This window comes from Bombina bombina, chromosome 4, assembly GCF_027579735.1.
Source record: "Bombina bombina isolate aBomBom1 chromosome 4, aBomBom1.pri, whole genome shotgun sequence".
NCBI lineage: Eukaryota > Metazoa > Chordata > Amphibia > Anura > Bombinatoridae > Bombina > Bombina bombina.
In genome coordinates, this window is record NC_069502.1 from 243384482 (window position 1) to 243520074 (window position 135593).

At 39.6% G+C, this 135593-nt stretch overlaps 1 protein-coding gene across 1 annotated transcript; it reads right to left on the minus strand.

The window, feature by feature from the left end:
* Positions 1 to 25600: 25600 nt before the first annotated feature.
* LOC128655331 (G-protein coupled receptor 35) lies at positions 25601 to 121300 on the minus strand. The gene is made up of 2 exons (XM_053708982.1): positions 121238 to 121300; positions 25601 to 26830 (listed from the first exon to the last, which is right to left on the minus strand). Exons 1-2 carry the CDS (start codon positions 121281 to 121283, stop codon positions 25896 to 25898), a joined length of 981 nt encoding a protein of 326 aa, XP_053564957.1. The 5' UTR covers positions 121284 to 121300; the 3' UTR covers positions 25601 to 25895.
* Between the last annotated feature and the right edge of the window lie 14293 nt (positions 121301 to 135593).

Genomic DNA, 135593 nt, shown 5'->3' on the forward strand with positions numbered 1-135593 from the left:
TAACACTAATAAATCTAAACTACCCATTGCCCCTAAAGGGGCATTTGTATGGGCATTGCCCTTAAAAGGGCATTCAGCTATTTTTCACTGCCCTTAAAAGGGCGTTCAGCTCTTTTGCAATTTCCCTAAAAAAAAACCTAATCTAAAAAAATAAAACCGCACAAAAAATTTAAAAAAATGTAACACTAAAGCCCCAAATAGGTACTTTTAGATGTCCGCCAGAGAAGGTTTTCTTCCAGGCGGATCCATCATCTTCATCCACAGCGAAGGTGGCATGGAGCGGAGGTCCGGCTCGGAGTGAAGGTCCGGAATGGTCTTCCTAGATGTGGCGATTTTTTATTTTTAAGGCAATGCCCTACAAAATCCCTTTTAAGGGCTATTGGCAGTTTAGTATTAGATTAGGGGGTGTTTTTATTTTGGGGGGGATTTTTTATTTTTATAGGGATATTAGTTAAGGTTTAATTTTATTATTTTGGATATATTTTTCTGTATGTTTACTTTTTTGTAGCTTGGGGTTTTTTATTTCTAACACACAGACTTCCCTCTGGCCAGGCTTATCAACTAGTATAATTATAATGGGATTAGCCAGCAATGAAATATGCCACTAGAAAAGTACACTGGCTTTAGCTATAATAGATTCATATAGCAAGAACATTAGCAACTATACAACAGGTATATGCATAACAATTCAAACTGCCTATATAGTGACACAAAACAGATCTAAGTACAAGGTGGATATGTGGATATCTATTATTATAGAAGAACAATACCAGATAGAACTATAGGGATTAACCACTGGTGTGCAATATAGTTGTATTAGAGAGTGCAACCTTATCAAATATATGGCATTATGACATCATGTCTAGTATACAAAGACCTATAAGACAATTATATACCTATATTCACAAACATGAGATCATAGATATGCATGTGTAAGTGAAGGCTGAAACATTCCTCTAAGCACACTGGGCAAGGAGTCCACGTCTGGTTTCCCCCATCACCCATAGGGAGACTTCCCCAGGGTCATAATAATTTGCATACGAAGAGAGAAGCGCTCTACCAGGAACGAACAACAGCTCAGTGGCTTGTTCTATGGCTTGTTCTATGGCTGTCATAAGAGGCTTAGATACAAGGTAATCACAGAGGTAAAACGTATATTAATATAACCATGTTGGCTGTGCAAAACTGGGGCATTGGTAATAAAGGGATTATCTTTCTTTTTAAACAATAACAATTTTGGAGTTGACTGTCCCTTTAAAGCAGCTGAGCTTGATCTATTTCGGCCAACTAAGAATGGGTAAGGATGAGCGCCATGTTTCCTCAAGGGGTGATGCCCCTTCAAGCCTAGTCCTGGCAAAATGCCCACATTGCAACAGAGAAAGAAAACTGTAATGTCCTTTCCCATCACCATCTGCAGTAGGAAGTCTCTTGATAAGACCATATATGTATATGATGTTACTGAAGCTGCAGGTGTGGGGGAGCTTTTAAAGCCTAAATCTCAGCCCCTGGACCACTTTCAGGGACATGAAAATAATTTAAAAGAGGGGAGTATATCCTTTCAAATTAGAAGTTTCATGCCTCTGTAAGGTGCAGGTGATGACCATAAAAACATCAATAACTTTCAGCAGTAGTTAAAGTGCCATTTTCCTTGAGGGGAGGTGGCTCTAACAAAGATTCTATCTTCCACCCTGTTTGTGCTAAATGGACAAATGAGACCACATTTGAAAGCAGAGAATGTCCTCTTTTAAATGAGGGGCCCCGTTGGATGAAGATGATCTGTGTCACTACAAACCAGCTCATTTCTAATGGTAGTGTAAGGAGTTATTACAGAGCTCCATTATATTTAATTACAAACTTATGAGGTCCCTTATATGTAAAAATAAATGTAACACTTTCAACTATGTACCTTAACATTTCAAACAATATGCTATCTGAACTATATAATCTGAAACAAAAAAACTAATATGTAAAAGATCACTCATTTTATAGGAGTAGTACAGCTATAAACAATGTGAGATCTTATAGCTGAGGTGGACCAGGTGCTAAATTCAACTCAACCTACTCCAGAAATGGCAAACTGGGTCATATCCTGTGAATAGAGGGACTGAAGAGCACAGAAGGGAAAGTACTCAGAAAACAGTTAGATAATTAGCCCTGTCCATTGTGTCAAAACAGAGGATCCCTTGACCCTCTCCATGTAAGGCTGAATAGATATAGGAGTCATCCCTTGATAGGGAGCCTTTAGACAGCATTATAGGTATTCACTCTCTTCAGTCCTCTCCTGACTTATCCATGTTGGCTGGTGATGGTAAATGTCCATTAGGTCGCTAAGAGTATGAGGGGTGGCAGCTGTGGACTTGTGAAAACGTATCCCTCCGGATCTCCCCACAGCAGAAAGTCACTGACTCAATCCCGCAGACCGGCCGCATCTGCAGGAGTAAATGTCAGAGTAGGACGACCACTAATGTTGCTGATTGACCCCCACTAGTGAGATTGCTGCCAGGTGATCAATTCTAGGCCTCTTCACGTGCACCCTCGGTAGAAGATTCTGGAGCCGAAACTGTATGAAGCTCCAGCGGTAATGGAATGGGTGTTTGTGAGTCCTCAAGCCACCCTATATTAATCTCAGATGAGAATTTGCTGCTTGTTGCTGCTCTAAGCAGGGTTTGTTCGGGGTTCTACTTTCCCGTTCTTACAAATAGGACTAGATCATCTATCTGGTCGCAAAACATTTTCTTGAAATCCTCCAGAAGTTTATATAGAGTATAGTAGAATTCCCCCATCACTAGTGCTTTGATTATGTTGCTAGCAGATTTGAAGAATCTTGATGCAAAAAGCTCTTAAGGTGATAGCTTGTCTAACATGTTTCGGCCGTAGCCTTAATCATAGACATATTTAAAACATATGTGCAATTAAAATATATACCCTTGACTTAATGCTTATTGGATAGAATCTGACCAATCAAACATAAATTGGACATTTTGAAAATTAACTCCCTGAGGTTTTGTTAACCCCTATATGTGTATAACATTCACAATATTTTACATTATTTAATCCATAAAATGAAAATTACAATAGTAACAATAATATGCTAGAATGTGTTTTACAATATGCTGTAATACAAAATACAGAATACAGAATAAATTACACAGTTAAACACATAGATACACTTTACAATGGAGCTTGTGAAATAAAAATAAATATAAATATTCTACAAAACACTTGCGAGCTGACTGCTCTTTTTACAATACCTGTATTCTCTCTAACCTGGGTACTAGTATATACTGTGTGCATCCTAAAAGGTAAAATATAAAGTTGCAGCTAATTTATTTTTATTTATTTAACCATTCTTGTTCTTTAGGATGCACACAGTATATACTAGTACCCAGATTAGAGAGAATACAGGTATTGTAAAAAGAGCAGTCAGCTCGCAAGTGTTTTGTAGAATATTTATATTTATTTTTATTTCTATTTTTTTCTAACGGTCCAGGTCAATGTCAAATTGTGACTTGTATGTGAATATTACAATATAGAAATCTTATTAGAAGATTAAATTCCATTTCACAAGCTCCATAGTAAAGTTTATCTATGTGTTTAACTGTGTAATTTATTCTGTATTCTGTATTTTGTATTACAGCATATTGTAAAACACATTCTAGCATATTATTGTTACTATTGTTATTTTCATCTAATGGATTAAATAATGTAAAATATTGTGAATGTTATACAGCACATATAGGGATTAACAAGATCTCAGGGAGTAGGGGGAGGGTATATATTTTAATTGCACATATGTTTTAATTATGTCTATGATTAAGGCTACAGCCGAAACATGTTAGACAAGCTATCACCTTAAGAGCTTTTTGCACTTTATTTTGTTCTCTTTTTATGGAAATTTAAATAAATCTGGACTTTTTATCAAGAAGTTGCAGTGCTGGCTTAACTTTAACTTTCTACAAAAGAATTTTCCCTTTTGAGCTGAGCACCTTTTTGGGTTCAATATCACTGAGATGCACTGTTCATTATATCACCTGTGATTGGAGGAGGTGAACACAGAGGCGACACTGACTATCTGGTGCAGGAGTGAGAAACAAGCCCTGCACAGGTGCTGAGGATCTAACAGGCAGTGGTGAGCCGACGAGAAGCACAGTACAGCAATCCCCCGAGAGGCTAAGGAGGTAACATTCGGGCTGGTGAAGCAACCCTGAGTCACATACGGCTGTGGTGGCGGCCGTTGGGACAACATGAGGTACTGAGCTGAAAGAGGCTGGAAGTAAGTTTTTACCCTTATCCTGGGGGAATTTTGCCATTAGAGGAGCACAGTGTTCGGCAGTCCCACGCCCTGCTGGTAATTGTATCAGTAACTGTTAGTAAGCCTGGCTTGTAGTTCGAGCACCTGCTCATAGGGGTTTTGAATCTGTTTTCATATATATATATATATATATATATATATATATATATATATATATATATATATATATATATATTAATCTATGCAAACAATTCCGATCTGCCGCAGCTTGAAGCAGTGCTCCAAGACCAGTTCACAGAGGTAGAAAAGTGAATCTCAAAAAACAAGCTCTTCCTAAACACTGACAAAACTGTCACAATGATCTTTGGAATGGGTCCTAAATTACACAAATTACAAAATTCCCATCTACGCATCAAAAACAAAATCCAATTGCATACTGACCGCAGTCCACTCTTTCAAATACTTGGGTATGTTGTTAGACCACAATCTATCTTTTGGCCTCCACATAGAAAAACTAGCATCTAAACTTTATTCAAAACTAGGTGCCCTGTACAGAAACAAATCCTGCCTCAGCCCTACAGTAAAGGAAAAGATTGTACAGTAAATGCTGATGCCTATCATGGATTACGGGGATGTAGTATACGCACCTGCACCGCAAACTCATCTTAATAAATTTAATACATTGCATAACTCATTCTGCCGCTTTGTGCTACAATGTAACTACAAGACCCACCATTGTGACATGCTAAAAGAACTAAACTGGCTGTCGCTGGAATCCAGGCGCACCCTCCATCTTGCCTGCCTTGTGTTTAAGAGCCTTTCTGGGAAGCTCCCACCCTACCTAAGCAGAATGCTCTCCCCGGCTATTCCCACCTCCTATAACCTCCGATCCAGTACCAGCACATTATTTAGCTTGCCTCAATACGAAAAGAAAGCAGCTCGATCCTCCTTTTCCTACAGAGCACCACAGTTATGGAATGACCTCCCGCACACTTTCAAACCTTCCCCAAGCCTAATATCCTTTAAGAGATCCCTCTCTGCATATCTCAAAACAGAATGCACCTGTCATGGTGGATTATATATTTCCTACCTGTTCTATGTTAAACTTTTGCATATATTGTGTATTATTATTGTTTTTTAATTTTATTGTACCCTATTGTATCAATGCAATGTTTTGTGTACCCAGGACATACTTGAAAGCGAGAGAAATCTCAATGTATCCTTCCTGGTAAAATATTTTATAAATAAATAAATATACAGTATATACATATATATATATACACACACAGTATATATGTATATATATATATATATATATATATATATATATATATATATATAATATTGTCCTGAGTATAGGCCGTACCCTTAAAGTTTGGTGACATTTTTATAGAACATTTAATTCAGTTTTAACAGTTTTAATTCAGTTTTATGCCTAACAAATATCTTTCAAATTAAATAACTTTTTGTCCACTTTTTTGTTAAGGAGGCTCTGATGACAGGTTAGCCCCCTCCAAATAATTGTTAATACCAGCTTTTGTTTGTTAGATATAATAAAATAAACACTTTATATATACTGATCTAACAAAGATCTATTAGCCTGAATGTTTTTTGATTTGGTGGGGCCAGCCCCCCCCCCAATATAATACTTAACCCCTTAATGACCGCAGCACTTTTCCATTTTCTGTCCGTTTGGGACCAAGGCTATTTTTACATTTCTGCGGTGTTTGTGTTTAGCTGTAATTTTCCTCTTACTCATTTACTGTACCCACACATATTATATACCGTTTTTCTCGCCATTAAATGGACTTTCTAAAGATACCATTATTTTCATCATATCTTATAATTTACTATAAAAAAAATTATAAAATATGAGGAAAAAATTGAAAAAAACACACTTTTTCTAACTTTGACCCTCAAAATCTCCTACACTTCAACAACTACCAAAAAACTCCCATGCTAAATAGTTTCTAAATTTTGTCCTGAGTTTAGAAATACTCAATGTTTACATGTTCTTTGCTTTTTTTGCAAGTTATAGGGCAATAAGTACAAGTAGCACTTTGCTATTTCCAAAACATTTTTAAAAAAATTAGCGATAGTTACATTGGAACACTGATATCTGTCAGGAATCCCTGATTAACCCTTCACATATATATATTTTTTAAAAGAACACAACCTAAGGTATTAAACATGGGGTATTTTGACTCTTTGCATGCAACTATTTTACCACCAATCTATGCCAAAGTTTGAAAAAAAAAAAAAAGTGGTGATTTTTTGACAAAATAGCAATTCAAGAATACATTTACTGAGAACATTAAGGGTTACTGCCAAATAACACCCCAATATGTCTTCAGCAGCATCTCCTGAGTACAGTGATACCACCCATGTATAGGTCTGTTGGGTTCTCTGGGGGCTAAAAGGCCTTATTTTTAGGGGGCGCATTCCAGTTTTTTTAATTTGGAATTTTCACATCTGTCGTCATGCACCCATGTCCTATTTGGGACATTTCTGAAGCCGGACAATGCAAATTACCCCCATCAAACCATATATTTTTAAAAAGTAGACACCCTAGGGTATTTCAAATGCTGGTATTTTAACACTTTGCATGCACTAATTCAACCACCAGTCCTTTGTCAAACTTTTGGGTAGTCATTTTGGTGTGTTATTTTTCACACGCATTGTACTTTAGGCATGGATTCTCAGTTCCTGTTATATGTTACTGACCAAAAACACCTCAATATGTGTTCAACAACAACTTCTGAGTACAGTGATACCACCCATGTATAGGTGTGTCGGGTTCTCTGGGGGCTAAAAGGCCTTAATTTTAGGGGGCGCATTCCAGTTTTTCAACTTGGAATTTTCACATCTGTCATCATGCACCCATGTCCTATTTGGGACATTTCCGAAGCCGGCCAATGTAAATTACCCCCATCAAACCATATATTTTTGAAAAGTAGACACCCTAGGGTATTTCAAATGCTGGTATTTTAACACTTTCCATGCACTAATTCAACCACTAGTCTTTGTCAAACTTTTAGGTAGTCATTTTTTTGCATTATTTTTCACACACATTGTACTTTAGGCATATATTCTCAGTCCCTGTTATGTGTTACTGCCAAAAAAAACCACAATATGTATTCAACAACATCTCCTGAGTACAGTGATACCACCCATGTATAGGTGTGTCGGGTTCTCTGGGGGCTAAAAGGCCTTAATTTTAGGGGGCGCATTCCAGTTTTTCAACTTGGAATTTTCACATCTGTCATCATGCACCCATGTCCTATTTGGGACATTTCTGAAGCCGGCCAATGTAAATTACCCCCATCAAACCATATATTTTTGAAAAGTAGACACCCTAGGGTATTTCAAATGCTGGTATTTTAACACTTTCCATGCACTAATTCAACCACTAGTCTTTGTCAAACTTTTAGGTAGTCATTTTTTTGCATTATTTTTCACACACATTGTACTTTAGGCATATATTCTCAGTCCCTGTTATGTGTTACTGCCAAAAAAACCTCAATATGTATTCAACAACATCTCCTGAGTACAGTGATACCACCCATGTATAGGTGTGTCGGGTTCTCTGGGGGCTAAAAGGCCTTAATTTTAGGGGGCGCATTCCAGTTTTTCAACTTGGAATTTTCACATCTGTCATCATGCACCCATGTCCTATTTGGGACATTTCTGAAGCCGGCCAATGTAAATTACCCCCATAAAACCATATATTTTTGAAAAAGTAGACACCCTAGGGTATTTCAAATGCTGGTATTTTAACACTTTCCATGCACTAATTCAACCACTAGTCTTTGTCAAACTTTTAGGTAGTCATTTTTTTGCATTATTTTTCACACACATTGTATTTTAGGCATATATTCTCAGTCCCTGTTATGTGTTACTGCCAAATAAAACCTCAATATGTATTCAACAACATCTCCTGAGTACAGTGATACCACCCATGTATAGGTGTGTCGGGTTCTCTGGGGGCTAAAAGGCCTTAATTTTAGGGGGCGCATTCCAGTTTTTCAACTTGGAATTTTCACATCTGTCATCATGCACCCATGTCCTATTTGGGACATTTCTGAAGCCGGCCAATGTAAATTACCCCCATCAAACCATATATTTTTGAAAAGTAGACACCCTAGGGTATTTCAAATGCTGGTATTTTAACACTTTCCATGCACTAATTCAACCACTAGTCTTTGTCAAACTTTTAGGTAGTCATTTTTTTGCATTATTTTTCACACACATTGTACTTTAGGCATATATTCTCAGTCCCTGTTATGTGTTACTGCCAAATAAAACCTCAATATGTATTCAACAACATCTCCTGAGTACAGTGATACCACCCATGTATAGGTGTGTCGGGTTCTCTGGGGGCTAAAAGGCCTTAATTTTAGGGGGCGCATTCCAGTTTTTCAACTTGGAATTTTCACATCTGTCATCATGCACCCATGTCCTATTTGGGCCATTTCTGAAGCCGGCCAATGTAAATTACCCCCATCAAACCATATATTTTTGAAAAGTAGACACCCTAGGGTATTTCAAATGCTGGTATTTTAACACTTTCCATGCACTAATTCAACCACTAGTCTTTGTCAAACTTTTAGGTAGTCATTTTTTTGCATTATTTTTCACACACATTGTACTTTAGGCATATATTCTCAGTCCCTGTTATGTGTTACTGCCAAAAAAACCCTCAATATGTATTCAACAACATCTCCTGAGTACAGTGATACCACCCATGTATAGGTGTGTTGGGTTCTCTGGGGGCTAAAAGGCCTTATTTTTAGGGGGCGCATTCCAGTTTTTCAACTTGGAATTTTCATATCTGTCATCATGCACCCATGTCCTATTTGGGACATTTCTGAAGCCGGGCAATGTAAATTACCCCCATCAAACCATATATTTTTGAAAAGTAGACACCCTAGGGTATTTCAAATGCTGGTATTTTAACACTTTCCATGCACTATTTAAACCACTAGTCTTTGTCAAACTTTTGGGTAGTCATTTTTTTTGTGTTATTTTTCACACACGTTGTACTTTAGGCATATATTCTCAGTCCCTGTTATGTGTTACTGCCAAAAAAAAACCTCAATATGTATTCAACAACATCTCCTGAGTACAGTGATACCACCCATGTATAGGTGTGTTGGGTTCTCTGGGGGCTAAAAGGCCTTATTTTTAGGGGGCGCATTCCAGTTTTTCAACTTGGAATTTTCACATCCCATGCACCCATGTCCTATGTAGGACATTTCTGAAGCCGGACAATGTAATTTACCCCCATCAAACCATATATTTTTGAAAAGTAGACACCCTAGGGTATTTCAAATGCTGGTATTTTAACACTTTCCATGCACTAATTCTTTGTCAAACTATTAGGCAGTCATTTTTTGTGTGTTATTTTCACACACATTGTACTTTAGATGAATTCTCAGCTCCTGTTATGTGTTACTGCCAAAGAAGACCCCAATATGTGTTCACCAACATCTCCTGAGTACAGTGATACCACCTATGCATAAGTTTCTTGGCTTGTTCGGGGGGTGTAATGCCAAATGTCCAACATGCGTTTGTGATTTTTTTTCACATTTAACATATTTTCTTTGCCTATTGTCTTTTTGGGGGTATTTTAACATACCCCAATTTATTTGTTTCCATGAATGTGCATATTTTTGAAATGTTGACACCCCAAGGTATTGTATATGGTGTGCTTTGATGCATTTGAAGTAACTGTTTTAGCTAAAAAAAATTGAGAAAGTGTATGGTGGCATTTTTTCAATTTTCATTTTTACACACACATTGCTTTTTGACTATGATTTAGGAGAGACTGTTGTAAGTTAGTGCAAAAAAATACTTCAGGTTGTTTTCTGCTAGGCACCCTGAGTACACCTATGCCCCCCATGCATAGGTTTGCCAGGATTTTGGGAAGGTTATGTTACAATTTTATGACTTGTGATTTTAGTTATTAAGTGAGAGTATTTCTTCTGATAGGCCTATCTTTAGTTTGGGGCCTATTGTAAACCCCACTTTTATTTATTGCCATGAATGTGCATATTTTTGAAATGTTGACACCCCAAGGTATTGTATATGGTGTGCTTTGATGCATTTGAAGTAACTGTTTTAGCTAAAAAAATTGGAGAAAGTGTATGGTGGCATTTTTTCAATTTTCATTTTTACACACACATTGCTTTTTGACTATGATTTAGGAGAGACTGTTGTAAGTTAGTGCAAAAAAATACTTCAGGTTGTTTTCTGCTAGGCACCCTGAGTACACCTATGCCCCCCATGCATAGGTTTTTCCAGGATTTTGGGAAGGTTATGTTACAATTTTATGACTTGTGATTTTAGTTATTAAGTGAGAGTATTTCTTCTGATAGGCCTATTTTTAGTTTGGGGCCTATTGTAAACCCCACTTTTATTTATTGCCATGAATGTGCATATTTTTGAAATGTTGACACCCCAAGGTATTGTATATGGTGTGCTTTGATGGCCTTTTAGCCCAAAAAATTGAAGAAAGTGTATGGTGGCAATTTTTCAATTTTCATTTTTACACACACATTGCTTTTTGACTATGATTTAGGAGAGACTGTTGTAAGTTAGTGCAAAAAAAATACTACAGGTTGTTTTCTGCAAGGCACCTTGAGAACACCTATGTCCCCCATGCATAGGTTTGACAGGGGTTTTTGTAAAAAAAAAAAAAAAGAACAGCCCCATTTTAGAAAAAAAAATATATTAGTGAAATGTAAAAATCTGGCACATTAAAAGTAAAAAAATAACAACAAAAAAATTAACAGTAAACATAACAAAAAAAAATTACAGCAAATGTATTTATTTTTTAAAAATTGACCATTGTATGGTACCGCTTGAAGCAGTCCCCAATGCAGAGTCCAGGCTGTCCAGGGCAATCAGGACAGTGATATACAGTGTCCCTTCTCTGCCCCCTCTTGGTACAGACTCTGCATTTTTTTTGTGGTCTCTGCTTTGCGGCAGTAGGGGGGATTTTAAAAATAAAATGAGTAGCCTCAACTCTGCTCTCTCCCATCACCGCCCGGGGAGCAGGTGCATCATGGTACAAAATCCCCGAAATGATCTGGAGCTGAAATTGTAAAAAAGTCTGTTTCATTCCGGGGTTTGCTTTTTTGAACAACAAAAAAGCGTTGTGGGTTGCAATCTGCATTAGGTAAATTGCAACCTTTTTGTACCAGGCCCTTGTCTTCCGCATAATTAGGTAGGGCTGCAGCAGCTGATCTGCCAGATCAACCCCACCCATATGTCGGTTATAAGACTTGATGCACACTGGCTTCCTTATGATCTCAGCTCTGCCACGTACAGAGACCGCCACCGTCCTCTCTGTGTGGATGGTGGTAAGAAGGTATACATCCTTCTTGTCTCTGTACTTCAGTGCCAACAGCTCCTCTTGGCGCAGAGCAGAGGTCTCCCCCCTTCGTAGCCGGGTGCGTACAAGTTGTCCTGGGAAACCTTTGCGGTTCTTTTTAATAGTACCGCAAGCTACTGTATCAAAGCAATACAGTAGCTTGAACAAAAGGACACTTGTATAAAAATTGTCTAAGTACAAGTGATACCCTTTGTTCATTAGGGGTAATATCAGGTCCCAGACAATCTTGCCAGTGGTTCCCATATGTTCTGGGCAACCTGGAGGGTCAAGGTGGCTATCCTTTCCCTCATACACCCGGAAGGCCTGAGTATACCCAGTCTCGCTCTCACAGAGCTTATACACCTTTACCCCATACCTGGAGCGCTTGGAAGGAATATACTGCTTGAATCCCAGCCTTCCCTTATACTTCATCAGGGATTCATCGACGCATATATTCCTTCCAGGTGTATAAGCCTCTGCAAACCTGGCAGAAAAGTGGGTAATCAGGGGGCGGATTTTATACAGCCTGTCAAATTGGGGATGCTCCCTAGGGGGGCACAGGCTGTTGTCGCTGAAGTGCATGAAATGAAGAATCATTTCATATCTCTGCCTCAACATACTCTGGGAGAAAATGGGGGTAGAGCAGATGGGGCTACTGCTCCAGTAGGAGCGAACGGAGGGTTTCTTTATAATGCCCATCAGCATAGTCAATGCCCAGAATTTTTTAAATTCTGGCACATTGATGGGGGCCCATTGCTGCTTTGCCAAATATGTTTCAGGCTTTGCAGCACGGTACTGATGGGCATATAAATTAGTTTGGGCGACAATGTTCCCCAATACATCATCACCCAGAAACACCTCCAGAAACTGTTGGGGGCTAAAACCTGCCACATCTATATTTATGCCAGCATTTGCTGTGAAGGGTGGGATATCTGGCCTCTGGAGATGAGGCGTTACCCACTCTTCAGCGGCAATGGCAGCAACACGCCTCCTTCTAGCAGGGGGGCTGGCAGGGGGGCTAGCAGGGGGGCTGGCAGGGGGGCTAGCAGCCACAGATACATCACTATCAGTTGAGACTGCATCTAATGATGTATCTGAGCATATGGCAGGGTCAAAATTGGGGTCTGAGTCAGACATAGAGGCATCTGACTCTGACGCAAGGATGGCATATGCCTCCTCAGCACTATATGTTTTCTTTGACATTATTGTATCTGTCACAGAAAACCAAAATTAATTAATTAATTAAATGGCCTTTGGGTTTTTTTAAAAAAAGTACAGCTATGCTAATGCCAGTGATTTATAGCGATCACTGGCAAGCTAGGGGTTAAATACTCTTTAAATTAAATTAAATTAACTAAATGGCCTTTGGGTTTTTTTTAAAAAAAGTACAGCTATGCTAATGCCAGTGATTTATAGCGATCACTGGCAAGCTAGGGGTTAAATACTCTTTAAATTAAATTAAATTAGCTAAATGGCTCTGAAAGGAGCCTTTGAGTTTTTAAAAAATTACAACAACAAAAATTAACCCCTAAAAAAATGCACAGACAGCAAAAAAGTACAGCTATGCTAATGCCAGTGATTTATAGCGATCACTGGCAAGCTAGGGGTTAAATACTCTTTAAATTAAATTAAATTAGCTAAATGGCTCTGAAAGGAGCCTTTGGGTTTTTAAAAAAAATTACAACAACAAAAATTAACCCCTAAAAAAATGCACAGACAGCAAAAAAGTACAGCTATGCTAATGCCAGTGATTTATAGCGATCACTGGCAAGCTAGGGGTTAAATACTATTTAAATTAAATTAAATTAGCTAAATGGCTCTGAAAGGAGCGTTTGGGTTTTTAAAAAATTACAACAACAAAAATTAACCCCTAAAAAATGCACAGACAGCAAAAAAGTACAGCTATGCTAATGCCAGTGATGTATAGCGATCACTGGCAAGCTAGGGGTTAAATAGTCTTTAAATTAAATTAAATTAGCTAAATGGCTCTGAAAGCAGCCTTTAAGTTTTTTAAAAAAAATACAACAACAAAAATTAACCCCTAAAAAAATGCACAGACAGCAAAAAAAAGTGCAGCTGTGCTACTGCCAGTGATTTATAGTGATCACTGGCAAGCTAGGGGTTAATGGCTCTGAAAAGAGCCTTTGGATTTTAAATTTTTTAACAAATAAAAGAAATAAATCTCTCTCTGCTAAAATACAGGTCTCTCTCTCTCTCCAACAAAATAGCAAGTGAGGAGAGGGAGGGAGATCCACACTGATCAGAGTCAATATTTACAAATATTGACCTGATCAGACAAATGGGAGATTTTATTATTATTATTTTTTTTTTGTAAGAAGGCTCAGATTGGGTGACCCTAGCTTGCCCCTATGGTGAGACAGGCTAGGGACACCCCCAGAGGCCCCATGATGCACTGGGCATCGCCATTTTGGAAGCCTCATGGGGGAGGGGGGGGCTATATGTGGGGGCTTTTTTATTTAATATTTTATTTTTTACCCCCAATTTTTAATCAAATTTATATACTAACTAAGTGCCTCGACCCACCGAGGCACTTAGCACATTAGCAGAGCATCGGAAGCGTGTCCGATCGCTTCCGATGCTTTGCTGCACTGCCGGGCTCCACGTGGAGCAAAACCGGAAGTGATCACTCAAGGGGGAGTGATCACTCCGGTCCCGGCACTCCGTAACAGCACTGCAGGGATGCCCAGACATCGAGGCATCCCTGCAGTACTGTAATAGTGCCTGGAAGCGATCTTGATCGCTTCCAGCACTCACTTTAGCCGAGGACGTGCAGGGTACGTCGTCAGGCGTTAACTGCCTTTTTTTTTCAGATGTACCCTGCACATCCTCGGTCACTAAGGGGTTAAAGGGATAGTAAACCCCAAAAATATTTTTAAATCAATCAAAACATCTTTATATAATAAGTACATTTGTAATTAGTACCTTTGTACAATTTTGTTTACATTCCTTGTAATTTCAATTTAAAAATGAATACTGCTCCAAACCCATTTTCTGCTCATTATATGTGGCTATTATGATGTTCTACCTAGGCGCATTAAAACAAAGGTATTGGCAACGCATGCGCAGACTCGCCACCTGTCTCCAGCAGCAATAAAACCTGCTACGTCACAGTAACGCTCAAGTAGTTCCAGGCTGGGTGTTACTGTGTATGAGCAGGCTGCAGGAGGGAAGGCTGGGTGTTACTGTGTATGAGCAGGCTGCAGGAGGGAAGGCTGGGTGTTACTGTGTATGAGCAGTCTGCAGGAGGGAAGGCTGGGTGTTACTGTGTATGAGCAGGCTGCAGGAGGGAAGGCTGGGTGTTACTGTGTATGAGCAGGCTGCAGGAGGGAAGGCTGGGTGTCAGTGGCGTCACTAGGGGGTGCGGGGGGTGCGGGCCGCACCTGGGTGACACCCTCCAGGGGGTGACACCAAAAAAAAATTTTTTTTTTTTTTTTAATTTCATTGAAATTCAAAGAAATACAATGTTGAGATGCATAGATTATTTTATTAGAGGCTGGCATTTGTGAACATTAGTGGGACTGGGGAAGTTGTAGACACACAATTTTTTTGCCCCTTGAGCCAGTGCTGCAATTTCAACAAATAGTTTTCCTGGCTGCTTTTGCTTGTTTGTACTTTGCTCCTCCCCTGCCCAATTTCACTATGAATGTTGTGGGTGTGCCGTGGGGCTTGCAAAGTTGCGCTGCTAGCCTAAACCTGCCTGCCTATCTGTGCTCACTAATCAGTGACATGCGGCCCAGGGCTGTGCACTGACAGACTTGGAACAGAGTCAGAGAGCAGAATTTTCATAGTTTGCGCGTCTAAACCTTTTCTTCAGTGATTTATTTTAGAGTGCTCTGTTTATCTTTCATTTGATGTTCTGCTGAGCCAGGGAGCAGCTCTAGGCTTGAGCTTCATAATTAATGCAGAGAAGTTTACATATTTTGTATGTGTGTCTGAGTTTTTGTGTGTCTCAGTGTTTTTGTGTGTGTGTGTCTGAGTGTGTTTCCGAGTGTTTGTGTGTGCATCTGAGTATGTTTTTAAGTGTGTCTGAGTGTTTGTATGTGTGTTTGCCTGTGTTTTTGTGTGTTTCTGCTTTCTGGGGGGGGGTGACACCATGACTTACCGCACCGGGTGACACCAACCCTAGTGACGCCACTGCTGGGTGTTACTGTGTATGAGCAGGCTGCAGGAGGGAAGGCTGGGTGTTACTGTGTATGAGCAGGCTGCAGGAGGGAAGGCTGGGTGTTACTGTGTATGAGCAGGCTGCAGGAGGGAAGGCTGGGTGTTACTGTGTATGAGCAGGCTGCAGGAGGGAAGGCTGGGTGTTACTGTGTATGAGCAGGCTGCAGGAGGGAAGGCTGGGTGTTACTGTGTATGAGCAGGCTGCAGGAGGGAAGGCTGGGTGTTACTGTGTATGAGCAGGCTGCAGGAGGGGCTGGGCTAAGAGGTGGATACTCACACTGCTAGGATTTTCCTTTTGGTTACAGCTCAGCTGCTGTTTCCTGAACATCGCAGTTAGAGAAAGCAGTGTTACTGGATCCTTGTTATTGTGACAATCGTTCTGAGTAATCAAACTACATTTGCAAACATTTTTCCTCCTCATTATCTTTATTTTATAAAAAAAAATATGAGTTTCATTCATAATTTATATGATATGTTAAGCTTTTTATATATAACTGATACCTGACCAGAATGCATAAAAAATGATGTATGCAGCAGTGTGCTATAGTACAATAACAATCTTTTTGTTGCATTAGTTTTAATAATTACTCATTATTATACTTTTATTTCTAAAACGTTGTCTATTAATCCTTTAGATCCAATTTACGTTTTAGGTAATGGTATAGGACTTAAATAACTAACTGTTAGATTACGAGTTTTGCGTTAGGGTTAAAAAGCAGTGTTGAGAGGTCCCAACACTGCTTTTTAAAGTCCGCTGGTATTACGAGTCTTGCAGGTACAGGTGTACCGCTCACTTTTTTGGTGCAACTCTAAAATCCACTTACGTCAGATGCGTATCCTATATTTTCAATGGGATTTTCCTAACGCCGGTATTAAAAGTCGTCCTAAAAGTGAGCGGTGCACCCTCTCCTGTCAAGACTAGTACCGCATTTGAAAGTCAGTAGTTAAAGGGACAGTCTACACCAGAATTTTTATTTTTTAAAAGATAGATAATCCCTTTATTACCCATTCCCCAGTTTTGCATAACCAACACAGTTATAATAATATACTTTTAACCTCTGTGATTATCTTGAATCTAATCCTCTGCAAACTGCCCCTTTATATCAGTTCTTTTGACAGACTTGCAGTCTAGCCAATCAGTGCCTGCTCCCAGATAACGTCACGTGCACAAGCACAGTGTTATCTATATGAAATATGTGAACTAACACCCTCTAGTGGTGAAAAACTGTTAAAATGCATTCTAAAAAGAGGTGGCCTTCAAGGTCTAAGAAATTAGCATATGAACTTCCTAGGTTAAGCTTTCAACTAAGAATACCAAGAGAACAAAGCAATATTGGTGTTAAAAGTAAATTGGAAAATTGTTTAAAATTACATGCTCTAAGTTTATTTTGGCCTAGACTGTCCCTTTAAGAGTTTTATGGGCTAACGCCGTAGTATAAAACTCTTAACTAAAGTTCTAAAAAGTACACTAACACCTATAAACTAGATATTAACCCCTAAACCCCCCCACATTGCAAACACTAAAATAAAATTTTTAACCCCTAATCTGCTGAACCGGACATTGCCGCCACTATAATAAATATATTAACCCCTAAACCGCCACACTCCCACCTCGCAAACACTAGTTTATTAACCCCTAATCTGCCGTCCCTAACATCGCCGACACCTACCTACATTTATTAACCCCTAATCTGCTGCCCCCAACGTCGCTGCCACTATATTAAATGTATTAACCCCTAAACCTAAGTCTAACCCTAACCCTAACTTAAATATAATTTAAATAAATCTAAATAAAATAACTACAATTAACTAAATTATTCCTATTTAAAACTAAATACTTACCTATAAAATAAACCCTAAGCTAGCTACAATATAACTAATAGCAACATTGTAGCTATCTCAGGGTTTATTTTTATTTTACAGGTAACTTTGTATTTATTTTAACTAGGTACAATAGTTATTAAATAGTTATTAGCTATTTAATAACTACCTAGTTAAAATAAAGACAAATGTACCTGTAAAATAAAACCTAACATAAGTTACAATTACACCTAACACTACACTATAATTAAATTAATTCCCTAAACTAACTACAATTAATTACAATTAAATAAAATGATCTAAATTACAAAACAAATACTAAATTACAGAAAATAATAAAATAATTACAAGTTTTTTAAACTAATTACACCTAATCTAATCCCTCTAATAAAATAAAATAGCCCCCCAAAATAATAAAAATCCCTACCCTATACTAAATTACAAATAGCCCTTAAAAGGGCTTTTTGCGAGGCATTGCCCCAAAGTAATCAACTCTTTTACCTGTAAAAAAAGTACAATACCCCCCAACATTAAAACCCACCACCCACACACCCAACCCTACTCTAAAACCCACCCAACCCCCCTTAAAAAAATCTAACACTAACACCTTGAAGATCACCCTACCTTGAGACGTCTTCACCCAACCAGGCCAAAGTCTTCAATGAAGCCGGGTGAAGTGGTCCTCCAGATGGGCAGAAGTCTTCATCCAGATAGCATCTTCTATCTTCATCCATCCGGCGCAGAGCAGGTCCATCTTCAAGACATCCGACGTGGAGCATCCTCTTCTGTCTTCATCCGACAAATAAATGACCGTACCTTTAAGTGACATCATCCAAGATGGCGTCCCTTCAATTCTGATTAGCTGATTAAGGTAGAAAAAATCTTATTGGCTGATGCAATCAGCAAATACGATTGAAGTTCAATCCTATTGGCTGATCCAATCAGACAATAGGATTGAGCTCGCAATCTATTGGCTGTTCCAATCAGCCAATAGATTGCAAGATCAATCCTATTGGCTGATTGGATCAGCCAATAGGATTTTTTCTACCTTAATTCCGATTGGCTGATAGAATTCTATCAGCCAATCGGAATTGAAGGGACACCATCTCGGATGACGTCACTTAAAGGTACCGTCATTTAGTTGTCGGATGAAGACAGAAGAGGATGCTCAGCGTCGGATGTCTTGAAGATGGACCCGCTCCGTGCCGGATGGATGAAGATGCCGTCTGGATGAAGACTTCTGCACGTCTGGAGGACCTCTTCTTCCCGGCTTGGATGAAGACTTCTGCCCGTCTGGAGGACCACTTCGCCCGGCTTCGTTGAGGTCTTTGGTTGGGTGAAAACTTCTCAAGGTAGGGTGATCTTCAAGGGGTTAGTGTTAGGTTTTATTAAGGGGGTATTGGGTGGGTTTTAGAGTAGGGTTGGGTGTGTTGGTGGTGGGTTTTAATGTTGGGGGGGTATTGTACTTTTTTTTTACAGGTAAAAGAGCTGATTACTTTGGGGCAATGCCCCGCAAAAAGCCCTTTTAAGGGCTATTTGTAATTTAGTGTGGGGTAGGGCTTTTTATTATTTTGGGGGGCTTTTTATTTTATTAGGGGGATTAGATTAGGTGTAATTAGTTTAAAAAACTTGTAATTATTTTATTGTTTTTTGTAATTTAGTGTGTTTTTTTCGTAATTTAGATAATTTTATTGAATTGTAATTAATTGTAGTTAGTTTAGGGAATTAATTTAATTATAGTGTAGTGTTAGGTGTAATTGTAACTTATGTTAGGTTTTATTTTACAGGTAAATTTCTATTTATTTTAACTAGGTAGCTATTAAATAGTAAAAAACTATTTAATAACTATTGTACCTAGTTAAAATAAATACAAAGTTGCCTGTAAAATAAAAATAAACCATGGGATAGCTACAATGTAACTATTAGTTATATTGTAGCTAGCTTAGGGTTTATTTTATAGGTAAGTATTTAGTTTTAAATAGGAATAATTTAGTTAATTGTAGTTATTTTATTTAGATTTATTTAAATTATATTTAAGTTGGGGGGTTAGGGTTAGACTTAGTTTTAGGGGTTAATAACTTTAATATAGTGACAGCGACATTGTGAGCAGCAGATTAGGGGTTAATAAATGTAGTTTGCTGCGACATTGGGGGCAGCAGATTAGGGGTTAATAAATATAATTTAGGTGTTGGCGATGTTGGGGGCAGCAGATTAGGGGTTCATAAGTATAATGTAGGTGGCGGCGGTGTCCGGAGCGGCAGATTAGGGGTTAATAATATAATGCAGGTGTCGGCGATGTCAGGGGCGGCAGATTAGGGGTTAATAAGTGTAAGATTAGGGGTGTTTAGACTCGGGGTTCATGTTATGTAGACATAAAATGTATTTCCCCATAGGAATCAATGGCGCTGCGTTAGTAGCTGAATGCTGCTTTTTTGCAGGTGTTAGGTTTTTTTCAGCAAGTTCTGCCCCATTGATTCCTATGGGGAAATCGTGCACAAACATGTTTTGCCAGCTCACCGCTACCGTAAGCATCGCTGGTATTGAGGTGAGATGTTGAGCAAAATTTTGCTCAACGCTCACTTTTCTGTGGCTAACGCCGGGTTTAAAAAACCCGTAATACCAGCGTTGTCTGTAGGTGAGCGGTGAGCATAAACTGCTCATTAGCCCCGCACAGCTTTACAGACAAAACTTGTAATCTAGCCGTAAATTATGTCAATTAATTTTAATCAAAAGTATAACTGTATTATATATATTATATTTTACATTTGTAGTATTAAATATACACTTCTATGTTTCCTATATGAATTCTGGAACAATAAAATGACTTTGTCGTTGAAAAAAAGTGTATATATTTATGGTCTTCTAAAGATTAAGGGGCCTATTTATCAAAAGTCTTGCAGACCTTATCCGACAGTGCGGATCAGGTCCGCAAGACCTTGCTGGTGTAATGCCGCCCCCTGCTGACTTGCGGCCAATCGGCTGCCAACAGGGAGGTGTCAATCAACCCGATCGTACTCTTTGGACCGCTGCTTCATAACTGGTGTTTCTGGCGAGTCTGAAGACTCGCCATAAACACGGGCCCACAAGCTCCGTTCGGAGCTTGATAAATGGGCCCCTAAAACTGTAGAAGGATCCAAGATCAGTTTGAAGTTACTATCTGCAGTGAGGTAGGGCTTACTCACAGCAGCAAAATTGCAGTCAGTCTGAGCTGTACCTGTTGATTGCTAGGAAGCACAGCCAGGCTGATTTCTATGCAATCTATAGCATAAAAATTTTCTCTGCAGCAGGATAGGATGATTTACAGTATGTATTACACATTGCATGACATGAAAGCTGTAGTGTCTGTGCAGCCATCCCCAGTGCTGTTCAATTACCTTGTTTTATTACAAATTGATATATGTTCTCCTATCAACCCTCCGTGGCCCCTTCTTGCAAAGCCTTGGCTGGATCTCAGCAGCAGCGACTGGACTTGCAAGTGCCGTGATAAATCTATTTAGCTGCCGGTTAGCAATTAACCCTTTTGTGGGCAGAAAAGGAAAGCCAAGAGAGGATTTTGTAAGGATACCTTGTATCTTTTGTAACTAGGAGCATCAATGTATGGAAAGCTGCAGAAAATACTAGTTAACCCCTTAGGTTAATGCATATATTACAAGAATGTTTTACAATTACTAAAACCCTTAGTCTACATTACACAGTGCAAAGTTAGAAAAAAATAGTGTGACTAATGTTTTATATGGCTCCTAAACAATGTGCAACTGTATAAATAGCAAGCATTGCACGATGCTTATGAGCCGTATATAACATTAGTTACGATAAGACTAAGATAATGAACAGTTAGTCAATATAAAAAATAAACGCCCATTATGACACTTGCTTGTCAGTCACTTGGCAAGTGCAATGCCCATATTTGTAACGTGGAGATTATGTATAACGCCCCTTATTTATGTAGATTCTTGAGCCAGATAAGGCTCAACAGGAAGTGCTCTATTATTGGCTATGCTCCGTAGATACACTAATTACTGCTTTTATGAAGGGCGGAGCAGACGCTGCAGCAGGGCACTATTTTACCACTAAAAAGGTATGTTTTTTACGCTCTTAGTAAATGCGATTTTTATTTTTTAAAACACAGGGATGTTGCAATAGTAGTAATGAATAAATAAGTGTTTATTTTTGGTTCTAATTTTCTATACCTTTAATATCTCTGTAATTATATTAGGTCTAACAAAACAACTGACTGATCATACCTGATCTAGCAAATATTTATTAAATTATATCATATTATTTTGTTATGGGTGGGTTGATGATGGGTTAGCCCCCCTAAATAATTGTTAATACTGCCCTTGTATGCTAGAGCTAATGAAAACAACAATGGATCAAACCTGATCTAACAAAAATCTTATCAACTGACCCGGCTGAGTTTTGTAATGCTGCTTATGTAAAGTGATTTCAAGTGGGACCATGTTATAATCACTGTTTTTTAAGTCCAGGCCCTCTAGCACCAGGATAATTTAAAGGGACACTGAACCCAATTTTTTTCTTTTGTGATTCAGATAGAGCATGACATTTTAAGCAACTTTCTAATTTACTCCTGTTATCAAATTTTCTTTATTCTCTTGGTATCTTTATTTGAAATGCAAGAATGTAAGTTTAGATGCCGGCCCATTTTAAGTGAACAACCTGGGTTGTCCTTGCTGATTGGTGGATAAATTCATCCACCAATAAAAGATAGCAAGAGAACGAAGACAGATTGATAATAGGAATAAATTAGAAAGTTGCTTAAATAAATTAGAAAGTTGCATACTCTATCTGAATCACGAAAGAAAAAAAATGGGTTCAGTGTCCCTTTAAACTCGGTCTCTGTAAGGCTTCACACCAAAAGCCTCAAACATATGTATACAAAAAACGAGTGTATTGCAGCACTGTAGTTATATTCAATTTATTGCAGACTGTGACAAAATCTACGTTTCGGATCTAACGATCCTTAATCATGTATGAACAGATACAAACTAAGCAAATTTAAATAGCGTTTACATAGCCCCTCTTACTGTGACATCACACACTGCATTTAGGTACTGTTATTTGGAGAGAATCAATTATAATACATTGTGATTTAACCCATTAAGGTACTGTTAAATGTATCAAAATAGAGGAAATACAGAGACATTTCTATTATAAGGTAACAACATTGTAAGATATAACAACATTTTTCCATTTCATTTTACAATGTAATAAAAGAGAGTATTGGAGTAATTGGAAGTAATATACTCTCTTTTATTACATTGTAAAATGAAATGGAAAAATGTTGTTATATCTTACAATGGGGTTACCTTATGATAGAAATATCTCTGTATTTGATACATTTTGTGTTGATTTAAAAGTATAATTGATACTCTCCAAATAACCTAAATCACAATGTATTATAATTGATTGCAATCTCACACCTCTATGATGTCACAGTAGCAGGAGCTATTTAAAATGGTTTAGTTTGCATTTGTTCATACATGATTAAGGATCATTAAATCAAAAATGTTTTCTATTTTGTCATAGTGCTGCTGTACACTTGTTTTTTTGGACCCAAATGTTTATTTTTATTTTTATGTTTGATATTATTTCTATATTGTTTGATAGCACTAAACACAATCTATCTCCTTTAGCTGTATTGCTAGTTTCATTGGTTCAGATTATTTTGGGATAGTTAAAATCTCCCATAATTACAGCACAGTAATTATATGCAGCATTTCCTATTTGCATTAGCAGTTGATGTTCTTCCATGTAAGTAATGTTGGGGAGCTTGTAGCATGTTGCTAGTAATCTTTTTGGGGGATTTTCCCCCCACTTTTATTTCAACCCACAGTATCTCTACATGATCACCTGTATCATCATAAAAATATTTTCTTATTGTAGGTTTAAGTTCAGGTTTAATATACATGCAGATTCATCCACCCCTTTTATTGCACCTGTCCCTCCTGAATAAAGTATAACCCTCTAAGTTAACTACCCAATCATGTGAATCATCCCAACAATTTTCAGCTATACTGATATTATCATAATTGTTTAATTAAATTCATTATGCATTATATTGAATCCCAAGTGAGAGCATGCAGTATAACGGATCAAGGCTCTGATAATCACTAAATTGTCAGACCCACGAGAAACTACCTCGCCAGTCTCATATTTAAAAAAAAAAAATAATATCATACTGGTATTATTATCTGTTGATTTTTCCCCTTTTAGGTTTCCTATTGTTATATATATATATATATATATATATATATATATATATATATATATATATATATATATATATAAATATATATATATATATGTCTGAGGAAAGGGAGTGTGCCCCCCGAAACATGACATTGATTAACCTTACAATATAAAGGAACAGCGAGTGCCTCATCTTATTCTTTATTTAAACCTGGTGGCACCCTGGTGGATGTGGTATTAGGTGAGAGTGCACTTTTTCTGATCTTTGTGTATATATATATATATATATATATATATATATATATATATATATATATATATATATATATATATATATATATTTCCTGAGACTGATTTCTACCTGTCCTTAACTGGCCACAGGTCACACACATATATATATAATCAAAAAGAATATTTTCTTCTAAGTGAAAAACCTAGGTATTTGAGGTATTTTCAGAAAGAGCATGCAGTTTTAAGACACTTTCCAATTTACTTCCATTATCACATTTTGCACAGTCTTTTTATATTCACACTTTCTGGGGAACAAGATCCTTCTGAACATGTGCACAAGCTCACAGGGTATACGTATACTAGTCTGTGATTAGATGATGTCTGTCACATGATACAGGGGGCCGGAAAATGAGAGAAAAAATTAATGTGTTGGGAAAAAATCTACTGCTTATTTGATTAGGTGTTATTGCATTGTTTTTTATTATGCAATTCTACTGTATTGAGTGGTCCTTTAATGCATCCTTCAACTTTAGTGCAGCTGTCCTAGAGTACCTTCAGTTTTGCGTACGAGTGAAACTCAGAAGAGGCTTTTGTAGTGTACCCCATAAAAGTCTATGCGTAAATGGGGTTAGGATTGCTGAGCTGTCTGACCTCTAGATGTTAGCTCACCTGAGATTTTCATTTATTTTTATTTTTATTTCAACTTGTAATTAGACATGTGTATGGGATAAAAATTTGTTCCGGTTCGTTTCGGACCGATTCGGATATAATCAAATTTTGTTTTTGTATCGATTCAAATTCGGATACATTTGAATGCATTCGTTTCAGATTCATTCGGATATGAATAAATTCCGATGTATTTGGTTCGGATTCGATTAGTAAATTCAGAAGTTCGGTATGTGTTAGGTGGGATGTGCTGTGAATTAGACTAGTATTATGTACTGTAATTAGGTGTAACCCATAGCAGAGTGATATAACCTAATATACTGTACAATACTAGTGTAATTGTGATTAGTCCATGGCCATCCGAATGTAACAAATAAATCCGAACTAATTCGGATTTATTTGTTAGTTTCTTTGCTACGGTAATTCGGAAATTCAAATTGATCCAAAGCTCCCAATTTGACAAATTTGTCCGAATTTCAATTCGGACCAAAACTAAACACACATGTCTACTTGTAATATTTATTTTACTTGAGCGAAGTTAGTAAAATTTTGCGCTGCACTTGTAATCCAGCCCTTAGTGTTTAATGTCTTTTTTAGTTTCAGCTTCTTTGCCCAACTATTATACTTAGTAAAAAAACACAAATGTAGCTCTCCAAAAAGTTTACATGTTTATTCCAGACACTTTATATAATGTGTCAGAAATATCAATAAATTAATTTGTACAATTTTCTTTTTTCATGCTCTAGTCCTCTTTTTAACCAGGGACACTAGTAATTGTATATTTACCATATAAAGAAAACTGCAAATATACAATGTCTCAGAGTCATATAAAATAGATTCACCCAAAAGCTTCTCCCAGGAGGTGGAAGGCCTGAACAAATGCAGTGAAGAAATTCATTGAGGTTTTGAAACTGCATTCTGGTAAACAATGATGTTTTTTGTTTTCTTGGTTGGTTTGTTTAGCATGATCATTAAAACTGTGCAATATAGAATCTGTTTTCTTTTCTGAACTCAGCAGTCTTCTTTGCATTCAAACAAGAGAACGTCAAGAACTGGAATATTATTAAATATAAAGCAACATTAATACATCCAACAACGATATCCAGTTGCATACAGTTTATGTCATTTCACAAGGAGCAGTAGGGGGCACTTCCCAACCTACATATGTGTCTCTTGAGTTTGTTCCTTTAAAGGATTTGTGATACTGACTTGTTTTGAATTTGATAGTTTTCCAGAGAATTCTGTTGCTACCAAATAATAATAGATTGCATCAAGGCAACAGTTCAGATCTGCAACAGGTTGAACAGCATATACAAAGTCATTAATATTCTTTATGTGTGTACAATCTAATTTTAAGTACTCTATGACAAATCTTGCAACATTTCCAATTTGGAGAGGCAGAAAACACACAATAAAAACTATCAAATTGGTCAACACTAAGTATATGGATTTTTTAATGCACTGTTGTTCGTACACAGTGGTTGTGCTTTTTTTCTTTAGGGTCCTGATGATTTCCACTGAGCAGAAAATCACTATGGGCAGAGGGATGTAAAATCCCAGGATACTTAAGTACAGGCTTCTCTTTAGGGGTCTTTTAATGACTTTCTGAAAGCAGAAACCTGGCACAAATTCTAAATCTCCTGAATAGACTATACCAAATTGTGAGGCACAAAGCAGCAACCACACAATTCCACAAGCCACTGCAGCCTTTGTAGGAGAACGCAGAATTCTCGATTTTAGCGGAAATTTTATGGCCAGGTATCTGTCAACTGAGATTAATGTGATGATGGCTATGCTTGAGTACAAGTTCAGGAAGTATGAAAAGAGCACTGTTTGGCATATAGACTGGCCATAACCATATTTGTTTATAAGGAAGAAAATGCGAAAGGGAATGGTGAAGAGCAAGCAAAAGTCACTAAGTAATAGGCTCATTATGAACACTCTTGTCTCTGTGTAAGTCTTCATCTTGAAGTAAAAAACCGAGATGCCAGTAGAATTAAATATTGTTCCAAAAAGTAAAATGAATAAGAAAATAATAAGGTGGAAAAGATCGAGAGTGTTGTTCCTCCCCATCATAATGTCGCTGCAACTGTCTGTAACAAAACAGAGATATGTTAAAGGGTCATGAAACACAACATTTTTCTTACATGATTTAGGTAGAATATACAATTATAAACAACTTTCCTGTCTACTTCTATTATCAAATTTGCTTCTTTCTTTTGGTATGCTTTGTGGAAAGAGCAGCAATGCGCTACTGGTGTCCAACTGAACACATGGGTGAGGCAATGACAATCAGTATATTTATATATGCAGCCACCAATCAGCAGCTAGAATCTAGGTTCTTTGCTGCGCCTGCGCTTTCCTAGATAAACTTTTCAGCAAAGGATAACAAGAGAAGGAAGCAAATTAAATACTAGAAGTATATTGGAAAGTTGTCTGAAAGTGTATGCTTTGTGTAAATCATGAATATCTAATTATGAATTTACTGGAATTTTAATAATTCCAACAAAATAAGATGATAGTTTAATTCATTGATCTTATAGACAATAAATACTATTAATAATGAGCAGTAAATATGAAAAAGTCCAAGGGGTAGATTTATCATAGTGCGAACGGACATGATACGTTGTAGCGTATCATGTCCACTGCACATCAATAAATGCTGACAGCATACACTGTCAGCATTTATCATTGCGCCAGCAGTTCTTGTGAACTGCTGGTGCAATGCCGCCCCCTGTGGATTCACGGCCAATCAGCCGCTAGCAGGGGGTGTCAATCAGCCCGATCGTAACCCTGATCGTAACATTCTGAGTGTTCTAGATGCATAGCTCTTTTTTTGTTTTTATTAAACCACATTCAAGCAAGTATGTTTTGTGCATATGTTAGAGTGTATTATTTGTTTTTTTCTTTATTTTATTTATTGATATATATTTTTTTAGTAATGCTTTGAAGAAATGTTTGTGGTGCTGATCCCTTTGACATTGGCACTCATTATATGCATTGGGACCACATGCCAAAGGTGCTCTATTGGATTGAGATCTGGTGACTGTGGAGGCCATTGGAGTACAGTGAACTCATTGTCATGTTCAAGAAACCAGGTTGAGATGATTTGAGCTTGATGATATGATGCATTATCCTGCAGGAAGTAGCCATCAGAAGATGGGTACACTGTAGTCATAAAGGGATGGACATGGTCAGCATCAATACTCAGGTAGGCTGTGGCATTTAAACAATGCCCAAAGTGTGCCAAGAAAATATCCCCCACACCATTACACCACCACTACCAGCCTGAACCGTTGATTCAATTTTGGTGAGCCTGTGTGAATTATAGCCTCAGTTTCCTGTTCTTAGCTGACAGGAGTGGCAACCGGTGTGGTCTTCTACTACTGTAGGTTTGACGTGTTGTGCATCCAGAGATGGTATTCTGTATACCTAGGTTGTAATGAGTGGTTATTTGAGTTACTGTTGCCTTTCTATCATCTCAAACCAGTATGCCCATTCTCCTCTGACCTCTGACATCAACAAGGCATTGTCGTCCACACAACTGCCACTCACTGGAAATGTATTCTTTTTTAGACCATTCTCTGTAAATTCTAGAAATGGTTGTGCATGAAAATCCTAGTAGATAGTTTTTGAAATACTGTCTGGCACCCTCAACCATGCCACATTCAATGTTGCTTAAATCCCTTTTCTTCCCCATTCTGATGCTCAGTTTAAACTTCAGCAAGTCGTCTTCATCATGTCTAGATGCCTAAATGCATTGAGTTGCTGCCACGTGATTGACTGATTAGCAATTTGTGTTACCAAGCAATTGAACAGGTGTCCTAATAAAGTGGCTGGGGAGTGTGTATATATATATATATATATATATAAAATTTATTTTTTTCACAAAAAAGATCGGAAATTACTTAAAAGTAACTTCCAAAGACTATCTTCACCTGCATTGGTAATGTCAATTAATTAAGAACCCCAGTAGAGGGTCACCCCCTGTCCAAAACCACAGAGAGAGATTAATTTTTTTTTTTTTTTGAGTTTCAAAGTTTATTAATATCAAACGGTTTACAATAAAAGAAATGTTGTAATAGGGACCAGGTCCCAAATAGAGTACAGATTTTCAAATGGGAATATATTGGATAAGTCCACAAGTAGGCATTCTGTTTCTCTATCTAGTACCGTTTCATTTAAATGTTTATCTATTGAAACAATAAAAACACATTTTACATATCACTATAACAGCAGTTAAACTTAATCAAACAATTAAACTGGTTACTCATACTTAACATTGTATTCGTGGGATCAGCTAAAGAAGGTGTATCTACCAAAGAAATTATTTTAGTAACGCCTTTTAATAAAATGCCTATTATATTACATATTATATTGCAGGCCACTTCAACTAGTAACTGTCTCAGCTTCGGTTCCAGCCGCCAGGTCAGTGGACGGTATATTATTCAGTGATCGTCTAGGAAGGGAAGTGTGTAATGAGTCCTCCCATATAAAAGCTAAATCATGGGCAAAGGCAAGTCTTTGTTGTTTAAGGAAGCCAAATTCTTCTAGAGATAATAATTCACTAACTTTTTCTTTCCATGATAGGACTGTTATTAACTCTTGAGTCTTCCATTTTAGCGCTATTAATGTCTTAGCTCCATTTAGTCCCACCTGCAGTAAATGTCATCTGAGTCTACAAGGAAAGTCGGGTGCTTTATTTAGTAAAACTATAATGGGTGTGAGGACAAAGTCATTAGTAAGAATTTTTCGGAAGTGTGACTCTATGTAGTCCCACAATTGCCTCAATTTTTGGCACTCCCACCACATATGTAGGTAACTCCCTCGAACTCCGCACCCTCTCCAACAGTGCATAATGGCTGTAGGATATATAGAATGGATGCATGTGGGGGTTAAATACCATCTTAAAATAATTTTAAAATTTAGCTCTAGTATCTTGGGAGAAGTTGATGACATTTTTGTATTGCGAAACATTTGTTCCCATTCTTCTTCTGAAAATGTGACATTTAGGTCTCCCTGCCATTTTGTGGTGGATAGATCAATTTTTAACAAAATTTATTCCTGAGTATTCCTATGTGGGTACTTCAGAGATAAACAACTACAGAATATGTAAATAAATCAAATACATAACCTTTAAAAAAATAATACTTAATTTGTCAAATAAATTAATAATAATAAAATAAAGAAAATGATAGCAAGGTGTCCATACTGTCTAAGTGACCGATCACTAAAAAATTAATAATAACCTCCCGGAAGTTAAAAAGAAGAAAGTTAGTTATAACTAACTTTCCTCTTTTTTACTCCCGGGAGGTTATTATTATTTATTAAGTATCATTTTTTTAAAGGTTATGTACTTGATTTATTTACATATTCTGTAGTTGTTTATCTCTGAAGTACCCACATAGGAATCCTCAGGAATACATTTTGTTAAAAATGGATCTCTCTCTGTGGTTTTGGACAGGGGGTGACCCTCTACTGGGGTTCTTAATTAATTGACATTACCAGTGCAGGTGAAGATAGTCTTTGGAATTTCCAATCTCCTTTGTGAAAATATTTTCAATTTTCTCCTATCTGACTGCACCACCATTCTGGAGATTTGTAAAAACAGAGTGGTGTTGGTATATATTTTTTAATTTTAGAGGTTGGTGCTGTTAGTTTTTTCATATGAGTTATACATATTTATAGTTATAGATATTAATATGAGTATGTATACATGTGTACATGTGTATTTATGTTTTTATTTGTGTAAAAATGTATTTGCACACATACATTAATATAAACATATATAAATATAAATACACATGTATATACAGGGGACAGCTATGGGGGCCAAATTTGCCCCATCCTACGCCAACCTCTTTATGGGGTGGTGGGAGCTGTCCCATGTCTTTGGAGATGGAAATCAGTTAAAGCCTTATATTTCTATGTATAAAAGATACATTGATGATTTGATTTTTGTGTGGTCTGGACCTGCAGAAGAGGCCAAAGCCTTTGTAAATTACTTAAATCTTAATGATTGTAATCTTAAATTTACATACTCTTGGGAACCTAATACCATTCCATATCTTGACCTTCAACTGACAGGTGACTCTGATAAATGTAAGGTTATTACTAGCCTATATAGAAAACCGATAAGCTCAAACACTTTACTCCATGCTAAAAGTTTACATCCTAAACATTGTAGATATGGTATTGTGAAAGGACAATTTATTTGCATAAAATGTAACTATTCTGATATGACTGAATTTATCAAGGAAAGTGAAGACTTGAATCTTCATCTATCCCAACAAGGGTATCCCATTAATACAATTCTTAGAGCTTATGACGCTGTCAAGGATATGGACAGACAACATCTCTTGCATTTCACTAAACCAAAATTGCTCCCCCAAAAAAGATAGCCAGGTTTCATTTATTACTATGTTTTCCTCTGAGTACAATGCAGTATGTAAAATTATCAAAAAGAACCTGCCTATATTGTTAGGAGATGAGGGACTTGCCCCTTTAATAAGTAGAGGTTGCAGATTTGTGGGCCGCAGAAATAAAACATTGGGCAATATTCTAGCTCCCTCCATGACCTGGTGTAGGATTAGTAAACCTAGCTCTTGGTTAACGTCAAAAGGCCATTACAGATGTGTTAGCAGTACCTGTATATCGTGTTACCATACATTTATATGTAAATTCTTTCTATCACATGTAACTCAAAAAGTCTATACCCTAGATAATTGTACTAATTGTCGTAGTAAATTTACTATCTATCTAGCTCGGTGTAATGAGTGTAATATGCAGTACGTGGGACGCACCACTAGAGAGACCCGCAAACGCATACATGAACATTTGAATGATATAGACAATTCTAAACACTGCTCAGCTTTGACATCCCACTTTATAAATTAACATCTTAGCTTAACTAATCATTTTAGGTGGTCTATTATTGATACCATTCAGAGACCCCCAAGAGGTGGTGATATTCATCACGTACTTGCCAAAAGAGAGGCTTTCTGGATATTTATCCTCCAAACTCGTGTCCCACATGGTTTCAACATTGAGACAGACATTATAAATTATTGGTGTTGATATTTCTTACATGAGCCATCATAGATATTTTTGACTATAGGCTTTGCATTAACCAATATGTCTTATTATGACCCCATCTATATATTTAAATTAACTGTTTTTATTTCCATATTTACACTACCTGTCTTTTATAGGTATATTTACTAAGTATAACATGTATATTATGATATTGATGACCTGTAATTTCTGTTATATTGTTTATTCATTTTAGTGTTTTCCATCTTGTTAAATTCTTTCTGTTACAGAACTAAGCACATGTTACTATATCCCTGTATCTTTAAATGTTGTAAATTCCTGTTTGCCAATTATCCTATTAGGCTCTACATGTGGGTATAAATTTCTAGGCAGGTACTTGCTACAGCATTCAAAACACGTAAGACGTGCTGCTCTTACCTGCTGTTGCTTTTATCCTGATGATTTGATGCTTTTGAATAAATGGAACTCTGTTCATCCCTGTGCCCACTTTGTCGTTTTTTCTGATACACATATATATACCCATATATACAAATGTTTTCGCTTTTGATAGATATATATATATATATATATATATATATATATATATATATATATATATATATATATATATATATAAGATTATCAGTGAAACGCATTACATGGAGTGTTTATGGGGGTCAAGCGTTGCTATATACCAACTGTAAGAACACTTACACTTTAACACCTGTGCAACTTTGAATTGTCACTTTATATATGGGTAGCTGAATAAACATAACAGCCTATGGATGTGTCATTGTTGTTTCTTACACAATATATACAATACTGTGTAAAATAATTAGGCCACCATTATATTTGTTGTTTTAGCAATGGTATAATGACCATATATAATTATTTATCAGTCTCTTTATTAGAATACAACCAGAAAATACAGTATATTTGTATGCAGTATTAAAAAAAAAAAAGCAGAACCCCCCCAGAAAAAAAATCTTCTATAGGCTAAAATGGCAAGTATTTAGTATGACCTCCCCTTACACTTGAGCAAAAGCAGGAACCTGGCTCTTGTAAACCTAAATTGAACCCTAATTAATGTCATTGCTAACACCTGTATTTGTCCTACTATTTTATATTAAAATATCCCCTGTGAAAAAAGGTCTATTGCACCAGGTGTGTGCAAGACATGCTTGAGCATTACATACACATGTGGTTTGAGTTGAATTCATTGGAAGTTTGCTAATAAGACCATCTTTCAATTTACATCATTCTATTCAAAATGCTAATGATCACAGAATTTGACAGACATAAAATCATACTTTTGCATCAGCAAGGCAACTCTTAAAGGGAAATCAGCAAACAAACTGGATACTCAGGATGTGGTATTCAAGCTGTTATAAAGCAATTTGAAGAATCAGGAGAGGTCAATGACTAAAAAGGACTGGAAGGCCAAGAAAACTTTCAAAATCTTATGAGAAAAAAACTTGATCAGGAATGGTCTTTGTTGAAGGGTAGCAGCCAATAAACAACTTTTTCTGAATGGGAAGAGGCTTAAAAGGCTAAGATATGCTATAGCTCACAAAGATTGGAATGAAGATCAGTGGAAAAGAGTATTATGGAGTGACAAACTCAAGTTTGAAATGTTTGGGTTTAATCATCGACAATATGTGAGAAGAGTTGTAGAGCGATGGAAGAACGAGTGTCTGTCTTGGTTTGGGGTGTCTGTCTTGGTTTGGGGTTGCATTTCTGCCAGTGGTGTTAGCGATATTGTCTGAACTGACAGTCAGGTTTTAATTCATCCTGCATTCCTTATGGAAAGCGCCTGATTGGGAATTTTTCAGCATGATAACGATCCCAAGCACACGGCTAATGCAGTGAATTCATATTTGGAGAGAAAAACAGCTGATAAAACACTGACAGTCATGGACTGGCCTCCACAGAATCCAGACTTGAGTATTATTGAGGCAGTATTGGATCACCTGGATAGAGAAAGAAATAAAAGGCAACCTGAATCTAAAGAAGAACTCTGGGAAGTGCCAAAAGAAGTCTGGTATAATACACCAGAAGATTACTTCAGAAAACTTCTGGACAGTCTCCCTAAAAGAGTTCAAGATGTGCTTAGTGCCAAGTGAGGTCACAGTAAATACTGACTTTTGCCTGAAGAATTAATTTTGTTCTGAAAATTGTGTATTTTTTTTTTACATATTTTGTTTACATATTTCTTGTAATTTTTGTTTGTATCTTAATAAAGAGGCTGAAAAATAAATATGGATAGTCATAAGAACTTTGCTAAAACAAGAAATCTAATGGTGGCCTACGACTTTTGCACAGTACTGTATTGAAATATAAATCTATATCTATATAGCGCAGCACTTGTAATCTAGCCCAATGTGCTTTCAGTTCAGTACTTTTTATCAGGATTAAAACTGGAAATCCCACCAAAGCTGACATATACAACGCACCTCTTAAGGTTTCATTGCAGTTCTTTTGAATTAACCAGTTTGTACAGTGTGTATAAAATATAAATTCCATGTGAATGTAGGCATGACGGGTATACTGAGCAATGTGGGCATGTTTGCTCAATAATTACACTGACACAATGTTTTAAAAGTATTTTTTTCCCCAAAATTTCTAATTAGTGATTAGATAATCATTCTAGTTTGGCAAGCTATACATCTGAAATCTATCTATATACATCTAAAAAAATTTAGAAGCAGCTGCATATTATCTCACCTTCTAAAACTAGATTTTAACAGTTCTCACCATGTAAATTGTAAATTGCTCCATCATAATTAAGTTGCCTCTTCAGACAGGGATTTCAAATGGGGTTGCACCTTCATGAGAAGGATTAGAAACGGGATTGTGCCTTCATGAGAAGGATTAGAAATGGGATAGCGCCTTCATTACCAGGTTAGAAACAGATTTGCGTATTCATAAACAGAATTAGAAACGAGATTGCTCCTTCATGAGCAGGAATAGAAATGGTATTGCTCATCCATAAACAGGATTACAAACAAAATAGCACCTTCATGACCAATATTTCAAAAGGCCTTCATGAACAGGATTAGAAATAGGATTGTGCCTTCATGAGCAGGATTAGAAACAGGATAGGGCCTTCATGAGCAAGATTTGAAATGGGATTGTGCCTTCATAACCAGGATTAGAAACAGGATTTTGCCTTCATGAGCAGGAGTAGAAATGGGATAGCGCCTTCGAGACCAGGATTAGAAACAGGATTGTGCCTTCATGAGCAGGAGTAGAAATGGGATAGTGCCTTCATGACCAGGATTAGAAACAGGATTGTGCCTTCATGAGCGGGAGTAAAAATGGGATAGTGCCTTCATGACCAGGATTTGAAACGGGATTGTGCCTTCATGACCAGGAATAGAAATGGGATTGCGCCTTGATGAGCAGGATTAGAAATGGGATAGCACCTTCATGACCAGGATTAGAAATGGGATTGCTCCTTGGTGACCGAAATTTTATTAATGGAGCTACAAAAGATGGAAAACTGTGAAGTTTTGTCTTTGCAGTTACAAAGACACAATAAAGGTCACAAAGGCATTGCTCATTTTGAAATCCTGGTCACCAAGATACCATTCCATTTGAAATCTCATTTATAATATGACTGTACTGTAACTGACAATTACGACAATGCAGTTGTGAATTAGAAACAAATGTTTTACAGAATATGAATGCAGCACACCATTTCTAGATGTTGGGGTCTGGATTTCTGTTTTCTCACTTTTCCAGCAGATCCTGTTGGATATCACATATTAAATAAATATACAAATTTATAGATACATACCTAAATGTGTGTAAATGTATTTACACATATGTAAATTGTTACAATTTACATACAAGTCAAAATTAAAGGGACAGTGTACTGTAAAATGGTTTCCACCATAATGTGTTTTCAATTACTTTTTATAGTTTCTGCAGCATTTAAAATGTATGAGAAATTGTAGCTGTTTCTGGTAATTGAAACTACAACCCAATCACATGACTTGAATTCCTGGGAGAGCAATCCTTTTTCAATATGTTTACTGAAAATCCTCCTCATAAGGGGCGCGATCCGATATGCAGCGCAGTTTGCGGTGCAAGCGAGAGAACCCCCGCCGCCCACAGTTTCAGCTCGCAACTCAAGCTATCCTATATACGGCGCCGTCAGATGCTAAAGTGCCGTAAGTCGGATAAACCAGCGATGTCCAGAAATCTGCATAAGTACAAATTTCTGGAGTCGCCAGTGACTTACGGCACTTTAGAAACTGCCGGCGCCTACAAAACCTGACTAAAGTATGAAATCACCCGCACTGTCTAACACTCCTCCCAAACATAGCCCGACACTTCTAACCCTCTATCCGCTATCCCCCCTCACTATTCTAACAATAAAAAATGTATTAACCCCTAAACCGCCGCTCCCGGACCCCGCCGCCACCTAATAAAGTTATTAACCCCTAAACCGCCGCTCCCGGACCCCGCCGCCAGCTATATTAAATCTATAACCCCCTAATGTGAGCCCCTACCCTGCCGCCATCTACCTTACCTACCACCTAAAGTGAGCCCCTACCCCGCCGCCATCTATTTTAAAATTATTAACCCCTAATTTAATCCCCCTACCCCGCCGCCACCTATATTAAATTATTCAACCCCTAATCTAATCCCCCTACCCCGCCGCCAGCTATATTAAATTATTTAACCCCTAAAATACTAAACTATCCCTACCACTAAACCTAAGTCTAACCCTACAAATAGCCCTGAAAAGGGCTTTTTGCGTGGCATTAACCCAAAGTAAACTGCTCTATTGCCAGCCCTTAAAAGGGCTTTTTGCGGGGCATGCCCCAAAGAAAACAGCTCTTTTACCAGCCCTTAAAAGGTTTTTTGGCGGGGCTTTGTCACAAAGTAAACTGCTCTTTTGCATCTAATCTAAATCCCCCTACACCGCCGCCACCTATAATAAATGTATTAACCCCTAATCTAATCCCCCTACACCACCGCCAGCTATATTAACTATATTAACCCTAATTATATTTGCGGGCAACACTGCATATCGGATCGGGCCCCTTATCTTTATCTCTCACTGTATACACAGTGAGACCAATACATAGAGAGAACAATAGAAAATGTGCATTTTAATAACTCTCTGTCCCGCACCCCACTGGAGAATGATTTCTTCAAAAGCATCTTGTTGACATAACTTTTCTATAGCCAGCGACTTAAAGGATTAGTAAAGTCAGTTTCAAACTGGCATTACAAAACACATGGATTTTTTAAATATGAAATAATATCAATTTTAACTTTTCTTCAAAGATATTTTTTTATTGAAGTTATACGATAAAGAACAACATACGATGATGGCCTTTCAACAGTAAAGACACAAAAATCAATCGTCAATAAACATTGTCAAATGAAAAGAAATAAGAAAAGATAAAGACGAAGAGGAAGTTCAACATTGCATGACAGTAGCTAGGCTTCTCAAACCTCTATTTTTTTTTGGATAAATTAGCATAACTGGCTGACTATTTAGGAGGCCACTCATGAGCCCATTGGCCACTAGAAAATGAGGGATCATATGGTTGCCAGATCTGCGGCCTCTTTTGAGCCTAAGAATAGCATATAACAATCAGCGGGTAAGCACCGCTTGGAAAATCAATTATATGCATACTAATTTAGGGGAGGGAGAGGGGTGTTAGCAATTGACAGTAGAATAACTAATAAAAGTTGTGGTCACTAAAGGATCCATCTACACTAGTGGTGTTGAGAGCACAGTTGTGCGAGTGCTCTCCAGTTGCTCATATGTGTATATATATATATATATATATATAAATAACAATCCTATAATAATATTTAATAAGGTGTTTTACTGTGTATTGACTATATATTTAACATTCCAATGTTCTTCACAGGAAAATTTATTTTTATTATTAATTATATATTGAGATATATATATATATATATATATATATATATTCCTATAGATATATAGGTATAGATATATATATATAGAAATATTTATTAATTTAATAATGAAAATTTAAAAAAATTGCATGTGAAGAAAATTGGAATGTAAAATACCGGGTTTTGCAGTTTAGGATTAATACGGTATCTAGTTAGCACACATGTAGAATGAGTTATTCTAATATCTTTAACAATATTTTGCCAGTGGCGTTACTAGGGTTAGTGTCACCCGGTGCGGTAAGTTATGGTGACACCCCCACCCCCCAGTAATGTTTTTTTTTTACTGCAAGAAGAGGATTTCATAGAAAAGGCAAACTTCTCCAATGGATAGAAAGCAGACACAGGCACACACACATACAAACACTCAGACACACTTAAAAACACACTCAGATGCACACACAAACACTCGGAAACACACTCACACACACACACACAAACACTCAGACACACGCAAAAACTTAGACACACACACACTCAAAAACACTTAGGCACACACACAAACACTTAGACACACACACACACAAACACTCAGGCACACACACAAAAACACTAAGACACACACACACAAAAACACTCAGACACACACACACAAAAACACTCAGACACACACACACAAAAAACTCAGACACACACACAAAAACTCAGACACACACACATACAAAATATGTAAACTGCACTGCATTAATTATAAAGCTCATTCTATAGCTGCTCACTGGCTCAGCAGAGCATCAAATGAAAGATAAATCACTAAAGAAAAGCTTTAGGCACGCAAACTATGAAAATTCTGCTCTCTGACTCTGTTCCAAGTCTGTCAGTGCACAGCCCCGGGCCGCGTGCCTACTGCTTCTTATGGCCAATCACCTCTGCACTCTGCCCACCCCCAGACCCTGCCCACCCTCCCCTCCTACCTCTTCAGTGTGCACTTAGTGTACCATAACCATACCGGCCTGGTGGGCATCATACGTGGCTCCTTCACTTTAGAGACAGTGTCAGACAGTCATGCGGTCAGGTTCCAGGCATCCCCCTCACTATTTCTCGGTTCCCATTTAGAGAGACAGCACAGCAGTGAGTGACTCCACTGCTCCACAGGTCACTGAGCAGTGAGCACAGATAGGCAGGCAGGTTTAGGCTAGCAGCGCAACTTTGCAAGCCCCATGGCATGCCCACAACATTCATAGTGAAATTGGGCAGGGGAGAAGCAAAGTACAAACAAGCAAAAGCAGCCAGGAAAACTATTTGTGGAAATTGCAGCGCGGGCTCAAGGGGCAAAAAAAATAAGTGTGTGTACAACTTCCCCACTCCCACTAATGTTCACAACTGCTGGCCCCTCTAATAAAAAAAATCTATGCATCTCTACATTGTATTTCTTTGAATTTCAATAAAATTTCAACAACAAAAAAAATTAAAAAAAACAAAAACCTCTGGCTGGTGGTGTCACCCCCTGGAGGGTGTTACCTGAGTGTGGTCCGCACCCCCCTAGTAACGCCACTGTATTTAGCAGACATTTAACATTGATTACTTGTATTGTTATAATAGCTCAATTTTTTTTTATAAATCATTAGATTGATAAAAAAATGCCCCACGATTCAGTTATTAAAGAAACATGTTATCATGTTATGATGAGTGATAAAGAATATGGATTAAACAACTTCTGGAAAGTATGAAATATTAATTAATCAGGTTTGGAAATAATCTAAGACAAATAATATTAATATGTCAATTGTAAGGAAAGAAAAGGAGAAAAAATGGAAGAGAAAGGAGAGAAGGGAAAGGGGAGGAAGAAAAGAAAGAGTAAGTCTTTCTGTTTAATAATCTGATATTATAACAACAAATATTTGCACTATGTTTCTTATATTTGTAAGTCTTATAATTGTAAAAAGAGGATCTCCTTCTTTTTTGTATTGCTGAATGTAACTTGTTTTTAACTATATAGCACCAGATTACAAGTGGCGCAATAACAGTTACACACAAGCGAAAAGAGGTTTATGGCGTCTGTTTGTGCACTTTGGGTTAGCTTGTGAGCGAAAATGTTTTACTTTTAACTTGTAACTTGCAGTTAGCGCAAAAGCAGGACCGTTAAATAGTGCTCTACTTGTAATCTGGCCATACTGATTAATAAAAAAACAATATTAAGAAAATGTTAATACACGTAGCCCTCAGTTTACGCCGGGGTTAGGTTCCAGAAGGAATGGTTGTAAATCTAAACCGTTGTAAATTGAAACCCAGTTTATAATGTAAGTCAATGTCATAAGTAACACCTAATACATTATTTTTAAAGCTTTGAAATGAAGACTTTAAATGCTAAGCAGCATTATAAACCCAATAAAATAATCACACCACACAGAATATATAATTAAACTAAGTTAAATGAACAAAAACATTTGCTAAACAGCATTATAAACCTAATAAAATAATCACACAACACAGACTTCACTTGCATTTTTCAGCAGTTTTTTCTATGCATTCCAATCTGGACTGATTTATAGACAGGAAGATCTTGTATCTGCTCGATAGCTCAGGTCTGATTAAACCGATTAATTTCAGCTTGCTTGGCTTTGCTGCAACACAAACGGACAGCTCCACCTACTGGCTATTGTAATAAATGCACTGCTTCTTAATGCTTTTCAATAGCAGTCACATGACTTAAAAAAAGGTTGTTATTCTGAAACGGTGTAAATTGAACCGTTGTAAACCGAGGGCCACCTGTAATTATAATTAGTAGTAATTATTATAGATACTGTAAAATAAGATTTTTTTTTTAGTACATCTATAATAATTATTTACATTAATTTTACTTTAGTGCAATATTTTAAATAAATAAATATATATAAAACATTTGAAAATTACAAAAGGTTATAAAATATTTGAATTAAAAGAAAATATATGCTTAGAACATTTTATGGATTTTCTCACTCCTTGGTATTCCTCCTGGATAGAAAGGTCAAAGATTGGGACCCATTGTGGATGTTAATAGAGGTTGTGGATATTGGGAGGGTAAGGATAGATGTGTGGATGAGGATTAAGGGAATAGCATGGAGGATGGGAAGGGCAGAAAATCACAAGGGAAGAAAGGGTGGACAGCTGGATGATGGGAGGGAGCAATGACAGATAGAAAAGGGGAAGAAGAAGGGACAGGGTGTTGAGACAAAGTGGATAACCCATCTATTGGGAAAAAAATAAATGAGCAGTAAATAACGTTAATTTGCTTAATCAAAAAATACACAATAAAAAGACAATGTAATAGCACTCTGAATTTTGAATTTCAGTAGATTTTTGTTTCCGATTTTCAAATATTGCTTCTTTTTCCCTGAACACTGTATCATGTGACAGACATCTACCACTTACAGACTCATATACTTCTATTAGGAGCTGGTGCCTCTGAAAGTGTGCATATAAAATATACATTGATAATGGAAGTAAATTGGAAGTTAAAGTTGTTTAAAATTGCATTCTCTATTTGAATAATGAAAGTTTAAAGGGACAGTGCAGTGTGGTGCAGTGTGGTCTCTTATAATCCCTTTATTTTTTTCACCGGGAGACTAATTTGTATTAGCCAATCATGGTGGGCAACCTTAGTTCTATCGATGATGTAATCACACATGCACTCTGAATATGGTTAGTCAAACGCATGCCCAATTGGACGAGGATCTCTTCGCCTAAGTTACTATCTTAGTGACTGCGGTTCTTTCATAGACAGTTCAGCATGTAAACATTAAGCATGTGCTAAGATCTTCAGAAGACCTGGCAAAAGTATTCAAAGATGTCGGTGCGCATGTGTGAGCTTTATAGAACAACTGTGCATGCATTAGGGGTGCTCACTGTGTTAATTATATATTATTATTATATATTATAATTTGAGGACATAGATGGACGATTTACAGATCATGTCACACAGCACTTATTTCTGGGCTGTTTTTGGAGGCTTGACATTAAAGAATAATTTATATGTTTTATACATATTATCGGCTTCATTTTGAAATAAAAGTTGAAATTGAGTCGCACTAAATGAAGCTCCTTAAGTTAAACTACTAATTTGCTAATTGCTAGCACAAACAGTTATCATACTTCTTCAGAGTTGGACACCCTGACTACCTAATCATATGGTGACTATAATGAGATAACCTTGCTCCCTCTGCAAGCTTTGGGAACGGATTTAGCAGAAGGTGAATCAGCCCTGCAGTTCTCATAGCCCTACCTGATATTCCAAAGCAGAGCAGCTATTGATACGAACGCTGAAGTTTGTATTACTCAGACAACCTGCCCTGACAATGGAGGAGATACTAGCACTACTCTCGGGGCTCTCTTCACAGATGCAAACTAACTTTGATGAACTTACAGCTATGTTCAGAACTAGGTCTGCTTGCCAGGATGCATACAAAAACATGAATAAAGATGAACAACTAGCTAGCACTCACTGGACTTTTTAAATTACGTGCCTTTATTTGTGACGTTTCGGGGACCGTATCCACTTCCTCAGACAAGGAAACACAGTGAAATACATTAATTTATAGAAACAAACAGCCAATTAAACAAAAACCCCACCCCCACATCAAAAAACCCGCCAAGTGCTTGTCATAGAGACCACAATAAACAGTCTAGTACACACCCACCAAGCTCACCCAATGGGAGAGCATAGAGACTAAGTGACAACAGACCAAAGAGGTTAAAACCTAAGAATCCTATTGTGGACAACAATGATATACATATTACCTACAGCATATATAAATATATACACACATAATGCAGTAGTTTACAGGCTGGTACATCCGTACCAAAATCACATCTAGTAACGGAAATTTCAGCTAAATCCTCCTACTCATATACCAAAACAGAGGAACTAATTAGCAGTGTCATTTTTATAACTTAATATAGGAGAGCGAAGCGCAGGATGCTCCATATTACCTTCCCAAATGCAGATCCAGACATGCTTCCAAGCTCAAGCCACACAGTACAACTCCTAACAATGAGAGCCCCATAGTGATACGAAATGGCAGAGAGGTTGAACAGACTGCACAGTGGCAGCGTGCAACCGGAGGAGAAAGCGCACGATACGTCATCACGTATTGTCAGCTTGGAAAACAAACAGACAAACAGCTGATCCGGCCACTCGCACTCGCACGCTGTCACTGTGGCAAAATGAAGGGGAATATAAAAGACAAAAGGGGAATAGTAGTAAAACATAAAAACGGGTGAAACATAAGAGAATATAGAGGAATATAAAAGAAAAATTGAAAAATTAAAAAATAAGGGAAAGATGGAAAAACATAAAAGATAAAAAAGATAAGATAAAAAAGTATAAACACACAAATCAGTTAGCTCCAAAAGACAGACTACAGGAATATATCAGTCAATAGCTAAAAATAAACATGGAAATAGAGATGCACCATAGACTCAGATCTAATAGCATGAAGGCAATAACATCATGGAATCTACACAACCCACAAGCGGTGATAGTATAAAAATACCAAAAGGTAACCACAACAATTACTACACAGATTGCCGCAAAAATTAGACAAATTACAAGAATTGCCAAAAATGGGCTCCCTTAGACTTAAAGGCACACAACAGTACATCCTGACAAGGGTTTAGAATTACATAGAGATTAATGACAAATTTCTCGCGGACTCCCAAAAATTGGATCTACTGGACAAGCTCATTAAAGAAAACAATGCCAATCAAGCATGGAATTTAATCCATGTGGCTGTATAGTGTTCAATCGGTATGTCCATTTTGCTTCAATTTGGAGGAGGATCTTATCACAATCCCCACCTCTTATCAGAGGTGGGACGTGGTCAATTAGGACAAACCGAAGGTCCTTTGGGTTATGACCAGCCTCCAAAAAATGTCTTGCAACAGGTTGTTCAATTTTGTGATTCTTGATTGCAGCTCTGATGGCTGATCGATGATTCGCCATCCTTGTGTGGGCATCATTAGAAGTTTTTCCCACATAAAACTTGGCACAGCTGCAACTCAACAGATAAACAACATACTTCGTTGTACAGGTCAATCGATGATTTATGGTGAACTTTTTTCTTCTTATGCGGGTGACCAAATGTGGCCCCTGGAAGCATAGAATTACAGGTAGTGCATCCTGTACAACGGTAACATCCTAACTTTTTTGGTTGTAGCCAGGTAGTCTCCTGATAACAATGACTGGGATCTGTCTTCATATTGAGATCCCTCAAGCTGGTATTCCTCTTATAGCCAACCATTGGTGGTGCCCAATTAGACAGTGGCAAGTTGGGATTGCCCTGCAAAATGTGCCAATGTTGGAGAAGATTCCTCCCAGTAAGTCTTAAGTCAGGGGAATATTTGGTGACAAAGGTTATACATGAACTGATAAGCTCATCCTTCTTCTGATGTATCAAACCAGACTCCATGCCCTTTTCTATTGCCTGTCTGATGATTCTTGGATGATAACCTCTGTCCACTAACGTTTTACTCATGGCTTTGAGTTGTAGTGATTGATTGTGGCTGTCACTGTTGTTCTTAATGACTCTTGTCAGTTGGGCTTGTGGTATGGCCTGTAGTAGTGCTCCAGGGTGACAACTAGTAGCGTGAAGAAGTGAATTTCTATCGGTAGGTTTATGATAGAGAGTGGTACCTAGTTTGTTACCCACTTTATAAATATGTAGGTCTAGAAAATCGACAAATTCATGATGGTATGTAATTTTAAACTTCACAGGGCTATCCAATTGGTTCAAAGTTGCGAACCATCCAATGAGATCTTGTTCGAACCCTGTCCATAATATGAACAGGTCATCAATATATCTTTTATAGAATGCCACCTCTGTCTTCTGATATACCATCATAGTTGTACGCTCATACTGTTCCATATATATGTTGGCCAGGGATGGGGCCACATTAGAGCCTATGGCTGTACCCATTATTTGTTGATAGAAAGATTTTTCAAAGTGAAAATAGTTGAGGGTAAGGCTCAGATCTAATAACTCTATCAAATAATCAACTTGTGGACCTACATAAGGATATTTATGTAGGGTTTCACGTACACATTTTTTGCCATCCTTGTGTGGTATGATAGCATACAGACTTGTAACATCTGCAGTGACAAGTAACCAATGTTCCTCAATCAATAGTGGTTGCAATATGTATAGCCTTTTGCAGTCAAATACATGGCCACATACCATATTAATATTTATATTATCATTTTTTTAATTAAATACTGTTTATATTAATGTAACAGTATAATTTAATATAATTATGTCGTGTTTGGTGCAACTTTTTTTTTTAGCTCTAACCCTTCATGCAAGGTTTTCAGTTTTGCTAACCCGACACATGTTAAAGGGATAGTCTTGTCATGATTTCATAATTTTTCTTCTTTCCTTTGGTATCTTTATTTGAAAAAGCAAGAATGTAATCTTAGGAGCTGGCCCATTTTTTGTTCAGCACATGGGTAGCACTTGCTGATAGGTAGCTAAATGTAGCCAACAATCAGCAAGCTCTACCCAGGTGCTGAATAAAAAATGGGCCTGCTACTTAGCTTAAATTCCTGCTTTTTCAAATAAAGATACAAAGAGAATGAAGAAAAATGGACAATAGGAGTAAATTAGAAAGTTGCTTAAAATTACATGCTATAGGAGAGGGAGGTTCCGGTGGAGGTGGAGCTACACAGGTGTGGCTGCTCAGGTGTGCTATGCAGGTGCAGCTCTCAGGTGTGGCTCAAGCTGCAGCTCCAGTCTGATAGATGTTGGCGGCAGATCTCTCGCGCCGTGCCCCGAGTGAGGGGGCTATTTTCTCCAGGACAGTCAAAAGAAGATCTGATCCGGAACCCTAACCAGTGGCCTGTTACCCCACTGGCTCTTGCAAAACCCCAGCTACCTGGACTCTTGTTATTGGCAGTAATTACCTCTTGCCTGCATTCTAAAAATTAGATCTGTACCTCACTATCTTGGCCTCTCTTTCCGGTTTGGGACCCAATCTGCCTGCTCCGTAAGAACTGTGCCATTTTACCTAGGAAATCCTTCTCCCCCCCCCCTCAATACGTTAAACCAATTCTGCCAGACGGAATTTGAACTTTCCGTGTCACCCCAAATTTACTTGCTGCTATTCTGTGGTTCTTTCAGCAGTACTGATAACCGGCTTCTTCTCTCCCCCTCTCCCTCCCCCACCGGTGCTGCGTGGGAGGGAGCCGGCCCCGGCCCTGGAGCGGGGGCTCAGTGAGGGGGCTGTTTTCGCCTGGTAGTGTGGCGACACAGGAAGCGTCAGGAACAACATTCCCCGGGCAGAGCTGTTCACCGGGTTACTGAGGCTGAAAGATAACTGACTGCCGGTGAGACAACATCGGAAGGGGTGAGTTCCCATTTCAATCCACCGTCCTTGGCATGCTTAGGGGTCTCACCACCTGGCATTTTTTTGAGGGGGGAAGAGGATAACTGCGGAGGGGGCAGACGGACTTTAGAATTGAGAGTGGGATACATTATGTCTAAGGACAGTTACTAAACAAAAGAGACTTCAAAAGACTCTGGGAGAAATAAAAAAAAAAAAAATCTCTCTTTTTTGCCATTGGAAAAGTTTGTTGGAAAATAAAGAGGAAAAAGAAAAAATATAACAAACATATATATATATATATGCTCTCTCACTTGCCAGCATATACTGTAAAGACATAGCTGGTTGGCAATACTTGTTAAATGCTTAGAATATCTTGCATATAGTTACAGAAATGCAACTACCTATTGCTACAATGTATTTTCCTGTGTATTAATTGGCTGGGTTTAATAAGCTTATATTCAGAAACATTCAAATTGTACTATATTTGCACCTAGCAACCAGTGCTTGCTGTTCTGATTTTTGTTTCAGCATATTGTTTGTGGGTATGTGATATATAAGGTTCTGGTGTCTGTAAACTTTAAATTACTATAAAGCTAAAATTTAATCTTTTGTATTACAGAATAAATAGTTAATTGCAGGATAGGTCTAGAGACACAATCAGTATTCTTATATTATATTTACTCCCTGTAGAAATTTCTATTTCTGTTTTTGTCAAAGCTCAGTAAGTTCACACCTAGACAAATACTCAGGTTGTAATATAAAGAAATCAGCATCATCTCAAACTATTTAAAAAACTTCATTATATTAAAGTAAACTACGTTGTTCTGGGCCAGTTGAAGGAGGAAGGAAAAAAAAAAGATACTGCACTACATTTTCACCCAATAACCAGAGCTGTTGATTTGATTTTTTTAACACATTATGTGTGGTCATGTGAGATATAAGGTTGTGGTGCTATCTTAATAACAGAATATCACTAAGTTAAAATTTAATTTAGTGCATTATTCATTTATTTGCTGTAGTAGTCAGTGAATTATATTATAGCTGTTTTTGTTGATACCTCAAGGCACTTGAAAGTTAATAGTCAATTGCTGGATAGGTTCAGAGGTATACTTAGCATTGCTCACAGCAAATTTAACCCTATGAGGCTACTTAAACTATACTATATCTGTTCTCAGCAATTAGTATTTGCTCCTTTGATTTTTCTCTTAGCTCACTGCTTGTTTATTATGTATAGAGCTCTGATGTTTTTCAAATATTAAAACATTATAAAGCTGAACTGACCTTGTTATATTTTCCTACTGCAGCTGTCAGCCAAGCATACTGTAGCTGTTACGGTTGATGTTTCAAAGTTAAATAATTGTTTGCTGGACAGCTGCAGAGGTATAATTAAGAATTCTTATAGTGCATCACCTGCTATATAAATTCCTTTTTTTTTTTTTTTTTTTTCAATGAAAGATACCTTTCTAATTACACTTAGTTACTTATAAATTGAACTCAGGTTAATATTCTGCTATTCTGCACAAAATTATTTTACACGCTACAAGGCATGCCTAGACTAAGCAGAGCTCTAGACATAGCCTTGTAGAGACAATCTAGTTGAAAGGTGCCAAGACAAGTGAGGGAGGTTCTTATATAAACAAACTTGATTCAGTTCAATATATCTAATTCCTCTGACCTCTCCCCTTAAAAATAAGTGTCAGGGACATACCACATAAAATTGATTGACTCTACAATTTTCACCCTGCTATAGTATAATCACCCAGGGTTTATTCCTTCAAGTAACAGGTATTAGCCTCTAGGTCAGTGCTTTCCAAACTGTGTGTCGTGACACATTAGTGTGTCGGCAGCAGTGTGTAGGTGTGTCCCTGCTTAAGCACAACTTTTTTTTAATTTAAACTTTTTTGTAATTTTTTTTTTGGTTTCCGACTTTCCGTCTGCATGCTACACATATCACATGGTTGACACGTGATTGATACCTAGTGGGTCACAGATCATCTTAACCTATTGGAGCAGCTCAGTGGGAACTGAAACTATTCCCATTGGCGGCTTTGGCGGCACATTGGCTCCTGAATGCACGTGTAGTCTCCTCAATTGGCTCGTGACTGCAAGTGTAGCCAGTGAGTGGGATAGCAGTGTGTTTGCAGTGTGGTCAGTAGTCAGTGCAACTCGCAGAGCTCTGAATTCGGCAGCTTAAACGCTGAGCTGAAGTCAGAAGTCAAAGTGTTTGTTTTTTTTTGCAGCTAGCTCCCAGTAATGCATTGCTGCTCCTGCTCTTGATATATGGATAGGAAGTGGAAGCTTAAAAATGCTTGATGATGAAATGCGAGTGTCTTTATCTAATATTCCACCAAATATTCAGAAGCTGTGTTCATCTCATCAATCTCATACATCCCATTAAAATAGTAAGTAGCTATTGGTGTTATTAAACTTTTTTTTAATTCTTGCACATACATACTGTTACTTGTAAATACATTTTGTTATTATATAATCTATGTATGTGTCTGTATCTCTTAAGTTAGTTTAACCTCCTGTTTGCTAGGACAACTGAATTACTCTGTCGCGAAATGATGTCGGTCTAAAAAGTGCGTCACCAACATGAAAAGTTTGGAAAGCTCTGCTCTAGGTAATATTACAGAGCAATTATTGTGTACAGTTGAGCAACCTCTTTTTAAAATACTACCATTGCTGTCAGGCTGCGCCTGACTTGGCGAGCGAGCCCTAATTCACTTCCTGGTTATCAGCTGTCTTTCTTCTTTTCTCTTCCTTCTTTCTGCCAACCAGGTTAATAACTAGCACAACCCTTGTCCCTGCACTACTCCCCACACTTAGATTCCTCCACCCCCTACCTCACTTTTTCCTGTCCCTTTTTTTCCCTTTGCACTGGGAGGTTCCTCTCCCCCAATATAAATAGTTTACCCCCTTCCTTTTTCTTCTTGATTTTGGCACATGGATAAATTTTTTCACTCTCACTCTAAGACTCCCTCGCCAGTCATGACCGCAAGGCAAAGAGATAGGAGAGCGAAGAACACCTCAGATGCTCTAACTGATTTACAAGTAACATCTGCCACTGTACTCCCTATGACTGATACACTTGATATGCAAGTCTTAGTCACTAAAATTACGGAAGCCCTAACTCCCAATTTTGATGCGCTCAAATTAGAGATCAGACGAGATATTACACTACTATCACAAGAAGTTAGACAGTTTGCCAACAGAATTAAAGAAGTTGAACAAAGGGTGTCAGATGTGGAGGATCTTACCACTATTCATAGCGCTAACATAGAATCTACTAATCTCTCTATTACCACAATACAGGCTAAACTCGAAGATCTCGAGAACCGGGCCCGTAGGAATAACATTCGGCTAATAGGGGTCCCAGAGGATAAGAAATATGAGGACTTAAACGCTTTTATCTCTGAAGTACTACCCCAACTTCTTAAAATTCCATCTAACTACCCACATATCACAGTGGAAAGGGCACATAGGCTAGGCAGACCCTGGGTGGACAATAAAGGTAACCACAGACCCAGACCAGTGATAGCAAAACTTTTAAACTTTCAAGATAAAATTACATTGATGCAATTTTATCGAAAGAACCAACCTATTACACTTGGGGAAACTAAAATCCTCATGTTCCAGGATTTTTCAGCTGAGACAATATCTAAAAGGAAGGCACTAGCCCCCACTTGCACCAAACTAATCCAACAAGGATACAAAGCCACTATTATTTACCCCGCAAAACTTAAAATTACAGAGGGTGAGAATGTTTATATACTAAACAACATGCAAGAGGTAGAGCAACACCTGAAAGATTTTAACTTGGTAGGAACACAATTGCTAGGCCGAAAATAGGCCACTACTGTATGGTTCTTTTTTTAATTTTTTTCCTCTTTTTTCTTAAGCTGTCATGAACATTAACCATGCTGGTCCAGAGGGGCATTCCCCAGGTGGGGTTATCTACTCCCCCTCCCCCCCTTTTTCCCTTTTTTTTTTTTTTTTTTTTCCCTTCTTCCTTTCCTTCCCCCCCCTCCGCACTACCCGCACCATGTTACTAGTTTGATTTTAAATGCCAAATTTTAAATTAATTTCCTGGAATGTGGGTGGGATTTCTACCAAATAGTGAAGCCAAAGCTTCAAGATAGAGAAAGTGCGCTAACAAGCTGAAAGTATACACACCATATAAGGAATTGAAGTGAAAATTTAATAAACATATAGAATAAGATACACAAATATATACACTAAAAATAGGGACGTCTCCCTGTAATGTAAATAAAACTAGGAAAAAATCCTAATGAAAAAACAGGTTAAAACCTATAAATGATGAATAATGCAGATACTAATTGATAATCTATGACATAAAAAAAGATATAGCATAAAAATGATAATTAAAAGATATGGCATAACAGTGATATCATAAAATAAAACTTAAAAGACAAGCACCAAGTTCATATGTATCAACACAGTGCAGGTGGCCGTATGCAAATGAATGCCGATATTGGAACAGTGGAAAGAAAATAACGGCTTGTACCACAAATAGATACATTTTACTGTACCGTAAGTCAAGAGAGTGTTCAGAGGGTGTTACCGAGGAGAAGAAATCCTTCGGTCAAGGCTTGGACCGCAGCTGCAGTAACTGCCGTTCCTGGAGATAGAAGTGTGCAAACCTCTGCACATGTGAGTCGGCGTCTGACGTCACATGCTTCTCATCGGCTCCTCTCAGGGTGTTACTCGCTGCTCCAGCAGCGTAAAGGAAAAGCAGCTGATTGCTGTGTCCTGGTGGGAACTTTCTGTGAAGGCAGACTTGGCTGCTGTAGGTATGTTTAATGATCCAATACAATAGTGGGGCACAAGTTATCCCTCACCTTGGGATATTCAAAGATGCTGGTAACCCGGGTTTAAAGTTGCAGTACAGGCTGTACTGAAATATCCCTTGCTGTTTCAAAGTCACAGTGTCACAGTGTCACAAATGCAAGCGACGTGTTTCGCCCTCCCTTGGGCTTTATCAAGGGAAAAGCCATTAAGAGAAAAGCCATTCTTACGCACTTGAGGAAACTCGGGACGGACATAGCATTCTTACAAGAAACACATTTGACATCAGGGGAGTCCCTGAAACTCAGATCTTCCTGGGTGAAAGAAATTTTCTTTTCCCCGGGGGTTGGAAGGAAGAGAGGGGTGGCCATTCTAATAGGGAAAAAAATTAACCTAGAGGTCATTCACAGCGAAGTAGATCAGGAAGGAAGATTCGTGATAATAAAAGTAAAAATCGGAAAAATAATTTTTACCGTGTGTAACATTTATGCTCCTAACAAATTCGATCCAGATTTTTGGTTTAGGATCCAGGCCAAAATTCTCTCTGTTCAGGAAGGCCATCTGGTCCTTGGTGGCGATTTCAACATGTCTCCTCATTGCCCATTGGACAGACTTAGAAACTCCAATAAAACACTCAAACAAAAAAAGGACAACTTAGAATCTAAATTAATAAAATTAATTACGCAGAATCTTGCGATAAAAGACGTCTGGAGGCTTCAGAACCCTGATGTCAGGGATTATACTTGTCTATCCAGGGCTCATAAAACCCTTTCTAGAATTGATCTATTTCTCATTAATGATAGGCTAAAGCTGTCAGAAGTAAAAGCAGATATACTGCCTATCTTTCTTTCAGACCACGGTCCTGTCTCACTGGAGTTCCAGCTCAACCACCTTAAAAACAGATCAACACGCTTCAACTTTCCTTCATATCTTGCGACCGATCTGAAATTTAAAAACTGGAACAAACTCAAATTTTCCGATTATCTACAACATAATCCAGCCCACATAGGTTCCCCTCTGGTTTTCTGGGAGGCAGCGAAGGCAGTGCTCAGGGGTGAAATTATAGCTTACAGTGCTGCAAGGCTTAGAAAAATTAGAACAAGAGAAAAAGAAATTACTAACGCAATAATTAATTCTTATAACTCTTATCTGCTGGAAAAATCTGCTACAAACTGGGCAAAATATGTCCGGGCCAAAAACGCTGGAGACGCATTCGCTGTCTTTCAGGAAACCCAGAGGGATCTAAGATTTCAAGCCAGGATCTATAGATTCGGAAATAAATCCGGCAAATTGTTGGCGAACCTGGTCAAAAGGGAGAAAAAGTCACCTCATATTGAGAATATTCAACAGAATGGTATCTATCTTAATAAATCGGATGAAATTGTTGAGGCATTTGTTAGGTATTATCAGGAATTGTACTCCTACAGGAGTTCAAACCTTACTGAAGCAGTACAATTCTGGAGTCAAATTTCCTGTCCTAAAATTTCGGCTGAGATGGCTGATTCTCTCAATGCCCCAATTACCGAAATAGAGATAAAAAAAATCATTTCAGAGCTCGCCACTAATAAAGCACCAGGGCCAGATGGCCTTCCGAATGAGTTTTATAAAATTATGAGCTCTGAGGTCACCCCCTACCTTAAAAATCTATATAATAGTATGTATGCCGAGGGTAATCCAGTGGTTGCCTCCTTTTCTGCCTCCAACACTACTCTAATTCTGAAGGCTGGGAAAGATCCCACCCTCAGGGAGTCTTATAGACCCATAGCTCTCTTAAATGGAGACTACAAAATTCTATGTTCAGTTATTGCCAGGCGCCTTCAGATACCACTCGCCACTGTTATTCGCCCGGATCAGGCTGGGTTTCTCTATGGTCGAAACTCCTCAGCAAAAATTAGGGAGGCTATAGTTATTGCGGAGTATTTTAGGACCATGCAGGTGTCGGAGAGTGGGGGAGACGGGATGGAACCGGACTCGGCTATCGTCTCGATAGATGCAGAGAAAGCGTTTGATTCAATACATTTTGATAATCTATTTACCTCTCTGGTTAATTTTGGTTTTAAGGACCAGTTCTTAAATTTTATCACAAATTTGTATAAAGCACCATGTACAAGGTTGATGGTTAATCAAACCCTCTCACCACAGATAATTCTTGGGAGGGGAACACGCCAGGGGTGCCCCCTGTCCCCCCTACTCTTCGACATCTCAATCGAACCGTTGGCAATCATGGTTAGACAACAGTTGTCAGGAATTAGAATCGGTAACCAGGTCATAAAAATTGCTCTTTATGCCGATGATCTTCTCTTATATCTCTCGGATACCAAAACCAGTATCCCTAAACTTCTAGATATCACTGCCAGATTCGGGTCCTTTTCAGGTTACAAGATAAATGAAGCAAAGTCAGAATTGCTATGGCTCAGACAGAATAGTAACTCTCCTTCTGTTATCCCTTTTTCTGTGGCTAGAAACTCTCTCAAATATTTAGGTATTTTTATCCCTACTTTATCAGGGGAGATCTACGATCTCAATTTTTCTCCAATTCTAGCAAATATTAAAGAGAAACTTAAAAATTGGCAATCCCTGCCACTATCTATCTCCGGTCGGATCGCCCTATTCAAAATGATTTTGCTTCCGAAACTTCTTTATGTATTACAGAACGTTCCCCTAATTATGCTGGAAAGGGATATTCGCTGTCTTAATAGCATACTTAGTAGATTTCTCTGGCAGGAGAAAAGAGCCAGAATATCCCTAAGTAAACTCTCTCTTCCAAAAAGCAGCGGTGGCCTTGCATTACCAGATATTCGTTCATACAACTATGCTTTCTTGGTCCGGGTGGTGGCTGATTGGATTTCACACAGTAATTATGTCATGAATAACCCCTTAGAGGAAGATATATGTAGTCCTTACCTACCGCTAGCCTTAATTCACTGCCCACCCAAAGAATTACCAGGCGAAATCAAACGGCTTAAATCCTTTTCTAACCCATTGAAGGCTTGGTGGAAAGTGAGTAGTTCACTATCCTTAAATTGTAAAGTTTCTCAGTATCTCCCACTAAGGGGGAACCCGAAATTTCCTGTAGGGTTGAACTCTGTAACATTTAAAAAATGGCATAACCTAGGCTTGGACAGGTTGATACAACTCTGGGACACAGAGAGAAAATGTGTCAAATCTTTCGATGAATTAAAAACAGAGTTTCAAATTAAGAACAAGGAATTCTTTGCATATTTGCAAAGCAGGCATCTCCTCTGTGAGTTGATGAGTGAGACAGGATGGAATTGGACTCTGGATAAATTAGAAAGCTGGCTCACTTTGTTCAAAAACGGTGTCAGATCCATCTCTATGTGTTATCAGCTAACTAAACTCAGCAAGGGTGAATTAGAACTGGAGAAAATTACTTCCCTATGGAATCGACTGTTACCTCAATCAAAGATGGATATAAAAACCGTCAAATCCTCAATTTGCAAAGTAGCCCAGGTGACTCTATCAGCCACCTGGCGGGAGATGCATGTCAAACTCCTAAACAATGCATATTTCACTCCCGAAAAGGGCCATAAAATTCATAATTTTGCTTTTAATAAATGCCCAAAATGTGCGCTCCCTGCAGCTGACTTAATGCACATGATTTGGACCTGTCCTAAAATAAGGCATCTTTGGTGGAAGCTAGAGTTTTGGTTCAATAAAACCTTAAAAGTCTCTCAACTGGCTCTTACACAGCAACAGATCATCTTTGGTACAAAGCACCATAATCCAAATGATAAATTGATATTTCTTTCTATACTGGCAACTAGATATCTTATTCTTAAAAATTTAAAACTAAGAATAGCCCCATCTATTCCAGAGATCAAGAATTGTTTGAAAAAACAATGCTTGCAAGAACAAAGGGACACTAATCTAGATAATGACTCTGACATCAGACAATTTTTTGCCAAATGGTCAGCCGTTATTAGGTCATTGCCAGATACAGAGATGAATGACTTAATATTCCCATTCAGAAACTCGGAACTGGTGCTTCTGGGTGTCTGGTAACAATTTATTAGTTGAGAGGAGCTTAGATGATTTTCTGGGATTCCCCTGGTCTCATACAATTGCACTCTCTTCCCTAGTTTCTGGCTTTCTGAGTTGTCCTTTTTCTTCCCCTTCCTTTTTCTCTTGTTCTGTTCTCCTTCCTCCCCTTTTTTTTCCCCCCTCTTCCTTCTTCTCTTCTTCTTTTTTCTTTTTTGGCTTTGGCAACCCATGGTTGGGTTGACTAATTCAGAGATAAAATTTAGCAGAATATTTACTTGCTCACTGTTCTTGATTTAAATGTAAAACAATTTTGAACTGTTTGATTTTTGTGATTTCTTCTGACATTTGTTTTTGTAAATTACTGTTGACATTTAAATAAAATAATTAATAATAATAAAATGGAAAATATGGGAGATAATTACATGTGAGGAACCTAGGTGTCTTAGGCTCTTGAGAAATTTCTGAGATATTTGAGAATTTATATGTTATGTGCAAATGAGAAATATTGAAGATAATTCTCTGTTGAAATTGAATTGCCTGTTTCTGTTCCTGATTCCTTGGGATCATATTTTGTGATGTTATTGTATGATGTAATACTGGATGTTCACATGTGTTTCTCTCAATAAAAAATAAAATTAAAAAAAAAATTACATGCTATATCTGAATTATGAAAGTTTAATTTTGACTTTACTAGCCCTTTCAATTTTTATTGCACTCAAGCACACGCGTTTACTTTCAACTTGTAAAATGAGCGCAAATTATTCTATATTGCTCGCCTGCACACATTAGTGTGCACCTTGTAATCTAGACCATAATATTTAAAGGGACAAAATACTTATATGCTAAATGCTAAATCACTTAAAAGTGATTCAGTATAACTGTAAAAAGCCGACAAGAAAATATCACCTGAACATATCTATTGAAAAAAAAGTAAGTTCTCAGTGAACTTACTATTGTTATCTTACAGCTACTGTAATCTACAGGTTGTAAAAAAAAAAAAAAGCCAATCAGCATCAGCAGTGCCGAATTCATGTTCTGCTTTACTGTGATCTCTTGAGATTTTACTGAAATTTCACAAGATTTCATAGTAAACTTCCTTAAACTGAATAGGGAAAGAGCATAACTGTGCTACACATGCCAGATGCATGAGCCCTTGTAAGTCCTGGGACTAGCATCCTGATTGGCTGCTGAGGAAATTTTGAGGTAAAATATCTTGCTTTTTTACATAAAGATGTTCAGGTGATATTTTCTAGTTTCTTACAGCTATGTTGCATCACTTTCAAATGTTACCCAACATTTTGGTAACATGTTCCTTTAATCGTGCACACAATATATTTTATTTATTTATTTTATTTAGATATATATTTTTATGTATAAGTGATAACAATGAATCTATGATTCAGCTCCCATGTTTATAGAACTATCTTGAGGCATTAACATAAAAGTGAGTTTACCAAAGTGTGTAAAATCAAGGCAAATTATGATTTATCAATTTATCAAGGAAGACAACACAATTAATGTATTTAAAATCTTAGGGCTAGATTACAAGTGGCTTGCTATAGTTAGCATGAGGAGCGTAAAGACAAATTTGTTTGCATGAATTTGCAATAATTTACACTGCCCATACTTTTCAATGTGCACTTGCATTATAAGTTGAAAGCTCGAACACAATCACATTTAATGCTCAAACTTTTTATGTGACTTGAAAGTTTGCACAAAAAGTTTGGCTAGAGGGAAAAGTTGCACTAAACTACACTATAAAAGGGACAGTCTAGTCAAAATTAAACGTTCATGATTCAGATAGGGCATGCCATTGTTAACAACTTTCAAATTTACTTTTATCATCAAATTTGCTTTGTTCCCTTGGTGGTATTTTTGAAAAGTAAACTTAGGTAGACTCACACTGATTTCTAAACCGTTGAAAACTGCCTCCTAGCTCAGAGCAGTTTGAAAAATGTTCACAGTTAGACAGTACTAGTTCATGTGTGTCATATAGATAACATTGTGCTCACTCCTGTGGAGTTATTTATGAGTTTGCATTGATTGGCTGAACTGCACGTCTGTCAAAAGCACTGAGATAATGGGGAAGTCTGCAGAGGCTTAGATACAAGGTAATCACAGAGATAAAAACGATATAAATATAAACGTGTTGGTTATGCAAAACTGGGGAATGGGTAATAAAGGGATTATCTATCTTTTTAAACAATAAACATTCTGGTGTAGACTGTCTATTTAACCCCTAAACTGCCACATAGCCCACTGCAAACGACTCTGCTATACTATTAACTCTTAAACAATCACACCCCGACATTGCAAAGTAGCCTGCTATACCATTAACCCCTAAACCACCACACACCAACATCACAAGGAACCTTCTAGACCATTAGCCACTAAACCTCCACACACCCACATTACAAAGTACCCCACTGCACTATTAACCCCTAAATTGCTATACCCCCACATGGCAAAGTACCCCGCTACACAATTAAGTACCCACTAACATTTAACCCCCCTAACCAATTAACACCGAGCACCCCTATCCTAACACCTGCTAAGTTACCAAAATAAAACCTACCATTACAGAGAGAGAAAAAATACTCATTACAGAAAAAAACTTTAATTAAAGAAAAGAAAAAAAATTATAAAAAATTATACATTCTACAATAAAAGTAACCCAAAAAAAGACTTGCACATTGTATAACAGTATTGATGCAAACACCTTTATTGTAATGGATAGATATCAGAAATTTACTTTGAACTTGTAATATGAGTGCACAGATACTTGCAGTTTAATAAGAATAGTGCACACTCTGGTGTTACAAGTAAATGGTAACAAAAAAATTTACCAAATAATCGTAATGTAACTTTTTTTAGCGCACCCTAAACTTTCAATGGATAGAGCAAGATGTGCTATCATATCTCATTTTACAAAGTGTGAGTTATGGGTTGGGCTAGAGCGCTAACATTTTTAGTACACTTGGGGAACTGAAATAAATTGTTAAAGGGATATACAACCCCAAATTTTATTTTCATGATTCATGCAATTTTAAACAACTTTCTAATTTACTATTATGATCAGTTTTTTGTTTGTTTGGTATCATTTGTTGAAAAGCAGGGATGTAAACTTAGGGGCCTGCCCATTTCTGGAGCACAATATGGCAACACAATTACAAGAATGTTATCAATTTGCAAGAGCACTAGAGGGCAGCACTATTTCCTACCTAGGTATCTCTTAAACAAAGAATACCATGGGAATTAAGCAAATTAGAAACTTTTTTAAAATTGTATTCTGTGTCTGAATCACAAAAGAACATTTTGAGGTTTCTTATCTGTTTTAGGATAGAATATTTGCATACCAAAACACATATATAATATATTAAAATAAAGTATTTTACACACACAAAAAGTTGTTTTTTTTAATTAAAAGTAAAAACTTGAGCGCACTCTCAAAAGCAATTTTATCAACAGACCAGGTTGCTGCTAATATAAAACAGTAATAAACCTCGACGCTGGAATAAACCTAATTTCTCAATGCCAGCTCTTTATATGCCGTTATTCTCCCAAAACGGTTAAAAATGTAATTAAAACAAAAAGAAGAAAAGTAGTAAGAGCGGCGCTTAAAAGCGAAAAGCTGGGAATAAAAACCCAAACAATGCTTGTGGTATGGATATTTAAAATAAAAATTTATTGGAGGATAAGTATCCCATTTAAAATAGTATCTTAAAAAAAAAAAATCCACTCAAAATCGAAAATATATGTAAGCAATCTCAAATGTTGTGGCCATAACGTAATAAAAAGTGCAATATAAAATGTACTGATTCTAGAATCCTATAATATAAAAGGCTAAGTTTGTTTTTCCGAAGCTGTCATGCGTAGTAGAGACTGCACAAGGACAAACACACCTGGCCTTCAAAAAAGTCTCAGACTGACCTGACATCTGCGGCCGACTGGGTGTGAGGGGGGCGTGGTGTGGGAAGGGCTGGGAGTGACATGGGCGGGGCTGGACGGGGCCGGGCATGACACAGACAGGGCTGGGTGTGACATGGGCGGGGTCGTGCATACATGAGAGAGCTCAAAAGAGGGGGGATAGAGAGAGAGCCAAAGAAGGGGGAATAGAGAGAGAAAAAGATAGGGAGAGAGACAGCAAAATAGAGCGAGGAGAAAGGAGAGAGAGAGCAAAAGAGAGGGGAGAGAGAGCAAAAGAGAGGGGGGAGAGCGCAAAAGAGGGGAGAGAGAGAGACAGAGAAAGAGCACAAAAGAGAGGGGGGAAAAGAGGGGGTAGAGAGAGAGCAAAAGAGAGGGGAGAGAGAGAGCAAAAGAGAGGGGCCAAGAGAGCAAAAGAGAGGGGGGAGAGCACAAAAGAGAGGGGAGAGACAGCGCAAAAGAGAGGGGGGCAAAGAGAGGGGGGAGTAAGAGAGAGAGCAAAAGAGAGTGGAGAGAGAGAGAGCAAAAAAAGAGAGAGAGAGCCTAAGAGAGGGGGGAGAGAGCAAAAAAGTGGGAGAGAGAAAAAGAAAAAATAGAGGGGGAGAGAGACAGCAAAAAAGAGGGGGGAAAGAGAGCAAAAGAAAGGGGAGATAGAGAGCAAAAGAGGGTTAATAAAGAGCACAAAAGAAAGGGGATAGAGAGAGCAAAAGAGAGGCGGAGAGAGAGAGCAAAAGAGAGGGGAGAGAGAGAGCAAAAAAGGGGGGATAGAGAGAGCAAAAGAGAGGGGGAGAGAGAGAGCAAAAGAGAGGGGGAGAAAGAGAGTAAAAGAGAGGGGGAGAGAGAGAGAGCAAAAGAGAGGGGGAGAGAGAAAGCAAAAGAGAGGAAGGAGAGAGAGAGAGCAAAAGATGGGGGATAGCGAGAGCAAAAGAGGGGGGATAGAAAGATCAAAAGAGAGGCGGAGAGAGAGAGCAAAAGAGAGGGGAGAGAGAGAGCAAAAGAGAGGGGGAGAGAGAGAGCAAAAGAGAGGGGGGAGAGAGAAAACAAAAGAGAGGGGGGAGAGAGAGAGCAAAAGAGGGGGGGATAGAGAGAGCAAAAGAGAGGGGGGAGAGAGAAAGCAAAAGAGAGGGAGGAGAGAGGGAGAGAGAGCAAAAAAGAGAGAGAGAGCCTAAGAGAGGGGGGAGAGAGCAAAAAAGTGGGAGAGAGAAAGAGAAAAAATAGAGGGGGAGAGAGACAGCAAAAAAGAGGGGGGAAAGAGAGCAAAAGAAAGGGGAGATAGAGAGCAAAAGAGGGGGATAGAGAGAGCAAAAGAGGGTTGATAAAGAGCGCAAAAGAGGGGGGATAGAGAGAGCAAAAGAGGTGGAGAGAGAGAGAGAGAGCAAAAGAGAGGGGAGAGAGAGAGCAAAATAGAGGGGGAGAGAGAGAGCAAAAGAGAGGGGGGGGAGAGAAAGCAAAAGAGAGGGAGGAGAGAGAGAGAGCAAAAGAGGGGGGATAGAGAGAGCAAAAGAGGGGGGATAGAGAGATCAAAAGAGAGGCAGAGAGAGAGCAAAAGAGAGGGAGAGAGAGAGAGAGAGAGAGAGCAAAAGAGAGGGGGTAGAGAGAGAGAGAGAGAGAGAGAGAGCAAAAGAGAGGGGGGGAGAGAGCAAAATAGAGGGGGAGAGTGAGAGAGAGCAAAAGAGGGGGGAAAGAGACAGCAAAAGAGAGAGAGAGAGACAGCAAAAGAGAGGGGGGAGAAAGGGGAGAGAGAGAAAAAAAGAGAGGGGAGAGAGCAAAAGAGAGGGGGAGAGTGCAAAAAAGTGGAAAGAGAGACAGAGAGAGAGAGCGCAAAAGAGAGGGGGGAAAAGAGAGGGAGCAAAAGAGAGGGGAGGGAGATAGAGCAAAAGAGAGGGGGAGAGAGAGAGAAAAAGAGAGGGGGAGAGCACAAAAGAGAGGCGAGAGAGTGCGCAAAAGAAAGGGGGAGTATAAGAGAGAGCAAAAGAGAGGGGAGAGAGAGCAAAAGAGAAGGGGGAGAGAGTGCATAAAAGAGGGGGAGAGAGAGCAAAATAGAGGGAGAGAGAGCAAAAGTAAGGGGAGAGAGAGAGCGAAAGAAGGAGGATAGAGAAAGCAAAAGAGGGGGGATAGAGAGAACAAAAGAGAGGGGGGAGAGAGCAAGAGAGGGGGGATAGAGAGCAAAAGAGAGGGAGATAGACAGCAAAAGAGAGGGGGAGAGAGAAAAAGAGAGGAGGGGAGAGAGAGAGAGCAAAAGAGGGGGGAGAGAGAGCAAAAGAGGGGGGATAGAGAGAACAAAAGAAAGGGAAAGAGACAGCAAAAGAGAGGGGGAGAGAGAGCAAAAGAGAGGGGAGAGAGAGCAAAATAGAGGGGGAAAAGCACAAAAGAGAGGGGGGAGAGAGCAAAAGAGATAGGAAGAGAGAGCGCAAAAGAGAGGGGGAGAGAGAGAGCAAAAGAGAGGGGAGAGAGAGAACAAAAGAGAGGGGGAGAGAGAGAACAAAAGAGAGGGGAGAGAGCAAAAGAGAGGGGAGATAGAGAGAGCAAAGTGAGGAAGATAGACAGCAAAAAAGAGGGTGAGAAAGCGGAGAGAGAGAGCAAAAGAGAGGGGAGAGAGAGCAAAAGAGAGGGGGAGAGCGCAAAAGAGGGGAGAGAGTGAGTGTGCAAAAGAGAGGAGGGTAAAAGAGAGAGGGGAGAGAGAGCAAAAGAGAGGGAGAGAGCAAGAGCAAAAGAGAGGGGGAGAGTGTGAAAGAGAGGGGAGAGAGAGCAAAAGAGAGGGGGAGAGAGAAAGCAAAAGAGAGGGGGGAGAGAGCAAGAGAGAGAGCAAAAGAGAGGGGGAGATAGAGCAAAAAAAGAGGGGAGAGAGAGATCAAAAGAGGGGGGATAGAGAGAGCAAAAGAGAGGGAGAGAGACAGCAAAAGAGAGAGGGAGAGAGAAAAAGAGAGGAGGGGAGAGAGAGCAAAATGGGGGGAGAGAGAGCAAAAGAGGGGGGATAGAGAGAGCAAAAGAGAGGGAAAGAGACAGCAAAAGAGAGGGGGAGAGAGAGCAAAAGAGAGGGGAGAGAGAGCAAAATAGAGGGGGAAAAGCACAAAAGAGAGGGGGGAGAGAGCAAAAGAGATAGGAAGAGAGAGCACAAAAGAGAGGAGGAAAAGAGAGGGGGAGAGAGAGAGCAAAAGAGAGGGGGAGAGAGAGAACAAAAGAGAGGGGGAGAGAAAGAACAAAAGAGAGGGGAGAGAACAAAAGAGAGGGGAGATAGAGAGAGCAAAGTGAGGAAGATAGACAGCAAAAAAGAGGGTGAGAAAGGGGAGAGAGAGCAAAAGAGAGGGGAGAGAGCAAAAGAGAGTGGGGAGAGCGCAAAAGAGGGAAGAGAGTGAGTGTGCAAAAGAGAGGAGGGTAAAAGAGAGAGGGGAGAGAGGGCAAAAGAGAGGGAGAGAGCGAGAGCAAAAGAGAGGGGGAGAGTGTGAAAGAGAGGGGAGAGAGAGCAAAAGAGAGGGGGAGAGAGAGCAAAAGAGAGGGGGAGAGCGCGAAAGAGAGGGGAGAGAGAGAGCGCAAAAGAGAGGGAGGAAAGAGGGTGGGAAAGAGAGGGGGAGAGAGAGAGAGCAAAAGAGAGGGGGAGAGAGAGCAAAAGAGAGGGGAGAGAGAGCAAAAGAGAGGGGGGAGAGACAGCAAAAGAGGGGGGGAAAGAGAGCAAAAGAAAGGGGAGAGAGAGAGAGAGAGCAAAAGAGGGGAGATAGAAAGAGCAAAAGAGGGGGGATAGAGAGAGCAAAAAAAGAGGGGGGAGAGAGAGAGCAAAAGAGAGAGGGGAGAGAGAGAGAGCAAAAGAGGGGGATAGAGAGTGCAAAAGAGAGGGGGATCGACAGCAAAAGAGAGGGGGAAGAGAGAGAGCAAAAGAGGGGCGGAGAGAGAGAGAGCAAAAGAGAGGGTAGAGAGAGCAAAAGAGAGGGGGAGAGAGAGAGCAAAAGAGAGGGGGGGAGAGAGAAAGCAAAAGAGAGGGAGGAGAGAGAGAGAGAGAGCAAAAGAGGGGGATAGAGAGAGCAAAAAAGGGGGGAAAGAGAGATTAAAAGAGAGGCAGAGAGAGAGAGAGCAAAAGAGAGGGGAGAGAGCAAAAGAGAGAGCAAAATAGAGGGGGGAGAGTGAGAGAGAGCAAAAGAGGGGGGACAGAGAGAGCAAAAGAGAGAGACAGCAAAAGAGAGGGAGGAGAAAGGGGAGAGGGAGAAAAAAAGAGAGGGGAGAGAGCAAAAGAGAGGGGGGGAGAGACAGCAAAAGAGGGGGGGAAAGAGAGCAAAAGAAAGGGGAGAGAGAGAGAGAGAGAGAGAGAGAGAGAGAGAGAGAGCAAAAGAGGGGAGATAGAAAGAGCAAAAGAGGGGGGATAGAGAGAGCAAAAAAAAGAGGGGGGAGAGAGAGCAAAAGAGAGAGGGGAGAGAGAGAGCAAAAGAGGGGTATAGAGAGTGCAAAAGAGAGGGGGATCGACAGCAAAAGAGAGGGGAAGAGAGAGAGCAAAAGAGGGGCGGAGAGAGAGAGAGCAAAAGAGAGGGTAGAGAGAGCAAAAGAGAGGGGGGGAGAGAGAGCAAAAGAGAGGGGGGAGAGAGAAAGCAAAAGAGAGGGAGGAGAGAGAGAGAGAGCAAAAGAGGGGGATAGAGAGAGCAAAAGAGGGGGGATAGAGAGATTAAAAGAGAGGCAGAGAGAGAGAGAGCAAAAGAGAGGGGAGAGAGCAAAAGAGAGGGGGGAAAGAGCAAAATAGAGGGGGGAGAGTGAGAGAGAGCAAAAGAGGGGGGGCAGAGAGAGCAAAAGAGAGAGACAGCAAAAGAGAGGGGGGAGAAAGGGGAGAGGGAGAAAAAAAGAGAGGGGAGAGAGCAAAAGAGAGGGGGGAGAGTGCAAAAAAGGGGAAAGAGAGACAGAGAGAGCACAAAAGAGAGGAGGGAAAAGAGAGGGAGCAAAAGAGAGGGGAGGGAGATAGAGCAAAATAGAGGGGAGAGAGAGAGAAAAAGAGAGGGGGAGAGCACAAAAGAGAGGTGAGAGAGTGCGAAAAAGAGAGGGGGAGTATGAGAGAGAGCAAAACAGAGGGGAGAGAGAGCTAAAGAGAAGGGGAGAGAGAGTGCATAAGAGAGGGAGAGAGAGAGCAAAAGAGAGGGAGAGAGAAAGAGCAAAAGAGAGGGGAGAGAGACAGCAAAAGAGAGGGGGGAAAGAGAGCAAAAGTAAGGGAAGAGAGAGAGAGCAAAAGAGGGGGGATAGAGAGAGCAAAAGAGGGGGGATAGAGAGAGCAAAAGAGGGGGGATAGAGAGAGCAAAAGAGGGGGGATAGAGAGAGCAAAAGAGAGGGAGAGACATCAAAAGAGAGGGGGAGAGAGAAAAAGAGAGGAGGGGAGAGAGAGAGAGCAAAAGAGGGGGGAGAGAGAGCAAAAGAGGGGGGATAGGGAGAGCAAAAGAGAGGGAAAGAGACAGCAAAAGAGAGGGGGAGAGAGCAAAAGAGAGGGGAGAGAGAGCAAAATAGAGGGGGCAAAGCACAAAAGAGAGGGGGGAGAGAGCAAAAGAGATAAGAAGAGAGAGCGTAAAAGAGAGGAGGAAAAGAGAGGGGGAGAGAGAGAGAGCAAAAGAGAGGGGGAGTGAGAGAACAAAAGAGAGGGGGGGGAGAGAGAGAACAAAGAGAGGGGAGAGAGCAAAAGAGAGGGGAGATAGAGAGAGCAAAGTGAGGAAGATAGACAGCAACAAAGAGGGTGAAAAAGGGGAGAGAGAGCAAAAGAGAGGGGGGAGAGCGCAAAAGAGGGGAGAGAGTGAGTGTGCAAAAGAGAGGAAGGTAAAAGAAAGAGGGGAGAGAGAGCAAAAGAGAGGGAGAGAGCGAGAGCAAAAGAGAGGGGGAGAGTGTGACAGAGAGGGGAGAGAGCAAAAGAGAGGGGGAGAGAGAGAGCAAAAGAGAGGGGGAGAGTGCGAAAGAGAGGGGAGAGAGAGAGCGCAAAAGAGAGGGGGGGAAAGAGGGTGGGAAAGAGAGGGGGAGAGAGAGAGCAAAAGAGAGAAGGGAGAGAGAGAGCAAAAGAGAGGGGGAGAGAGAGCAAAAGAGGGGGGAGAGAGAGCAAAAGAGGGGAGATAGAAAGAGCAAAAGAGGGGGAATAGAGAGAGCAAAAAAAAGAGGGGGGAGAGAGAGAGAAAAAGAGAGAGGGGAGAGAGAGAGAGAGAGAGAGAGAGAGAGCAAAAGAGGGGAGATAGAGAGTGCAAAAGAGAGGGGGATCGACAGCAAAAGAGAGGGGGAAGAGAGAGAGTAAAAGAGGGGCGGAGAGAGAGAGAGCAAAAGAGAGGGGAGAGAGAGAGAGCAAAATAGAGGGGGAGAGAGCAAAAGAGAGGGGGAGAGAGAAAGCAAAAGAGAGGGAGGAGAGAGAGAGAGCAAAAGAGGGGGGATAGAGAGAGCAAAAGAGGGGGGATAGAGAGATCAAAAGAGAGGCATAGAGAGAGAGAGCAAAAGAAAGGGGAGAGAGAGGGAGCAAAATAGAGGGGGAAGAGAGAGAGCAAAAGAGAGGGGGGAGAGAGCAAAATAGAGGGGGGAGAGTGAGAGAGAGCAAAAGAGGGGGGGCAGAGAGAGCAAAAGAGAGAGAGAGACAGCAAGAGAGAGGGGGAGAAAGGGGAGAGGGAGAAAAAAAGAGAGGGAAGAGAGCAAAAGAGAGGGGGAGAGTGCAAAAAAGGGGAGAGAGAGACAGAGAGAGCACAAAGAGAGGGGGGAAAAGAGAGGGAGCAAAAGAGAGGGGAGAGAGATAGAGCAAAAGAGAGGGGAGAGAGAGAGAAAAAGAGAGGGGGAGAGCACAAAAGAGAGGGGAGAGAGTGCATAAAAGAGAGGGGGAGTATGAGAGAGAGCAAAAGAGAGGGGAGAGAGAGCAAACGAGAAGGGGGGAGATAGAGTGCATAAGAGAGGGGGAGAGAGAGCAAAAGAGAGGGAGAGAGAAAGAGCAAAAGAGAGGGGGAGAGAGACAGCAAAAGAGAGGGGGGAGAGAGCAAAAGAGGGGGGATAGAGAAAGCAAAAGAGGGGGATATAGAGAGAGCAAAAGAGAGGTATAGAGACAGCAAAAGAGAGGGGGAGAGAGAAAAAGAGAGGAGGGGAGAGAGAGAGAGCAAAAGAGGGGGGATAGAGAGAGCAAAAGAGAGGGGGGGAGAGAGAAAGCAAAAGAGAGGGAGGAGAGAGAGAGAGAGAGCAAAAGAGGGGGATAGAGAGAGCAAAAGAGGGGGGATAGAGAGATTAAAAGAGAGGCAGAGAGAGAGAGAGCAAAAGAGAGGGGAGAGAGCAAAAGAGAGAGCAAAATAGAGGGGGGAGAGTGAGAGAGAGCAAAAGAGGGGGGACAGAGAGAGCAAAAGAGAGAGACAGCAAAAGAGAGGGAGGAGAAAGGGGAGAGGGAGAAAAAAAGAGAGGGGAGAGAGCAAAAGAGAGGGGGGGAGAGACAGCAAAAGAGGGGGGGAAAGAGAGCAAAAGAAAGGGGAGAGAGAGAGAGAGAGAGAGAGAGAGAGAGAGAGAGAGAGAGCAAAAGAGGGGAGATAGAAAGAGCAAAAGAGGGGGGATAGAGAGAGCAAAAAAAAGAGGGGGGAGAGAGAGCAAAAGAGAGAGGGGAGAGAGAGAGCAAAAGAGGGGTATAGAGAGTGCAAAAGAGAGGGGGGTCGACAGCAAAAGAGAGGGGAAGAGAGAGAGCAAAAGAGGGGCGGAGAGAGAGAGAGCAAAAGAGAGGGTAGAGAGAGCAAAAGAGAGGGGGGGAGAGAGAGCAAAAGAGAGGGGGGAGAGAGAAAGCAAAAGAGAGGGAGGAGAGAGAGAGAGAGCAAAAGAGGGGGATAGAGAGAGCAAAAGAGGGGGGATAGAGAGATTAAAAGAGAGGCAGAGAGAGAGAGAGCAAAAGAGAGGGGAGAGAGCAAAAGAGAGGGGGGAGAGAGAGAGAGAGCAAAAGAGAGGGGGGGAAAGAGCAAAATAGAGGGGGGAGAGTGAGAGAGAGCAAAAGAGGGGGGACAGAGAGAGCAAAAGAGAGAGACAGCAAAAGAGAGGGGGGGAGAAAGGGGAGAGGGAGAAAAAAAGAGAGGGGAGAGAGCAAAAGAGAGGGGGGAGAGTGCAAAAAAGGGGAAAGAGAGACAGAGAGAGCACAAAAGAGAGGAGGGAAAAGAGAGGGAGCAAAAGAGAGGGGAGGGAGATAGAGCAAAATAGAGGGGAGAGAGAGAGAAAAAGAGAGGGGGAGAGCACAAAAGAGAGGTGAGAGAGTGCGAAAAAGAGAGGGGGAGTATGAGAGAGAGCAAAAGAGGGGGGATAGAGAGAGCAAAAGAGGGGGGATAGAGAGAACAAAAGAGAGGGGGGAGAGAGCAAAAGAGGGGGGATAGAGAAAGCAAAAGAGGGGGATATAGAGAGAGCAAAAGAGAGGTATAGAGACAGCAAAAGAGAGGGGGAGAGAGAAAAAGAGAGGAGGGGAGAGAGAGAGAGCAAAAGAGGGGGGAGAGAGAGCAAAAGAGGGGGGATAGAGAGAGCAAAAGAGAGGGAAAGAGACAGCAAAAGAGAGAGGGAGAGAGAGCAAAATAGAGGGGGAAAAGCACAAAAGAGAGGGGTGAGAGAGCAAAAGAGATAGGAAGAGAGAGCGCAAAAGAGAGGAGGAAAAGAAAGGGGGAGAGAGAGAGAGCAAAAGAGAGGGGGAGAGAGAGAACAAAGGAGAGGGGAGAGAGAGAACAAAAGAGAGGGGAGAGAGCAAAAAAGAGGGGAGATAGAGAGAGCAAAGTGAGGAAGATAGACAGCAAAAAAGAGGGTGAGAAAGGGGAGAGCGAGCAAAAGAGAGGGGAGAGAGAGCAAAAGAGAGGAGGGAGAGCGCACAAGAGGGGAGAGAGTGAGTGTGCAAAAGAGAGGAGGGTAAAAGAGAGAGGGGAGAAAGAGCAAAAGAGAGGGGGAGAGAGAGAGCAAAAGAGAGGGGGGGAGTGTGAAAGAGAGGGGTGAGAGAGCAAAAGAGAGGGGGGAGAGAGAGCAAAAGAGAGGGGGAGAGTGCAAAAGAGAGGGGAGAGAGAGAACACAAAAGAGAGGGGGGAAAAGGGTGGGAAAGAGAGGGGGAGAGAGAGAGAGAGCAAAAGAGAGAAGGGAGAGAGAGAGCAAAAGAGAGGGGGAGAGAGAGAGCAAAAGAGAAGGGGGAGAGACAGAAAAAGAGGGGTGGGGAGAGAGCAAAAGAAAGGGGAGAGAGAGAGAGAGCAAAAGAGGGGAGATAGAAAGAGCAAAAGAGAGGGGGATCGACAGCAAAAGAGAGGGGGAAGAGAGAGAGCAAAAGAGGGGGGATAGAGAGAGCAAAAGAGGGGGGATAGAGAGAGCAAAAGAGAGGGGGAAAGAGAGGAGGGAGAGCGCACAAGAGGGGAGAGAGTGAGTGTGCAAAAGAGAGGAGGGTAAAAGAGAGAGGGGAGAAAGAGCAAAAGAGAGGGGGAGAGAAAGAGCAAAAGAGAGGGGGAGAGTGTGAAAGAGAGGGGTGAGGGAGCAAAAGAGAGGGGGGAGAGAGAGCAAAAGAGAGGGGGAGAGTGCAAAAGAGAGGGGAGAGAGAGAGCGCAAAAGAGAGGGGGAAAAAGGGTGGGAAAGAGAGGGGGAGAGAGAGATAGAGCAAAAGAGAGAAGGGAGAGAGAGAGCAAAAGAGAGGGGGAGAGAGAGAGCAAAAGAGAAGGGGGAGAGACAGAAAAAGAGGGGTGGAGAGAGAGCAAAAGAAAGGGGAGAGAGAGAGAGCAAAAGAGGGGAGATAGAAAGAGCAAAAGAGGGGGGTAGAGAGAGCAAAAGAGGGGGGATAGAGAGTGCAAAAGAGAGGGGGATCGACAGCAAAAGAGAGGGGGAAGAGAGAGAGCAAAAGAGGGGGGATAGAGAGAGCAAAAGAGGGGGGATAGAGAGAGCAAAAGAGAGGGGGGAAGAGAAAAAGAGAGGAGGGGAGAGAGAGAGCAAAAGAGGGGGGAGAGAGAGCAAAAGAGGAGGGATAGAGAGAGCAAAAGAGAGGAAAGAGACAGCAAAAGAGAGGGGGAGAGAGAGCAAAAGAGAGGGGAGAGAGAGCAAAATAGAGGGGGAAAAGCACAAAAGAGAGGGGGGAGAGAGCAAAAGAGATAGGAAGAGAGAGCGCAAAAGAGAGGAGGAAAAGAGAGGGGGAGAGAGAGAGCAAAAGAGAGGGGGAGAGAGAACAAAAGAGAGGGGAGAGAGCAAAAGAGAGGGGAGATAGAGAGAGCAAAGTGTGGAAGATAGACAGCAAAAAAGAGGGTGAGAAAGGGGAGAGAGAGCAAAAGAGAGGGGAGAGAGAGCAAAAGAGAGGGGGGAGAGCACAAAAGAGGGGAAGAGAGTGAGTATGCAAAAGAGAGGAGGGTAAAAGGGAGAGGGGAGAGAGAGCAAAAGAGAGGGAGAGAGCGAGAGCAAAAGAGAGGGAGAGAGCGAGAGCAAAAGAGAGGGGGAGAATGTGAAAGAGAGGGGAGAGAGAGCAAAAGAGAGGGGGAGAGAGAGAGCAAAAGAGAGGGGGAGAGTGCGAAAGAGGGGAAAGAGAGAGCGCAAAAGAGAGGGAGGAAAGAGGGTGGGAAAGAGAGGGGGAGAGAGAGAGCAAAAGAGAGAAGGGAGAGAGAGAGCAAAAGAGAGGGGGAGAGAGAGCAAAAGAGAGGGGGGAGAGACAGCAAAAGAGGGGGGGGGAAAGAGAGCAAAAGAAAGGGGAGAGAGAGAGAGCAAAAGAGGGGAGATAGAAAGAGCAAAAGTGGGGGGATAGAGAGAGCAAAAAAAAGAGGGGGGAGAGAGAGAGCAAAAGAGAGAGGGGAGAGAGATAGAGCAAAAGAGGGCGGATAGAGAGTGCAAAAAAGAGGGGGATCGACAGCAAAAGAGAGGGGGAAGAGAGAGAGCAAAAGAGGGGCGGAGAGAGAGAGAGAGCAAAAGAGAGGGGAGAGAGAGAGCAAAAGAGGGGGGATAGAGAGAGCAAAAGAGGGGGGATAGAGAGATCAAAAGAGAGGCAGAGAGAAAGATAGAGCAAAAGAGAGGGGAGAGAGAGAGCAAAAGAGAGGGGGGATAGAGAGAGAGCAAAAGAGAGGGGGGAGAGAGCAAAATAGAGAGGGGAGAGTGAGAGAGAGCAAAAGAGGGGGGACAGAGAGAGCAAAAGAGAGAGAGAAACAGCAAAAGAGAGGGGGGAGAAAGGGGAGAGGGAGAAAAAAAGAGAGGGGAGAGAGCAAAAGAGAGGGGGAGAGTGCAAAAAAGGGAGCGCAAAAGAGAGGGGGGAAAAGAGAGGGAGCAAAAGAGAGGGGAGGGAGATAGAGCAAAAGAGAGGGGAGAGAGAGAGAAAAAGAGAGGGGGAGAGAGAGAGAAAAAGAGAGGGGGAGAGCACAAAAGAGAGGCGAGAGAGTGCGCAAAAGAGAGGGGGAGTATCAGAGAGACCAAAAGAGAGGGGAGAGAGAGCAAAAGAGAAGGGGAGAGAGAGTGCATAAGAGAGGGGGAGAGAGAGCAAAAGAGAGGGAGAGAGAAAGAGCAAAAGAGAGGGGGAGAGAGACAGCAAAAGAGAGGGGGGAAAAAGAGCAAAAGTAAGGGGAGAGATAGAGAGCAAAAGAGGGGGATAGAGAGAGCAAAAGAGGGGGGATAGAGAGAGCAAAAGAGAGGGAGAGAGACAGCAAAAGAGAGGGGGAGAGAGAAAAAGAGAGGAGGGGAGAGAGAGAACAAAAGAGAGGGGGAGAGAGAGCAAAAGAGGGGGATAGAGAGAGCAAAAGAGAGGGAAAGAGACAGCAAAAGAGAGTGGGAGAGAGAGCAAAAGAGAGGGGAGAGAGAGCAAAATAGAGGGGGAAAAGCACAAAAGAGAGGGGGGAGAGAGCAAAAGAGATAGGAAGAGAGAGCGCAAAAGAGAGGAGGAAAAGAGAGGGGGAGAGAGAGAGCAAAAGAGAGGGGGAGAGAGAGAACAAAAGAGAGGGGGAGAGAGAGAACAAAAGAGAGGGGAGAGAGCAAAAGAGAGGGGAGATAGAGCAAAAGAGAGGGGGGAGAGCGCAAAAGAGGGGAGAGAGTGAGTGTGCAAAAGAGAGGAGGGTAAAAGAGAGAGGGGAGAGAGAGCAAAGTGAGGAAGATAGACAGCAAAAAAGAGGGTGAGAAAGGGGAGAGAGAGCAAAAGAGAGGGGAGAGAGAGCAAAAGAGAGGTGGAGAGTGCAAAAGAGGGGAGAGAGTGAGTGTGCAAAAGAGAGGAGGGTAAAAGAGAGAGGGGAGAGAGCGCAAAAGAGAGGGAGAGAGCGAGAGCAATAGAGAGGGGGAGAGTGTGAAAGAGAGGGGAGAGAGAGCAAAAGAGAGGGGGAGAGAGAGCAAAAGAGAGGGGAGAGAGAGCAAAATAGAGGGGGGAAAGCACAAAAGAGAGGGGGGAGAGAGCAAAAGAGATAGGAAGAGAGAGCGCAAAAGAGAGGAGGAAAAGAGAGGGGGAGAGAGAGAGCAAAAGAGAGGGGGAGAGAGAGAACAAAAGAGAGGGGGAGAGAGAGAACAAAAGAGAGGGGAGAGAGCAAAAGAGAGGGGAGATAGAGCAAAAGAGAGGGGGGAGAGCGCAAAAGAGGGGAGAGAGTGAGTGTGCAAAAGAGAGGAGGGTAAAAGAGAGAGGGGAGAGAGCGCAAAAGAGAGGGAGAGAGTGAGAGCAATAGAGAGGGGGAGAGTGTGAAAGAGAGGGGAGAGAGAGCAAAAGAGAGGGGAGAGAGCAAAAGAGAGGGGAGATAGAGCAAAAGAGAGGGGGGAGAGCACAAAAGAGGGGAGAGAGTGAGTGTGCAAAAGAGAGGAGGGTAAAAGAGAGAGGGGAGAGAGGGGAGAGAGAGCAAAGTGAGGAAGATAGACTGCAAAAAAGAGGGTGAGAAAGGGGAGAGAGAGCAAAAGAGAGGGGAGAGAGAGCAAAAGAGAGGTGGAGAGCACAAAAGAGGGGAGAGAGTGAGTGTGCAAAAGAGAGGAGGGTAAAAGAGAGAGTGGAGAGAGCGCAAAAGAGAGGGAGAGAGCGAGAGCAATAGAGAGGGGGAGAGTGTGAAAGAGAGGGGAGAGAGAGCAAAAGAGAGGGGGAGAGTGCGAAAGAGAGGGGAGAGAGAGAGCGCAAAAGAGAGGGGGGAAAGAGAGGGGGAGAGAGAGAGCAAAAGAGAGAAGGGAGAGAGAGAGCAAAAGAGAGGGGGAGAGAGAGCAAAAGAGAGGGATGAGAGACAGCAAAAGAGGGGGGGGAAAGAGAGCAAAAGAAAGGGGAGAGAGAGAGAGCAAAAGAGGGGAGATAGAAAGAGCAAAAGAGGGGGGATAGAGAGAGCTAAAAAAGAAGGGGAGAGAGAGAGCAAAAGAGAGAGGGGAGAGAGAGAGAGCAAATGAGGGGGGATAGAGAGTGCAAAAGAGAGGGGGATCGACAGCAAAAGAGAGGTGGAAGAGAGAGAGCAAAAGAGGGGCGGAGAGAGAGAGAGCAAAAGAGAGGGGAGAGAGAGAGCAAAAGAGAGGGGGAGAGAAAGCAAAAGAGAGGGGGGAGAGAGAAAGCAAAAGAGAGGGAGGAGAGAGAGAGCAAAAGAGGGGGGATAGAGAGAGCAAAAGAGGGGGGATAGAGAGATCAAAAGAGAGGCAGAGAGAGAGAGAGCAAAAGAGAGGGGAGAGAGAGAGAGCAAAAGAGAGGGGGAGAGAGAGAGCAAAATAGAGGGAGAGAGAGCAAAATAGAGGGGGGAGAGTGAGAGAGAGCAAAAGAGGGGGGACAGAGAAAGCAAAAGAGAGAGAGAGACAGCAAAAGAGAGGGGGGAGAAAGGGGAGAGGGAGAAAAAAAGAGAGGGGAGAGAGCAAAAGAGAGGGGGGAGAGTGCAAAAAAGGGGAAAAAGAGACAGAGAGAGCGCAAAAGAGAGGGGGAGTATGAGAGAGAGCAAAAGTAAGGGGAGAGAGAGAGAGCAAAAGAGGGGGGATAGAGAGAGCAAAAGAGGGGGGATAGAGAGAACAAAAGAGAGGGGGAGAGAGCAAGAGAGAGGGGGGAGAGAGAGCAAAAGAGAGGGGGAGAGAGAGCAAAAAAAGAGGGGAGAGAGAGCAAAAGAGGGGGGATAGAGAAATCAAAAGAGGGAGGGATAGAGAGAGCAAAAGTGAGGGAGAGAGACAGCAAAAGAGAGGGGGAGAGAGAAAAAGAGAGGAGGGGAGAGAGAGAGAGCAAAAGAGGGGGGAGAGAGAGCAAAGGAGGGGGGATAGAGAGAGCAAAGAGAGGGAAAGAGACAGCAAAAGAGAGGGGGAGAGAGAGCAAAAGAGAGGGGGGAGAGAGCAAAAGAGATAGGAAGAGAGAGCGCAAAAGAGTGGAGGAAAAGAGAGGGGGAGAGAGAGAGCAAAAGAGAGGGGGAGAGTGCAAAAAAGGGGAAAGATAGACAGAGAGAGCGCAAAAGAGAGGGGGGAATTGAGAGGGAGCAAAAGAGAGGGGAGGGAGATAGAGCAAAAGAGAGGGGAGAGAGAGAGAAAAAGAGAGGGGGAGAGAGAGAGAAAAAGAGAGGGGGAGAGCACAAAAGAGAGGCGAGAGAGTGCGCAAAAGAGAAGGGGAGTATGAGAGAGAGCAAAAGAGAGGGGAGAGAGAGCAAAAGAGAAGGGGAGAGAGAGTGCATAAGAGAAGGGGAGAGAGAGCAAAAGAGAGGGAGAGAGAAAGAGCAAAAGAGAGGGGGAGAGAGACAGCAAAAGAGAGGGGGGAAAAAGAGCAAAAGTAAGGGGAGAGAGAGAGAGCAAAAGAGGGGGATAGAGAGAGCAAAAGAGGGGGGATAGAGAGAGCAAAAGAGAGGGAGAGAGACAGCAAAAGAGAGGGGGAGAGAGAAAAAGAGAGGAGGGGAGAGAGAGAGAACAAAAGAGAGGGGGAGAGAGAGCAATAGAGGGGGGATAGAGAGAGCAAAAGAGAGGGAAAGAGACAGCAAAAGAGAGGGGGAGAGAGAGCAAAAGAGAGGGGAGAGAGAGCAAAATAGAGGGGGAAAAGCACAAAAGAGAGGGGGGAGAGAGCAAAAGAGATAGGAAGAGAGAGCGCAAAAGAGAGGAGGAAAAGAGAGGGGGAGAAAGAGAGCAAAAGAGAGGGGGAGAGAGAGAACAAAAGAGAGGGGGAGAGAGAGAACAAAAGAGAGGGGAGAGAGCAAAAGAGAGGGGAGATAGAGCAAAAGAGAGGGGGGAGAGCGCAAAAGAGGGGAGAGAGTGAGTGTGCAAAAGAGAGGAGGGTAAAAGAGAGGGGGGAGAGAGGGGAGAGAGAGCAAAGTGAGGAAGATAGACAGCAAAAAAGAGGGTGAGAAAGGGGAGAGAGAGCAAAAGAGAGGGGAGAGAGAGCAAAAGAGAGGTGGAGAGCGCAAAAGAGGGGAGAGAGTGAGTGTGCAAAAGAGAGGAGGGTAAAAGAGAGAGGGGAGAGAGCGCAAAAGAGAGGGAGAGAGCGAGAGCAATAGAGAGGTGGAGAGTGTGAAAGAGAGGGGAGAGAGAGCAAAAGAGAGGGGGAGAGAGAGAGCAAAAGAGAGGGGGAGAGTGCGAAAGAGAGGGGAGAGAGAGAGCGCAAAAGAGAGGGGGGAAAGAGGGTGGGAAAGAGAGGGGGAGAGAGAGAGCAAAAGAGAGAAGGGAGAGAGAGAGCAAAAGAGAGGGGGAGAGAGAGCAAAAGAGAGGGATGAGAGACAGCAAAAGAGGGGGGGGAAAGAGAGCAAAAGAAAAGGGAGAGAGAGAGAGAGAGCAAAAGAGGGGAGATAGAAAGAGCAAAAGAGGGGAGATAGAGAGAGCAAAAAGAGGGGGAGAGAGAGAGCAAAAGAGAGAGGGGAGAGAGAGAGAGCAAATGAGGGGGGATGGAGAGTGCAAAAGAGAGGGGGATCAACAGCAAAAGAGAGGGGGAAGAGAGAGAGCAAAAGAGGGGCGGAGAGAGAGAGAGCAAAAGAGAGGGGAGAGAGAGAGCAAAAGAGAGGGGGAGAGAAAGCAAAAGAGAGGGGGGAGAGAGAAAGCAAAAGAGAGGGAGGAGAGAGAGAGCAAAAGAGGGGGGATAGAGAGAGCAAAAGAGGGGGGATAGAGAGATCAAAAGAGAGGCAGAGAGAGAGAGAGCAAAAGAGAGGGGAGAGAGAGAGAGCAAAAGAGAGGGGGGAGAGAGAGAGAGCAAAATAGAGGGGGAGAGAGCAAAATAGAGGGGGGGAAGTGAGAGAGAGCAAAAGAGGGGGGACAGAGAAAGCAAAAGAGAGAGAGAGACAGCAAAAGAGAGGGGGGAGAAAGGGGAGAGGGAGAAAAAAAGAGAGGGGAGAGAGTAAAAGAGAGGGGGGAGAGTGCAAAAAAGGGGAAAGAGAGACAGAGAGAGCGCAAAAGAGAGGGGGAAAAGGGAGGGAGCAAAAGAGAGGGGAGGGAGATAGAGCAAAAGAGAGGGGAGAGAGGGAGAAAAAGAGAGGGGGAGAGCACAAAAGAGAGGCGAGAGAGTGCGCAAAAGAGAGGGGGAGTATGAGAGAGAGCAAAAGTAAGGGGAGAGAGAGAGAGCAAAAGAAGGGGGATAGAGAGAACAAAAGAGAGGGGGGAGAGAGCAAGAGAGAGGGGGGAGAGAGAGCAAAAGAGAGGGGGAGAGAGAGCAAAAAAGAGGGGAGAGAGAGCAAAAGAGGGGGGATAGAGAAATCAAAAGAGGGAGGGATAGAGAGAGCAAAAGTGAGGGAGAGAGACAGCAAAAGAGAGGGGGGGAGAGAAAAAAGAGAGGAGGGGAGAGAGAGCAAAAGAGGGGGGAGAGAGAGAAAATGAGGGGGGATAGAGAGAGCAAAGAGAGGGAAAGAGACAGCAAAAGAGAGGGGGAGAGAGAGCAAAAGAGAGGGGGAGAGAGCAAAAGAGATAGGAAGAGAGAGCGCAAAAGAGAGGAGGAAAAGAGAGGGGGAGAGAGAGCAAAAGAGAGGGAGAGAGAGAGAACAAAAGAGAGGGGGAGAGAGAGAACAAAAGAGAGGGGAGAGAGCAAAAGAGAGTGGAGATAGAGAGAGCAAAGTGAGGAAGATAGACACCAAAAAAGAGGGTGAGAAAGGGGAGAGAGAGCAAAAGAGAGGGGGGAGAGAGGAAAAGAGAGGAGGGAGAGCGCACAAGAGGGGAGAGAGTGAGTGTGCAAAAGAGAGGAGGGTAAAAGAGAGAGGGGAGAGAGAGCAAAAGAGAGGGAGAGAGAGAGAGCAAAAGAGAGGGGGAGAGTGTGAAAGAGAGGGGAGAGAAAGAGCGCAAAAGAGAGGGGGAAAGAGGGTGGGAAAGAAAGGGGGAGAGAGAGAGAGCAAAAGAGAGAAGGGAGAGAGAGAGAGCAAAAGAGAGGGGGAGAGAGAGAGCAAAAGAGAGGGGGAGAGACAGAAAAAGAGGGGGGGAAGAGAGCAAAAGAAAGGGGAGAGAGAGAGAGAGCAAAAGAGGGGAGATAGAAAGAGCAAAAGAGGGGGGATAGAGAGAGCAAAAAAAAGAGGGGGGAGAGAGAGAGCAAAAGAGAGAGGGGAGAGAGAGAGAGCAAAAGAGGGGGGATAGAGAGTGCAAAAGAGAGGGGCATCAACAGCAAAAGAGAGGGGGAAGAGAGAGAGCAAAAGAGGGGGGATAGAGAGAGCAAAAAAGAGGGGGGGGGAGAGAGAGAGCAAAAGAGAGGGGGGAGAGAGAGAGCAAAAGAGAGAGGGAAGAGAGAGCAAGCAAAAGAGGGGGGATAGAGAGAGCAAAAGAGAGGGAGATCGACAGCAAAAGAAAGGGGGGAGAGACAGCAAAAGAGGGGGGAAAGAGAGCAAAAGAAAGGGGAGAGTGAGAGAGAGCAAAAGAGGGGAGATAGAAAGAGCAAAAGAGGGGGGATAGAGAGAGCAAAAAAAAAGAGGGGGGAGAGAGAGAGCAAAAGAGAGAAGGGAGAGAGAGAGAGCAAAAGAGGGGGATAGAGAGTGCAAAAGAGAGGGGGATCGACAGCAAAAGAGAGGGGGAAGAGAGCGAGCAAAAGAGGGGGGATAGAGAGAGAGCAAAAGAGAGGGAGATCGACAGCAAAAGAGAGGGGGGAGCGAGCAAAAGAAAGGGGTGAGAGAGAGAGCAAAAGAGGGGGGATAGAGAGAGCAAAAGAGAGGGAGAGAGACAGCAAAAGAAAGGGGAGAGCAAGCAAAAGAGAGGGGGAGAGAGAGCACAAACGAGAGGGGGGGAGAGATCAAAAGAAAGGGAGAGAGAGAGCGCAAAAGAAATGGAGGAAAAGAGGGGGAGAGAGAGAGCAAAAGAGAGGGGGGTAGAGAGAGAGCAGAAGAGAGGGGGAGAGAGAGAGCAAAAGAGAGGGGGAATAGAGAGAGAGGAAGGGGTAGAACCGCTGTACTGCAAAAAATGGCCCGTGTACACGGGCTTTAGGACTAGTAAATTAATAAATGACTAACAGACGTATAGCTAAAGTCTAGACAACTTGAAGGATTGAATTCCCGTTATACGCACATAGAGGCATATTATCAAGCTACGTATGGAGCTTGATGCCCCAATGTTTAAAGGTCGCTGCTCCATAACCTGTCCACCTGCTCTAAGGCGGTGGACAGAAATCATCAGAAATCAAATTGATTGACACCCCCTGCTAGCGGCTGATTGGCGGCAAATCTGAAGGGGGCAGTATTGCACCAGCAGTTCACCAGAACTGCTGGTGCAATGATAAATGCAGACAGCCTATGCTGTCGGCATTTATCGATGTGCAACGGACATGAATAAATATGCCCCATAGTGTCAGTGAAGCAATACATATAAGAAATACATAATAAATGTCCGTATAGTATACGTGATGTCCAGAATACTTGTTTATAACTGTCAGGGTTTTCTCCCTGTTGTGTTTGCCATGTGCTGCTGGCAGCCATTTTACTCACCTCTCTTCCTGTCAGGAAGCTACTATATAAAAAGAAACTGTATGTATACTTCAGTAATATAATTTGTAGTTTTGTGGCTGTCTCTTTAAATCCTTAAGCATATATAATTGATGCATAAGGTGTTACCATAAGAGATAGCTGTTTTTACTGAATACACTTTAGAAGGTAGGGGTTTTCATAAAGTGTTTACTGTAGCAGACAAATATAGTCAAAAGTTATGTTTTAGAGCAGGGATCAGTAATTAAAGGCTTGAATCAAATATGTTTGTAGCACAGTTAAGGTAGCACTTTTCAGAGACAGAGTGGTAGGGTTTACTGAGGCTGTGAGAGTAGCGAGTATGTCAGGGGTTAACTGAACAGCAAATGAGGCACAAATGTTTAGGCATATACAGGGAGTGCAGAATTATTAGGCAAATTAGTATTTTGACCACATCATCCTCTTTATGCATGTTGTCTTACTCCAAGCTGTATAGGCTCGAAAGCCTACTACCAATTAAACATATTAGGTGATGTGCATCTCTGTAATGAGAAGGGGTGTGGTCTAATGACATCAACACCCTATATCAGGTGTGCATAATTATTAGGCAACTTCCTTTACTTTGGCAAAATGGGTCAAAAGAAGGACTTGACAGGCTCAGAAAAGTCAAAAATAGTGAGATATCTTGCAGAGGGATGCAGCACTCTTAAAATTGCAAAGCTTCTGAAGCGTGATCATCGAACAATCAAGCGTTTCATTCAAAATAGTCAACAGGGTTGCAAGAAGCGTGTGGAAAAACCAAGGCGCAAAATAACTGCCCATGAACTGAGAAAAGTCAAGCGTGCAGCTGCCAAGATGCCACTTGCCACCAGTTTGGCCATATTTCAGAGCTGCAACATCACTGGAGTGCCCAAAAGCACAAGGTGTGCAATACTCAGAGACATGGCCAAGGTAAGAAAGGCTGAAAGACGACCACCACTGAACAAGACACACAAGCTGAAATGTCAAGACTGGGCCAAGAAATATCTCAAGACTGATTTTTCTAAGGTTTTATGGACTGATGAAATGAGAGTGAGTCTTGATGGGCCAGATGGATGGGCCCGTGGCTGGATTGGTAAAGGGCAGAGAGCTCCAGTCCGACTCAGACGCCAGCAAGGTGGAGGTGGAGTACTGGTTTGGGCTGGTATCATCAAAGATGAGCTTGTGGGGCCTTTTCGGGTTGAGGATGGAGTCAAGCTCAACTCCCAGTCCTACTGCCAGTTTCTGGAAGACACCTTCTTCAAGCAGTGGTACAGGAAGAAGTCTGCATCCTTCAAGAAAAACATGATTATCATGCAGGACAATGCTCCATCACACGCGTCCAAGTACTCCACAGCGTGGCTGGCAAGAAAGGGTATAAAAGAAGAAAATCTAATGACATGGCCTCCTTGTTCACCTGATCTGAACCCCATTGAGAACCTGTGGTCCATCATCAAATGTGAGATTTACAAGGAGGGAAAACAGTACACCTCTCTGAACAGTGTCTGGGAGGCTGTGGTAGCTGCTGCACGCAATGTTGATGGTGAACAGATCAAAACACTGACAGAATCCATGGATGGCAGGCTTTTGAGTGTCCTTGCAAAGAAAGGTGGCTATATTGGTCACTGATTTGTTTTTGTTTTGTTTTTGAATGTCAGAAATGTATATTTGTGAATGTTGAGATGTTATATTGGTTTCACTGGTAAAAATAAATAATTGAAATGGGTATATATTTGTTTTTTGTTAAGTTGCCTAATAATTATGCACAGTAATAATCACCTGCACACACAGATATCCCCCTAAAATAGCTATAACTAAAAACAAACTAAAAACTACTTCCAAAACTATTCAGCTTTGATATTAATGAGTTTTTTGGGTTCATTGAGAACATGGTTGTTGTTCAATAATAAAATTAATCCTCAAAAATACAACTTGCCTAATAATTGTGCACACAGTGTAGTAAGCAGAGCTGTTAGTGTAGCAAGTACTGATTGGAGCAAATAGTTAGGAATACAGTCTCACAAGCAAGTCTCTATTTAATACTTAGTTTCAGTGTTAGCAGAGGCAAACAGAATCTTGTTAGGACACAGTCTTTATAAGAAATACTTGCGGTTTGGAAACAGCTTAGTTGTGAAAGGTGGCATCTGGTTGAAGTGGATCACAGAGGAGCTGCAGACAGGAGCTTTAGTGAGGAGCTGTGGAGAGGAGCTGTAGTGAAGAGCTGCAGAGAGGAACAGTAGTGAGGAGCTGCAGAGAGGAGCGGCTGTGGTATCCGGTGAGCGGTTGAAGTTGTTAGACCTCAAGTGCAAAGGTTAGGCGTCTGTTGTTGTGAGATGACGTCACAGGTACCAGGAAAATAGTAGAAGCAATGTAACTGACACGTTACAAAAAGGGCTGAATCCAGTTAGCGACTTATAAAGGTGGTAAGTTTCATCAAACAAACTGTTGACAGAAAGACTTCTCAGAGAGCGAGATACAAAGTGCAATCACTAGTAGCTATGCACTTCAATAATCAAGCAAAGAACAGGTGTGTGGGTTGATACTTTATAGCCAAGTGAGGAGAGGGCAGGACTATTTCTTAAAGGTACAGAATGTGAAAGATCCCCCTCTTCTGGAATGCCCCTACCCAGGGGCCAACCCGGGTTTGTTAAGATGACGTTGATGGAAAGCTGTGATCAACCGGGGAGCGTGTATATCCACAAGAGGTATCCACGAATCCTCCTCCAAACCATATCCTTTCCAATGGACCAGGTATTCAAGTTTCCTACCTCTACGGTGTGAATCCAGTATTGATTCCACTTCAAATTTGGTCTGGTCATCAAGCACGACAGTAGAAGTGTTAGGGTCTTGAGAACTTTGATCGTTGGATCCCACATATGGTTTTAGCAAAGAGACATGAAAAGAAGGGTGTATCCTGAGATTGGATGGTAAATTAAGAATAACTGAGTTAGGATTGATGAGCCTCGTAATCTTAAATGGTCCTATGTATTGGTTAGCCAACTTTTTACTGGGACTTTAAGTCTAAGGTTCTTTGTGGATAGCCAGACCTGATCACCAACTTTGTAGAGAGGAGATTTTAAGTGCTTCTTATCATAGTATTTTTTTTGAGTAGCTTTTGCTCTTTCAAGATGTGTTTTTAAGGATATCATAGTTTGTTTAAGGTTACTTACATAATCCACAGCAAAAGGGGAAGTTGAAGATTTAATGGAGCTAGGTAAGGACATAGGATTTTAACCATAAGTGGCGTAAAAGGGTGAGGTTTTGGTAGAGGAATTTACAGAGTTATTGTAAGCGAACTCTGCTAACGGTAACCATTCTGACCAGTCATCCTGAAGTTGTGAAATATAGCATCTTAAGTATTGCTCTAAAGTTTGATTCAGTCTTTCGGTGAGTCCGTTAGACTGAGGATGAAAGGCTGTTGACAATCTTGAAGAGATGTGGAGTAGGCGGCATAATTCTTTCCAAAACCTAGAGGTGAACTGTGACCCGCGGTCGGTGACTATTGAGGTTGGTAATCCATGCAACTTCACTACGTGGAAAAAGAATATTTTAGCGGTAGTAAGTGCATTGGGAACCTTTTTTAGTGGGATGAAATGAGCTAGCCTTGTAAGGTGATCTACCACTACTAAGATAGTTGTGAAGGTGTTTGAAACTGGCAACTCAACAATAAAGTCCATTCCTATCATAGACCATGGTACTTCAGGTATCGGTAAAGGTTGCAATAGCCCAAAAAGTTGATGGTGTTCCTTTTTATTTTTTGCACATATGTGACAGGTACTAATGAAATCGAGAATGTCCTGTCTTAATCCAGGCCACCAGTAATTTCTACTGAGTAATTCCTGAGTTTTTGAGACTCCTGGATGTCCAGACATAGGTGTTTCATGATGGAGATGTATAAGATTGTTCCTTACAGTTGGAGGAACATATATCCGATTTTTATAATAGTATAATCCGGAAGTATTGTCCTTTATACAAGTGGAAGGAATGGTGGAATCCATCTGTGAGGCGGAGAGTAGATCACTTTGTAATGTTGAGGTAAGAGCTAGAAATTTGTTGGAAGGTATGATTTGTTGTGGATCGTCCTTTTCAGTATGTTTTTCGAAGGAGCGTGAAAGAGCGTCCTCTTGAGTGTTTTTTGAACCAGGTCTGTAAGTGATCAAAAAATTGAACCGATCCAAAAAGAGAGACCACCGTACTTGTTGTGAAGACAGAGTTTTATTTTTCTTGAGGTATTGTAAGTTTTTATGATCGGTGAATACTATGAAAGGTGAAGTTGTTCCCTCGAGGAGGTGTCTCCAGTGTTCTATAGCGCTTTTAATGGCTAAAAGTTCCAGGTCTCCCACTGAATAATTCTTTTCAGCACTAGTGAGAAGGCGAGAAAAGAAGGCTACAGGATGATATTTTGAAGTGAGATTCTCTTGTTGAGATAGAATTGCACCTAACCCCACATTGGAGGCATCAACCTCTAGGAAGAATTGAGAGTCTGGGTCTGGTAGATGTAAAACAGGAGCAGAAGAGAAACAGTCCTTTAAATTTTCAAACGCTTCTTGGGCTTGAGAGGTCCAAGTGAAACGAGTCTTACCTGTTAGACTAGTTAGGGGTTGTACAATACTTGAAAAACCATTGATGAATCTCCTATAAAAATTGCAGAAGCCTAAGAACCTCTGTAAAGATTTAACTGAATTGGGGATAGGCCAGTTGATTATTGATGACACCTTCGTTGGATCCATGTTAATTCCATTAGGGGAGATTATATACCCCAAAAATTTAATTGTCGTTACGTGGAACTCACATTTCTCAGCTTTGGCGTATAACTGATGTTCTCTCAGCCTAGCCAGGACCCATCTAACATGTTTAATGTGATCAGTTAAGGTTTTAGAATAAATTAAGATATCATCAAGATATATTACCACGCATACATCCATTAAATCTTTGAATATGTCGTTAATAAAGAATTGGAAGGTAGCGGGTGCATTGGTCAGACCGAAGGGCATAACATTATACTGAAAGAGACCATAACGGGTTCTGAATGCAGTTTTCCATTCGTCACCACTTCTTACTCTAATTAAGTTGTAGGCACCCTTCAAATCTAACTTAGAAAAAATAGTTGCTTCTGACAACCGCTCAAGTAACTCGGGAATCAGAGGCAATGGATATCTTTTTTTTATTGTAACAGAATTTAATCCTCTATAATCTATAATCGGACGTAAGGAACCATCTTTGTTTGTAACAAAGAAAATCCCAGCAGCTGCTGAGGAAGTTGAAGTTGAAATAAAACCCTTTCTAAGGTTATCATCTAGGTATTCCCTGAGATTTTTTAACTCTTTCTGGGATAGAGGATAGATTCGCCCAAAAGGAATTATTGACCCAGGTTTAGTGTCAATGGGGCAATCGTAGGGTCTATGTGGAGGCAGGTTTTCTGCTTCCTTGGGGTAAAAAATGTCCGAAAACTCTGAGTATACTAAGGGTATCTGAGGTTGAAGATTCTTTATTTCAACGTAGGGAAAACAAGTGGAGGAACAGTAAGTGGACGAAAACTTAATTGTGTTTGAGGCCCAATTTATGCTGGGGTTGTGTTTCTTTATCCAAGGGAACCCCAAAATCAAAGGATGTAAAGAACTAGGTATGATATCAAAAGTGATAAATTCACTATGCCCATTGATGTCAGAAACCTGTATAGGAATTGTGTGATGTGTGATTGGACTCTTTAAGTAAGTAGAGCCATCAATAACCTTCACAAAGACAGGGTTTTGCTTTAACACACTGGGGATTTTATTTCTATTTACAAGGGATTGATTTATGAAACTGCCATATGCGCCAGAGTCAATCAGTGCCTCACTCTTGAGATGATGTTGGTCCCACTGTAAAGACAATGCAAGTGTTAGATGAGTACCATGTGTGGAATTAATGTTAGGATTGACAAAACAAATCTTACCCCTCTTTTGTCTGTTTAAGATTGGACAGGAAGAAACACTGTGATCCTTGTTACCGCAATACATACACAAGTTAGAAAACCTCCTTCTTTGTTTCTCTTCTAAAGACAAAGGTCCTCTGATCCCAATCTCCATAGGAACAGACGTAGTGGGAGTTTTTTCACTTTGATAAGTTGTGTAACGTCTTGGTGTGGCTTCAGGGTGTAACATCTCTGCCCTCCTCTCTCTATATCTTCTATCCATGGCAATACTTATTTTTATAAGTGATTCCATTGTCTCTGGGGGTTCAATGCGTGATAGCTCGTCCTTAAGATGTTCAGATAACCCTAATCTAAATTGATTTCTTAAGCTGACAGAGTTCCACTGAGAATCTGTGGCCCATAGTTGAAAGTCAGCCACGTAATCCTCAATGGGCCTTTTCCCTTGTTTCAAGGTCCTGAGGTTGGTCTCAGCTGTTAATTGTGTATTACTGTCTTCATATAATGTAGCCATTTCCTTAAAAAAATCATTGAGAGAGTCCAATATAGGATCATTAGTTTCATAAAATGTATCTGCCCATGATCTAGGGTCCCCAGTGAGATAAGATATAGTTGTACATACTTTAATTCTATCTGTATAGTAAGTTTTAGGTTTCATAGAATATAATAACATGCATGCATTTCTGAATTCGCGGAAATGCACACGTTCGCCAGAAAAGACCCATGGTGTGTTTATCTGTGGCTCAGGATGTTCTGTGTCTTTCATTATTAAGAAATCATCTATTAAACGTTTAAGTGTATGATTTTCATTTTTTACTTCAGTTAAACCCTGTGCTAGGATTTCAACCTTTTGGTTTAAAGAAGCAATTTCATTGGTCATGGTAGTAGGATCCATAGTACAATTTCTATAGTGATTTACCAATAATAATAGAAGGACTAAGTACCGTTATATTTTAAGGCTTGATTATTCTGTCAGGTAGCTACTATATAAAAAGAAACTGTATGTATACTTCAGTAATATAATTTGTAGTTTTGTGGCTGTAGTTTTGTGGCTGTCTCTTTAAATCCTTTCCAACCCTAATTTTATCACTATATACAGCTGAGAGCTGGCTCTGTGAAGCCTTGGCTCTGAAATTCAAAGTGGCTCTGAATTATAAGTGGCAGAGTTAAGAAATGGAGTTAAATCCATAATGCTATCATCTAGAATGCTCTACTAACAACATGAAGCATTGTTCTAACTATTCATCATCTCATCTCTCCACAGGTATGCATTTCTTTCTCTGCATTTCATGCCCTGGTTGTTATCCCACGTCCCTTTAATGTTTTTTCAATATACTGGTATGCATTTCTTTCTCTGCATTTCATGCCCTGGTTGTTATCCCACGTCCCTTTAATGTTTTTTCAATATACTGGTATGCATTTCTTTCTCTGCATTTCATGCCCTGGTTGTTATCCCACGTCCCTTTAATGTTTTTTCAATATACTGGTATGCATTTCTTTCTCTGCATTTCATGCCCTGGTTGTTATCCCACGTCCCTTTAATGTTTTTTCAATATACTGGTATGCATTTCTTTCTCTGCATTTCATGCCCTGGTTGTTATCCCACGTCCCTTTAATGTTTTTTCAATATACTGGTATGCATTTCTTTCTCTGCATTTCATGCCCTGGTTGTTATCCCACGTCCCTTTAATGTTTTTTCAATATACAGGTATGCATTTCTTTCTCTGCATTTCATGCCCTGGTTGTTATCCCACGTCCCTTTAATGTTTTTTCAATATACTGGTATGCATTTCTTTCTCTGCATTTCATGCCCTGGTTGTTATCCCACGTCCCTTTAATGTTTTTTCAATATACTGGTATGCATTTCTTTCTCTGCATTTCATGCCCTGGTTGTTATCCCACGTCCCTTTAATGTTTTTTCAATATACTGGTATGCATTTCTTTCTCTGCATTTCATGCCCTGGTTGTTATCCCACGTCCCTTTAATGTTTTTTCAATATACTGGTATGCATTTCTTTCTCTGCATTTCATGCCCTGGTTGTTATCCCACGTCCCTTTAATGTTTTTTCAATATACTGGTATGCATTTCTTTCTCTGCATTTCATGCCCTGGTTGATATCCCACGTCCCTTTAATGTTTTTTTCAATATACTGGTATGCATTTCTTTCTCTGCATTTCATGCCCTGGTTGTTATCCCACGTCCCTTTAATGTTTTTTCAATATACTGGTATGCATTTCTTTCTCTGCATTTCATGCCCTGGTTGTTATCCCACGTCCCTTTAATGTTTTTTCAATATACTGGTATGCATTTCTTTCTCTGCATTTCATGCCCTGGATGTTATCCCACGTCCCTTTAATGTTTTTTCAATATACTGGTATGCATTTCTTTCTCTGCATTTCATGCCCTGGTTGTTATCCCACGCCCATTTAATGTTTTTTCAATATACTGGTATGCATTTCTTTCTCTGCATTTCATGCCCTGGTTGTTATCCCACGTCCCTTTAATGTTTTTTCAATATACTGGTATGCATTTCTTTCTCTGCATTTCATGCCCTGGTTGTTATGCATTTCCTCTGATGTCTGAATTTATTACTTTTTCTGTATAATTGTTATCAGCTCCATTGTATAATTGTGCATCCCACAGCCATTTGCTCACCCCCCCCCCCCCCCATCTAATTTACAAGTGTGTAACTCCAGTCTTCCTAACTAGTCTACTTGTAACACAGCTGCCTTGAATCAAATCATTCCAACCCTAATTTTACTACTATATACAGCTGAGAGCTGGCTCTGAGGCCTTGGCTCTGAAATTCAAAGTGGCTCTGAATTATAAGTGGCCGAGTTAAGAAATGGAGTGTAGAAACTGGAGGGGAAACTGCAGACCCCACTAACAGGTAATCCTTACTAACTGTACACCTGCACAATGCTCTCTATGTCCTTTCTGATCTTTCTGTCTGCCATCTTCCTAAAACTCACTGCATGCCCTTATAACATCAATAATCCCCACACTATCCTTATCTCTCCATCCCTCTTCTCATCTCTTTCCTTAGCAATACTTACCCATCTTACTTTCCTGTGTCTAGTCATACCCGCTCCTACCCGTCTCACTCTCACCTTCTGTCACTCTCACTGCTACTACTGCTTGCTTCTGGTGACATCTCTCCTAACCCTGGCCCTGCAGCAATCACCACACTGATACACTCTCGCTTAGTCCCCCACAATACAAACTCAAGGTCACGCGATCCCAACAATCTCATCTCCATTAACCCACAGCGCTTATCCCCTCTCTTTTCTTGTGCCCTCTGCAATGCACGCTCTGTCTATAACAAACTTACAACTGTTCACGACCTGTTTGTTTCTAACGCTTTCAATCTTCTAGCAATTACTGAAACCTGGCTTTCTTCCTCTGACACTGCTTCCATTGCTGCTCTAACGCACGGCGGTCTCCACTTTAGCCACACACCTAGGCCAGGTGAGAGACATGGTGGCGGTGTTGGAATCTTACTGTCCCCTTCCTGCTCCTATCAGCACCTCCATCCTCATCCATCTCTCTCCTTCTCCTCCTTTGAAGTCCATTGCATCCACATTTTCTCCCCCCTCTCCCTCAAGGTGGCAGTTATCTATCGCCCCCCTGGACCAACCTCCCAATTCCTCGACAACTTTGCTGCCTGGCTTTCTCACTTTCTGTCTACAAATACACCTGCTCTAATCTTAGGGGACTTCAACATCCCCATTGATAACCCATCTACCCCTGCTGCCTCTAAACTTCTCTCACTCACAAACTCCTTTAGTCTTTCACAATCCCCCCTATTCCCTACTCACCGTGACGGACACTCTCTTGATCTGGTATTCTCCTACCTCTGCTCCCCTTCTGATGTCACCTGTCGCCCATTTCCCATCTCAGACCACCATCTGCTCACCTATAATCTCAATGTACAGGCTAAACCTATTTCTCCCCCCGCCTCCACACCTGTAGAAATCTGCACACTGTGGATCCTCTCCAACTTTCTAACCTTATTCAAAAAACGCCTTCCCCACACTTCCACGGTATCCTGCCCTGACCTTGCTACAAACCACTATAACAATACTCTTTTCTCTGCACTCGACACCCTTGCTCCTCCACAAATACGCAAAACCCCACGTTGTCAGCTCCAGCCCTGGCACTCTCAGCAAACACGCTATCTACAAAAATGCTCCCGTGCTGTTGAACGTGCCTGGAGGAAATCCCGCTCTGAATACGATTTCCTACACTATAAGTTCATTCTTTATTCTTACTCCTCTGCCCTTCACTTAGCCAAGCAAAACTACTTCTCTTCTCTCATATCTTCTCACTCCTCAAACCCTAAACGTCTCTTCTCCACTTTCAACACTCTCCTCTATCCACCTGCACCACCCCCCTCATCTGACTTTAGTGCTCAAGACTTGGCAGATTACTTTTTCAACAAAACACTTACCATCAGAAGCAACATCCCACCACAAGACTGCAACCTCTCATCTGCGCCCCCGGTCACCCCCTCCAACACTCTCAGTACCTTCCCCCCAACCACTGAGAATGAAGTGAGTTCCCTAATATCTTCCTCACACCTCACTACATGCCCCCTTGACCCTATCCCTTCACATCTAATACCCTCTCTGTCCTCTACCCTCACCCCAGCTTTTACTCACATATTCAACCGATCCCTTACTACTGGTTCATTTCCATCATCCTTCAAACATGCAAAGGTCACACCCATCCTCAAAAAACCCTCCCTCAACCCCAATTCTCCTGCAAACTACTGCCCCATATCACTACTTCCGCTAGCTTCTAAAGTCCTGGAAAAACTAGTTTTCGATCGCCTAACACACTTCCTATCCTCCAACTCACTGCTTGACCCCCTGCAATCTGGCTTCCGTCCCCAACACTCAACTGAGACTGCCCTCACCAAGGTTACTAACGATCTTCTTTCTGCTAAAAACAATGGCCACTATTCTATACTTATCTTAATTGACCTGTCTGCTGCCTTTGACACTGTTGACCATCCCCTCCTCTTACGGACTCTCAGCTCCCTTGGGCTCTGTGACATTGCCCTCTCCTGGATCCACTCTTATCTCTCTAATAGGTCCTTTTCTGTCTCATTTGCTGGTGACTCATCCTCTCCACTGCCTCTGTCTGTTGGTGTACCTCAAGGCTCTGTTCTAGACCCTCTACTCTTCTCTATTTATACTTCCTCACTGGGTAAACTTATTAGTAGCTATGGCTTCAACTATCACCTCTATGCTGATGATACTCAGATCTACCTATCCACCCCTGCACTCTCTCCGTCTGTCCTTTCCCACATCAGCGGCTGCTTATCTGGCATTTCTTCCTGGATGGCCTCTCACCACCTAAAAATCAACATGTCCAAGACTGAGCTTCTTCTAATCCCCCCAACTAATTCTACTCCAGTTTCTAACTTTACTATCACTGTCGGTGACACCACTATCTCCCCATCACCCCAAGTCCGCTGCCTTGGAGTTACACTCGACTCCAATCTGTCCTTCATACCCCACATCCAATCGCTCTCTTCATCCTATCACAACCACCTACGCAATATCTCCAAAATTCGTCTGAGTGCTGAAACTACTAAACAGCTTATCCATTCCCTAGTAATTTCCCGGCTTGACTACTGTAACAACCTACTAACTGGCCTTCCTCTCTCCCGCCTCTCCCCCCTTCAATCCATCCTAAATGCCTCTGCTAGGCTAATCCACCTCTCCTGACGCTCTGTATCTACCGCACCCCTCTGTGAGTCCCTTCGCTGGCTCCACATTCACAGCAGAATTAAATTCAAAATTCTCACTTTGACCTACTAAGCCCTTACCAATGCAGCCCCCCCATACCTGTCCTCAATCATCAACAAATATACTCCAGCCCGTCCCCTAAGATCCAACAACGATCTACTCCTTGTCTCTTCTACCATCACCTCCTCTCATGCTAGACTACAGGACTTCTCTCGTGCGGCACCAACCCTCTGGAACGCACTTCCTCATGCTGTCAGACTTTCCCCCAACCTCTCCTCCTTTAAACGCTCCCTAAAGACCTTCTTGTTCAGGGAAGCCTATAACCAAATCAGTAACTAATGAATTCCACTTGCCTAATAGTTGCCCTCATCTAACTTCACACTAACATAATTCCCACCTTTGCAGTCCCCACCTCCTGTTTCTCACCCTCCTACCCATTTAGATTGTAAGTTCCCACAGGAACAGGGCTCCCAATTCCTCCTGTATTTGTTTGTTACATTTTGTCTGGTGTCTCATATTGTACTGTCCTTTTATCTTTGTTACCTATGAACAGCGCTGCAAAATCTGTTGGCGCTTTATAAATAAAGAATAATAATAATAATAATCCTTAAGCATATGTAATTGATGCATAAGGTGTTACCATAAGAGATAGCTGTTTTTACTGAATACACTTTAGAAGGTAGGGGTTTTCATAAAGTGTTTACTGTAGCAGACAAATATAGTCAAAAGTTATGTTTTAGAGCAGGGATCAGTAATTAAAGGCTTGAATCAAATATGTTTGTAGCACAGTTAAGGTAGCACTTTTCAGAGACAGAGTGGTAGGGTTTACTGAGGCTGTGAGAGTAGCGAGTATGTCAGGGGTTAACTGAACAGCAAATGAGGCACAAATGTTTAGGCATATAGTAAGCAGAGCTGTTAGTGTAGCAAGTACTGATTAGAGCAAATAGTTAGGAATACAGTCTCACAAGCAAGTCTCTATTTAATACTTAGTTTCAGTGTTAGCAGAGGCAAACAGAATCTTGTTAGGACACAGTCTTTATAAGAAATACTTGCGGTTTGGAAACAGCTTAGTTGTGAGAGGTGGCGTCTGGTTGAAGTGGATCACAGAGGAGCTGCAGACAGGAGCTGTAGTGAGGAGCTGCGGAGATGAGCTGTAGTGATGAGCTGCAGAGAGGAGCTGTAGTGAGGAGCTGCAGAGAGGAGCGGCTGTGGTATCCGGTGAGCGGTTGAAGTTGTTAGACCTCAAGTGCAAAGGTTAGGCGTCTGGCGTTGTGAGATGACGTCACAGGTACCAGGAAAATAGTAGAAGCAATGTAACTGACACGTTACAAAAAGGGCTGAATCCAGTTAGCGACTTATAAAGGGGGTAAGTAAGTTTCATCAAACAAACTGTTGACAGAAAGACTTCTCAGAGAGCGAGGTACAAAGTGCAATCACTAGTAGCTATGTACTTCAATAATCAAGCAAATAACAGGTGTGTGGGTTAATACTTTATAGCCAAGTGAGGAGAGGGCAGGACTATTTCTTAAAGATACAGAATGTGATACTTCCTGACTATGGTGCATTGTGGGGGATGCTGCTCATTTCCTGCACTTCCTTTTATGTCCAGACTGGTGTGCATCATCCATGTGAGACAGGATACAGTCTCAGAATTGTGATGTCATCACTTATTATTTAAAGGGCCTCTGTTCAGTATGCTCTGCCTTTGCGTTGTCTCAGACCTGTTTGTGAGAGTTCCTATGTATTACCTGGCTGCCTGACGTCCTTCCCTGTTCCTTATCCCTGGCTTGTTCCTGACTCTGCTGTTTCCTTGTTCCTGATTCCGGCTCGTCTGACTATTCGCTTTGGCTCCTGACTCGGCTCGTCTGACTACCAGCTCTGGTTTTGACTCCTGGCTTGTTATTTGACTTGTGGACTTTTTATTATTTTTTGCTATTAATAAAGGTGTGATTATTTTTGCACTTCTCATCTCAGTCTGATTCCTGGCACCCTGACAATAACAGAAGTATGTAATGTACACAAAAAAATGGTATATACTTGTGTTATACAAAATGGTTCAGTATTTCACAAGATTGAGCTGATAGTGTACTCAATATGGCAGTTTTATGTAGATTCCATAAATTCTTGTTCCTATTACAGGAACAAACAATTGCCTTACCGGACCTCTGGGCGGTTTCTCTACTGTCAGGGGAAGTGACTGTTCCACGCGGCTGCTCGGCGTCTGTGAGCTGCTTAGCCGTTAGTTTACTCACGTGCCCCTCAGTGACTTATCAAGAACCAGTATCGTCAGGCAGTAGAAATTCAAAAGTGTGTAAATTTTCAAGTGTGTAGACCTGATAGATATTTATAATCCACATTAAACATGTCACGCATGTCTGACATGGCTATTTTTATGTCATCTTTTGACGCTAGGAGTTTTAGATCATCATTTGTTATTTCATGAGATTTGCAGTGTTCTCTTATGTTGTGTATCTGCGTTTCCATTGTCGTGGCAGGTATGTGGGTAGTAATTTTAAAGTTTCACCATCCACTGTGCTATAGTACCTGTGTTCTAAGCACTAAATATCCTGTGCCTGGCTGACATACCGATTTATTTGAACTGACAGCAAGTTTTATAGTTAGGGAGGTTACGTGCTGCTTCAGGGATATGATCTGCAATAATATACTTTTGCTGCCTGCTGTGTAATTTGCAGGTTTTGTGTGGGCCCAATAGAGAAAAATTATCTGTGTAGGTGGCAATATAATGGTGTCTGCTGTTATTCAGACCCGCAGATACCCATTAATTCTTTCAGGCTCAGTTCCTGCTGGGCCGTGTGAGAACGTTTCCCTATGCTGCAGACTATGGATACAATAAAAAGTCCCCTGCTACTTGCTTTTAAGCCACTCAAGCACACCTTTAATGCTGGGATGTTGTTTCATGGGTTTATGAGCAGCCTTACTGTGGGAACTTGGGGTATGGGGTTATGTAAGATTCACGTGTACCATGCACTGTGGTTAGTTGGTGCTTAATTGTAGCTTTGGGTCCTTCTGTGAGTCTGTATCAAGCTGTCGGTTGTTGCTTGTCCTGATTTGCATCTCAAAGGTTTTATGCCGTCTAGCGCAGGTAATGGCAGACCGCCGCTTAGGCTATTCCGGGCACTGAGCTCCACGTCTCTGTACAGGGAGTGCAGAATTATTAGGCAAATTAGTATTTTGACCACATCATCCTCTTTATGCATGTTGTCTTACTCCAAGCTGTATAGGCTCGAAAGCCTACTACCAATTAAGCATATTAGGTGATGTGCATCTCTGTAATGAGAAAGGGTATGGTCTAATGACATCAACACCCTATATCAGGTGTGCATAATTATTAGGCAACTTCCTTTCCTTTGGCAAAATGGGTCAAAAGAAGGACTTGACAGGCTCAGAAAAGTCAAAAATAGTGAGATATCTTGCAGAGGGATGCAGCACTCTTAAAATTGCAAAGCTTCTGAAGCGTGATCATCGAACAATCAAGCGTTTCATTCAAAATAGTCAACAGGGTCGCAAGAAGCGTGTGGAAAAACCAAGGCGCAAAATAACTGCCCATGAACTGAGAAAAGTCAAGCGTGCAGCTGCCAAGATGCCACTTGCCACCAGTTTGGCCATATTTCAGAGCTGCAACATCACTGGAGTGCCCAAAAGCACAAGGTGTGCAATACTCAGAGACATGGCCAAGGTAAGAAAGGCTGAAAGACGACCACCACTGAACAAGACACACAAGCTGAAACGTCAAGACTGGGCCAAGAAATATCTCAAGACTGATTTTTCTAAGGTTTTATGGACTGATGAAATGAGAGTGAGTCTTGATGGACCAGATGGATGGGCCCGTGGCTGGATTGGTAAAGGGCAGAGAGCTCCAGTCCGACTCAGACGCCAGCAAGGTGGAGGTGGAGTACTGGTTTGGGCTGGTATCATCAAAGATGAGCTTGTGGGGCCTTTTTGGGTTGAGGATGGAGTCAAGCTCAACTCCCAGTCCTACTGCCAGTTTCTGGAAGACACCTTCTTCAAGCAGTGGTACAGGAAGAAGTCTGCATCCTTCAAGAAAAACATGATTTTCATGCAGGACAATGCTCCATCACACGCGTCCAAGTACTCCACAGCGTGGCTGGCAAGAAAGGGTATAAAAGAAGAAAATCTAATGACATGGCCTCCTTGTTCACCTGATCTGAACCCCATTGAGAACCTGTGGTCCATCATCAAATGTGAGATTTACAAGGAGGGAAAACAGTACACCTCTCTGAACAGTGTCTGGGAGGCTGTGGTTGCTGCTGCACGCAATGTTGATGGTGAACAGATCAAAACACTGACAGAATCCATGGATGGCAGGCTTTTGAGTGTCCTTGCAAAGAAAGGTGGCTATATTGGTCACTGATTTGTTTTTGTTTTGTTTTTGAATGTCAGAAATGTATATTTGTGAATGTTGAGATGTTATATTGGTTTCACTGGTAAAAATAAATGATTGAAATGGGTATATATTTGTTTTTTGTTAAGTTGCCTAATAATTATGCACAGTAATAGTCACCTGCACACACAGATATCCCCCTAAAATAGCTATAACTAAAAACAAACTAAAAACTACTTCCAAAACTATTCAGCTTTGATATTAATGAGTTTTTTGGGTTCATTGAGAACATGGTTGTTGTTCAATAATAAAATGAATCCTCAAAAATACAACTTGCCTAATAATTCTGCACTCCCTGTATTGTGGCTGTTTCAAGGTGCTGATCGAGCAGTCTAAGGCTTTTCCCTGCTTGTGCAATTCCTTCTTCACAGTTTACAGTTTGCTTTCACCTGATTGCTTGGTGATGCCGAACTGGGGGATCCGGGCCTAGGAGCTAGTCTAACATGCGGCCATCACCCTGTGCGGCCAAGCTCTGCCCCTCCATGAAAAACATTTTAGTCAGATTTGCACAATAAAGATTGTATCAATATGTACTCATCTCATTAAACGTTCTGATCATTAGATGTAAACGTGAAAAAAAAAACTTTCAAACCAGACATTGTCTATATAAACTTCACTTTTCAATTCATCTTCAACTTGGCAACATATTACCTAGTAGATAAAGATATAGATATGGCAATAAATTACGATTACAGTAACAGTAAGCATCAAGTATGGAACTTGAGTTAAAAAGTCAAAGCTTGAAGACAGTCGGTTAAGACATTAAAAATACTCGGCTAGATTACGAGTTGTGCGTTAGGGTTAAAAAGCAGCATTGGCCGGTCCCAATGCTGCTTTTTAATGCCCGCTGGTATTACGAGTCTTGAAATGACAGGCTCACCGCTCACTTTTTTGGCCAGACTCGGAAATACCGCAAATCCACTTACGTCAATTGCGTATCCTATATTTTCAATGGGACTTGCATAGCGCCTGTATTACGAGTCTGACCAAAAGTGAGCGGTAGACCCTCTCCTGTCAAGCCTGGTACCGCATTTAAAAGTCAGTAGTTAAGAATTTTACACTACAACGCCATAGCATAAAACTCATAACTAAAGTTTTAAAAAGTACACTAACACCCATAAACTACCTATTAACCCCTAAACCGAGGCACCCCCACATCGCAAACACTAAAATAAATATTTTAACCCCTAATCTGCCGAACCGGACATCACCGCCACTAGAATAAATATATTAACCCCTAAACCGCCGCACTCCTGCCTCGCAAACACTAGCTAAATCTTATTAACCCCTAATCTGCCGTCCCTTACATTGCCGCCACCTACCTACATTTATTAACCCCTAATCTGCCTCCCACAACGTCGCCGCCACTATATTAAATGTATTAACCCCTAAACCTAAGTCTAACCCTAACCCTAACCCCCCCTAACTTAAATATAATTTAAATAAATCTAAATAGAATTACTACAATTACCTAAATTATTCCTACTTAAAACTAAATACGTACCTATAAAATAAACCCTAAGATAGCGACAATATAACTAATAGTTACATTGTAGCTAGCTTAGGGTTTATTTTTATTTTACAGGCAACTTTGTATTTATTTTAACTAGGTACAATAGTTATTAAATAGTTATTAACTATTTAATAACTACATAGTTAAATAAAGACAAATTTACCTGTAAAATAAAACCTAACCTAAGTTACAATTACACCTAACACTACATTATAATTAAATTAATTCCCTAAACTAAATACAATTAATTACAATTAAATAAAATTATCTAAAGTACGAAAAAAAAAAAACTAAATTACAGAAAATAATAAAATAATTACAAGATTTTTAAACTAATTACACCTACTCTAATTCCCCTAATTCCCCTAACAAAATAAAAAAGCCCCCCAAAATAAAAAAAGCCCTACCCTACACTAAATTACAAATAGCCCTTAAAAGGGCCTTTTGCGGAAGATGAACCTACCGTGAGACGTCTTCACCCAACCGGGCAGAAGTGGCCATCCAGACGGGCAGAAGTCTTCATCCAAGCCAGGCAGAAGAGGTCCTCCAGACGGGCAGAAGTCTTCATCCAGACGGCATCTCCTATCTTCATCCATCCGGCACGGAGCGGGTCCATCTTCAAGATATCAGACGCAGAGCATCCTCTTCAATCAGCCAATAGGATTGAGCTTGCATTCTATTGGCTGATTGGAACAGCCAATAGAATGCCAGCTCAATCCTATTGGCTGATTGGATCAGCCAATAGGATTGAACTTAAATCCTATTGGCTGATTGCATCAGCCAATAGGATTTTTTCTACCTTAATTACGATTGGCTGATAGAATTCTATCAGCCAATCGGAATTGAAGGGACGCCATATTGGATTATGTCACTTAAAGGTACCCTCATTTAGTTAGAAGACTCCGGATGAAGAGGATGCTCCCCGTCGGATGTCTTGAAGATGGACACGCTCCGCGCCGGATGGATGAAGATAGAAGATGCCGTCTGGATAAAGACTTCTGCCCGTCTGGAGGACCTCTTCTGCCCGGCTTGGATGAAGACTTCTGCCCGTCTGGAGGACCACTTCTGCCCAGTTGGGTGAAGACGTCTCACGGTAGGGTGATCTTCAAGGTGTTAGTGTTAGGTTTTTTAAGGGGGGATTGGGTGGGTTTTAGAGTAGGGTTGGTTGTGTGGGTGGTGGGTTTTAATGTTGGGGGGGTTGTTGGAGGGGGTGTAATTTTCTTTTACAGGTAAAAGAGCTGATTACTTTGGGCAATGCCCCACAAAAGGCCCTTTTAAGGGCTATTTGTAATTTAGTGTAGGGTAGGGCTTTTTTATTTTGGGGGGGCTTTTTTATTTTGTTAGGGGGATTTGAGTAGGTGTAATTAGTTTAAAAATCTTGTAATTATTTTATTATTTTCTGTAATTTAGTGTTTGTTTTTTTCGTACTTTAGATAATTTTATTTAATTGTAATTAATTGTATTTAATTTAGTTAATTTATTTAATTAATTATAGTGTAGTGTTAGGTGTTAGTGTAACTTAGGTTAGGTTTTATTTTACAGGTAAATTTGTCTTTATTTTAGCTAGGTAGTTATTAAATAGTTAATAACTATTTAATAACTATTCTACCTAGCTAAAATAAATACAAAGTTGCCTGTAAAATAAAAATAAACCCTAAGCTAGATACAATGTAACTATTAGTTAACTTAGGCTTTATTTTATAGGTAAGTATTTAGTTTTAAATAGGAATTATTTAGGTAAATGTAGTAATTTTATTTATATTTATTGTAATTATATTTATGTTAGGGGGTTAGGGTTAAACTTAGGTTTAGGGGTTAATAACTTTATTACAGTAGTGGCGACGTTGGGGGTGGCAGATTAGGGGTTAATAAATGTAGGTAGGTTGTAGCGACATTGGGGGCGGCAGATTAGGGGTTAATAAATATAATGTAGGGTTTGGCAATATTGGGGGCAGCAGATTAGGGGTTCATAAGTATAATGTAGGTGGCGGCAGTGTCCAGAGCAGCAGATTAGGGGTTAATAAGTGTAAGATTAGTGGTGTTTAGACTCGGGGTTCATGTTAGGCTGTTAGGTGTAAACATAAATGTATTTCCCCATAGGAATCAATGGGGCTGCGTTAGGAGCTGAACGCTGCTTTTTTGCAGGAGTTAGGTTTTTTTTAAGCCGGCTCTCCCCCATTGATTCCTATGGGGAAATCGTGCATGAGCACGTTTTAGCAGCTCACAGCTAACATAAGCAGCGCTGGTATTGAGGTGAGATGTGGAGCAAAATTTTGCTCTTCACTCACTTTTTTGCGGTTAAAGCCGGGTTTGTAAAAACCCGTAACACAAGCGCTGTCCGCAAGTGAGCGGTGAGCATAAACTGCTCATTAGTACCGCCCCCCTCCTAACGCAAAACTCGTAATCTAGGTGACTGTATTTAAAATGGGATAACAATATAAAAAATATATAAAATATAGAATAGACTTGGGGTGAAAATATATATATATATATATATATATATATATACCTATATATATAAGTATATATATATATATATATATATATATATAGTCTAGGGGAAAAAAATATTAGTAATAATAAGTGATGAAAAATGGTAATAATATAAGTTGAATATAGGGGTAAGGTCCCATCCATACATTGTTTAATTCTGCATAGAGGGAATGTAGTGAGATATGAATTAAAAAAATGATTAATTAAATATAGAATAAATATAAGAACATCCTAAAAGTGTGTAAAAACTAAAGGTAAGATCATACTAAATAGAGGGGTTGTCGCGATCGCTCAGCTGATCGCTCTTCCTCTTTTCGGATTTCTTCGGCGCTGTTGCGCTACCCTAGGTTGCCTAGCAACTTGGCTGAAGCCGTCCCTCTCCTCTGACGTCAGAATGGCTTCTTATTCCGGCGTCTTCTCTCCTCCGGTGCCTGTTTGTTTTCTCTCGTTGGCTTGTGAGTATTATATATATATTCTGAACCTAAGCTTGTTAAATATTCTGAACCCTGAACCCCTATCTGACTGATTTCTTGTTGCTTGACTTGGCTTGCTTGAAAACTCTACTTCTAAACTCCTTCCTGCTTGATTACACGTTGCTGGACATTGCTTGTTGGATTACTCTACTGCTTAACCCCTACCTGCCTGATTATACGTTGCTGGACATTACTTGTTTGATTACTCTTCTGCTTAACCCCTACCTGCCTGATTACACGTTGCTGGACATTGCTTGTTGGATTACTCTACTGCTTAACCCCTACCTGCCTGATTACACGTTGCTGGACATTGCTTGCTTGATTATTCTATTGGTTAACCCTTGCCTGCCTGATTACACGTTGCTGGACATTGCTTGCTTGATTATTCTATTGGTTAACCCCTGCCTGCCTGATTACACGTTGCTGGACATTGCTTGTTTGATTACTCTATTGGTTAACCCCTACCTGCCTGATTACACGTTGCTGGACATTGCTTACTTGACAACTCTCTTGATTAACCCTATCTACACGAAGTTTCTTCTCCTGACCCTGCTGTGCTATCTTCCAGCCAATCTCTGTGAGTATTTCATACTGTAGCTGTCGCAGGGTCAGGTCCTGGTATATACTCACTGTGCTAGGGTGTTATTACCCTCATTCTAGCATTTGGGTCTAACTCTGGACTTAACCTATCCTGACATTACAAACAGGCCATAAAATGGACCCTGGTGAGTTTTACAGAGCTGTGGCTCTACAGGGACAGTTGCTTGGAACCCACTCCGCACACCTGCAATCATTGGACTCTAAGTTGGATCAAATTACTGCTCTTTTGCATAACCTCTCTCCTCCTTTACAAGTCCCTGCAACTCCTGTTGTTCATGCGGCCAGTTCTAATCCTACATATAACCCGACACATCCTGCTGAACAGTTAGTTCCCAGAATCCCGCTTCCTGATAAATATGATGGCAACCCTGATGACTGTCGAGGATTCCTTAATCAGTGCCGCTTACACTTCAGAAATAATCCTCTGATGTTTGTTTCCTCTTCCTCCAAGATCACCTTTTTTATTTCTCTTATGAAAGGTAAAGCCTTGGCTTGGGTTTCTCCACTGTTAGAAAAGGATGATCCTTTGCTTCACGATATTGACACTTTTGTATCCATTTTTTCTTCCGTGTTTGATAAACCAGGAAGGTCTGCGGCTGCCGAAGCAGGACTTTTAGATTTAAGGCAGGGTTCTCTTTCTGTAGCACAATACGCTATAGAATTCCGGACTTTAGCTGCTGAAACTATGTGGAATCATGGGGCCGTGCGTGCAGCATTTCGTAAAGGTCTTTGTGATCATTTAAAAGACGAACTGGTTTATAGGGATCTTCCTGATTCTCTAGGAGAACTCATCAATTTATGTATCAAGTTAGATGCTCGTTACTCTGAGCGTCTCCATGAACGTGACCGTAACAGAAGATCCTTTATCAAATCTACTTTCCGTCCTTTGTCTCGTTCACCTAACCTTCCTGCTCCGAATTCTTCTATCTCTGAATCAAGTGAACCCATGGAGGTTGGTGCAATTAAGTTATCTGAAGCTGAACGTCTCAGAAGGTGTAATCTTGGACTTTGTCTTTACTGTGGTATTAAGGGACATATGTTAAAAGATTGTCCTACCCGTCCAGTAAAAGCCAGGGCTTAACTCCAGAAAGAGGGACTGAGTTAAGCCAAAAATATTTTTTTACCCTCAATCCCAAGCTGTTTGTTCCAGTCACCTTCCATTTTGGCAACACCAAGTTCCAGGCTCAAGCACTCATTGATTCTGGAGCTGCTGGAATGTTTATGGATTCAGATTTTGTTAATTCCTTTCGGATTCCTTTGATTTCCAAGAGCCAAGTAATTAAGGTCACTACTGTCAGTGGTCAACCCTTAGGTTCAGGAATCATTCAATATTCCACTATACCACTTCTCATGTCTGAAGGAGTACTTCATTCGGAGACCATCTGTTTTGACATCATCTCTTCTCCTCAGTTTCCTTTAATTTTGGGACTTCCATGGCTTCAACTTCATGATCCGGTTTTCTCCTGGTCAAAAGGAGAACTTGTTACCTGGGGATCCTCTTGTTTCAAACAGTGTCTACAGAATACTCCCAAACCTTCTAGTACAGTTGTGGCAGTTTTGGACATTCCTGATTCTTTGCCTGCACAATATCATTCTTTTTGTGATGTCTTTTCTAAGAAAGATGCTGAAATATTACCTCCACATCGGGACTTTGATTGTCCCATTGACCTACTACCTGGAGCACCTCTTCCTAAGGGTAAAACATACCCACTTTCTTGTCAAGAAAACGTTTCTCTTGAAGACTACATCAAGGATAATTTGGCCCGAGGTTTTATTCGACCTTCTTCCTCTCTGGTTGGAGCAAGTTTTTTCTTTGTTGAAAAGAAAGATGGAGGTCTACGTCCTTGCATTGACTATCGTGCTCTTAATCAGATTACAATCAAGAATTGTTATCCCCTTCCTCTCATTCCTGAATTGTTTGATCGTCTCCAGGGTGCTTCCATTTTTACCAAATTGGATCTTCGTGGGGCATACAATTTGGTCAGGATTCATAAAGGGGATGAGTGGAAAACAGCCTTCAACACTAGGTTTGGACACTATGAATATTTAGTTATGCCTTTTGGGTTATGCAATGCCCCTGCAGTTTTTCAACATTTTGTTAATGAAATATTCAGAGACTATCTTAATCAATTCGTCATTATCTATCTTGATGATATTTTGATTTTTTCTCTGACTTTACAGGATCACGTTCATCACGTTAAACTAGTACTCCAGAGATTACGTGAAAATTCTCTATTTGCCAAGCTTGAAAAGTGCTCTTTTCATCAAGAATCTATTCATTTTTTGGGTTACATCATTTCTCCGTCTGGATTTGAGATGGATTCTGACAAACTGTCGGCTATTATAGATTGGCCTAGACAAACTTCCCTAAAATCTCTTCAGAGGTTTCTGGGGTTTGCCAATTACTACCGTAAATTCATAAAGAAGGGTCAGGATTGCAAGCATTGGTCTGATAAAGCCTTACAGGCCTTTGAGTCTCTGAAGTCTGCATTTACTTCGGCCCCCATTCTTTGCCATCCAGTTCCGAGTCTCCAATTCATCCTTGAAGTGGATGCTTCTCTGATCGCTGCTGGGGCTGTGCTATCTCAACGAAATCCTGTCACTAGCAAAATCCTTCCTGTGGGGTTCTTCTCCAAGAAGTTTAATACTTCAGAACTGAATTATGACGTCGGTAACAAAGAATTGTTAGCGATTAAGATGGCCCTGGAAGAATGGAGACATCTGCTTGAAGACACGGTTCAACCATTTCTTATTCTTACGGATCATAAAAATCTTCTGTATCTTCATACTGCTAAACGCCTCAACTCACGTCAAGCCCGATGGGCTCTGTTCTTTTCCAGATTTAATTTTGTCCTCTCTTATATTCCTGGTTCTAAGAACTGTAAAGCGGATGCTTTATCCAGACAAGTTGAAGCTCCTGATTCTACTTCGTTGGATTCTGAACCCATTCTCCGTCCTGCAAAAGTTCTAGCTCAGTTGTCTACTTTTGCTTTTCAAGCATTACAGTCTGCTCAAGCCTCCATTCCTTCCTCCTATAACATACCACCTGGAATCTTGTTTGTACCTGCAGAATTCCGCCTTAAACTTCTTCGTTGGGCTCATGATAATATTTTGTCTGGACATCCTGGAGTACGTAATACATTATGGAGACTCAAACAACATGTCTGGTGGCCTTCTATGAACAAGGATGTCAAGGATTATGTTGCAGCTTGTAATTCCTGTACCTCTAATAAACAGTCTTCTGGTTTACCTTTTGGACTCTTACAACCTTTACATGTTCCATATTATCCCTGGTCTCATGTTTCCATGGACTTTATTACTGATCTTCCTAATTCTGCCGGAAACAAGACCATATGGGTTGTGGTTGACAGATTTTCCAAAGCAGCTCATTTTGTTCCTTTACCTGGATTACCATCTGCCCAGAAACTCGCTGAACTGTTTATACTCCATATCACCAGATTACATGGTTTTCCTTTGGACATTGTTTCTGATCGTGGAGTTCAATTTGTCTCAAGATTCTGGAAATCTCTATGCAATCAATTTGGAGTTACCATATCTCTATCTACTGCCCATCATCCTCAATCCAACTGTCAAACTGAACGAGTAAACCAATCTCTTGAATCCTATCTCAGGCACTATGTTAATCATCAGCACTCCAATTGGTCTCAACTTCTTCCTTTGGCAGAACTTGCTTACAATTCTCATTTCAATTCTTCTTTACGGACTTCTCCTTTTAAGGCAGCTTATGGATTTGAACCTAGAACTTTTCCTATGTCTTCTGGGGGTTCTGGTGTTCCTGAGGCAGATCGAACTGTGAAGAATCTCTGTAAACACTGGAAGAAGATTCGGGAAATTCTTCTCCTCACTTCTCTAAAGTATAAGCGATTTGCTGATCGCAGACGCCATAAGGCACCTTCATTTCGCACTGGAGACAAAGTTTGGATATCTACCAGATTCATTCGTCTTAAGCAACCTTGTGCTAAATTGGATCCTAGATACATTGGACCGTTTAGAATTGTTTCCAAGGTTTGTTCTACTGCTTTGTGTGGATAGAATGCGGAAACAAAACAGAGTGATTAGAGGCCTACAGATACAGGTGATTATCTCCTAAAAAACACCTTCTAGAATTTATGGGGGAATGTGATTAGGATGTCAGGTGTCTGTGGAAACACTCAGACAAAACTAAAAAATCTGTGGCACTGAAAAGACAGCTGAACTAGTCACTATATGGCTGCTCTTATTAAATCCCAAATGAATATAAGTGGTATGAAAGATATATACAAATTTTATTGGTTACAATTAATAGATGTGTAGACTCAAATATCTACAGACCCTATAAAAAATGGAGGTTTAAAAAGTAAAGGTTAACTTGATTGCAGGAGTAAATGAGTACAAAATTCATATAAAAGATAACTACTAAAATATAATCATACAGAAATATAGCTCCTAATTAAAATACAATACAATAGTGAGCAGATGAGCAAAATAAATCAAAAATAAAAAACAGTGTAGTATACAATTAAAAGAAAAGCAAAGCACAAACACAGATGAAACGTTTTGATCCTTCAAATGATTAAAAGTCAATTAGTGTATTCCTCCAGCATTGCTCATCAATCACCGGAAGGTGTCTGACAGCTCTCCTGGCACCGGTCTCAGTTGCTGTGTTCTATCTGTTTCCTCCTCTCACAGCCCGGTTTCGATTTAGGTATAGTGGTGAATCAGTGTCACAGTTCCCAGGGGTTTATAGGCAGACAGTTCTGCTTGTTCCAAATGTTCCAGCGCAAAAGTCTCTCCTAAGCATGTATTGGCGCTTAGATGTAATAACGCCGGTTGGCGTTCCTAGCACAGTCTGTATAGAGACAGCGTGTGGGGTCAGTGAATACGGATCCTCAAAGGGATCAAAAGAAAGAGCAACGCGTTTCGGCTAGCATGCCTTTGTCAAGCTCATACTTGCATGATTACAGAGGTGCCTTTTAAAGCTGTGTTTAATTAGATGATATGCAGATTAATTGATTGCTGCTAATTTTTTATTGTCTTATTGAGTGTTTTGGCAATTTGTTAACTGTTTCTTGGACGAAAAGGATTATATAAAAAAAGGGGGAGAGATCGTTACAATTCATATTGGTCTCATTTATATTATATATTATATTGGATTAGTTATTTGTTGTTAAGAGGCACCTGTTTGTAATATGCTCACAATCTTAATTATGGAGATACACAAATTTCATATAGGTTATGGTACTTTAAAAGAGCAAATACACAAATTTCATATAGGTTATGGTACTTTAAAAGAGCAGAAATGGTACAGGCAATGTGGTAGTTTCATCTACATTACTTAAACCTACATTGCTGGTGTTAAAGTGGAATAAACTTTTATTTTAGTATTTAGAAATTCCCAGTTTCTATATTTTGATTTTTTGTTATTTGTTATGAAGAGAACCAGAGGGGTACATGAATAAGGGATGGGGAGATGGTTATGATTGTTCTATGTTCATTTTATAAGGGATCTATGGAAAAATTGTATTCAATTGAGGAATTCATAAAAAAAACTTGTGAAAAAATGTCATAAAAGGTGCATGAAAGAATCTACAAAATAGATGAGAGAATTTTCATTCAAAAAGTCATAGAGGGATTTTATCATAGATAATCAATAAAAATTCTTAAAAAATCATAAAAAATTCATAAAAAATTCATAGAAAATTCATTAATTAGAGAGTGTTATTTTAATTTAGTAAATAAAAGTGGCAATGAGTTAGTTCTGTGGTTGTTATATGTTTGATTTAATAAAACCCTTTTAAAGTGATAGATATTCTTAAAATATTATGTAATATTTCAACAAAAAAGAGAGGAGGACAAATACAATTGATGTTCTTAGACACATTATCTATTGGACAGTGTGTGTTATAGGCAAATATTAATCCTAGAAGAGATCACAAGAAGAAGCAATGATGCATTTTGTACATGATTTCCAATTCAATGTATTTCTAAGTTTACTCAGTTAAAGTAATAGTCAAGTGTCATCACCGCATATGGTGAGCACATACGTCCACTAGTTCGAAAAAACAAATTCGACAATGTGTGCACTATTGGCGTATTGTGACGTTTATAAGTAATGTATTGCTGACTACTAAATATTCTCATAGAAGGTATATAAATATACTCATAGAAGGTATGTGATGTTTTAGTGTCTGATTAATACTCATATTTGGAGTGGGTTATATATTAAGGATTAGTCAATTAGAAAACATCCTAAATCGAATTCTTGATTTAGACCATTAGGGGTTAAGGATTTTATTTCGAAAATCCACTTTCCTTCTAGTTTTAATAGGCTGTTATGTATATCCATGCCTCTCCAGTTTTTTTGTACCTTTGCTATTCCAGTATATTTTAAACATTTGGGATTCGCTTTATTGCAACTAGAGAAGTGTTTTGGGATAGGGAGTTCTTTGTTCCTTTCTAGATCAAAATTTTCTATCGAGAGAATATGTTCCCTGATACGGTCCCTCAGGGGTCTTTCCGATTCTCCTACATATTGTAGACCGCAAACGCACTCAAGTAGATATACTACATTTCTATCTGAGCATCGTATTTGTTGTTTAATTTTGTATTTCTTCCCTGTGACGTTGGATTTTATCTCTTTTGTTTTTACTGCATGCTTGCAGGCCTTGCATGTTAAGCAAGGGAAATATCCATTAATTACTTTGCCCATTAGGTCATGGTCCCTGTTGTTTTTCTTTTTCATTTCAGTCGGGGCCAAAATTGTTTTTAGATTACGGGATTTTTTATATATTATTTTAGGGTAATTTGGTAGTAATTCCCCAATTAGCTCATCACTTTTTAGGACCGACCAATGTTTTTTTATAATTTTTTCAACCAAATGTTTGTTTTGACTATATTTAGTGATGAAAGGAACAAAGAATTCTTTTTTCTCATTGTGCATAATGTTCTCCTTCTTTTTTGTGGTTAAAAGCTCTTTCCTATTCTTTGTTTTTAACTCATTTTTTATTTCTGTAATGTCTTTATCCTTATAGCCTCTCTCTATGAATTTCTCCTTCAGGACTTCTGCCTGTATCTCATAGTCAGTGTCATTGCTGCAGTTTTTTCTAATACGTAATAGCTTTCCCTTGGGAATGTTTTTTTTCCAGGTTTGGTGGTGACAGCTTGTCTGATGTATAAAGTTATTTGCGTCCACGGATTTGAAATAAGTTCTTGTATTTATGATATTATTGTTTATGTATATATTGAGGTCTAAAAAGTTAATTTTTTCATTGCTTATTTCGCTGGTGAATTTTAGGTTTTTGTTATTGGTATTCATTTCTAAGATGAATTGTGTAAAATCCTCTTGTGATCCCCTCCAAATAAGTACTATATCGTTGATATAGCGTTTGTACAGGACCAGATTTGCCGCAAGTATGCTGGATTCTAGAAACTCTTTTTCCCATAGTCCCATAACTATAATGACAATAGGACATGGAGGACAAATACAGACCACAACACTCATCCCCATATCAGGGGTGCACCTTTAGATACACATAGAACAGCACAGAATGAAAACAGATTTGAACCATTAAGACATATACAAGAAGAAAATTGTAATAGCACACAACCAAGCACCTCTAGACCAGCAGAAAATATCAAAACTAATCAAAACACAATCCCTCATCATTTTTTAGGGGTGGGACAAAAAACACCGTTAGAAAGCCCATTACAACACAGAGATACAAGTCTAAGAAAAAGAAGAGCCTCAGAAAAAGAGGAACCAGAGGGGGAACAAAATGGTCACAAAAAAATAAGAAATTGGAACTAAATAAGAGTACAAATAAAAATAAAGGAATATTCAATTTGAGTAATTTTACACTAACTAAGACCCATGAAGATGTCCTAAGCAAGGGACTTACTTTTGCCCCTACCAGTAAGTTAGATAAATTCAGTACCTACATAGACGCCCACAAATTCATAAAAAAACTAACGGTAAAAAGATGGTTTTCAAAAACTGGGATGGAAAAAAGAGCAGACTCCACCCTGGTAGACCAAAAGGGATATCTACACTCAAATCTAAGAAAAAAATCAACATTCTATCCAAAACAAGATAAGGGACATGCAATTGAAACATTTGAGAAGTTAATAACTAGGGATATAGAGAATATAAAAGAAGAGAAAATCAATAACACAAAAAACAACCTCACAAAAAAACAACTTGACACCATTAAAGAATTAGAAAACAATGAAATGATAGTGGTGAAGCCAGCGGACAAGAGAGGGGGTATTGTTATCCTTAACACACTAGACTACAATAAAATGTGTGAAGATATTCTATGTGACATCACTACCTATAACAAACTAACATTAAATCCCACCACCAAATTTAACTTACAACTAAAAGAAATCTTGAATAAAGCAAATGAGGAGGGAATACTGAACAAAAAAGAAATGGAATATCTACACATAAAAACACCAAAAATTCCACTACTATATTGTCTCCCGAAGATACACAAGTCATTAACAACACCACCAGGAAGGCCGATAATATCAGGGATCAACTCTATTACCTCAAACATTTCAGAATACATTGATGGATACTTGCAAAATTACATAAAAGAACTACCGTCCTTTTTAAAAGACTCCACAGAAATGCTAAAAATTCTAGATAAGATTAAATGGGAAGACAATTATCTCTACTACATGTGATGTATCCTCACTTTACACCTGCATTGCACATAACGATGGTTTAAAAGCAGTACAATACTATCTAGACAAAGATGAGACAATAAAAATTGAACAAAAAAAATTTATACTAGAGGGTATCAATTTTATACTTACCCACAACTATTTCAATTATAATAATGAATTCTATATACAGAAATGTGGGACTGCCATGGGGACCAGATTTGCCCCAAGTTATGCAAACTTATTTATGGGACTATGGGAAAAAGAGTTTCTAGAATCCAGCATACTTGCGGCAAATCTGGTCCTGTACAAACGCTATATCGACGATATAGTACTTATTTGGAGGGGATCACAAGAGGACTTTACACAATTCATCTTAGAAATGAATACCAATAACAAAAACCTAAAATTCACCAGCGAAATAAGCAATGAAAAAATTAACTTTTTAAACCTCAATATATACATAAACAATAATATCATAAATGCAAGAACTTATTTCAAATCCGTGGACGCAAATAACTTTATACATCAGACAAGCTGTCACCACCAAACCTGGAAAAAAAACATTCCCAAGGGACAGCTATTACGTATTAGAAAAAACTGCAGCAATGACACTGACTATGAGATACAGGCAGAAGTCCTGAAGGAGAAATTCATAGAGAGAGGCTATAAGGATAAAGACATTACAGAAATAAAAAATGAGTTAAAAACAAAGAATAGGAAAGAGCTTTTAAACACAAAAAAGAAGGAGAACATTATGCACAATGAGAAAAAAGAATTCTTTGTTCCTTTCATCACTAAATATAGTCAAAACAAACATTTGGTTGAAAAAATTATAAAAAAACATTGGTCGGTCCTAAAAAGTGATGAGCTAATTGGGGAATTACTACCAAATTACCCTAAAATAATATATAAAATATCCCGTAATCTAAAAACAATTTTGGCCCCGACTGAAATGAAAAAGAAAAACAACAGGGACCATGACCTAATGGGCAAAGTAATTAATGGATATTTCCCTTGCTTAACATGCAAGGCCTGCAAGCATGCAGTAAAAACAAAAGAGATAAAATCCAACGTCACAGGGAAGAAATACAAAATTAAACAACAAATACGATGCTCAGATAGAAATGTAGTATATCTACTTGAGTGCGTTTGCGGCCTTCAATATGTAGGAGAATCGGAAAGACCCCTGAGGGACCGTATCAGGGAACATATTCTCTTGATAGAAAATTTTGATCTAGAAAGGAACAAAGAACTCCCTATCCCAAAACACTTCTCTAGTTGCAATAAAGCGAATCCCAAATGTTTAAAATATACTGGAATAGCAAAGGTACAAAAAAACTGGAGAGGCATGGATATACATAACAGCCTATTAAAACTAGAAGGAAAGTGGATTTTCGAAATAAAATCCTTAACCCCTAATGGTCTAAATCAAGAATTCGATTTAGGATGTTTTCTAATTGACTAATCCTTAATATATAACCCACTCCAAATATGAGTATTAATCAGACACTAAAACATCACATACCTTCTATGAGAATATTTATATACCTTCTATGAGAATATTTAGTAGTCAGCAATACATTACTTATAAACGTCACGATACGCCAATAGCGCACACATTGTCGAATTTGTTTTTTCGAACTAGTGGACGTATGTGCTCACCATATGCGGTGATGACACTTGACTATTACTTTAACTGAGTAAACTTAGAAATACATTGAATTGGAAATCATGTACAAAATGCATCATTGCTTCTTCTTGTGATCTCTTCTAGGATTAATATTTGCCTATAACACACACTGTCCAATAGATAATGTGTCTAAGAACATCAATTGTATTTGTCCTCCTCTCTTTTTTGTTGAAATATTACATAATATTTTAAGAATATCTATCACTTTAAAAGGGTTTTATTAAATCAAACATATAACAACCACAAAACTAACTCATTGCCACTTTTATTTACTAAATTAAAATAACACTCTCTAATTAATGAATTTTCTATGAATTTTTTATGAATTTTTTATGATTTTTTAAGAATTTTTATTGATTATCTATGATAAAATCCCTCTATTACTTTTTGAATGAAAATTCTCTCATCTATTTTGTAGATTTTTCATGCACTTTTTATGACATTTTTTCACAAGTTTTTTTTATGAATTCCTCAATTGAATACAATTTTTCCATAGATCCTTTATAAAATGAACATAGAACAATCATAACCATCTCCCCATCCCTTATTCATGTACCCCTCTGGTTCTCTTCATAACAAATAACAAAAAATCAAAATATAGAAACTGGGAATTTCTAAATACTAAAATAAAAGTTTATTCCAGTTAACACCAGCAATGTAGGTTTAAGTAATGTAGATGAAACTACCACATTGCCTGTACCATTTCTGCTCTTTTAAAGTACCATAACCTATATGAAATTTGTGTATTTACTCTTTAAAGTACCATAACCTATATGAAATTTGTGTATCTCCATAATTAAGATTGTGAGCATATTACAAACAGATGCCTCTTAACAACAAATAACTAATCCAATATAATATATAATATAAATGAGACCAATATGAATTGTAACGATCTCTCCCCCTTTTTTTATATAATCCTTTTCGTCCAAGAAACAGTTAACAAATTGCCAAAACACTCAATAAGACAATAAAAAATTAGCAGCAATCAATTAATCTGCCTATCATCTAATTAAACACAGCTTTAAAAGGCACCTCTGTAATCATGCAAGTATGAGCTTGACAAAGGCATGCTAGCCGAAACGCGTTGCTCTTTCTTTTGATCCCTCTGAGGATCCGTATTCACTGACCACACACGCTGTCTCTATACAGACTGTGCTAGGCGTTATTACATCTAAGCGCCAATACACGCTTAGGAGAGACTTTTGCGCTGGAACATTTGGAACAAGCAGAACTGTCTGCCTATAAACCCCTGGGAACTGTGACACTGATTCACCACTCTACCTAAATCGAAACCGGGCTGTGAGAGGAGGAAACAGATAGAACACAGCAACTGAGACCGGTGCCAGGAGAGCTGTCAGACACCTTCCGGTGATTGATGAGCAATGCTGGAGGAATACACTAATTGACTTTTAATCATTTGAAGGATCAAAACGTTTCATCTGTGTTTGTGCTTTGTTCTACTGCTTACAAGGTGGCTTTACCAGACAACCTGAAGATTCATCCTGTTTTTCATGTGTCTCTTCTTAAACCGGCAGTCTGTAATCGGTTTTCCACCAAAAGAAAAGTTCCCTCTCCATTTCTTGTGGATGGTACTTCGGAATTCGAGATCAGTCAAATTCTTGATTCCAGATTACGAGGTAACCGTTTATACTATTTGGTTCATTGGAAGGGCTACCCCATTACTGAACGTTCCTGGGAACCTGCTTCTCATATCCGGGCCTCTGCCATGATCAAACAGTTCCACATTCAGAATCCTTCGAAGCCTGCTCGTGTTCCTCGGAGGGGTCCTTGAGGAGGGGGCACTGTCGCGATCGCTTAGCTGATCGCTCTTCCTCTTTTCGGATTTCTTCGGCGCTGTTGCGCTACCCTAGGTTGCCTAGCAACTTGGCTGAAGCCGTCCCTCTCCTCTGACGTCAGAATGGCTTCTTATTCCGGCGTCTTCTCTCCTCCGGTGCCTGTTTGTTTTCTCTCGTTGGCTTGTGAGTATTATATATATATATATATATATATATATATATATATATATATATATATTCTGAACCTAAGCTTGTTAAATATTCTGAACCCTGAACCCCTATCTGACTGATTTATTGTTGCTGGACTTGGCTTGCTTGAAAACTCTACTTCTAAACTCCTTCCTGCTTGATTACACGTTGCTGGACATTGCTTGTTGGATTACTCTACTGCTTAACCCCTACCTGCCTGATTATACGTTGCTGGACATTGCTTGTTGGATTACTCTTCTGCTTAACCCCTACCTGCCTGATTACACGTTGCTGGACATTGCTTGTTGGATTACTCTACTGCTTAACCCCTACCTGCCTGATTACACGTTGCTGGACATTGCTTGCTTGATTATTCTATTGGTTAACCCTTGCCTGCCTGATTACACGTTGCTGGACTTTGCTTGCTTGATTACTCTATTGGTTAACCCCTGCCTGCCTGATTACACGTTGCTGGACATTGCTTGCTTGATTATTCTATTGGTTAACCCTTGCCTGCCTGATTACACGTTGCTGGACTTTGCTTGCTTGATTACTCTATTGGTTAACCCCTGCCTGCTTGATTACACGTTGCTGGACATTGCTTGTTGGATTACTCTACTGCTTAACCCCTACCTGCCTGATTATACGTTGCTGGACATTGCTTGTTGGATTACTCTTCTGCTTAACCCCTACCTGCCTGATTACACGTTGCTGGACATTGCTTGTTGGATTACTCTACTGCTTAACCCCTACCTGCCTGATTACACGTTGCTGGACATTGCTTGCTTGATTATTCTATTGGTTAACCCTTGCCTGCCTGATTACACGTTGCTGGACTTTGCTTGCTTGATTACTCTATTGGTTAACCCCTGCCTGCCTGATTACACGTTGCTGGACATTGCTTGCTTGATTATTCTATTGGTTAAACCCTGCCTGATTACACATTGCTGGACATTGCTTGTTTGATTACTCTATTGGTTAACCCCTACCTGCCTGATTACACGTTGCTGGACATTGCTTACTTGACAACTCTCTTGATTAACCCTATCTACACAAAGTTTCTTCTCCTGACCCTGCTGTGCCATCTTCCAGCCAATCTCTGTGAGTATTTCATACTGTAGCTGTCGCAGGGTCAGATCCTGGTATATACTCACTGTGCTAGGGTGTTATTACCCTCATTCTAGCATTTGGGTCTAACTCTGGACTTAACCTATCCTGACAGGGGTTTAGGTCTAATTCAACATTTAACCCTTTAGGGGTGAGGGAATTAACATTTACAATCAGTTCTGCTTCGGTGTATAGAAGGTCCTTGGTTGTATTGCCTCCTCTCTGGGAATTCACTTTATTTAGACCCCAATAAAGTAGCCCATTTGTTTTCTGATTGTGATGATCTTTAAAATGTTTTGAAAGCAAATGGTCCTCAAAACCCCATTCTATATTCAGTAAATTTTGTCTGATCCTATCACGTAGGTGACGCCCGTTTGTCCTAAGTATTGTTTATTGCAAGGACATTGGATTAGATAGACAATATTACAATCAGTGCATCTAATGATATCTTTAATTCTGAATTTGAAGTTGGTTTGGCTTGAGTTCACTATTTTGCACTTATTGCTAAATTTGCAAGCTTTGCAAGAGTGGCACAGAAAAATACCTTCTAGTTTGTTTCCTTCCAGATCTGTATAGTATCCATCTTTTTTTCCTTTTTTTGAAATCATTAGGTGCAAGAATGTTTTTAAGTATTTTTGGTTTTCTGTAAATTAGCCTTGGTGTATTTCCTACAATTTCACTAAGGATTGGATCTTTCTTTATTAGGTGCCAATGTTTATTTAGGATTTTCTTCATTAATCTATGGTCTGAATTGCAATTCATGATAAATGCAGTGTCAAATTCTGTATTATTCTTCCTATTTCGTTGTCCATTAGATATTAAATCCTCTCTATTTCTTTTTTTCAGCATTTTTTTTTGCATCAGTGATTAATTTAGTATTATAGCCTCTTTCTGTAAACTTGTTTTCTAGAATTTTTACTTGGTATTTATAATCGTCTAGAGATGAGCAGTTCTTTCTCAACCTTAAAAACTGTCCCTTTGGGCTATTGAGTTTCCATTGTTCTAGGTGGCAGCTTGTTGAGTGCACGTAGTTATTGGCGTCAACCTTTTTGAAAAAGGTTTTTGTTTTTATTTTTATCTATGACTTCTATTGTGAGATTTAGAAAATTAATATTTGTTGTACTTAATTCATGTGTAAAAGAGATACCCTAATCGTTAAAGTTAAGATCCTCCATAAATAAATCAAATAGCTCTGGACCCCTTTTCCAAATTATAATGATATCGTTGATATAGCGTTTTAAAAGCACAAGGTTTGCATACCAGTTAGAGTTCAAAACATGTTACTGTTCGAATAGACCCATAAATAGATTTGTATAACTGGGTGCAAACCTTGTGCCCATTGCTGTTCCCTTTATTTGCAAAAATAATTCTGCATTGAAACTAAAATAGTTGTTTTCTAGAATGAAGTAAAATGCATTGTAGTAGAAAATCTGCTTGTACAATTGGTAGATCATTGTCTCTATGTAGATAATATTTTGTAGCTTCCAAACCTAATGAGTGTATAATGTTTGTATATAAGGAGTTTACGTCGCAAGTTACAAGAAGGAAGTCATCTTGCCACTTGATATCCTTCAAAATATTGAATAAATGTGTGGAATCTCTAATGAAGGAAGGGAGTTGTACAACATATTTTTTTTAAAAAAATATCTACGTATTGTGATATATTTGATGTGATTGAATTGATGCCGGATATGATCGGTCTTCCAGGTGGATTTTCTAAGGTTTTATGTATTTTGGCGAGATAATAAAAGATGGGCATTCCTTGGTGTAGATTTTTTAAGAATTGAAACTCTTTTTCATTTACTATATTTTCTCCCTTAGCATAATACAATATTTGATCTAGTTTTTTAGCCTGGTCGTTGACTGGGTTGTGTTTTAATATTATGTATGTGGTGGTGTCATCTAACAATCTGTAAGCCTCTTTCTGGATTGTTTTTAAGATTTTGCAAGGTTTCATTCTCTATTTTTGTTTGATTTTGTGTATATCTCTTTCTATTTTTAAATAGTAGAAAGAGCGCAAAGAGGGCACTTACAGAGCATCTCAGGAGAGAAGGTAAGTTTTAATAAGTCCCAAAATTCATCAAGATTTCCCTTTCTCTTGTGTAGGGTAAAAGTTAGATTTGTTTTTCAACTCTTTGTGTATATATTAATTAGTCTTGGGGTTTGAAGCGATGGTTGTATGTTCTAAGGGATTCTTTTATAAATATCTTTTTAATGTTTAATTTATTTATATATTGGTTAATATTTATCATTGTGTGAAATGTGTTCATTCTAAAGGTGGGTGCAAATGATATCCCTTTATTAAGAACTAGAGTTTGTTCTTTGTTAAGTTCTATTCAACTTAGATTAAAAATCCCTTTTGTATGGTCTATTTCTGTCTTGTGTTCCATAATCTTTCTTCCTCTAACTCTTCTTCCTCTAATCTTCTTTTTACCTTTCTTGACTCTTCCTGTTGGGTGTCCTGCCTCTGTTCCTCAAGAAGTTCCTGTTTTTGGGGTTCTCGCCTCTAAAACTGAAGTCTGATCATAACTTTCTACCCTTAATTCATAGAGTATTTAAAATCGATTTCTGTGAGGGATTTTCTCCAGTGGGTGTTCTTGGTATAGATTATCTTTAATATGAGTATTATTTGTTCTCCTGTTTCTTGCGTATGCATAGGGTTTGTATTCCCTATCCCTGTTCTGTTCTTCATTCCTGCAGGGGTACCACTTCTTAGCGTTGTAATTTTCACTTTCTCTAAAGTTGGTTCTATATTCTCTCTGGTATTCATAAGGCCTAGTATAGTTATTGTTATATGTCTGTCTCTGGTTAGTGTAGTATGGATTGTTTACAGTTCTATTAAAGTTAGATCTGTGTTGTTCATTGTTTTTGTTCCTCAATTCTAGGGGTTTATTTTTATCTGTATGTGAACTGTGAGTTTTGGTACCTTTTTGTAAAAGTTTGTTAACTATATTGTTTCTGTTTGGAAACCTTTGTCCACTATTTGTATTAAGATCTGTGCGTTGTCCCTCTCTTTATTCTCATCATTTGAATATTCCTGCTCATCTCTAGTGTATTTCTTCCATTTCATTTTGATGACTTCTTTTCTAATTTTAGTAATATTGTCTATCATTTCCCTTTGTTTATTTTTAAAAAGCGTATCTTCTATATATCCTGATAATTTTTCTTTATAATCATCTATGTTTTTTCCTATAATGTCAAGTGTTCTAATTCTAGATATTACAACTATTTTCAATGGATTTATGGATGCTTTTTTCTAAGACGTCATACTATTCTATATTGCGTTCTTTGTCTTATTGTGAGGTACAGCTCTTTTTTAATCTCAGACGCCTAGGGACCATTTCCCCATCTATGTATTTTTGTATGTATGCTAGTTCTGCTTTACATTTAAGCTCTTTGATCAATTTATCTTCTAAGTTCTTTAGTGTCTCAGTAAAGTTAATATCCATATTTTGAATACAGTTAGGACGAACAGTATGTCCATACTGTCTAATAGGTTATTTCTGACTGTGAAGATATCCATTAATCTAAAGAGTATTTTAGTTTTAAAGAAGTCCTAGATATGTGTATATATCTTTCACAGAAAACTCAATATTCCGGGTACAGAGAGAAGGAGAAGGGAATGCAGTATAAAACAGTAAAAGGACTCTCGACCCTGGTAATATGAATATAAATAGAATTTAGCATCTGCCTGATGGACAGTGTTTGCTCAAGTGAATCTGCCCTCCCAGGATCACAAAATGTGATTGCTGCAATATGCAGCCCGTCTTTAACATTGTACAATGGCGCTCTAGTAGGGATGTCAATCACCTCTGGCCAAATGCACCTGGGGTGATTTATTCCGCCAGCTAATAGCTGGCGTACTGGTTAGGAAGCTGCAGTCTGATGATCGCTGCTTCCTAACTGGCGGCTGCAGCTTAATAAATGGGGGCCTCGGAGTCAACAGCACTCACTGGTTTTACAGTGTAGAAGCAATTATTCTTTATTCACATGTGGTGCCTTGTGTTAATAAATAAGTACTGTTACTACACTATAAATGTGTAGTGAGTGCTGTTAACTCTGGGTTGTTTATAAATATAGGGACATGGTTGATGTGGCTATAATACAGAATATTTTTGTTTAATGATTGCCTGATAAAGATATTTGGACAATGTTTGAAGTGATTCTCTATTAATTTGGATATATATATATATATATATATATATATATATATATATATATATATATATATAAACTCATTATATGTAATAAAAGAATTGTGAGCATAAGGAAACAAGCTGGGTTTTCATATAGCACATTGAGTTTTCCAGTGCTCCCCCACAGAAGTCAATGGAACCTAAATATACAATTAGTTTATGTTAAGAAGAAAAATCAGGCAACCCAATCACATGCAATACAATTTTTGGCATAGCTTACAAGTGGAAAGAAAACACTAACATCACTAGAACACAATCCATAGTGCTTTAATTTTAAATTTCATATCACAAGTTGAGAGTAAAATGTTAGAGCTCAAGCAAACGTTTAGCGCACCAGCGCTATCCAACATTCAGCGTGACCTAGGCTTTTGCTTGAACATTGACATTTTACTCTCAACTTGTAATATGAAAGTAAAAATTAAAGCACATTCGATTATTTTCTAGTGATTTTAGAGCATTATATCACTAACATTTTTATGCTTCAATTGTAATGTAGGCCTATCTAGTTTCCACCTAGTTGTGGGCCATGAGAATCTTCCACATAAATAGCGCTGTGGAATCTGTTGGTGATCTACAAATAACCGATAATAATAATAATACTGATTAGGAATTTTGGAATTTACAACTGTACACAATCTGAACATTCCTTTGAGTCCTTAAATAAAAGCAGCAGCAAACAGATATTTTCTGACTATGATTGTTGCAGGGTCTTCCCCTCATTTGTTCATTTTCTGTTTAAAGCTATTATTTCATGTATGCAATACTCTTGTGTATTGCTGCTATATAAAAGAAAGTGACAACAAATAATACTAAAATTATAAAGAATGTATTATTACCCTGAAGAAAATATATGCACCCTGTAAAGCTAAAATAGTTCATTCTGCTATTCACATCAGGGAAAATGATAACTATTTTGCTACAGTATTAGATGCTAGGTTAATAGAGAAGAATGTGTGTAAGTTAGACAGGTAAGGGGTTTACATTCTTGTCACCATGGCAAATATGGAAAAGGCTCAAATAAATGAAATGAAACAGCTGTGTAGGTAAATATGATTGGTCTGACTCGAAGGACCTGATTCTCAAAAACTCTCCAGCTTGTAGAGAAGTGATGGGGGTAGAACTCACTGAATTCTCTGAGAAAAGAGTCAGAGAAAACACACCTGACACTAACACAAATGATCAGTTTTCAGCAAATATAAATTTAATTGAAAAATGTTCACAACAATTTAACTTATCTGCTTCTAGTTTAGTTTATGTTTCTGGCATGTTAGCTAAATAAGTATATCTGGAATTTTAAGCAAATTTCACCCGAATACAATTGATGAAATAAAATAATGAGAATGTGTGACAACTTTTAGGTCATTCAGTACTTTATTGTACTGTACCTGTATCTCCTTCATATCCAGAAAATGCAAGAAAAATCCCTTACAGAGACAGATCAAATTAGCCTCTTCTGAAGGATCTCACAATGCTTGAGGATCAATTTATATAATCTTATTCGGAGAGCTTTAGAGAATTAGGTCCTAGAGCTTAATGTGGAGAGCTTTAGAGAATTAGGTCCTAGAGCTTAATGTAACTCTTAATATTTGAAAAATCTCCAACATCATATAAGAAAGAGTTTAAGAATGTTTGTTAATATTTCTGAAAGGTGCCAAAGTAATCTAGAAAATTCTACCTGAGTGAAAGAACCTGAAGTATCAACTTATGTAATGAAATATGCTAATAATGCTGTTTATCAAACATTCATTTGCATACATACAAAGCGGATTGAGATTAATATTCAAGCACCAGAGCATGGTCACTAGTGGACAGCTGAAACTTTAATTCTTCAAGCATTTTTGGATATTTGTAAATGTTCTGTAATGGCAACCAGTGGTGTAGCGTGGGGGGCGGGGGGCAAAGGGGCACTCCTAATTCTTAGGAGCGCATGAGGTGCTCGGCTCCACCACCGCTCTCTGTTTGTCTCACTGTCACATCCATGCAGCGCTTGATAAAAGAACAGCAGCGCTTCGGCAAAGGCTAAAAAATCTGATAGGCTGCTCAGCTGTTCATTCAGATTCTGCGACCCGTCACGTGGTGTGCGTTCAGGAATGTGGTGACGTCATGGTCGCACCTTCCGATCGGCGATCAGCATCATGTCTCATCGAGAGGAGGAAGGAAGTGATCATCCTGGTGGTACATCAATTCGTCCCAGCGCGCAGGTCAGGAGAGAAGAAGAGCACTAGAGCAGAGCGACGATAAAGTAAGGATGTGGGATTGCTTGTTATTTCTATTCAATGCGTATTACCCCTTTACCACGCACCCATTATCTGTTGATCTTGATGATCCTTGATCTCTTCTTGCTAATTTTATACTGCTTTATTGGTTTTCTTAACCTCTCTAGCTCAAAGGATTACCTGGCACCTCTTTAACTACAGCTTGCCCGTAGGAAAATTTGCTTTTTAACTTTTAATTACAGCACTCTTTGAATGCCTGTTATTTAAGCAATAGGAACCTGATCTCAAAGGTTTCTACACACTGTGTACTGTAGATCAGTTTCCTATTGCCTAAATAACAGGCATTCAAAGAATGCTGTAATTGCAATGTTAAAAAGCTAATTTTCCCACTGGCAAGCTGTAGATAAAGAGGTGCCAGGTAATAAATATATATATATTATTATTATTATTATACTTTATTTATGAAGCACCATCATATTCCGCAGCGCTGTCCATGGATACAGTTCATTTAAATAAAACAATATAAAACTTCAAGTACACAGGACAAAATTTACAAACACATACAGGAGGAATTGAGGGCCCTATTCCTGTGGGAACTTACAATCTAAAATATATATATATATATTATTATTATTTATTTATTTTTTGAAGTTGGGGTCAGTCAGTGCTAATGGATTAGGGGGCACAATACTTGCCTTGCCCTGGGTGCTGACAACCCACATTACGACACTGATGGCATCCAATAAACTCATCAATACAATTGTTTTTGAAAAGACCAATCATAATAGGTTTAAATGATCAGTATTATATTTTTTCTTAAAACAGCACTAACCAAAAAAAAACCACTCAAAATACTCAAAGACTAAGGGCTCCATTTATTAAGAAGTGGCGAGTCTGAAACGGAAGTTAAGAAGCAGCAGTCATAAGATACAATCTGGTTGATTTACAGTCCCTGCTAGCGTCCAATCGCCCGCCAGTGAACAAGGGGCAGCATGCACAAGCATTTCCCTAGTGAAATGCTTGTACAATGATATGCAACCATATGCTGTCGGCATTTAGCTATTGCGAATCATGTCTGCTTGACATTTAATAAATCTACCCCAATATCTAAATTAGAACGTTGTATTAAACATATAAAAGAGAATACGGTTCACTTAATAAAAAACAGCTAAAGATTCCTTGCAGTCCAGTGATGTGATACCTACTAAGAAATGTGTCAACACCACAACTATTAAACCGTTAAATATTGATTAACATATTAAGTTATTCATGAGTCACCCCACCTAAGGACTTACATGCAAGCCAAATTTGCTAAAAAAAATTACAACAGGAGGCTTATGGACCCTTGTTAAATGAACGAGGCAAAAATATTAAATAAATAAATAACATCAGCAAAAGTAAACAATGGGGGTCACATTTAGCTTCTTGTGGTTTCAAATCATATTACCAGTTTGGATAACTCCCAATACAAAAATGAATTATCCTATAGGAAGATCCTACAGAAACAACAACATTTGGTAACTTATCTTATATTTCTCTGTATTCATTAAGAACATCATAAAACTTTATACACAGTGCTAAGAGGTGAGATCAACTTTGGACTGAAAAACAAGATAACAGTCAAATTTCTATAGAAAGAGTCTTAAAGGGTTCTAAAAACTCCAAATATTTATTTCATAATTCAGACAGTGCATGTGATTTTAAAGAACTTTCTAATTTACTTCTATTATAACATTTTCTTTGTTCTCTTGTTATCTTTTGTTGAAAAGCAGGGACATAAGCTCAGGAGCCGGCCCATTTCTGGAGCACTATATGGCAGCAGTTTTTGAAGAATGTTATGAATTTTCACTATTTCCTGCCATGTAATGCTCCAGATGCCTACCTAGGTATTGCTTCAACACATAGGGGCCCATTTATCAAGCTCTGTATACAGCTTGAAGGGCCTGTGTTTCTGGTGAGCCTTCAGACTCACCAGAAACACCAGTTATAAAGCAGCGGTCTAAAGACCGCTGCTCCATAGCTTGTCCGTCTGCTCTGAGGAGAAGGATAGAGATTGCGTGAAATCAACCCGATCAAATACGATCGGGTTGATTGACACCCCCTGCTAGTAGCAGATTGGCCACAAATCTGCAGGGGGTGCTGGTGCAATGCTGAATGCGGAGAGCGTATTGCTCTCCGCATTCAGCGATGTCTGTCGGACATGATCCGCTGATCGGATCATGCCGGACAGACATTTCATAAATAGGCCCTATAATATCATGTGAAATTTGATAATAGAAGTAAATTGGAAACTTTTTAAGAATGGTATGCTCTGTCTGAATCACAAATAAATTAGTATACAAGCTTAATTTAAGTAATCAATAATGAGGTTTTCTTTCAGCAGGATAGCTAATATACATAGTTTTTTTGAGGCACAGTGAAAAATAAAATGTATAATCCTGTCTATATATATACCACTTCACATTAAAATAATGTGTTTTATCCACTTGTTTTTAGTCATCTTATCATCAGTGAGGAAATCATACCTAATATGTATCTTATTTATGGAGTTAGAAAGAGTTTTAACAATGAATTAATGAAGGAAAACATATATTTATTGTAACAGAGACAAAGCACCCAATTTGGTGGGACAGAGGGATAAATACAATAAGGTAGAATAATTTGAACACCTGCATTGTTTACTGTATGCTGCTTGTGTCTATGGCCTTAATACACATTTTGGAAATACAAATAAAACAGAAAGGCAGTTTACAAATAACTTACCATTGAATGATAAAGAATTGTTTACTACAGTGGTGGTTATTTCCATCCCTTTGGATTGAAAGAGACCCTAGGGAAAAAAAAAAACATTTTAAATCGCTAGCATTTTAGAGCCTTTACAATGCATTATTTTATTTTATAGATACACCCTAACTCTTCCACCATTTCAAATGGGAACACATATTCCTGCAGACAGTTGAGTTGTTTCTTACTATTAACCAATAAGCTAAGTTGACACCTGTAACACCAAATGCCAAGAATTCAGTGATACATTTATGCTTAACATATACAGTACTCAGTTTTCCTTAAGTATAAGGTATTTACAAGATTGCAATCCTATTACGATTATTGGTCACAAAAATAGAAAATAGTGACAAGAAGAATAACTAAATTTTGGTGACAAAAATAACCAAACCCCATAGCAACAGGTCAAAAAAACTATTCCCCCATCACTTTCTATGGGGAGTGCAAAAAAAACAAACAAAAAAACAAAAAAATATTTTACCTGGAATGAAAATGTTGTAACATGTAAATATGCTGATGCAAACCCCTTACCCAGAACATAATTATTGACCTGCTATTAAACTATAATATCATTCAATAGGTAATGTGACTGTGGATACATCTATGTAAATGATACTTTGACCACACATCCTTCTAACCACACCTGGCCACATCTTACTTAAACATCTTCTTCTTCTATAGATCCTAATTGTGACTCTTATATTTAATTTTCTTGTAACTTCCCTTTTATTGGGAGTGCACAATGTCCCCATAGGTACCGCTATGATGGACCAACCCTTATAAATCCAAGTACACAAAAGATCACTGCTATAATAGCTCCACTGAAACCATCCCTTCCCCACCCCCTTATTGCAAGGCCACCAAAATCAATTTTGAACCAATCATAGATATTTAAAAACTTTATAAATGAAGTACTCTTTTGAACTAACTAACATTACTAACAAGGACCTTCATTATGAAACATATCTAAACAAGAAAATATAGCTTCATCTGGGAAAATCAAGAGAAAAATGTAGGTAAATCTATATACTTCTCTGGCTTTTGTTTTGTAGGTTACTTTGAGATTCCTGAGGGAGGATGGAGTGCTAGATTTTCTCCTTTTAAATGGATTAAATATATTTCTGTTTCATCGGTTTAGGAATTTGTGTCCCTTGCATGCTGAGAATGCTATTTAGTTTATGTGTGGTAATTGGTACAGGGTTTTAATGGGAATCACATTGTGCTAAAAGGTATATCTGGGGAAAAGTAATTTGGGTGGTGGCTGTTTTGTCTTTAGCTGTTGTGTAGTGGGTCTGCTGGTTGATAAGGATGTTTCAGTGGGGATACTTTGGATGCTAGGATTTATTATGGGTGACAAAGGCTACGTGGGTAGGAGTAAGTTTTGGGACCCCTTGTGGAGTTTCAAACTTTTTCTTTCTCATTTGAGCTTAATCACTTACGCCTAGATTTAGAGTTCTGCAGTAGCCGTCAAAAGCAGCGTTAAGGGGTCCTAACGCTGGTTTTGGCCGCCTGCTGGTATTTAAAGTCGTGTAGGTAAGGGTCTAACGCTCACTTTCAAACCACGACTTTTCCATACCGCAGATCCCCTTACGTCAATTGCGTATCCTATCTTTTCAATGGGATCTTCCTAACGCCAGTATTTAGAGTCTTGGCTGAAGTGAGCAGTAGACCCTCTACCGACAAGACTCCAGCCGCAGAAAAAAGTCAGTAGTTAAGAGCTTTCTGGGCTAACGCCGGTTTATAAAGCTCTTAACTACTGTGCTCTAAAGTACACTAACAAACATAAACTACCTATGTACCCCTAAACCGAGGTCCCCCCACATCGCCGCCACTATAATAAATATTTTTAACCCCTAATCTGCCAACCGCACACTGCCACCACCTACATTATCCCTATGAACCCCTAATCTGCTGCCCCTAACATCGCCGACACCTACATAATATTTATTAACCCCTAATCTGCCCCCCCAATGTCGCCGCTACCTAACTACACTTATTAACCCCTAATCTGCCGACCGGACCTCGCCGCTACTCTAATAAATGTATTAACCTCTAAACCACCGCACTCCCGCCTCGCAAACCCTATAATAAATAGTATTAACCCCTAATCTGCCCCCGCAACATCGCCGCCACCTAACTTCAAGTATTAACCCCTAATCTGCTGACCGGACCTCGCCGCTACTATAATAAATTTATTAACCCCTAAAGCTAAGTCTAACCCTAACCCTAACACCCCCCTAAGTTAAATATAATTTGAATCTAACAAAATAAATTAAATCGTATTAACTAAACTATTCCTATTTAAAGCTAAATACTTACCTGTAAAATAAACCCTAATATAGCTACAATATAACGAATAATTATATTGTAGCTATTTTAGGATTTATATTTATTTTACAGGCAACTTTGTATTTATTTTAACTAGGTACAATAGCTATTAAATAGTTATTAACTATTTAATAGCTACCTATTTAAAATAATTACAAAATTACCTGTAAAATAAATCCTAACCTAAGTTACAATTAAACCTAACACTACACTATCAATAAATTAATTAAAAAAATTAACCTACAATTAAATACAATTAAATAAACTAAACTAAATTACAAAAAAAACCCACTAAATTACAAAAAATAAAAAAAGATTACAAGAATATTAGGCTAATTACACCTACTCTAAGCCACCTAATAAAATAAAAAAGCCCCCCAAAATAATAAAGGTCACTACCCTATTCTAAAATAAAAAGTAACCAGCTCTTTTACCAGCCCTTAAAAGGGCTTTTTGCGGGGCATGCCCCAAAGCAATCAGCTCTTTTGCATGTAAAAAAACCACAATACCACCCCCCAACATTACAACCCACCACCCACATACCCCTACTCTTACCCAAACCCCCCTTAAATAAACCTAACACTACCCCCTGACGATCTCCCTACCTTGAGTCGTGTTCACCCAGCCGGGCACCGATGGACCAAAAGAGGACATCCGGAGCGACAGAAGTCTTCATCCTATCCGGGCAGAAGAGGACATCCGGACCGGCAGACATCTTCATCCAAGCGGCATATTCTATCTTCATCCATCCGGAGCGGAGCGGAGCAGAGCCATCTTCTTCCAGCCAATGCGGATCCATCCTTCTTCACCGACGCCTACTCGCCGAATGAAGGTTCCTTTAAGTGACGTCATCCAAGATGGCGTCCCTCGAATTCCGATTGGCTGATAGGATTCTATCAACCAATCGGAATTAAGGTAGGAAAAATCTGATTGGCTGATTGAATCAGCCAATCAGATTCAAGTTCAATCCGATTGGCTGATCCAATCAGCCAATCAGATTGAGCTCGCATTCTATTGGCTGTTCAGATCAGCCAATAGAATGCGAGATCAATCTGATTGGCTTATTGGATCAGCCAATCTGATTGAACTTGAATCTGATTGGCTGATTCAATCAGCCAATCAGATTTTTCCTACCTTAATTCCGATTGGTATTCGAGGGACGCCATCTTGGATGACATCACTTAAAGGAACCTTCATTTGGCCGGTCTGGATGTCCTCTTCTGCCCGGATAGGATGAAGACTTCTGCCTCTCCGGATGTCCTCTTTTGGTGCATCGGTGCCCGGCTGGGTGAACACGACTCAAGGTAGGGAGATCTTCAGGGGGGTAATGTTAGGTTTATTTAAGGGGGGTTTGGGTTAGAGTAGGGGTATGTGAGTGGTGGGTTTTAATGTTGGGGGTGGTATTGTGTTTTTTTTTACAGGCAAAAGAGCTGATTACTTTGGGGCATGCCCCGCAAAAAGCCCTGTTAAGGGCTGGTAATAGAGCTGTTAACTTTTTAAATTTAGATTAGGGTAGGGATTTTTTTTATTTTGGGGGGCTTTGTTATTTTATTAGGGGGCTTTGAGTAGGTGTAATTAGCTTAACATTCTTATAAATTTTTTTTTATTTTTTGTAATTTAGTTTAGTTTATTTAATTGTAGGTAATTGTAGTTAATTTATTTAATTCATTTATTGATAGTGTAGTGTTAGGTTTAATTGTAACTTAGGTTAAGATTTATTTTACAGGTAGTTTTGTAATTATTTTAACTAGGTAGCTATTAAATAGTTAATAACTATTTAATAGCTATTGTACCTAGTTAAAATAAATACAAAGTTGCCTGTAAAATAAATATAAATCCTAAAATAGCTACAATATAATTATTCGTTATATTGTAGCTATATTAGGGTTTATTTTACAGGTAAGTATTTAGCTTTAAATAGGAATACTTTAGTTAATAAGATTTAATGTAGCGGCAAGGTCCGTTCAGCAGATTAGGGGTTAAAAAGTGTAGGTAAGGTAGCAGCGACGTTGGGGGGGCAGATTAGGGGTTAATATATATAATATAGGTGTATGCGATGTTAGGTGCAGTAGATTAGGGGTTCATAGGGATAATGTAGGTTGCGGCGGTGTACGGAGCGGCAGATTAGGGGTTAATAATATAATGCAGGTGTCAGCGATCGCGGGGGTGGCAGATTAGGGGTTAATAAGTGTAAGGTTAGGGGTGTTTAGACTCGTGGCTCATGTTAAGGTGTTAGGTGCAGACTTAGAGAGTGTTTCACCATAGGAAACAATGGGGCTGCGTTAGGAGCTGAACGCTGCTTTTTTGCAGGTGTTAGGTTTTTTTTCAGCCCAAACTGCCCCATTGTTTCCTATGGGGGAATCGTACACGAGCACGTTTTTCCAGCTAGCAGCTACCGTAAGCAACGCTGGTATTGAGAGTTGAAGTGGCAGTAAATATGCCTGTACGCTCCCTTTTGGAGCCTAACGCAGCCCTTCAGAGAACTCTAAATACCAGCGTTGTTTAGAAGCAGCGCTAGAAAAAATAGACGCGTAGCTAACGCACCCCTTTGGCTGCAAAACTCTAAATCTAGGAGATAGGATTTTATTGCCCTAAAGGCAATACCAAGATATAGCCTTTGTTTATAAGGCCTAGATAAATACAACTGTACTTCACAGGCTATGTCCCTACTATAGTAGATAAATCCCCTGGTGCACCCAGGGAAGGGAGGGTAAGTAACCTTAACTCAAAGTAGAAATCCCCCTAAGGCAAACCTATGTAGCCTTAGTCAAGCAGTGTCTAATGCCAAGTCATAAATTAGTAAAGTGAGGTACAGAAAATAAGCATCATATGGCACACTTGCATCTGAGTAAAGGTTAATAACAATATTGGAATTTGGATGTAAGGGGTGAAAATAAATAAAATATAACTTTTATTATTAAGTAGTTAAGAAATGATGGACAAGGCCATCTACACATAACACACACATACAAACATAAGTCATATCAGAACTGACCTCTCATATGCAAAACTGTATATATCTATTACTAGGAGCTTAAGGTATCTATTAGCTGCGGCTAAGAGCAATCAACTATTCGGAATTAGGCTAAGATCACAATCGGACCCAAATAGGTTTATACAAACCACCCTATCTCTGGATAAAGCAGTGGCGAAACGTGCATCAGGCATTCACACTGCCTCTCTTTACTCAGCTTATTTTTAATTGTTGGCCTTAATTGACATTTAGGGGCTTAGCAAGGAGGTACCGATAGGACTGGGTAAATTGATTATCAGCAGACTATGTGTATGGTACATACACAGAGAGGGTGGTTTGTATACACCTATTTGGGTCCTGTTCTAATCTTAGCCTAATTCTGAATAGTTGATTGCTCTTACGGCACTATTTTAGCCGCAGCTAATAGATATCTTAAGCTCCTAGTAATAGATATATACAGCTGTGCATATGAGAGGTCAGTTCTGATCTGACTTATGTTTGTATGTGTGTGTTATGTGTGGATGGCCTTGTCCATCATTTCTTAATTACATAATAATAAAAGTTATATTTTATTTATTTTCACCCCTTACATCCAAACCACACTATTGTTATTAACCTTTACTCAGATACAAGTGTGCCACTTTACTAATGTACAGTATGTCCCTACTATGTCAAAATTTATATCTTGGGATATTAATTTCACTTGTTCATATGAGAGTTGCCAGTGACAGTCCTGTCCAAAAAGAACAGGCTGTGGGAGTGGTCTCTGTGAACTGTAGGCTAAACAAGACTATTCCTCAAGTGGCTCTGTAACACTAAACAAAGGTGCAGAGAATGTTCAAATTTCTCTTTCTTATTACTTATGCTGGTAAGTGTGATCTGTGAGGTATTTGATGATTTTGCGTACAGTACAATAAACAAAAGCTAAAGTTGTACAGTAATTATCTGGAGGTTTCCATTTTGAGCAAACATATAAACCAAGGTATAATTTTCTGAATTTATTATTATTATTTTTTGTTTTTGCATACATGGCTTTTCAATTATTTCCATGATAGGAGTATATTATAATCAGACATTTTTTCATTGTCCAATAAGCCTTTTCGAATTCTGAGGCATCATAATTAGTAAATTAAGCTCCATTTTCTGCTGTGTTCACAAATGTCAGACACTTAGGGTTAGGTTTTGAGTGCAGCGCAATTGTTTGCGCGCAACTGATATTGGGAATTGCGTTCATTTTGCAAGTTAAATTGCACTCGTATTACAAGTTGAAAGAAAACACAATCGCTTGAGTGCAATTGAAGTTAACGCTTGTTGGGTTAGTGTGTCCTCAGAGCTCTTGTTAACTGTTTCCCAAAACAAAAAAGTTTCACAAAACACATCAAAAATACATAAGACAATGCAGTTACACTCATAATAACACTATCTAATAAAAATTATTTTAAGAAAATTGCACAAAAAAGTTACAAGGGCTCAAAGATATGAGATCTCAGGTGTTAGAAAAAAGGTAGGCAAAGGGATTTAACATAGACATATATACATATACATGTCTAAAGATGTGTATGTATGTATATATATATATATATATATATATATATATATATATATATATATATATATATATATATATATATACTCTTACTTGACCTCTCTGCTGCCTTTGACACCGTTGACCATATCCTCCTCCTACGGACTCTCAGCTCTGTGATATTACCCTCTCCTGGATCCACTCATATCTCTAACAGGTCCTTTTCTGTCTCTTTTGCTGGTGACTCCTCCTCTCCATTGCCTTTGTCTGCTGGAGTACCTCAAGGCTCTGTTCTGGGTCATCTACTCTTCTCTATTTACACTTCTTCACTGGCTAAACTTATCAACAGCTATGGCTTCAACGATCACCTCTATGCTGATTATACTCAGATCTATCTATCCACCCCTGCACTCTCTCCTTTTGTCCTTTCTCACATAAGTGACTGCTTATCTGGCATTTCTTCATGGACGGCCTCTAACCACCTAAAAATATATCATGTCCAAGACCGGGCTACTTCTAATTCCCCCCTCTAATTCTACTCCAGTTTCTAAATTTTCTATCACTGTTGTTGGCACCTCTATCTCCCCTTTTCCCCAAGTCTGCTGCCTTGGGGTCACACTTGACCATCTGTCCTTCATACCCCACATCCAATTGATCTCTTCAACCTGCCACAACCACCTACACAATATCTCCAAAATTCTTCCGTTTTTGAGCACTGAAACTACTAAACAGCTAAACCACTCCCTTGTAATTTCTCAATTTGACTACTATAATAACCTACTAACTGGCCTCCCTCTCTCCCACCTCTCCCCCCTTCAATCTATCCTAAATGCCTCTGCCAGGCTAATCCACATATCTCAACGCTCTGTTTCTGCTGCACCTCTCTGTGAATCCCTTTACTGGCTCCCCATTCACAGCAGAATTAAATTCAAAATTCTCACCCTGACCTAAAAAGCCCTCACCAATGCTTCTCCCCCTACCTGTCCTCACTCATCACCAAATTACTCCATCCCACCCCCTAAGATCTAACAATGACCTTCTCCTTACATCCTCTACCATCACCTCCTCCCATGCTTGAATACAGGACTTATCTTGTGTGGCACCAACCCTCTGGAATGCATTTCCTTGAGCTTTCAGACTTTCCTCTAACCTGTCCTCCTTTAAATGCTCCCTAAAGACTTTTTTTTCATTGAAGCCTGTCACCTAACTCAGTAACAAATTAATTCCACTTACCTAATAGTTGCCATCATCTAACTCCGCACTAACATCATTCTCACCTTTGTAGTCCCCACCTCCTGTTTCTCATCCTCCTACCCATCTAGATTGTAAGTTCCCATGGGAATAGGGCCCTCAACCGCCCCAGTATTTGTTTGTTAAATGTTGTCTTATATTGTAAGGTTCTACCTTTGTACTTATCTCTGTACCCATGGACAGCGCTGCGGAATCTGTTGGTGCTTTATAAATAAAGAATAATAATAAAAATAACATATATATATATATATATATATATATATATATATATATATATATATATATATATATATGTCTATATATATATATATATATATATATATATATATATATAAATATATATATATGTATATATATATATATATACACACCGTATATATGTATTTACATATGTATTGACAGACATATATACATATAAAAAAGAATTAGAGCCCTTTGCTTTCAACATGATGAAAACATGCAAAATCATATGTATGCAATATTCATATTTAATAAAGTGTTATACTGTGTATTAACTGTAAATATTTCACATTTCAATGTTCTGCACATAGCAGAATATGTTCTAAGTATTTCTAAATAGATATTCCTATACATATCTGTATATATCTATACCTATATATAATCATCTATATATGTAGGTATAGAGTAGTAAAATGCAGAGGGGAACCAGCACACACTTTTAACAGTCAACGTCCGGGGTGCTCTTCAATATAACATAAATAGTACACAGGCAATGGGAAGGCACTCACCGTAATAAAAATATGACTCTTTATTTCATTGTTAACGTTTTTGTGGTCACCCCCGTCCTCAGACCAACAGAACAAACACAAAACTCACCCATTTAAAAGGAACCCATCTGTGTGACCCTGCACGCCTGCCAAGCACTACTGCTCAAGTACAGACCTGCTACGGACCACTGCAGAGGGCAAAAATAGCCTAGAAACAACAATCACTATAGAGATGTCACCACATAACTGTGAAATAACTAAAGATTACAAATCCAACCTAGTCAAGTACTATACATGTAACCCACCAAAATAGGCAATATTGAGGAGCAGAGAATAATGTTGAAGAGCAGAGAATAAAAATGAAAACATACAGAATACGATACAATCCACCCCACAATCCATAATTCTTGAACCGGCTACATATGGTTGCCTAGCAACCAACTAACAACAAAAACAAAATAAGCCGTATGAGGTATTAGGTTTGATTGAGACGGACACTCACATCCCCACTTGTAGTACATGCTTAATCACCTCAGCAGAAAGGAGTAAACCAATGCAAAAAACTGTACCATCTTACAAAACAACCGTTCTGCACAAACACCACCATCCATAACAAAAACCAAAACAACTGACACTTGCAACATAACATCACTCAAAAAAATCCTAATACCGCAAAGTGCTGGTCTGATACACAGCCATACCAACATCCAACAGACAAACTAACAACTCAGGCACACACAACGCAACCACCCAACAACATTCATAACAAACCTCCCATATCACAAACGAAATAGTCACAACATAATCATCATATCAACAAACACATCCACATCCATATGACCATCTTATCCTTAACCACACTCAGTCGTAACAACAAGAAACCATAATGGTCACAACACATATTGTGTAGAATCATACATATTCAAATATGCTCCAACTCCAATCCATTACACATATTGGCATGGCAGAAGCCTTGCAAGCACAGGAACATCCTGATAAACCTAAGAAAGGCATTGGTAAATTATATTACTGTCAAATGTGAACCAACACATGTCCACATCCATACAGACATCCACCAGACAAACTGATGTCACAGATACACACCAAATATCCATCCAAACACCATTCATAACAGACCTCCCATACCACAAACAAAAGTGCCACATCAAAATCAGCATAACCACTCATACACCAACTCCCATTTGTCCATCATGAACAAAATCACATCCAGCCTTAACAAAAAGACCCATTTTTGGTCACAACTCATATTGTATAAAGCCATACATATTAAAATATGCCCCAACATCATACCATTAAACATATTAACATAACAAAAGCCTTAAAGGCATAGGAACATCCTAGAATCCTGATGAGAGCATTCTTAAAATAAAATGCTGTCAAGTATGAACCAACACATAACCACATATATAAGCCAAACACCACCACTCAAACAAAAATAGACGCCAAACATTCATCAACACTCATCTCATCACAAGTAACTCAGACCAACCATACTGAAAATATATACAATCACCCAGTCATTCACTCCACAAATGGGCTAAAACAATGGTTCCAAGAAAATCAGCGAATCAGGGAACTTCCAAGCCAATATCAATCACAATACTTTAACCAATCAGGATCCCATACACAGGGACACTGCCAACCATGCATTATAGTACCTAGAGAGAGTGAATTGATAAGATCACATACAAATCAGTTCAAAGAAAACATTGGTAGTCCATGGTCATATTAAGACCCTTGGGGTACATGGTATCCAAGTCATAGATCCATTGCAGCTCCCTTTGCAGTAGGCGTCTTGCCCTATCACCCCCTCTCTGGGGTGCCGGTAAGTGGTCGATAATAATGTATCGTAAGTCCTGAACACCATGACCATTCTGGACAAAATGTCTCGTGACAGGCTGTTCAGAGTCGCCATTTTTAATGGCACTCCGGATGGCGGACCGATGATTCGCCATCCTCGTGCGTAGATCATCTTGGGTTTTACCCACATAGAACCTGCCACACAGACAGTGTAGCAGATATACTACGTGGGTAGTGGTGCAGGTCACCCTGTGTCAAATTAAAAACCTCTTGTTGGTCTAAGGGTGAATGAAGTCAGGATGAGGCCCCTGCATGTGATGTAGGTATAGATATATATTGTACTAAATTAGCATCAGATATATGTAGAAATATGTATTTATGCATAAATAGAACCTATTCTTCTATGTGAAAAACATTGGAATGTGAAATATTAATATTTTCATGTCAGGTTAGAGCACTTGATAATATGCATTTGAGTTAGTGAGCAAATATTTTTTCCCCACTTTTTTGCTCCATTGATTTCTATGGGGGAATACGTTATTGAACGCACAATATCCTAAGTTCGGATTTTTGCACGCATCGATATAGCGCACGAGTGATAACTTTTTACTTTCAATTTGTAATACCAGCGCAACTCGACACTCGCATAAATTTTACTTCTAGCGCAGTTAGTGCGGGAGCAAAAGCTCTAAATAGCTCTCCACTTATAATCTGGCTGTTTATTTTATCACAGAATACTATCCCTGTTTCCATTTCACCCTAAAAACACAAACCATATTTTTTATCAAAACATTCAACCATTGGAAAACCCATCTTTCCATTGGTAGTCAGCTCCAAATTGCATATGGGATATGGGAAACTGAGTATGAATTAAACACATGCATAAAACAGTAACAGGATATCTGAAAATCCTCTAAAGAATCCCCACATCAGAATTCACTGAAAGGTATTCTCTTGTAGCATAGGCAGACATTTCTAATTTTATTTGTCAAGCAGAAGTGGGGGGGGGGAAATCCAACCAATGAAAATTAATTGATCCAAAAAATTAATCAGAATTAATTTCTCCTGTTGTTGATACATTTACAAAATAGAGTAATTACAAATGTGCCCTTATTTACTCTTAATATTAGCTTAGATTTGACATATCTTTTCATTGTTGCATTCAGGTATGAGGACAAATATACAGGACAGGAGAGAGCATATATTTTTATTTGTTAATATACCTGTAGTAGAACTTTAGTTCTCTTAACACAAAGATAAATGACAATGACAATTTCATTAGTCTGTCAGTAAAATGTTATAGTAATTATTTTCTTTCTGCAAATGAATTGAATAATGTATCATTCTTACCTTGTTGATAGGTTTTTCTGATGTGCTTTAGATATTACATTGACAAAAGTTAAAGTCTCTGTGTAATAGAAAGGGAAGTGATGCAAAATGAGAGGTTATTATTCACTGGTTGGGATTTTCATAATCTTAAAAAACAAAAAAACAAAACAAATCAAAACCAACCTGACAAATAAACACAAAAAAACTAAAATTTTTGCAAAACAAAACTAAAACAACAAAAATATATATATTTATTTGGTTTGTAGAAACATTTTTGCTCTTAAAATTATTTATAGTCTAAAACAATAAATAACTGACTTCCTGTGTAAAACAGTGTAAGGAAATCAAAAGGTAGTTTCCCAATTTACAGACTAGCTTATGACTATAAGGAAGTAATAAACGTACCAGAAAAAAAGGAAATTACGGAACCAGTGAGAATAAAAGGTTAGCTGTGAAGGCTCAGGACATTAACACTGAGGCAAATACCATTTTTAAGTGGGTTTAATTAAATTATCCAGCTATACAACTTATGGATCTTCCATGCCATGTATTGTTTTTTTTTTTTTAAAAGGTATATTAACCACCCATAGTTTTTGTGTAAAAATTGTGCTTTGTCCCATGCTCTATGGAGAAGCCAAAAAAAGCAAAAAAAGCAAACCAGCTATTTGTTTTAAAGCATTTGCAGCTAACACTTTAAAAAACTTGCGCTAACTTACTGATTCAATAATAGGCTTAAAAGCACACTAAAAAGTACAATTTCTTTCACAAATATAAAATGATATTTATTATCTTTAGTGTCTTTAGATATTAACAAATCTGTGATTTGCTTTTCTTTAGTAATATTTACCCATACATTTGTTGTATATAATTAATTTGGTATCTATTGTCACTAGTTCATTTATTTGTAGCCTTGAGAATTACTAAAAAATTAATATTTCATTACTTAAAGTATTATATATATAAAACCAATTCCATAAAAATAATAATAATCATCTCTTGTATATATACTGATATAATCTCACCTTAATGTCTCTGGGAGTATGGTAGAAGTCAAATATGCACTAGTTGTGTCTTTAACTTTATATCAGGATCTCCCCAACTTCCTTTTGAGTGTGGTGCAGCTTCACAGTTCACTGAATTTTGCAGAGTGTTTCAGAATCGATAGAACTATAAAACAAAAAGAAGAGAGAGCGCAACCACGACTCAAGGTAAAAGTATTTAATTCCACTTTGCGCATATGAATATACTGCACTTACAGGATTAAAAAATTAACAAGCGTCTCTTAAGATCTCACACAGTCCCCGGTTCTCCGGGCTCACTCAGCTGTAGCTGTATACTTGCTCGTTTCCGTTTCCGGCTTGAGGGCTTGGTATTTGTTCCTTTACCCAATGCAGGAGTAAATTCAACCTTTCCTTTCCAGATACTGTTATCCAACTGGATCTGCTAGCGTCTACGCGTTTCGCCCGTCTTCTGCTGACTTTTTCAAGACTTCTGGTCAGTGTATCTTTTTCGCGGGGATCCTCCGTTTAAAAACTGTTTGCTCCTCCTACCTCTCTGTCCCAATCCAATCAGTTACAGGGCAATTAGCACACCCTCTTTCACCATATGTTACATGGGTTTATGTAAAAAAAGAGAAGGAAGGAAACAAAGTATAACGCTCAATTATTTCGTATATTCACCATCTAGTGTTCTCATATATAATTCTCAGTTCTCTGGTATATACAAAATACTCCAATCTGTATTGCCACAATTTCTCATATTAAAATTCATATACATTCTTTAATATTAATTCATAAAAATTCAAACTTTAATAAATATTCTACCGGTATTATTAGAACAAATTGTTCACATATTAACAAATAAATTGATTCAAAACATAATACAAAAAACATGATATTACATATACATATTATAAAAATTGCATATACATAGTACAAAAAATTACTTTACTACACCCATTAAAACATAATCACAGGACTCTATGTATTCATATTTTTATGGTACAATTTAAAAATAGATTACTATAAATTCATATTTTCCATACTTGCAACCTGTACTTAATACTTGAAAAAACAATGAATATGCTGACCTATACTGATAATCCCTGTGTGACAAATACCCCTGGATAACTATTCTGCCTGTTTACTTAGAGCATACACGCCTGCAGGTCAATATCTATATTTAACCCTTTAGGGGTCAGGCTTTCCAAATGGATCCAACAATTGGTAGAATATTTATTAAAGTTTGAATTTTTATGAATTAATATTAAAGAATGTATATGAATTTTAATATGAGAAATTGTGGCAATACAGATTGGAGTATTTTGTATATACCAGAGAACTGAGAATTATATATGAGAACACTAGGTGGTGAATATAC

What these genes read in the sequence shown, in the direction of transcription:
- LOC128655331 (XM_053708982.1), bottom strand. Translation starts at nt 121,283, where the DNA reads ATGGAAATAACCACCACTGTAGTAAACAATTCTTTATCATTCAATG. An exon ending in CAATTCTTTATCATTCAATG is followed by an intron (nt 26,831 to 121,237) that starts GTAAGTTATTTG and finishes GTTTTGTTACAG; the next exon opens with ACAGTTGCAGCGACATTATG.